General features: G+C 44.7%; 2 protein-coding genes, 1 long non-coding RNA gene and 1 pseudogene across 6 annotated transcripts; 3 read left to right on the top strand and 1 right to left on the bottom strand.

The window, feature by feature from the left end:
• The first annotated feature begins 26,990 nt into the window (after positions 1–26,990).
• LOC309524086 (putative P2Y purinoceptor 10) lies at positions 26,991–41,671 on the top strand. The gene is made up of 2 exons (XM_082208475.1): positions 26,991–27,126; positions 39,292–41,671. The coding sequence occupies exons 1-2, from the start codon at positions 27,122–27,124 to the stop codon at positions 40,331–40,333; spliced, it is 1,047 nt and encodes a 348-aa protein (XP_082064601.1). The 5' UTR covers positions 26,991–27,121; the 3' UTR covers positions 40,334–41,671.
• Positions 41,672–62,363: 20,692 nt separating this feature from the next.
• LOC309524084 (putative P2Y purinoceptor 10 pseudogene) lies at positions 62,364–69,416 on the top strand (annotated as a pseudogene). Its single transcript, XR_014224663.1, has 2 exons — positions 62,364–63,214; positions 67,309–69,416. The product of XR_014224663.1 is annotated as a putative P2Y purinoceptor 10 pseudogene (transcript).
• Positions 68,138–73,668, bottom strand: LOC309524111. Its single transcript, XR_014215803.1, has 2 exons — positions 71,033–73,668; positions 68,138–68,324 (listed from the first exon to the last, which is right to left on the bottom strand). It is a non-coding gene; the product is annotated as an uncharacterized lncRNA (long non-coding RNA).
• A 1,289-nt stretch (positions 73,669–74,957) lies between these two features.
• Positions 74,958–100,842, top strand: GPR174 (G protein-coupled receptor 174). 3 transcript variants are annotated; one of them, XM_082208478.1, is made up of 3 exons: positions 74,958–75,701; positions 78,363–79,533; positions 97,322–100,842. In XM_082208478.1, the coding sequence occupies exon 3, from the start codon at positions 97,892–97,894 to the stop codon at positions 98,909–98,911; it is 1,020 nt and encodes a 339-aa protein (XP_082064604.1). In that variant the 5' UTR covers positions 74,958–75,701; positions 78,363–79,533; positions 97,322–97,891; the 3' UTR covers positions 98,912–100,842. The 3 variants fall into 3 exon arrangements, with proteins under 3 accessions (XP_082064604.1, XP_082064603.1, XP_082064602.1); XM_082208477.1 differs by lacking the exon at positions 74,958–75,701 and having other exon boundaries at positions 78,278–79,533; XM_082208476.1 differs by lacking the exons at positions 74,958–75,701; positions 78,363–79,533 and adding an exon at positions 90,401–91,160.
• The last annotated feature ends 5,109 nt before the right edge of the window (positions 100,843–105,951 follow it).

Below are 105,951 nucleotides of genomic sequence, written 5' to 3'. Positions count from 1 at the left end.
AAGGAAAATTGGTTTGCAACTGGATCGTCTCCAGGATGCTCATACATAAGCTGTCTCTAACCTGAGCATAATGCTTCCTCTTTCTCCCTCTCTCTCTTTTGGAGGGCAACTCACTGCCAAAGCTTACAACCTTTCTGTTTGCAGTTTGGCAAGCCAAGAGCTGTGGTCAGTTTTCTCACGTAAAATGCAAGGCTGTCATTGTTTGCCAAAAGCTGTAAACCTAGATGGTGGGGTTTTTTTGTTTTTTTTTTTTTTTAAAAAAAGGTAATTTAACACCTTTGCTCTATAGATTTATCTAGAGATCATTTGCTAAGATGGAGATTTACAGTACACATGGCAAGACGTGTGTGTGTGTGTGTGTGTGTGTGTGTGTTGAGAGGAATGCATATGCATGTTTGCTCTGCATGTGTTTGTGTGTGTACAAATAACCAATTATGCATTCATAGCAAGAGGGGGAAAGCTTAGGAAAATGGATTCACAGTTTGGGCAGCTTACAGAAAACTGGGTCCCCCCACTTTCTCTAACAAAGAACCATTGTTAGCAAAATGGGCAAAAACAGAAACATTAGTTTAAGTGCACAAGTGCGCAGTGAGAGTGATGTGTTTATATAGTTCTGCTGTAACTGCTGAGAAGAGAAAATTGAGAGAAAATGTTCAGGGAGATTCAGAACATTCTGTTTGCTTTATACTTTTATTCATTAAGGTTTTACATAATTTTATTAAGATTTGCATAAATTCATTTTATTGCATTCCATTTCACTTTATTTTAATATTTGCTAAAATAGGAACTTTCCTCCCCCCCCCCTTTTTATAGGGACATGTCTGCCAAGAAAATTGACATCTTAAACTTAAGATGTTTCTGAGATAACTAGTGATGCCACGCTGTGTAGCTTTCACACTGTTACAAGCTTTTATTTTATGATGGTCTGATGACTAGATACAAGTTAATGAATCTGTTTCTGTGTAGCTGAATCCTGAAAGAGGCAGGACATCAAGAAAAAAACAAGTTCTGATGTGGTCTCCTTGGTTGACCCGAATCAGCCCAGTTTGACTCAGGAGCTGAGATTTAGCTGGATCCAGAACACCCACCCCAGACTATTGTCTATCCAAAATGGAACCGTTTGTGCACAAAAGAGGTGTATCAGCAAGCTCAGGGAAATCTCAAGGTTCACAGGGGTACAACTGTGCATTGGGAAGCCTGGCAAGCCAATGCCCTGCTTTGAGGGGTACATTAACGGCGCCCTGCAATCCCAGCACCACTTTGCAAGCCTTGAAAAGCGGTGTGGCATTGGCAGGGTGCATGTCTGCTGTGTCCTCTCAGCACCAGCTGGAGGGTGGCTGAGAAGGACGCAACAGCTCATGGCAACCTGCCAGCTTTGCAGGGTTGGCAGGGCATTGTGAGGAATGCACCCTCCTAAAAAAAAAGAGCCTCCGGGGCACCGCCCCACAGCCCCCCCCCCACACACTATACCTCTGGCTGGAGGGGAATGACAAACTGAGAAGGTGGGGGTGGGAGGGATGAAGTTCAATGAAGAATTCTGAAAAAGGACATGTCTGGCTGGAACCCTGAACAGGAGCACTCCATACTGCAACATTTTGTTGCAGGTCATACCCATGGAATTTGGTGGCTAAGCAAGGCCAGATTTGTGTTTTGCTGAAGGATATGAAAGGTGGTATGTAGTAATGGAGGAAGTCACCACTCTCGTAATATACAAACTGGGTCTTAGTCATGTATGGCATTTAGCTGTTACTCAGAAGTTACATATATGTATATTATAGAATTGGAACAGAATCTCCGGACAAAGAACTGTGTCAGTATGAATTGAAAGCTTCATTTTAAGCTGAATCAAAAGGAGGATGTTAGTCAGAATGGCTGGCCCTGAACTTGTTCTGTTGATAGTTTCCAAAACAGCAGCATAAACAATGCAAGCAAGACACACCACACACAAGCAACCCCCCCCTCCATTTGCGTGAGTAGCATTTCCTGGAAAGCATGGGTGCAATTTCTTTCTTGTTCCATTTTCTGAAAACACTTCATTAACATCACACCAGAGGTCTCCAGGATCACATAACTCTTTCCTTTGAAGTTGTTCGTATGCAGTAGACCACTTCTGACAGTCTGAGGCATCATAAGACCACAGCAGTCAGATGACTGTTTTGATATTCACCCTGGTCAGGAGGCTGAGAACATGTTCCACACCACCCGGGTCTCCGTTTACTCTCAGTTTGCTTGTTGACAGGGGCAGGAAGACAGAATTTCTTCTGAGTGAGCCTGATTTCAAAGGTACATAGGTAAGGCAAAGTGGTTTAGCCATGCTGGCCACATGACCCAGAAAGCTGTCTGTGGACAAACGCCGGCTCCCTCAACCTGAAAGTGAGATGAGCACCACACCCCTTGGTCAGGTTTGACTGGACTTAACCATCCTGGGGGTCCTTTACCTTTAACTTACCATCTACTTCAGAACTGTGAACACTGACAGGCAGCTGCTCTCTAGGGTTCCAGGGAAGATTATTTCCCAGCCTTTCATGGAGATGACAGGGATCGATCCTGAAATTTTATATATTCTGAGTAGTACGGTATGTCAGGAGCTAAATACCAATGTCTTTAGAGTGGATTTCTTGAGGCAGGTGCTGCACACTGATGTCAGATGCTGGTCCACAATTTGGTAAAGGGGATGAATTAAGCATCCTTACCTTAGCTGTGCAGGAGTTAGTTCATGGGTAGGCAGACTAAGGCCCGGGGGCTGGATCCGGCCCAATCTCAATCTGGCCCGTGGACGGTCCAGGAATCTGTGTGTTTTTACATGAGTAGAATGTGTCCCTTTATTTAAGATGCATCTCTGGGTTATTTGTGGGGCCTGCCTGGTGTTTTTACATGAGTAGCATGTGTGCTCTTATTTAAAATGCACCTCTGGGTTATTTGTGGGACATAGGAATTCATCCCCCCCAATATAGTCTGGCCTCCCCACAAGGTCTGAAGGACAGTGGCCCTCTGCTGAAAAAGTTTGCTGACCCCTGAGTTATTTGATATAAATCAGGGATTCTGAAGTCGCCTGACACAGGGTGGGAAATGTGCCTGGATGGAGGACAGAGTGTATGTGAAAGCTAGCCTACTATTCAGTGGTAAAATTAGCATCATTTCCCTGCTAACATTTGCTTCTGGCCCCACCCACCCCTGGCAGGTGGCCCCTAGAAGGTTGCCCAGATGGACATTAGGTCCATAGGCCTCCATATAAGGTCCCTTACCCCTGTATCAAAGGGAAGTTATTAATTTTAAAGTTTACATTTATGCCCTTCAAAGCCCTGTTTACTTCAAACAGTACCTGCAGAAGCAAATATCAGCCAGGGAGGTGGTGCTTTTCAGCAGAAAAACAGCATGGGACTACTATCCAGACCCAGAGAACATTCTAGATTAGGGCACTGTGAATGCTTCTCCTCCAAAATAACATACCCTTCCTTGGAAAAAAAATGGATTAACAAAAGTCACATGTAACTCGATTTGCTCTTGGTTTGTCTTTGTTCATGTGAAAGTCACAGCATATCACCCTTTTGCAAAACTGAGAGTTTCATCACAGCAACGCATACTTTTTATTCCTGGCTCAGATAAAGCAGAAAATGCAGCTGTAATACACTGTGAAATCCATTCTGAGCATGAGCTAGCCAGTGCTTTAACTGATTAGGACTTGGAGCTGAGGAGAGAATGTATTTACCTCCCCATCCTTTTTTTTTTTTTTAAAGTATATTTTACAGGGAAAATATCAGCAAGAGTCTGCTGTGCTGTGAGGACCATTTTACCACTTCAAAAGATATGCAAATCCCATTTGGCAGGCAAATATCTCCAACACCAGACAGTTGCTTTGTTTATCATGAATATGTGCTTGAATGACCCCTGAGATGGTTATGAATATCTTAGCAGACTGATTCATTTTTGCATCAGATTCATAGATGAATTCTCATTTTGTAATACAGTGGTACCTTGGTTTAAGACCAGCCCTGTTTACGAACTATTCGGTATACGAACTCCGCAAAACCAGAAGTAGTGTTCTAGTTAGAGAACTTTACCTCGGTCTACGAACGGAAGCCAAACAGTGGAAGGGCACCGGTGGCGGGAGGCCTCATTAGGGAAAGCGCACCTTGGTTTAAGAACGGCTTTGGTTTAAGAAGGGACTTCTGGAACCAATTAAGTTCATAAACCGAGGTACCACTGTACATATATAATTATATTTGCAAAGGAAGACACTACAGCTCAAAACTCTAGCAACCCACCACGGGAGTTATCTGTAAATAGGGGGTTGGCAGAGAATGAAACCATTCCGGGATTCATTAATATAATATGCCAAGCATTAATGGAAGGGGAAGGAAGAGGCATAATGTTGTGATAATGCAGGGAGGAAGCTACTGATCAAAACATAGTACAATAATTTAGTACATTGTTTTATGAGAAAATAAGGAACATTTGCTTGCTTTTCATAACCACCCCTGCTCCTTTCATGTGACACCCCTTTAAACTTACACTCCAAGTTTTGCTGTAAAGAAGCTGATGGTTTCTAAAAACAAAAGAAGCTGAGAATCTTCAGATGGGACTGGGAAAGATGTGTGTCTGAGACCTTGGAGAGCAGCTGCCAGGCAGAACAGAGCTAGGTGGACCAATGGACTGGTTTGGTTTAAGGCAGCAGTGGGCCTAAGGAAGGGCCACATACTGTAGCTCAGTGGTAGAGCAACTGCTTTGAATGCAGAAGGTCCCAAGATTAATCAGGGCTGGCTCAAGACATTTTGGCACCTGTGGCAAATCACAAAATGATGCCCCCACCTCCTGCCAGGGAAGAAAGGATGAGTGAAGATCTACATCAGGAACAAAGGTGGGAGAGGACACCAGCAGTGCCTCTTATTGAGGGTAATGCTGAGGAGATGGCAAATCCAATCTCCAAGGAGTGCATTGCAGCTACTGCTGCCACTATAGCAGCAGCAGGCAGGCAATGCGTTCATTGGAGACCATATCTGCTGCCCCTGTGGATCTTGCAGCCCAAGGCACATTTTGCTTCACCTTTCCTCATGGGTGGGCTGGCCCTGATATCTTCAAGTAGGGTTCGGAAAGACTCCCTACCTGAAATCCTGGATAGCTGCTGCCTGTCAGTATTGACAATACTGAACTAGATGGACCAATGGTCTGAGTTTGGTCACATCTGAACCGTATATTTAAAGCAGTATGGTATACCACTTTAAACAATCATGTCTTCCCTCAAAGACTTATGGGAGCTGTAGTTTGTTGCAAGTGCTGAGTGTTGTTAGGAGACCCCTATTACTCTAACAGAGCTACAATTCCAAAAGTGGTTTAACAATTCATTCTTCTTCAGGGGAAACTCTGGGCACTGTACTTCTGTGAAGGAATAGGGGTCTCCTAACAACTCTCTAAGGGACGCAGGTGGCGCTGTGGGTTAAACCACAGAGACTAGGACTTGCCGATCAGAAGGTCAGCGGTTTGAATGCCCGCGACGGGGTGAGCTCCCGTTGCTCGGTCCCTGCTCCTGCCCACCTAGCAGTTCGAAAGCATGCCAAAGTGCAAGTAGATAAATAGGTACCGCTCCGGCGGGAAGGTAAATGGCGTTTCTGTGCGCTGTTCTGGTTCGCCAGAAGCGGCTTAGTCATGCTGGCCACATGACCCAGAAGCTGTACACCGGCTCCCTCGGCCAGTAAATGAGATGAGTGCCGCAACCCCAGAGTTGGCCACAACTAGACCTAAGGGTCAGGGGTCCCTTTACCTTTACCTTTAACAACTCTCTGCAACTCCCAGAATTCTATGGGCAAAGCTATGACAGTTTAACATGGTATCATAGTGTTTTAAATGTATGGTGCAGATGTGGCCTTGGTAGGAACCAGTTTCCTAGGTTTTATTTGTTTGTTTACATCTTTATCTGCCACTCTATCATAGAGATATATCTCATGGTATACTACAATATAAAACCATGAAATCAAACAATAAAATCATAAAGAGTTAAAACAAATTAAAAGCAAAAAGAAATTTAAAAAACATCAAATATTATGTTTTTAATCAGTGAAGTTACTAACTGCAGGTACTGATTATATTTTGGAGTTGTATAAAACCACAATTTTCATAACTTTTGTGGGTTTGTCTGTTTTTGTGTTTAGAGTGAGCTGACTGGGAGAGGTTAAGAGATGCTTTTTAAAAAAAAATCAATACAGGTTCATGAACTCCCATCACCTGCTTCCTGTATCAAGTGCAGATGTGCAGGTTTGAATGTTCATTGCAGATCTGACACCACAGATTCACAACACTCTCTGGAAGGACTTATTAGGCTATTAAGGCATAACACGCTTGCCCTGTCTGATTATGTTTTAGGTTGTAACATGCATGCTTTATTTGGTTGTTGCTACTGAATAATCAAATAAATAAATTTAAATAAGTTTGAAAGAATGAAAAGTGAGAAAGAAGAAGGAAGGGCAGCTGGAAGGAACAATGACCCAGGGCAGGCATTAGCAGTGAGGCCTTATCGGGACCCTGATTGTGGCATGAGAATGCTGGATGCTGACATTGGCTGTCTATTGATGTATTCATACTTTACAGAAAACTCCTGTTCCTAAACTGTCTGTGATAGTCATAAGACATCTGGGTCCTCTGTTTATGAGTCAACTTGGCATTGCTCAGCAAGGTATAACAAAAGCCATCTGCCAACATTAGACATCTGTGTAGATATGCCAAACACTAAACCAATCTCTCTCTCCCACCCACCCACCCTCTCTCTCTCTTTCCGTGCACAAAGGAATGAATATAGCAGTCTATGTATTCCTAAGTGTTTGCATTTCCACCAGCTGTCCAACTCTAATTTCTAGTCATATTTCCTGCATAAAACTCACAGTATCTAATTAGTATCTAAAAAAGCAAGAAAATCCTGTTTGAGGAAGCAGCAGACATAAAACAAGATTGGAGGGGGCATAATCTTTATAGCTTTGTGTGGCAGCCTCAAAATAAATGAGTTATGAATAGCACCTTCTTCCTCTGCACAGGAACATAGGAAGCTGCCTTACACTGAGTCAGACCATGGTCCATCTGGGTCAGTATTGTCTACACAGGGTTCCAGGGATGGAACACCCCCAGCCCCACCTGGAGGTGCTGGGGGTTCAACCTGAGGCCTGGCAGATGCTCTACCTCTGAGCTGTGGCCCCTCCCCTGCATCTGTGTTGTGCTTCCTTTCCGTTGGAAGAACACAATTTCAATGAAGAAACAGTTGTCGGAAATACAGGGTTTGATCAGGCAAAGGAAAATATGGGCTTCCAAAACCAGCATGAGAGAGAAATGATTGGCAGGAGAACATTAGGATATTCCAGAAGCAGTTGGCAACAACGTCAGAGTAGCTTTGTTTGCAGGGCTTCATAGGGGGACATGGCAGTAGAGATTAGGGAACATTTGCCAACAGTCCCCAGTGATGTGGGAGGAAAGAAAAGTAAGAGGAGGAGGAGGAGGTAAGTAAGGGGAGGGAGGAGGAGGGGGGGAGAAGAAGAAGAAGAGGAGGAGAAGGAGGAGGAGGAGAGACAGAGTGGGAGAACATGATCCACATTTGATGGACTCACCAAAGTGCCCCTGCCCCAAGGATTCACTTGGTCATTCTGCAAGATGATTCTGTCCCAGTAAATTCTCTCTGTGCATGGGTGAATAAGGCCACATTCAGACCATACATTTAAAGCACTATGATGCCACTTTAAACAGTCATGGATTCTCCCAGAGAATTCTGGGAGCTGTAGTTTGATAAGGGTGCTGAGAGTAGTTAGAAGACCCCTATTCTCTGCACAGAGCTACAGTTCCCTAAGTGACTTAACAATCCCACTTGCCAGAGACACCAACGTGGGCCCCAAGCTATGGGTGCCAAGCAGTGGGCGTTATATCATAGTGTACATGCGCCTGCTGCTCAGCATTCGCCCCTCCCGCTGCCACTCTCTGGCACCACTGCAGGGCGGGGCTTCTGCCTCTACCATGGTGCCTCTGTTGGGGCCCGTCACATCTGCAGACGCACTATGGAAGCTTGTCTGCAATTGCAGCAGGCCAGAACAGAGGCTCTATGGCAGAGGTGGAGGTCCCTGGCTCCGTCACTGCTGCAGAGCCAGAGAGTCAGTAGTAAGATAGCAGGTGGCGGTGTTAGAGGGCGGGTACCCTCAGTGGTTCTGTCAGGCGAATGAGGGGGGGCTGTCTCTTAACAACTCTCAGCTGCCTTAATAAACTACAGTTCCTAGGATTCTTGGGGGAAGTCAAGACTGTTGAAAGTGGTATAATGCTTCCTTAAGTGTATGGTGCAGATGTGGCTTCAGGTGTGGGTATCTGATCCCAAGCCTGAGACCCCATCCACATTTCCCTCTGCAGTCTTATCTCACCAAGCCTGGAGCATTAAATCCTTGGGTTTGGTGTGTGTGTGTGCATCAAACTTCACTATGGAGAGTCCCCTCCCTGGGGTCGAGTTCCATTTTTATTGCAATTCTATTTACAGCCACTTAAGAAAGGAAGGAAGCAAGCGAGGAAGGAAGAATCCCCTGCCCCAAGTTCATTATCTGGAAAACATTGTTCTGATTGAGGAAATGAGAGGTAAGATACAAAAGGCCTGGACCAATGGATACAGAGGTTGCACTTGTTTGCACTAATCTGTATCTGGTAGCCTAAGCAACAGTTCAGTCTTAGAAAATAGCTGCCTTCCTTGTGAGTTTATAAAGAAAACATACCCGCTTTTGCACACATGACATTCTAGGCTGACCACAAGCAGAGGAGTAGGAGTCCCAAACAGACAGCCTGTGTTCGCTTTGAAAACAAGGCTGACTCAAGCTCTTTTGCTACCTAGCTGAGGGCGGGGAATTAAATTTGCATGTGTGTGTGTTCACATTCTTCGTGACTTTTCTGATTGCACTCCCTCTTTTCACTGATCCATCAAAGGTTTGCTATTAGGAAAACCAATAGTGTTAAGGGGGAGGGGGTGCACGTTGCAGGAATGTGTCTGAGAGAGAAAAAGTGAGAGATGGACAAAAATGTATTTCAGTTCTCTTTGTTACTGTTTTTTCCCCATTCTTAAATTCTGTTATCCATATTTCTGCAGCAATTTCCCCTTATATAATGTGTTTTGTATGTTATTTGTGTGCATTTTTAATGCACACTTTACCCTACTATAGGCACATTACTTGGCTGGACAGCAGCATTGCAAAATTTGGAGCAGTATAAATTTCGAAGGATTGCTGTGTTTCAGTTTGCATATTTGTTTTGCAAAGTGCAAATTCTGTAGGCTCGCTTCTAAATGTGAACAGAATCAAAATAATTATCCCATCCTTACATGCAATGTTTTCTTTCCCTCTCTGAAAGAACTGCAGTCTTCTGCTGCATACAAGTGAATGAAAAAAGTGCCAATTCACTTGGATGGAATTATAGAATTGTAGAGTTGGAAGGAATCCAAGGGTCATCTAGTCCAGGAATCTCAGCTAAAGCATCAATGACATATGGCCATACAACCTCTGCTTAAAAACCTCCAAGGAGGGAGAGTCCACAACAGCTCTTACGATCAGACAGTTTTTCTGTATCTTTAGTCAGAATCTCATTTCTTGTACAGTGGTACCTCAGGTCACAGACGCTTCAGGTTACAGACACTTCAGATTACAGACTCCGCTAACCCAGAAATAGTACCTCGGGTTAAGAACTTTGCTTCAGGATGAGAACAGAAATTGTGTGCCGGTGGCGCAGTGGCAGCAGGAAGCCCCATTAGCTAAAGTGGTGCTTCAGGTTAGGAACAGTTTCAGGTTAAGAACGGGCCTCCAGAACGAATTACGTTCGTAACCCGAGGTACCACTGTAACTTGAAGCCATTGGTTCGAGTCCTACCCTCCAGATACGGAGAAAACAAGCTTTTTACATTTGAAAGCCCTTGAGATGGCTATCCTATCTCCTCTCACTCTCCTCTTTCCCAGACTAAACATACCAAATTCCCTCAACCGTTCCTCATAAGGCTTGGTTTCCAGACCCGTGATCATCTTGGTTGCCCTCCTCTGCACACATTCCAGCTTGTCAACATCCTTCTTAAATTGTGGTGCCCAGAATTGGACACAGTATTCCAGGTGTGCTCTGACCAAGGCAGAATAGAGTGGTACTATTACTTCCCTTGATCTGGACACTATACTTCTGTTGATGCAGCATAGATTAGCATTAGCTTTCTTTGCTGCAGCATCGCACTGTTGATTTATGTTAAGCTTGTGGTCCACCAAGACCCCTTGATCCTCTTCACATGTACTGCTAGTAAGCCAGGTGTCCCCCATCTTATATTTCTGTATCTGGTTCTTCCTGCCTAAGTGCAGAACCTTACATTTGTCCCTATTGAAATTCATTTTGTTAGTTTAGGCCCGGTTCTCCAATCTGTTAAGGTCATTTTGAATTCTGATTCTGTCTTCTACAGCATTAGTTACCCCTCTCAGTGCTGCAATCAGGAAAACTCCTATGGGGTGAGAAGGCACAAATCCCCTTCTCCAGTCTATTTGTATTTACAGTGCTACCTCAGGTTACAGATGCTTCAGGTTGCAGACTCCGCTAACCCAACAATAGTACTTCAGGTTAAGAACTTTGCTTCAGGATGAGAACAGAAATTGTGTGGTGGCAGCACAGCGGCAGCAGAAGGCCCCATTAGCTTAAGTGGTACCTCAGGTTAAGAACAGTTTCAGGTTAAGAATGGGCCTCCGGAACGAATTAAGTTCTTAACCTGAGGTACCACTGTATTCCCAAGATTTCAGAATGGGAATCTGTTTCCATGGAGGTTTTTCCCAATTTGCCCAGGGCCTTTTGAAATCAGCTCAGCCCCTTGGGTTGGGCTGGTCTTGGTTTAAACATTAGGATGGAAAGACCTATTACTGAATGAACCCCACCCCACCAAAAATAGGAAATGCAGAATGGGAAATGAATTACACTGAAGTCTGTCCTTTTAGATGGGGACGCGGGTGGCGCTGTGGGTAAAACCACAGTGCCTAGGACTTGCCGACTGTATGGTCGGCGGTTCGAATCCCCGCGGCGGGGTGAGCTCCTGTCTTTCGGTCCCAGCTCCTGCCCACCTAGCAGTTCGAAAGCACCCTTAAGTGCAAGTAGATAAATAGGTACCACTTTATAGCGGGAAGGTAAACGGCGTTCCGTGTGCTGCGCTGGTGCTGGCTCGCCAGAGCAGTGATGTCACACTGGCCACATGACCTGGAAGTGTCTGCGGAAGACGCCGGCTCCCGGCCTCTAGAGTGAGATGAGCACACAACCCTAGAGTCTGATAAGACTGGCCCATACAGACAGGGGTACCTTTACCTTTACCTTTAGCTGTCCTTTTAATGGCATTTTGATTCCATGAGGGCTTAGGCCTTTGGTACCAGTAAAGTAATTTTGTTGAATGTTGTCTGAAACAGGGTGGGCAGAAAGTAGATGCGCATCTGCTGGTAGACCTTCGGGTGGGTTTCTGATCCCCAATTGTCTAACAACAGGAAACACTGTCTAGCTCAGGTGGTAAAGCATGAGACTCTTAATCTCAGGGTCATGGGTTCAAGCCTCATGTTGGGTGAAAGATTCCTGCACTGGAGGTGGTTGGACTAGATGACCCCCATGGTCCAGCGGCGTAGCGTGGCTTGTCAGCACCCGGGGCAAGGCAAGTAATTTGCGCCCCCTAACTCCTAACCTGCCGCTGCTGCCAACTTCTTCTTGCTGCTGCCTGGTCTGGTCTGGTGTGGTTCTCTCCCGCGCTCAGCGCTGCACTGGGCGGCCGCTGCACTGTCCCTCCCCCAGATAGTCCCTCGCTCTCTCTCCGCACCGCACGCCTGGCACCCACCCCCTCCACAGTGGGCGGCGACCCAGCGGCTCGGATCGGATTCGCACAGCCAGCACTGCAGTGAGAGAGAGTGAGTGAGCCAGGTAGGGGCAGAGAGCTGCGAGTGCGAGCGCCCCCCCCAGATGTTGCTCCCGGTGCGGACAGCCCCCCTGCACCCCCCACGCTACGCCACTGCCATGGTCCCTTCTAATTCCACAAAAATAATGCTTTTGGGGAAGCCAGCAGCCAGCAAATGCGGACACTGTCTCACCAGCCTCAGCCTGCTCTCAGTCAGCCCCCACTGGCCTGTCTTCTTACTAAAAACCAGTTACATACACTTCAGGTTACAGACTCCGCTAACCCAGAAATATTACCTCAGGTTAAGAACTTTGTTTCAGGATGAAAACAGAAATTGTGTGGCGGTGGCACAGCAGCAGGAGGAGGCCCCATTAGCTAAAGTGGTGCTTCAGGTTAAGAACAGTTTCAGGTTAAGAACGGACCTCCGGAACGAATTAAGTTCTTAACCCGAGGTACCACACTGTACAGGGATGGCTTTGCAGGTCATTGGCTCTGATGCCACCTGCTGTTGGGTTTCCCTGCCTTCCATCCTGCCAGTTGCATTGGTCACCAGCTGCCACTGCCAGGAGTGGGCTGACAGAACTTACATGTTTCGTTCTGGTGCTGATCAGTTCCTAGGCTGGGAACATGCTCAGAAGTTCCTTGTTGCTTATTTCTTAGCAGCTGAGCCTCCTAAATTGCACCTGGCTGTGGTTTGTGGACCTCAGGTTTCCAGTAAAAGGAGAGAGAAAGAATGGGGGGAGGGGGGTATCCTGACCACCGTGGAGCTAAAACCACCCCATCTCGTCTGGTATCGTGTCCTTTTACCTCGATCTGCTTTTCGCTTTTTAAAAACAGGAATTTAGCCACAGGCAATTGCTACGGTGGCGGGACGCGGGTGGCGCTGTGGGCTAAAGCCTCAGCGCCTAGGGCTTGCCGATCGAAAGGTCGGCGGTTCGAATCCCCGCGGCGGGGTGAGCTCCCGCTGCTCGGTCCCAGCGCCTGCCCACCTAGCAGTTCGAAAGCACCCCCGGGGGCAAGTAGATAAATAGGTACCGCTTACCAGCGGGAAGGTAAACGGCGTTCCGTGTGCGGCTCTGGCTCGCCAGAGCAGCGTTGTCACGCTGGCCACGTGACCCGGAAGTGTCTTCGGACAGCGCTGGCCCCCGGCCAATAGATGTGAGATGGGCGCACAAACCCCAGAGTCTGTCAAGACTGGCCCGTTCGGGCAGGGGTACCTTTACCTTTACCTTTAATTGCTACGGTGCATGCTGCCATCTTGTGGCTACCAGGAGAAAAGCAGAAGAAGAATTGAGTGGGTGAGGTTTTTTTTTAAAAAGGACCATGTTCGCACTCCAAAATAGGCACTCAACTTCTGGACAAAGAAACCCCGATTTCTTTACCGCCCTTTTATTGCCTGAACCAGCACAGATTGCTGGTTAGTATGCATAATGCACTCTACAATTACTAATTGTGGAGAGAGACAAAAATAGGCAACGACGCTCTGTCCTCACCACTAGCGATGGAGAAGGAATTTCTCAGGATTCCCACTTTAGTGCAAACCTTCCTCATTTGCACTTCCCAAGTATGTGTACAGAAATCAATGCAGCTATCTTTGCAAATCTCTGCTGTGTGCATTTTGCGATGCAGCTCGCTTGTTCTCTCTTTTTTAAAAGGATCAAAATTGTTTTTCTCGGAAATATCCTTTGCCCCTTCTGTGCCACCCCTCCTACTTTTCCCCCTGGTGTCATCAACGCTGTACTATATTGATTGCTGATTCTAAAGCTAGCTGTCCACGTTCTTCTGCCTCTCTGGCACATGCCCACACTTCCACTCTTGCCAAACCAGTTTGATCTTAGCTTCTGGGATTTGTGGTGCCAGCTGAGCAGAACCCAAGCCTGGAGCTGTTCCCCTCCTCTCCCACCTTCATATTAACTTTCTAGCCCTCTAGGGAGAGCATTGTTGCATTCAGGTCTTCCTTTGGGACTTGCCATAGGTATCTGGCTGACCGCAGGTTGCTGGGCTAGATGGGTCACTGGCTTAATGCACTCCCCCTCCCAAAGAAACCACATTTAAAAATGCCTAACACAAAAACCCCTGGATCTATTTACCTGTGATTTGGCAGGTTACTTGCCTAGGAGAACATCTATGATGTATGTCATTTTCTTTCTAGTTCTTAAAATTGTTATAGTAGATTAATACCATCCATCTTCCCGTTGTCTATCTGCCTGGTTCAGATAGATCAGTGCTTCCCAAACTTGGGTCCCCAGCTGTATAATTATAGTAGTAGTAATAGTAACTATTATTATTATTATTATTATTATTATTATTATTATTAATACCCCGCCCTGCCCAGCCTGGGCTCAGGGTGACTAACAAGCAATAATAAAAACAAGTTGAATGAATACAACTTAAAAACAAGATTAAAATACATTAAAATATTGAAACATTAAAATATTAAAATGCAGCCTCATCACAGGAGGTGAAAGGAAAAAGAAAAAAGAAAGAGGGGGAAGGGGAGGGGGAGGGAATCAAATTGGCTCCAAGTCAAAGGCCAGGCGGAACAACTCTGTCTTATAGGCCCTGCGGAAAGAAATCAGATCCTGCAGGGCCCTGGTCTCATGAGACAGAGCGTTCCACCAGGCTGGAGCCAGTGTTGAAAAGGCCCTGGCTCTGGTTGAAGCCAATCTAACTTCCTTAGGGCCTGGGACCACTAGGGTGTTGCTATTTATGGACCTTGAGGCTCTCCGTGGGGCATACCGGGAGTTTAATAATAATAATAATAATAATAATAATAATAATAATAATAGTTTCATGGTCTACCAACTGAACTATTGCTATACATGTTGTTTTTGTCCACATTGCTTAAAATTTTTCAGTCTAGTAGAACCAGTTTGATTTGCAAGACTCAGATTGGTTACCTTTTTGTTTCATATATTTCAACAATTCCAAAGTTTGAGTGTCAGTAGCACAGTGTTGTAAGGACGCGGGTGTCGCTGTGGTCTAAACCACAGAGCCTAGGGCTTGCCAATCAGAAGGTCAGCGGTTCGAATCCCCGCAACGGAGTGAGCTCCATGCTCCTGCCAACCTAGCAGTTTGAAAGCACGTCCAAGTGCAAGTAGATAAATAGGTACCACTCTGGCAGGAAGGTAAATGGCGTTTCCGCGCGCTGTTCTGGTTTGCCAGAAGCAGCTTAGTCATGCTTGCCACATGACCCAGAAGCTGTACACTGGCTCCCTCGGCCAATAAAGCGAGATGAGCACTGCAACCTCAGAGTCAGTCACGACTGGACCTAATGGTCAGAGGTCCCTTTACCTTTACCTAGCACAGTGTTGTAAAGGTGTGGTGATCTGTCATGGAACAATCCCATCAATGAAGAAAACAGTGAGTACTCAGACCTCAGTGCTTGCTGCAAAGGGGTCCCCATAACAGTTCAAGCTTCAGGGCCCCAAAAATGTAGGTTCCCCCACTGCATATGATGTAGGCATGTCCTGTCATGTCTTCTTTCTAGTCAGAAATTATTGTTTGCATTAAAACTTTGTTAAATCCTTGATATTTGTGGGTGTTCACAAATGCTTAAATCACATTCCTGTGGTGTGTGGGCTAACAGATGGCCAACAAAATGGTAACAGATGAGCCCAATGATGGCAAAAAGATGTACATTGCAAGGCTAGAGGGACAAATACCCGCTATTCAGTGTTCTGAGGACATCACTCCCCAAAAGATGATGCAAAAATCTGCATGGGAGTTGTGACATCCTTTATATATGTTTCTGTTTATAAGGTGACAATTACCACCCATGCAGAGTCTTAAAATAAATCTCTTTCAGACTCATCGAGAATGAAGCTTTGCCTGTTTTGTCTCCAATACGCTTCCAGAAAAGAAAAGAAAAGGAAAAAAAGAAGGCTGTTAACCCAAAAATATTTTCCACATTTTAATTCCCCCCTCCCTAAGTTTCATATAATAATTTATAAATGTAACCAACCATGCCACCATCCTCTAGTTCATGTAGCATTACTTCTGTTTTAGGTTGATTTCTCAGTCCATATTTTCTTAGGAGAATTTGCAGTACATACCTTGTTTGAAAATATCCAGATCTTAGAGGAAAGCAGGAGTACATTTGTGTGTGTGTGTTTCTGGTGATGCAAGCACTTTTGGCTGTGCAATGGAACTTCCCCTCCCTTTCCTCTCCCCAGTTGCCCCCTAAATCTGCTCTGGGAGGTTGGGAAGAAACCCACAAGGACTCCCCTCTGTGAGTGCCTGAGGGCCCTGCTCCTGCCACTCACCACCTGGCCCAGGGCGGGGCCTGACAGGCCTCACAAGGATGGTTGCTGTTACTGCTGCTGCTGTCCAGAAGTACTCGGAGGGGCACAGAGTTCTTTTTAAAATGTTTTAAAATTTTCTTTTTCCCTTTTGACTTTATTGTATGTGGGGGTGGGAAGGATGTTTGGTTGGGCTTGGGAATTTGTTTGTTTTTGATGTATTTGTAATTTTTATAGTTTTTTTGTTTGTATTGTTTTATTGTTTTCTTCTTCTTGTTGTTGTTGTTTGTTTTGTTTTTTAAGGTTTTATTATGTTCTTAAGGGGGAGGGGTCAGTGCTTCCGGGGAGTGGGTCCCAGCCAACAAAATGGCTGGGGCATGTTCCACAGAGGGGGATGCGCTGGGACAACCGATCTCAGTGATCACGGGTAGAAGGAGGAGTTACGCTAAGACCAGACCATGTCATTAGAGAGGGGGCAGGTTTACTCGTTGTCTGAGCACTATCCCTGCCTCCAGGTCTGGTCCTGACCGGACGGATGCTAGAATCAGCAAGGGATACCCACATGACCTGAAGGTGCTGCTGTGCAATGCCAGGTCAATAATTCATAAGACCATTGCCATCCATGACTTGACCTGGCATGTGTAACAGAGACTTGGTTGGATGAAGCAGATGGGCCTGCCCTTGCCGCTGCTTGTCCACCAGGTTTCTCTTACGCACAGCAACCCAGGCCTTGTGGGTGGGGAGGGGGGGTTGCAGTGATTTTTAGGAAGTCACTAGCTTGCATCAGGTGTCCTACTGGGAAGACCCAGTTCTCTGAGTGCATGTTCTGGAAGTTGGGCAATAGGGGCAGTACAGGATTCCTTTTGGTGTACCGACCTCCCCGCTGCACCAAGGATTCCCTGCTCGAGCTGCTTCAGGTCGTGGCGGATGTTCTCCTGGAGACACCTAGTTTGGTTGACCTAGGGGATTTTAACATCCATGCTGACACGACCTTACAAGGGGCCGCTCGGAACTTCGTGGAAAGCATGGCCTCCATGGGGCTGTCCCTGAGTAAGTCTGGCCAAACCCATAGCCGCGGACATGCCTTGGACCTGGTGTTTACCTCCATGGATGTTGGTGTTCTGACACTAAGTAAAAGTGAAACAAAAGAAGTGCCATGGTCAGATCACTTCCTGGTGCAACTGGACTTCTCCGCGACCCTCCTCCTCTGCAGGGAGGTGGGACCGATTCGGATGGTCCGCCCCCGCCACTTAATGGATCCAAATGGTTTCCAGAGAGTGGTAGGGGATGCTTTATCCCATGCTGATGGCCTTTCAGCTGATTCCCTGGTGGCCCGCTGGAATGTGGAGTTAACCAGGGCTATCAACTGTCTGGCTCCAAAGCGCCCTCTCCGATTGCATGGAGCCTGGACAGCCCCGTGGTTTTCCACGGATCTGAGGGCAATGAAACAATCGTTGTGACGGCTAGAGCGCCGGTGGCGGATAACTCATTCTGAAGCTGACCGGACACGGGTTAGAGCTCAACGTCGAGCCTACCAAGTGGCAGTAGCGATGGTGAGGAAGACTTTCTTCACCGCCTCTATTGCATCTGCAGAAAACAGCAGCAGGAGACTTTTTCAGGTGGTTCTCAATTTAGCGGAACCACCTGCTACATCAGGGCCCAGTATGGGCCACATGATCTCCTGCAATGATTTTGCAAAGTTTTTTTGCGGATAAAGTCACTCAGATTCGGGAAGAGGTAGATGCCACCGTGGGAGCAGGGCTGGGGCGGAAGAGTGCTAGAGTCCTGTCTTGTCAAGTAGCGTGGGATCAATTCCAATCTGTTACCTCCGAGGATGTGGACAGGCTGCTTGGACGAGTGAAACCAACCACCTGTCTCCTTGATCCTTGCCCATCCTGGCTTATAAAAGCTAGCTGGGAAGGACTGGGCGATGGGCTTCATGGGGTGGTGAATGCTTCCCTCCGTGAGGGAGCCTTCCCAGACCCACTGAAAGAGGCGGTTATTAAACCGCTTCTTAAAAAACCATCTTTAGATGCGACCACGATGGCCAACTATCGCCCAGTCTCAAATCTTCCATTCTTAGGCAAGGTGATTGAGCGAGTGGTTGCTGAACAACTCCAGGTATGCCTGGAAGAAGCAGACCATTTGGATCCAGTTGGGATTCATTATGGGACTGCAACTGCCTTGGTCGCACTGGTTGATGATCTCTGGCGGGCTAGGGACAAAGGTGAGAGCTGTTTCCCAGTTCTGCTGGATCTCTCAGCCGCATTTGATACCATCGACCATAACATCCTTCTGGACCGTCTTGAGGGGCTGGGAGCTGGGGGCACTGTCATACAGTGGTCCCGCTCCTTCCTCCTGGGCCGTGTTCAGAAAGTGGTGGTGGGGGATGAGTGTTCAGACTCCTGGGCTCTCACTTGTGGGGTGCCTCAGGGTTCTGTCCTCTCCCCCATGCTTTTCAACATCTACATGCAGCCACTGGGAGAGATCATCAGGGGGTTTAGGCTGGATTTTCATCAGTATGCGGATGATACCCAGCTCTACCTCTCTTTCAAATCAGAACCAATGAAGGCGGTGAAGGTCCTGTGTGAGTGCCTGGAGGCAGTTGGAGGATGGATGGCGGCTAACAGATTGAGATTGAATCCTGACAAGACAGAAGTATTGTTTTGGGGGGACAGGAGGCGGGCAGGTGTGGAGGATTCCCTGGTCCTGAATGGGGTAACTGAAGGTCCCCTGAAGGACCAGGTGCGCAGCCTGGGAGTCATTTTGGACTCACAGCTGTCCATGGAGGCACAGGTCAAATCTGTATCCAGGGCAGCTGTTTACCAGCTCCATCTGGTACGCAGGCTGAGACCCTATCTGCCTGCAGACTGCCTTGCTAGAGTGGTGCATGCTCTGGTTATCTCCCGCTTGGACTACTGCAATGCACTCTACGTGGGGCTACCTTTGAAGGTGACCCGGAAACTACAACTAATCCAGAGCGCGGCAGCTAGACTGGTGACTGGGAGCGGGGTGACTGGGACTGCTGAGACCACATAACACCAGTCTTGAAAGACCTACATTGGCACCCAGTACGTTTCTGAGCACAATTCAAAGTGTTGGTGCTGACCTTTAAAGCCCTAAACGGCCTCGGTCCAGTATATCTGAAGGAGCGTCTCCACCCCCATCGTTCTACCCGGACACTGAGGTCCAGCACCAAGGGCCTTCTGGCAGTTCCCTCACTACGAGAAGCCAAGTTACAGGGAACCAGGCAGAGGGCCTTCTCAGTAATGGCGTCCTCCCTGTGGAACGCCCTCCCACCAGATGTCAAAGAGAACAACAACTACCAGACTTTTAGAAGACATCTGAAGGCAGCCCTGTTTAGGGAAGCTTTTAATGTTTGATGTATGGGCGGGGTATAAATAATAAATAAATAAATTATTATTATTATTATTGTTATTATTATAATTATTATTATATAAGGGACTTATGGGGAGGGTGCAAGAAGCAGAGGGAGGGAAGTTCTGTCCGTTGCTTCTTAAGAAAGCTAAGTTGTATTATAGGAAATAACATGTTGGATAGGAAAGAGCCTCATTCTAGCTAACTAGGATGAAGATGCAAAGAGCCATGCTTGGTCTTTCATCTCTGCAGAAGAGAGGCAAAGGAAAAAGTCTAGGGGGGGGCAGGAGCAAAGAAGAGGAGGAAATAGGAAGTAAGATTGGCAACCCTGAGACTATCAGTCTAGCACCTGAGGAAATGTTAGCACAAGTTAGGTCAGAAACACAGGGGCGTTCCAAGGTGGGGATGGGGAGATGACAAAATGGCGACCCCCTGATTGGCAGCACCCCCCAGGGCGCACGCCATGCCCCCTGAGATGCACACCACTCCGGGTACCAGAGCAGGTTGCTTCACCTCTGCAGAAAGATAGTCTAGGAAGTGTTGGTTGAGAAAGAAACATTAGGTATAAAAAGAGAATTTCCTGGATGATTAAGACCCAGGTTTGGAGCAAGTTCTATTTGGTGAGAGAACCACAGCAGAGATTTAAATTCACAAAATATATGGCAAACTATAAGATGAAAATAGAAGCTGGTAGACCTATGAAATATCCTCTTCTAAGTTGCTTCCAAAGTTATCCTCTTTCCCTAGCATAGAAAAAACCTCACACATTTGGTTAGTTAAAAATGATTTACTTACAAACTCTTCAAAAGTCAGAATCATGTGTTTCCATGCAGCAGTCAAAAAATACGGGGAGCAGAACTTAGGTTAGTTCCAAAGTGGTGTAAATTCCCAAATCATAGGGCCATAAAGATGGCTTTGTAGGAAATGCCATGTGGTCTGAGCATGGAGCAACCACCTCAGACCTCTTTATAGAGGTTCACATGGTAGAATGAGGCAACAGTAGGCTGGACTTCCTCCCAAGATGAGGGGAAGTGACCTAGCTAAGTGAAATATACTCAGAGTCGCAGAGTGATTTCATGCTCTTTATTCAGCTCATAGTGGTGAGGAGGAATGAATGAATGTCCCCTCACAGTATCTGCTTTATATACATTATTTACACAATGGGCTGCACATGATTGGCTAATTCCAGAATTCTACTGTAAGCCAATCAGGTTGTGGATTCACTTCAATCTGGAGCAGGATTGGGTGGTTCCTGCCAACCAATCATACTGCTGCATTGTTCTAGGACCAATCAGACTGCTGCATTCTGAATCCTATTGTTCTAGGACTAATCAGACTGCTGCAATTTGGATCCTATTGTTCTCAGTACATAACACTAAGCCTGGCAGGACATCTTACTCTATGACATTAATGCCCTCATGCATTAAGTAAACTTAAGCATGTTGGTTATATGAGGCTGGTTATCCCACCGGAAACACAGTGTTACATCTTCCAATTTACTTCCTTCCCTTGCAAACCCATCAGTCTTCAATAGAATCTGAGTTTCATCCTAATACTTCTGAAAGCCTAAGCAAACCTCTCTTGTTCGTGCAAATTTTCATAAAAATTGCCTGCAAAGCAGTAGATGAGATTAAGTGAACCTTTTTTAAGAAAAAAAGCACTGCTTAAAACAAAAAATGAAGAGGGATTGAAAGAAGAAGAAGAAGAAGAAGAAGAAGAAGAAGAAGAAGAAGAAGAAGAAGAAGAAGCAGCAGCAGCAGCAGCAGCAGCAGGAGGAGGAGGAGGAGGAGGAGGGGTGGGGGGAGTCAAGACAGTGAAATTTCTCCCAGTATGCTTAGGAGTTATTTAAAATCAAAATATTTAAAGCTCAGCTGAAATGTATACTGCTGATCAAAGGCCAAGAGCAAGGGTGGGGAATATTTTTGGCCTAGTGGGCCAGATCTTTATGGTGGGCCAGATCTCCTGGAGAGCCAACACTGAGAGATGGATGGAACCACCCACTTATCAACAATCTGTAGTAACTAGTCTGTAGGGCTAGTCTGCACTTTTACGTAGTTTACATGACATCAATGCAACTGGAATAAGTTTAATATAAAATGTATCCTGCATGAACTACCCGTGACCCTGTTACAAGCTCCTATCTCAGATATGACTGTGAAAGAACAGCTAACATCCTGACCCTAATAGTTGCAGAAAAGATCAGAGCAGTTATCTTTGTGTTTTCCAGAGATAGTTTTCAGCCTCTTGAGCAGGAAGCAGATGTCTCTCACACATAATGAACCTCTCTTTAAAGGTAAAATTATGATTCATGGACTGTGAAAATTATGATTCATGGACTGTAAAAATAAATCCGTGGTCTTCCCAAAATTAAAGCCCTCTTCACTTTAAACGTATCTCACAAGAGTACACTAGAAGCAGCAAACAACAGTTCAAAGGACTTGGTGTCATGTTATCCAACTCACTGAGGAATCCCCCTCCCCTATCTATAAAAGTTAGCGTCAAAGTATATCATAACACCAGGTTTTCAATAGTTAGTTAGCTCACAGCTCCAACAAGACCACCTCTTTGCTCCTCAACAATCTCAAAGGTCAACCCTACACTTTTCTGAACCAAGGACCAAAGGAATGGGTGAGAGACTTTGTTGCCTTGCTGCCTTTGTGGGAAAACTCCACTTATCCTTCTAAAAGATCCATCTGCAAGATTCATAATCTTAGAAGGTTCAACAAACATTAAAATGTCATCCAGAGCATTATAAATATGCAGTATCTATACTTCTGTGTTGCTTTGGGAGTTTATTTTCTTTCTTTCTGTTATTGCAGATGGCCTGCAGCTGCGTTCCACACAAAGCTCTCATGCAACCGTTATCTTTTCATCATATCCATCCATACTTGGGTGTGTGCTCTCTGACCACACTTCTATAGCTTCCTAAAACATTGGTTTTGTCTACTGATTGCTTCATGTACTTCCTAACCACTCAGTGGAGCTATGATGAAAGAGTGTTTTTGCAATATTTTCTCTGTTGCTATAAGCTTATGAAAGTGAAAAGGCCGGATTGCTCAGCAAGTAGAAGAAGTAGAAGAAGGCATCTCTGAGCACCTTGATGACTGCAAATCATGATGGTTACCTCAAGGATCAGTCTTCCTCTGATCCCCTTGCTGGAGACAGGGATGTGAGAATCAGCCAGTTTCAGTTTCTTTCACGTCAGCTTGGTATTTATTAATTTTTGTTTTTTAAAATCCTAATGAATTCCCCCCCCCCCGATATACACATTTTTGTGTGCAATCTTGCCTGTTATGCACATTTTTGCAAATGAATTTCCCCAATACAATGCAGTTTTGTAGGTTGCATCACTGATATATGCATTTTTATGCACACGTTATCCTGGTATATTTATTTTGGATGCATTGCTTGACTGGAGAACTGCATTGCAATATTCAGAGAAGTGTAAATTTCAAAGGATGGCTGTGTTTCGGTTCACATATTGTTTTGAAAAATGAGAAATAGGTAAGTTGGTCTTTAAGTGCAATCTGAATCAAACTGCTCCTCCATCTCTAGCTGGAGAACCTGAAAGGGAGAGAACTCATGCTCATGTCCTTATCGTTGGTTTCCCATTGGGGAATTTGGTGGGCCACTATGAGAACAAGTTGGTGGACTAGGTAGACCTTTGGCCCGATTCAGCAGGGCGAGCTCTTCTTATATTATTTTCATTTAGATAGACAATTAGTTAAGTCACAATCCAGAGGCATATATTGGGTAAATCCAAAGTGTGAAAGAATTGTTAAAAGTTTGCAAAACGTATCTGCAATGACTGAGTTTCACAAGGAACACTTGCAGCACAATCTGATGCTGTGTCTAGGGGGACTTACTCCCAGGTAAGGGTGCTTAGGACTGTAACCTTAGACAATGAGCAATAGTTGAGCCCCTAACTCTAATAAATAAATGAAACAGCTGTAAAATTGATCAGGGCAAGGCAGTTCCCTACAGGTTAAAAAATGACAATGCACCAGCCTTTTACACAGGAGAACAACTAATAAGCCAAAGTGTTGGTGCTTGTTGAAAACGATCCACTTTGCAAAAACAGAACTGATTATTTAAGGTGCCATTTAAGGGAGGAACAGAAACCAAAAGTGGTAGAATTACATTATCCAAAACTCTGCAAGGCAGAAGTGGGAGCAGAGAAATGCTACTGAGTTCTTCCATCCCATATTAATTTCCCCTCCCAATACTACTGCATTTTAAACACTATTTCCATTCCAAAAAGGAAGAGGGAGACCAGCTCCTCTGTGCTGTGTCTGCACTTCCCTTGCTGTAACGTAGGAGGAAGGGCCATAGCTAGGTTCTAGAGCATCTGCTTTGAATGCAGAAGGTCCCAGGTTCAATCCCAAGCATCTTCAGGTAGGGCCGAGAAAAGACTTCTACCTGAAATCCTAAAGAGCTGCTGCCACTCAGTGTGGACAATACTGAACCAGATGGATGAATGGTGCTTCTAGGTAGCCACCTATGTTTCTAATAGATTCTGATATTTGCATTTAGCAGGGGAAACTTGATGGGAATTGAGGAGGAAGAGCTCATGTATATGAAAGTTTCCGTTCTGCATATAAACTGTCAAACCACCACCCAGTCAACTGTGCACATGTAGTCCCCATAAGACACTGCCAAAAAAGCCTGAAAATGAATGCCACAAAGGTTTAACAGATGACAATGTGCAAAGCTAGATGACTCATCCTATGCTAGAGAACATTCATTCAGTTAAGAATACTTAAGAAGAAGAAAAACTGGCATCATCTAAGGGAACTCTACCAGACCTAGGAAGCTGCCACCTACTGAATTAGACCATTGGTCTATCTACCTTCTATTGTCTACCCTAGGGTAGGGAAGCCTCAGGCCCAGGGGCCAAATGCAGTCCTCCAAGTTTCTCAATCTGGCCCTTAGGACTTTCCCCACATTGCACCCCTACCTGGCCACACCTCCTGTCCCCAGGCAGTCCCTGTCACCAGCCTTGCTTCACAATTCTTTGAGTATTTTTGACAGGCTGGAATGTGCTTTTGAATTCCGATAAAGATTTTTGCTTGCCTGAATGGCGGAAAAGAAGAGAGTAGTGTGTGTGTATTGAAACACATACCCTCCAACACTTTAAAGCCAAAACCTGGGACACCATCTTCCTGGATGCCATCTTCTCATTTATTTATTTTTATTGAGAGCACAACAGTCATTTTGGCTGCCACGATCTTGTGCAATTTTATGCTGCAGTTCCCCACGACCCAAATGCAAAATCGCACTGTGAAATCACGCGAGACCAAGGCAACCAAAATGGCCACTGTTGTCTTGTAATAAAAAATGGGGTGTCCTCCCCCCCCCCAGGTATGAAAACAAGCTAATATCCTCTGGAGACAAGGTGCTTAAGAGAGTGGCGGCAGTCTAGCCTCAAGCATCCTTGGCAGAGACTGAATACTTGGATCTGTTTCAGCCTCACTTCAGACCCACTCATGACGCTTAAACTACCTTGGTTGTCCTGGTTGATTACATTTGATGGGAGAAAGATGGGGCGGCAGTATGACCTTCCTGTTTTTCTTGACATTCTGGCAACTTTTGATACCATTGACCATTGCATGTTTCAGGAGCTACTGAAGGAGGTTGGGTTGGGGGCAGATTGTGGGTGGAGTCAGCACTTACTCCCTGTGCACCAGCAATAGAGGGAGCAACAAAACATGTTTGGATCTGGATGGGGAGGTGGCAGAACTTTCAAATATCTCCCTGGCTGCGCAGAGTGAGTGAGCTAATAGGTGACACCTGGGGAAAGGGTGAGTGCCCAGGTGGGCACCTTTGTATATAAGGTCCCTTTCTCTACCCTCCTGAAATATACTTGGAGTCGAGTGTGGATTTCATGCTCTTTATTCAGCTCATAGTAGTGAGGAATCAAAGTTCCCCCAAACTGTCTGCTTTTTACACAATGGGCCCCACGTGATTGGCTAATTCCGGGATTCTTCTGTACGCCAATCAGGTTGTGGATTCACTTCCACCTGGAGCTGGATTGGGTGGCTCCTGCGGACCAATCAGACTGCTGCATTCTGGATCCTATTGTTCTAGGACCAATCAGACTGCTGCATTTTGGATCCTATTCAACTCAGTACATAACACTTCCCCTTCCATTCTTCCTCCCATGCAGGATTCTTTCTTCCTCAACACAGTCATACAAAGTTTTGTGGGCACTAAGCTTAGACCTCTTTGGACTATTTTGGATTCCACTTCCTTCTACCAACTAAGGTTTTACTTCCCAATATATATTTTTGGTACTTGTGCACATCTCTGTGATACGTCATATCTGCTCATGCCTTCCTCTTGCGTGTTGCTATTTTGACTACAGCAGCGGCAGTTAAATAATTTAATCGGAATTAGGATATACATTGATTCCTACTGAAATTATTTGCCCACGCTAATAGTAGCACATTGAACATGGCATGGAAACAAATGGCCTGGCAACAAGCAAGCAAGTGCAGATCTCTGAGCATAGGTAACATGATTACACTGATAGGATCTTATTCCTGCCATCAACCTTGCTGCAGCATTCTGCACTAATTACAGTTTCTGGATCAAGCCCCACACTGAGTATATTACAGTAATCCAGCCTAGATATCATCAATAGCATGGTGTGTGCATGCACAAATGAGACTGTGCAATAGAAGAGAATACAAGGCATGGAAATGAGGGGTGATCTGTGTGTAAGGGAAAAGTAGCTGAGAAAAGTAAGGAGGGGATGGAGGATGAAAATGTGTGAAGGTGAAAATGTGGTTTCAACAGGGATTGCAAAAAGAGGAGGGGGAGTAAGAGCCTTGTGAATGGGGTCAAAGATGAATGCTGGTGCATGAAAGGGCCTGGGGAATAGGAGGGATGGGGGCTTCATAATTGTGCTGGTGGTGAAAAGGCAGCTTAATAGTTGTGATGCAATGGGGGGGGGAGGAAGAAGGTGCAGGAGGTAACCATGGGGGCTGCACACAAGGAGAGGAGAGGCAAGGACATGGTGGGGAAGGTGAAAACGGGTTCAGAGTGGGGCTGCAGAACAGAAGAGAGAAGTGGCTTCGGAAATGGGGTTGGGAAAGTGGAAAGCAAGCTTAGTAGCTGCATGGGGTGGGAAGGGAAACTCTGGGGGTTAATGGGGGGGAATGGCAGGTGGTGAGTGCAGCAACCAAGGGTGCAATGGGTTGTTTGGAAAAAAATAAGCTGATGCCTAAAAGTGAAGAACTGGATTTAAGATTGGGAAACTGAGAGAAACCAAGATTGATAAATTCATCCATCCCTAATCATTGGTCGCAAAGAATAAATGTGGGTGGGTGGGTGGGTCTGTGGCTGTGAGAATCTGTCCCAGTCTTTGTTTGGTTACAGAAAACCAGCATAGCAACACTATGATTCAGACTGATGTTCTTGCATGTAAATAAGACTTCCGTGGTAGAAGTAGCACAGCCTTTTACTTCCTGTTGCATTAACCTGGCTGTAGCAAGTTCTATCTACTGTCTTCCTTTCTCCGTTTTAATCACACATGAAAGCAACAAGGTGCAACACTGCTGCCAGAACGCTGAGTTTCCCAGAGGGCTTACTTTTGCTAATACTGGGACCTTCCAATGAGGTAAGGCTTTGGAATCATGCTGTAGGAAAGTTCTCACCACACCACCCACTGTGAGTTTCAGGAGAACTGCTTCTGCCCAGCAAAAAGATTGCTAAAAGGATATTTTTGAAGCCAGACTCCAGAAGATAAGATCCAAACCAATGATTTCAAATTACAGGGTGGGAAAATCTTTCGATTTTGGTTTCTCTAAGTTCCTCATTTTTCTGATCTGAAGTTCAATTGTCCACACTGAAGTATGTGATTTTTTGAAAATTCATTTTATTGCAAATTTCTAAAATTCACATTTTTCTTGTCTGCAATTTTACCCAATGTGCACATTTTGGTAGAGCAAGTTCCCCCTGATGTAATGCATTTTTGGTATGTTATTTTCACTAATGTATGCATTTCTGTGCACAATTTACCCTGGCATATAAATTTTATATTCGCAGCTTGTCTGGAGAACAGCATTACAAAATTTGAATTTTGAAGGGTGGATATGTTTTGGTTCTCAGATTGTTTCAGAAAGTGCAAATTAGTAGATTCATCTTTAAATGTAACAGAATAAAATTTCTCTCCAGTCTCTAGTTTTCACTAAACATTTCTCATCGGCAGGGTTAAAAATTTTTCAGAAGGTGATTAACGTTCACAGAAGGTTTTTCAGCAGAGACTAGATATGTACCTGTCGGGGATGCTGTAGCTGTGGGTTTCCTTTACCCTAGGGCAGGGGTAGATTATCTTATATTTGAGGTGACTTCCAACTCTATTGTTCTATCGCCCTTTGGGCAACTAGTCTGTTGCCTGCAAAACAGTAGACAGCATGAAATGGCTAATATGAAATGAAATCAAACCTTTATTAGGCATTGTACAAATAAAACCATAAAAGAGAAAATAACATATAGGTGACTTGAAATATATATAAAAAGGCAGCAGTTGGCTACATACATATATATATATACATATAGAGTCAGTGGTTTTCCTTGTTAACCTGCTCCTTGGAGGGCTGCTACCAAAAACTCAGCTACCCCCGCCGTTACCCTTTGGTCAACGTCGGATAGGCAGAATCCCACACATTCACCTTGCTGGGGTTCCAGGCCACCCAAAAGAGGGGACAGCACGCATTGACGGAGTGTACTGTACAATGGGCAATGAAAGAGAATATGCTCTACAGTGTCCGGGACATTCATAGAACATCTGCAGAGTCTCTTGTTTCTAGGGATGTTTTGATATCTTCCCCAGACAAATGCTGAGGGAAAAACATTCAACCGGGCCAGCATAAAAGCCCTACGTTGGGCTGGGATTATTAATTTAGTGACGTAATTGGCTCTGCTAATTTGGCTAATATAATTCCCCCCCCCTGAAAACACTTAAAGCTGTTGATTAGGGATGGAAAGATCTCCCAATTTTGGTTCTATGCATATATAATGTTTCCAATCTGAAATTCAGTTCTCCACATTTTGCATTTTTTTTTATAAAAAAAAAAAACAACCCTCATGAAACTTCACCAGCATTTTAGGTCAAATGTCTTCTAATAAAAACATTTTCCTTTGCAGTTTTGACTAATGTCCACATTTTTGCAAGCAATTTCCCCTAATGCAATGAATTTTGTATGCTAGTCCTACTAATATACTAATATGTTTATGCACATTTCCCCATAAAATATGCATTTTTGTAAGCATTGATTGCTTGGCGAATTGCATCACAAAATGTGAGTACGGTAATTGCAAATTTTGATGGATAGCTGTGCTTCAGTTCACGTATTGTTTTGGAAAGCGCAAAGCTGATAGATTTGGCTTCAAATATGTACTGAACTGAATTTCTCCTCCATTCCTACTGTTAACTGATTAGCTGGATAAGCTTGAATTGAATGCAACTTTAACATAGGTGACAGACTGAGAAATGACCATGCTGGTGACAGTATAAGGTTCTCTTAGGTCTTAACAAATCAAAGATGTCACTCTGTGTTGTCACTCTGTGTTGACAATGTAACAGAGCAAAAGAGAATCCAGACTTGCCCCTCCATCCAGTTTAAACTTCAGATCACGGATTGGGAACCTGTGGCCCTCCAGATGTTGTTGGACTCCTTCAGACCCAGCCTGCAGGGCCCAATGGTCAGAGAGGGTTAGGTGATGTGGCAACACCTAGAGCAGGCACCCCCAAACTTGGCCCTCCAGATGTTTTGAGACTGCAACTCCCATCATCCCTAGCTAACAGGACCAGTGGTCAGGGATGGTGGGAATTCAGACAGGACTGATGGAAGTCAAAAATTTGAATAAGATATAAAAGTATGTTTAATTACTGTTGAAAATAGTATGTTAAAAAAACTAATAAAAATTATATACACACAAAAAAAGAAGAATTGTCGTTCCAAAACATCTGGAGGGCCACGTTTGGGCATGCCTGACCTAGAGGGAGCACGGGCTACCCATTTCTGCTTTAGATGATGAATCTGCAAGATCTGCATTGTTTTGCCCCAGAAAACTTCTTTTTTTAACAATGGGAAATAATTGTTGATGCCTATCTGGTCAGTTACCATGTGTGCTATCTGGCTGGCTGAACGTAGATCCCTTGGACTCCCAAACTGAGACTGGCCTATTTATTTATTTTTATCCCACCACCCTCAGTTGAAAATTTAAACAGTTATTCTTGTTTCTGGTGGTTACACTCATACACTTTTGCTGGCCTGCCTTAAAGAATATGGGGAAGGGTTGTGGCTCAATCGTAAAGCATCTGTCCTGCATGCAGAAGACACTAGGTTCAATCCCTAGCAACTGCAAATAGGGCTGGGAAAGAACAGAGTCTGAAACTCCAGGGAGCAATCTCTCTCTCTCTCTCTCTCTCTCTCTCTCTCTCTCTCTGTGTGTGTGTGTGTGTGTGTTGAGTTGAATCAGGAAAATAGGATGGAAAAGTCAGTTTTCATCACCTAGAGTAGCTTCACATTCCTAATCCAAATTGCCTCTCTCCACTCTCGCACCCGGCTCTTTTTAGTCCTAAAAAGAATGTTAGATCCAGCCATAGATCTCCCACATCCTTTTCATGGATTTCCCACAGCTGATTGAGTATGGTTGGCTTACAACAGGGGGCTTTCCTTGCACTGGAGATATGCCAATTTACAATGCTAAGAATCTTTCAGAAACAGCTTAGAACAGCATCGTTCATGCTGTGATATTCATGGCTAGGTTGAAGGTTTTTGTGGGTGGGAAATATTAGCAAATGATTCTGTTTTGTCTTCACTTTTATCAGCTATCTCACATTTTGCAGCTGGTATTGATCAAATAACAGTCAAATCTACCATCTACGGGTAACTGCTGAGAGGGCTTTAAGGTTAGATTTTTAGGTTGGCAATGCACTCTTATGCATGTTTACTCAGATTTGGGTCCCACAATTTTAAGTGAGGCTTATTCCCAGATATGTGCATAGGAATCCTATTGCCCACAGAAGAACATCCTGCTGACTTCAGTGGGACTTAATCCTAGGTAAGGGTGTATAGGATTGCTGGCTAAATGTTGTTTTTGGCATCCATCTATCTCAAGAGACAATGGAGTGTGCCTCTGGGGGTGAACTCAAACCACTACATTAGCAGCACGAAAGTGACCTCTTTGGGGTGCAAGCCCTGGTCGTGTGTATGGAGGTTTTGGACTGACCAGACAACAAAAAAACCCCTCTCAGCCTTGATTTTGTGGTCCACAGAAAAGCAGAGCAATACATTTGGCTCCAGCTTGGCTGCAGGAGTTGGTGGAAGAAGACAAGCAAGTCCCCATCCCACTGCCTTGGGGACTCCACTCCAGATTTGTGTAGGGTTTACTCCTTAGCCTTTACTTCTCCTAAAGATATCCCACAAGGCAGCAGAGATTTAGGACCAGAGTTTTCTTCTCCTGGATAGGCTACCTTCCTAGGCTGATGAGCCCCATTTCCCCCTCACTTCCTGCCACCACATGTTCAGAAACCGCCTCCTTGACCATTGGACCCACTATTGGTCTTGTCTGCTCAGTCTGCCAGAGTCTGTCTTCACGTGCAGGGAAGTCCCCAATTTACCAAGAGTTTGAGATGCACCAGCTACCCTCACCTGATTTAGCCAGCCCGTAGAAGCCATTCCCAGGGTGCGGCTGCTGTTGCATGCTGACAGCTTCTAGGAACCACAGGTGAGAGCAGAGTGCAGGGTGGGGACCAAAGGTGGACAAACTATCCCAGGAGGAACATGATGTGTTGCCCACCAGAGATGTTACACCTCCTCTAACACCCTATACACCCCATAGCTAAATGTACTTCTTGTGCAAAGAAGGAAATCAAGCAGAAAGGGGTAACAGGGCCATGCTTTTGCCCTTGCCCCAAGGAGCATGGCACCACATCTGTGCCCTTGCTATTTGCATTGTAGCATATTTGATCAGGCTTCCAGGATTTGGGGAAGCTTTAATGCTAGAGACAGGAACTTTTTTCAGCCCTAAGGCCACATTCCCTGTGGGGAACTTTCTGGGGGCAACATGACAGTAGTGGGCCCCTGCAGGGGCAACAGTGAGTGGGGCCAGAAACAAAAGTGGGTGGGATAACAAGGGTGACCCTTTGTAGCGACACACAGAGCCATCTCTCCATCCTCCATCCAGAGGCATTATCCTAGTTCAAGGAAACATTTCAGCTGCTAAGAAAAACTTTGAAAAGGATGTGGGTAGGTTTGGCATGAGATGTAACCTGGGAAGGGTGGGGGGGGAAGCATGTGGGTCTAGAAAGAGCCTTGAGAGCTGGACAAAGAGGCCTGGAGGGCTGCGTTTGGCCCCAGGTCTGAGGTTCACTTTTTCAAAAGGTAAATGTGCTTAGGTTTATCCTGCATCAGACAGAAATGCTAATGTGAAGGTGGCAGGGACCAGACTGGAGTGGAGCCACACTCAATTTCCTCCCCTGCATAATCCTTGTGACAAAAAGCTTGAAGTGTAACAAAAAGCTGAAGTTCACAGACGAGATAGAGAGAAAGCAGAAAAAGGCACAGGCACAGAAACAAGTGTGAAATTATCTTAAAAGGCCACACTAACTCAGTGGTGCTATCAGAGCAGGATTTGATGGTGTGGGGCAGATGTCCAGAACCCCGCTCTACTGAACGAGCAAGAGGGTCCCCAAATGCCACAGGGCTGGCTTACCTCATTTTGACGTAAGTGAAGCAATACACACAACCATCTCAAGAGAAGTGCCGCCTGGAAAAGTCCATCCTCTAAAATGACTTGGCTGCATCACTGAATGGGTGCAATGTTCTTAATGGAGTGGGCATGTTGCAGTACTACTTGTCAGTTTTATTTTATTTTATGGAACTTCTTAGAAAGGATGGTGAAGAAATTTGATTTTGTTTACATTTAAAGGCAAACTTACCTAATTCACACATTTCGAAACAATATGTAAACTGAAACACAGGGGTCCTTCAAAATTCATTCTTCTCCAAATATTGCAATGCAGTTCTCCAAACGCATAGCATGTCCAAAAATACATGCATGGTGGTGGGGAGAGAGTGTGCATAAAAAATAGTGAAAAGGGCATACAGAAATGCATTGTATTAGGATAAATTGTTTGTTTGTTTGTTTATCAGCCACTCTTTATCCTAAGATCCCAGTGTGGGTTGCAGCATTAAAATGCAGTATTAAAACAGTTTAAAACAACTTACAATTACAAAAACAAGGTTTGGTCCTGAAAATATTCACCTTATGCCAAAAGTGAGGGTAAAGAGGTGCTTGTCTATCTGGCAAAGGTGCCTATAAAAATGTTTGTTTGTTTGTTTGTTTGTTTTTATTAGATTTTATTGATACCATTCACATACCATTCACATTAATACACCATACAGAAAAAGAAAATAAATTTCCATCACCGCCAAAGCAAAAAGAAAAGAATTAATACATCAACTAATAACCTTCAAAACATAAAAGTGGTCTTTTTCACTGCCATTGCATAACTAGTTTTGTTCAAATTTAATATCCTTTGATCCATTCATAGGTTAAACCACAGAGCCGATCAGAAGGTAGGCAGTTCGAATCCCTGCAACGGAGTGAACTCCCGTTGCTCAGTCCCTGCTCCTGCCAACCTAGCAGTTCAAAAGCATGCAGTGCAAGTAGATAAATAGGTACCGCTCCTATGGGAAGGTAAAAGGCGTTTTTGCGTGCTGCTCTGGTTCTCCAGAAGCGGCTTAGTCATGCTGGCCACATGACCTGGAAGCTGTACGCCGGCTCCCTCGGCCAATAAAGCGAGATGAGCGCCGCAACCCCAGAGTCGTCTGCTACTGGACCTAATGGTCAGGGGTCCCTTTACCTTTACCTTTAATACTGCTACTGAAATTATTCGAACGGTGTGAATGACCTTAGACTACAATTATTATTTTTCAAATATATTTTTAAAACTTCCCATTTTGAGATAAATACCTGTTTTGGTTTATTTTTTCTGACATGCTATCTAATTCTGCGTATTCAGCCAATTTTTGAATTCATTCTAATCTTGATGGGACTTTTCACTTTTCCAGTTTGCTGCATTGAGAACTCTTGCTGTTACCGTAGCATATAAGAAGATCTCTTCAGCCTTTTTAGGAATATCCAAATCTGTGATTCCCAAAAGGAAAGCTTCTGGTTTCCTATTTAGAGATATCTTTAACATTTTTCCAATTCTGTGTGGATGTCCTCCCAAAACACATTGATTTCTTTACACTGCCACCACATATGCAATAGAGTACCTCGCTTTTCTTTACACCTCCAGCAGTTATTTGGGACATTTTTGAACACCTTGGACAATTTCCAGGGGGTTAAATACCACCGATGCTGCATTTTAAGAAAATTCTCTCTCAGAGAGTAACAGGCTGTAAAATTCCAGTTTGTTTTCCAGAGGTTTTCCCACTGCTTCATTGTTACTAAGTACCCAAAATACTGTGACCACTTAATCATAGCCGCTGTAACCTCCTCCTCCTTGACTTCCCAGTCAAGGAGGAGTTGGTATACTTTAGAAAGTGTTTTAATTCTGGAGTTCACCAAATCCTATTCAAATCTAGAGGTCTCAGTGGAAAAACCCTTTTGTTTGTCAATTTTGAATGTCTCAAATAATTGGTGATATTGAAACCAGTCAAAAAGGCACTCTCTTATTTCCCCAAAGCTTTTTAATTTCAATTGGTTATTATCCTCCTTTAGGAGTACTTTATATGTTGGCCAGGGTCCCTGGGTATTTTTTCTCTTGACCGCCTTTGGCGCAATCCACCAGGGAACCATGGGTTCAAGCAGGTTTTTATACTTCTCCCAAACCATCATTAAAGATTTCCTAATAACATGGTTTGAAAAATTCCTATGAACTTTTGCTTTCCCTTACGCTAAGTATCCGTGCCATCCCCATCGATTATCATAACCCTCCAAATCTAAGAGGCCTGGGTCCTGCAGTTTGTTGATCAATTTTCACATTGAGAATAGTTTCTGGTTACGTCCAGACCAAAAAATGTTTATATTAGGATAAATTTTTACCAGATAATATGCTGGTGAATTTTCATGAGGAAGTTTTGGGTGTTTTTCTTTGCAAGCTGATGCGGAAATGTGGAGAATTGAACTTAACCAGAAACTGTTCTCAATGTGAAAATGACTGAGGGCACCTCTCCATGCTTTTTGGCATAGATTTATTGTCCAATGCATCTCATATCCATCCCTTATTATTCCCTCTCCCCTCCCTTGGCTGGCTCCACCACAGTCCAAATTTCAATTATAAAAGTTGGTGAAAGTAGGGAGTTGCCTTCTTGGCTTATAAAACTTCTTAAAGGGTGTGGTTTTGGGAAGGAGAGTGGAGGGAGAAGTTGCAGTCCATGCCAAACCTTGGGAAAGAGTGAGTAACAACCTAAATGAACGACTACATTATGCGCAGCTGCTTAAAGCAGCCTTCACTAGGTACGGAGAAGAGATTTGATTCAGCTCGCATTTCAAGGTGAATCATCTGAATCTGCACTCTTCGAAACATTATCAGAACTAAAACACAGACATCCTTCAAAATTCACACTTCTCCTAGGTTTGCAATGCAATTCTCCAATCAAACAATATTTACAAAAATGCGTTTTAGGTGACAGTGTGCATAAAATATATTCATGAAAGTAACAAACAAAACTGCATTATGTAACTTTCAAAAAGTTTACATTAGTCAAAACAGCATGAACACATATGGATATTAGGAGAAATATGCACAAAAGTTTTGATGATTATTTTTAAATTCCAAATGGCTGCATAAATGGGAAGAGTAGGATTTAAGATTGGAAGCTGAGGCTGATGGGAGTCCACCATCAGAAGGGCCCCTTCCCTAAAAACTACAGATGAGATCTCCAGGAAGAGTAAGGAGCTTTGCCTTCTAAAATCTGAATTACATTATTTCTCCACTTCCAGCCAGGCGGAATTTGAAGAATTAAACCAGATTAATAGCTATGGGTTATGTTAGAAATACACTTTTGAGGATTATTTCATTAACGCTTGAGCCATTGCTGTCTCAGCTGGCCCCACATTCTAGCCAACAGTAGCACAAGCCCATCCATATTTACTCTGAATGAGAGAAGGAAGGATCTGCCAAACTAGGCAGAGGGCCTTCTAGGTGTTGGCACCCGCCCTCTGGAATGCCCTCAAATCAGATGTCAAGGAAATAAACAACTATCTGACTTTTAGAAGACATCTGAAGGCAGCCCTGTTTAGGGAAGTTTTTAATGTTTGAAGTTTTATCGTGTTTTTAATACTCTATTGGGAGCTGCCCAGAGTGGCTGGGGAAACCCAGCCAGATGGGCGGGTTATTATTATTTCTGTTCTTTCTTTTTTTCTTAAATGCCATTCTCCATATTTCTGTATCAGTTTGTGAATTTTCATTTAAAATCTCATGAAAATTCAGCAGCAATTTAGTGTGATTTTTTCCCTAATAAATTCATATTTGTCTGCAGCTTTGACTAATGAACATATTTTTGCAAGCAGTGTTCCCTTACACAATACGTTTTTTTATATTATGTTCACTGATATATGCAATTGGATGCACACTTTCTCTTGATATAAGCATTTAAAAAACAATAACTTTTGTTGGTTAGAGAACTGCATTGCAAAGTGTGTATAAGTGTAATTTTCAAAGGATAGTTGTGTTTCAGTTCTCATATTGTTTCATAACATGATAATTTGATAAATTCATATTTAATATGCAAACTGAATAGAAATTCTCTACTGTGCCTCCGTTGAAGTAAAGTCCTCAGATTTCAATGAAATTACGTACTTCCAAGTAAGCATGCATAAGATCTGCAGTTTTTATTTTCAATAAACTGGGGTCAATGGAAAGGAAGTGAATTTTTAAAAAAGAAATACCCACACACAAGAACAAAACAACAACACCTCCACACAAACTGACTTACATTTTGCTAGGCCAACCTTTTCTGGCCCACTGGCATTTTTGCCACCTGGAGGAAATATTGTGGGTACCATGCAGACACCACAACAGTATGCACACTGCAACCACATGTGCACCAAAATATCTCTCTCTCTCTCTCTCTCTCTCTCTCTCTCTCTCTCTCTCTCACACACACACACACACACACCTCACCAGAAATTAGGTTTCATAAATGTGTTTTAGCTACTACTAGAGAGTAAATTCAACTGAGCTAAAAAGTATTATTTCTAAGAACACTTTGACAGGACTGTGCCGTCATTGTTGGAATCCGGTTAAAGCCTAATTCTTGTGGAAAACCCAAAGCGGAAAGACAGGCAGGAGACCCTATTCTTCAAGGCACATGGTCCAGATATGACTTATTTCTGCCGCTGTACAGAAAAAGCTACTAGTTACAAGTGCTGTGTTTACTGTTTTAAGACCTACACCCACTTACTGGAGAAAGGAAGCCACAGACTGAGGAAGCTCTTAAAAAACAGCCTGTACAAACAAAGTTGGTCCACAGTGCAGAGAGTCTGTTTGACAATTTACAGGAAGGCTGCCTAATAAATCCAACAACCATGGAACAGCTTATGGTTTTCTTAGCAGAGAGAGGCGCAGAGAAAAACAGATGCTGTGGCCACTTGTTAATGTTCCTAAACCTATACATTTTCTCCACTCTGTGGGCACTCAGTTTAAACATGCATACTTATCTGAAGGCATGTGATAAGGCAGGAGCAACCACCCTGTGCTCCTCTAGATATTGTTGGACTTCAACTCCCATCAGCTTAGACAAGCATGACGAATGGTCAGAGATGATGGAATTTGCGGTACCCAGCAACACCTGTGCTAAAGTCATCACTGACATGCCCATCCTTCTGACATTTAACATGGAAGGAAGGGGTATGGATCATAGAAAAAGGAATGCATAGGTAGGAAGTGGGAAATCCTCCTCTGCCCCTCAACACATCCTACTATAGGGTGCTGCTCCAAGCACTCCTCTCCCTTCTCAACCTTAGTAATTGAATGAGGATTGGGGGGAAAGTACCTAAATTCTAGGTCCTAGTACAATGAACTGTGTGGAGGTAAGTTGTTAGTGGGCATGGGGATCAATGTACTTCTTCAATCTGCTCCTTTTCAGTTAAAACAACAGTAGGGAACCTGCAGCCTTAATTAGCCCCTCTAGGGCTCCTTGTTTGGCCTGCCTGGTCATTTTTGAAAAGCCACACCAAACTTCCCTATACCTGACATCATATATGGAATCAGATATGAAACAAGTGAAGATGTGGTTGGGCTGCAGATGTTTTGCAATCAGCCAAACATCAGCACCTGCATAGTTCAATGCAACGCCCTACACACAGCACTTTGTAATTCCTAATAACGACCGGGTGGTTGTTGGTGGTTGCAAAAGCTCTGTGCAATGCTCTTTGCAAGCAGCAAGCAGTTGACCATTAAGGTTGTCATATGTGACTTGCTTCCGAGCCCTAATAAGCAGCTGTTTGCCTACGTGCAGGCAGCTGATGCTATTGTGACATCAGGTGATAGACAGGAGGGCAAACCTGCCCATCTGTTGAATTTGGCCTGTGCAGGCTAGTGAAGGTAAGGATCTGGCCCGCAGGCTGGATACATCTGTGCTAAAGGAAGCCCCTCCTACCTCACTTCATTTCATATGTGAACAGGCTGAATGCCCAGAGAGAAACAAGGGTCAGCAGGGTCAGCCCAAGACATTAGGCTGCCTAATGTACACAATTCCATGTACTGAAGCTGACCAGACTGGCAAGTGAATCTTCCTTCAGCACTGGCACTGAGACAGCACCCTCTACCACTCCTGAGGACATGAGGCTAACTTTGGGGGTGCAGTGCCTGCCACAAGGCACACACAGCTCCATCCCCACCCCTACACCTGCCACCTGCGCCTGCCACCCGAGGCAGCTTCTTCACTCTGCCTAAATGGTAGGGCCAATCCTGTGTCAGCCACTGACACAACTACTTTGCCAGCAACCTACATATGCTATTGATCTTCTGGGCCAACCCTAATTATATTAGAAGCACTGATTTAATTCTCCAAGGATGGAGAAAACCCAGAGTCCTTTTGTAAACTGCATTAAGCTTTATTTTCTCCAGAGACATCTTCATGTAAAATTGAAGCTGGAAATCAGTTGTTGTTGCGTGTTTTTTACTGAATTTCTGAGTGACTTAATGAAAACATATGAGCACACAACTAGGTGAAGATTTTCCTTTAAGTGATGAAACAGGCTAAGAGGGAATGAGTTGAGCAATTGCAGGAGACAATAGCTGAGAATTGGTTATGTGCAAGAGTTATTTCCGTGGGTGGAAACAGACCAGGAATTGGTTGTTTTTGTTTACAGTGCAAATAAGATTTGCAGCAATACACAGAGGTGAGTAAAATTGCAGCAATATCTAGGGACGCCCCTCCCATTTTACCAGTATAGTCTCAGGTTACCCCCCCCCCGCCAAAAACAGAGTTTCATTGGTCCTTTCTGTGTGAATCTGCAGGGGAGGGGGCACATGTCCTGCCAGTCATTTTGCTGCATAATTCTGCACTAACTGCAGCTTCTGAATCAAGTACAGGGGAATCCCCACATAAAGTTCATTGCAGTAATTCAATCTTGAATAAACCAACGTATGATCTACTGTGGTCAAACTTTCCCTGGTCAGTATGGCTAAGTATTAGTCCAATGCTTTTTAAAGCATTGTAAATCAACTCAAAGACAATACTGTGTCTTTTCGCAATAATGAAAACAGGAAACCTTACACTACTTGTTTTTGCTTCTGTTTTTTTTAAAAAAACAGGGTAAATATTTCCAAAGAAGTGCCCCTTTCATCTCACTTTGCCTCTAATGGGAGTGCAGCTGTGCTGCTGCTGCAGAGCATTAGTGCAACAGACAATTGCACAGAACCCAGAAAAGAGTTCCAGCATTCTCTTTATGCAGCGACGTACACCATTGTCTTCATCCCAGGCCTCCTGACCAACAGCATGGCCCTGTGGATTTTATGCCGCTTCATTAGCAAGCAAAACAAAAACATCATCTTCATGGTTAATTTGGCCACTGCTGACCTCATTCAAGTCCTTTCCTTGCCTCTGCGGATATATTATTACATCAACTACAAGTGGCCCTTTGGAACCTTCCTCTGCCAGCTCTGCTTCTATCTGAAGTATCTTAACATGTATGCCAGCATTTGCTTCCTTACGTGCATCAGCGTTCAAAGGTACCTCTTCCTTCTCCATCCATTCAGGGCCAAAGGGTGGAAACGGAGGTATGATGTGGCCATATGTGTTGCTGTGTGGATCTTTGTTGGAGCTGCTTGTTTGCCATTTCCATTGATGAGAAGTTCGAACAGCAATGATACTTGCTTTACCGACCTTGGCGTCAAGAAAATAGGCAGCCATGTCAGCTCAGTTCTGTTGATGCTAGTGGCTGAAATTGTTGGGTTTTTGACCCCTCTCATCACCATTGTCTACTGCACTTGGAAGACAAAAGCCTCCCTCCAAGAATGCCATATCCCTCTGCAAAACACTACCGAGAAGCAGAAGGCACTACGGATGGTTGCTACGTGTGCCATTGTCTTCTTCGTGTGTTTCACGCCATATCACATCGTGTTTTTCTTCTTTATGATGGTGAAAGAGGACGTTATCAGAGACTGCGGCGCACGCTGGTTTATCCTGCATCTGCACCCTTTCTGCTTAAGCCTTGCAAGTCTTAACTGTTGCTTAGATCCAATCCTCTATTTCTTCACAACATCAGAATTCAAGGGTCAGGTGTCAAGACACAGCAGCTTGGCCATCAGGAGTCGTCTGATGAGCAGAGAAAGTGCTTCTTCTGTTAAGGAATAAAATAAGTTGGACTTCTAATCATTCAAGGAGTCATAGTCAGAAGCTGTATACAGAGCCACATGACTCGTCCATCTCGCTTCGTATCATCTTGTGCAGTCAGGATTCCACGCATAGCATGGAGAGGACCGCCCTGGGCTCAAAACTCTCAGGAGTGCACAATTTCAACACCCGGTGTGGCCTCAATACAGGTGAGCGCTGCTGTCTCTGGGGTCCATTGAAAATGACTTCTCCATGTGAACCAGAAAGTGACCTCTCTATACAACAGAATGACTCTTCTTTTTTTATCTCTGTGGCTGCAATCTCCTGGGTGACGCGGATGTCCTTATGCAGTTGAATGTGCATGCATACTCCGTTCGTTTCACTCCCCTCCCCATCCCACCCCCTCCATGTAGCCATGGGAACTGGAAACTCACTCCACGCCGTTGACACCAAGGGGGAGAGTGAATGAGAAGAAGATCCTACAAAACTTGACAGCGTCATTTCTACAGGCATGTCCCCAGTATGTGAAAAGTGTGGGTGGGGCTATGATGGTGGGGGCACTCTGCCTTAATGTTAATTGTATAAGGGAAAACAGCCAAGTAGGGTTTTTGTCAACCAAAGAACACAAGAACTGTCTAAAGACAGAGCTGTCTTTGCAGTGACTCAGACTGCATGTTCATCCAGCCCAGTGTCTCAAGCAGGAATCTTTATTCTAACTCATACCTGGAGATGCCAGTGACTGAACATATGTTCTGCTACTCAGCTCTGATGCTTTCGCTGATAAAGCAAGATAGAAAACTAGCTCAGTATTATCAACACTGACTGGTAGCAGCTCTCCAGGATTACAGGCAGAGTTCTTTCTCATTCCTACCTGGAGCGCTCAGGGATTTATTATGGGGTTTTCTAGATGCAAAGCTGAGGCTCCACCACTAGGCTGCAGCCCATTGCCTGCTAACCCCCATACAGCAGCTTCTGCAGTTCTGTGTGGGAGACTAGCTCAGCTGATAGAGCACGAGACTCTTAATTTCAGGGTTGTGGGTTCAAGCCCCACATTGGGCAAAATATTCCTACATTGCAAGGGGTTGGACTAGATGACCCTTGTGGTCCCTTCCAACTCTACAATTCTATGATCTTATGATACTATGACATTTGGAGAATAAATAAGGTAGTCACCTAGTTTAAAAAAGTATGCTGGCCAAGGATATGCCCCTTTCCTCAGAAGCAAATCCTACTGATTTCCATTGGGAATGTTCCCTGTGAAACATATGCATTTTATTTGTAGATTCCTTGATTATATCTGCATAATTGTGTACACAAACAGGTACATACATGAATAAAATAACAGTTTTAAGGAAAAAAGGCAAGAGCACTGTGTTCTCTTCACCACTGTTCAACAAAAACGTAAGCCTTATTTCGCCATCCTCTCAACACCCCAAAGATTGCTATGATGGGGAGGAAGGACATGGATTGCTAGTTCTGCCTCATTCCCTGCCCATGTCACATTCTTATTATGTTTGTTTTTGTTTGTTTGTTTGTTGAATTTATATATTGCTCTATACCTGGAGGTCTCAGGGCTGTACACAGAAAAGATAAACATAAAAACTACAATAAAGTGGTACCTCAGGTTAAGAACTTAATTTGTTCTGGAGGTCCATTCTTAACCTGAAACTGTTCTTAACCTGAGGTACCACTTTAGCTAATAGGGCCTCCTGCTGCCACCAATGATTTCTGTTCTCATCCTGAAGCAAAGTTCTTAACCTGAGGTAATATTTCTGGGTTAGCGGAGTCTGTAAACTGAAGTGTCTGTAACCTGAAGTGTCTGTAACCTAAGGTACCACTGTATATATAATCAAAATAAAAACAACAACCCAGTAACACCCCTCCCCCCACAAAAAACCTCCACATTTTAAATGGACATAAGATGCCAATCAAACCAACCAAAGGCCTGTTTAAAAAGGAACGTTTTTGCCTGGCAGTCACATCAGAGCCCGCACTGTGGGTGCTGAGCACCCACAAAAAAATTGTAGGTGCCTGGGCCCTTAGGGCCCCCTATAGTTGGCCCCTGTGCCCACAACAGCCTATATATCCTTAACCACAGAAATAAAGTACCTTCACAGAAGCACTGCTTTTTATAACTAAGATAGAGTGGGATATATAAAGTATAATAAACACTACTTTAGTGTTTATTATACTTTATATATCCCACTCTATCATGGGGGCTTTCAGCCTGGTTTCTTATGAGCTCCACGCTTGCTTTGCCTCAGCTACAGTTCTCCTAGGCAACTTGTTCCCTCTTAAGAAGTAATCTTTGTAATACTGTAATGGCCTTTATGGCCCCTCAGGAGCCTTGATCCCCCTTTAATGGACAGATTTGCTGTTTTTATATGAGGTGGGGTGGTTATTGTCAGCTGAGCGCCTTGTTATTTGTTATTTATTGCCTTTTTATTTTCCTGTGGTTTTTAATATTTGATTTGGGGAGGCGAAAGAGGACAGGGGTGTCCTGGACGTTTAACAGGAGTGACACAGAGGCTTCACTTGCTGAAACTCTACACAACTGGGAGGCGTGTGAGAAGGAGAAGAAGAAGAAGAAGAAGAAGAAGAAGAAGAAGAAGAAGAAGAAGAAGAAGAGTAGTAGTAGTAGTAGTAGTAGTAGTAGTAGTAGTAGTTTGGATTTGATATCCCGCTTTATCACTACCCGAAGGAGTCTCAAAGCGGCCAACATTCTCCTTTCCCTTCCTCCCCCACAACAAACACTCTGTGAGGTGAGTGGGGCTGAGAGACTTCAGAGAGAAGCGTGACTAGCCCAAAGTCACCCAGCAGCTGCATGTGGAGGAGTGGAGACATGAACCCGGTTCACCAGATTACGAGTCTATCACACTTAACTACTACACCACACTGGCTCTCCAGTGAACCCTGCCTTCCCTAATTTGATTGCGTTTTGATTTTGAATATCTTGGTAAGCTGCCTTGAGGACAGCAGCGTATACAATAAATACTTTTTTATAATAAATTGAGACCAAGTAACAACTCTGTGAAAGTCACACAGATCTCACACAACATCGTGGCCCTGAAAGACACGAGTCCCAGTTTACCTCTGGGATATGTTGGAGGGTATGATATAGCAAAACATTTTGATTTCACCCCCCTCATCACTTTTTTATTCCATGAGGGCACCTGAAGAAGTCCAATCATAAGAAAAATGTGCTGGATCAGGCCAGTGGTGCCTCTGATCCTGCATCCTGTTCTCACACTGGCCAACCAGATGCCTGTGGCAAACTTGCAAGCAGAACCTGAGCACAACAGTTCTCTCCCAGCTTGTGATTCTCAGCAACTGGTATTCAGAAGCATACTGCCTCTGACAGTGGAGGAAGAACGTAGTAGTTGTGATTAGTAGCTGCTGCTGGCCTCATGTGCCATGAATTTGTCTAAGCCCTCTAAGCTGGTAGCAATCACTGCCTCTTGTGGGAGCAAAATCTATAGCTTAGCTAAGCACTTCCTTTTGTCTGTCCTCAACCTTCCAAGATTCATCTTCATTGTTGTTGTTGTTGTTTAGTCATTTAGTCGTGTCCGACTCTTCGTGACCCCATGGACCAGAGCACACCAGGCACTCCTGTCTTCCACTGCCTCCCACAGTTTGGTCAGACTCATGCTGGTAGCTTCAAGAACACTGTCCAGCCATCTCGTCATCTTCAGTGGATGTCCCTAATTTCCACTGTTAAGAGAGAGATACTTTTCTTTATCCCCTTTCTCCACACGATGTAAAATTAATTATACCTCTATCATGCCTCCATCTATCTGTCTGTCTGTCTGTCTGTCTGTCTGTCTGTCTGTCTGTCTATCTATCTATCTATCTATCTATCTATCTATCTATCTATCTATCTGGCTATCTATCTATCTATCTATCTATCTATCTATCTATCTATCTATCTGGCTGTCAGTCTGGCTGTCTCTGTATCTTTTTGTCCATTGGTCCACCCACCTCCTCACCCACATACAAACAATATGTGAGGACGTCCACACGCATTATGAATGCATAATGCGTTGCACAGGGCTTCCCCTTCCCCTTCTGTTACTTTTCTTTCTTTCCTCTCAAAAGGTGCGGGCATACTCCTTTTACAGTCAGGTGCATCCTGTCAGTTATTTTTAACGGTTGATGGTTGACAGGGTACAGTTGTTTTTCCGCCTACAGTCTAATTATCTACATTACATACACTAACCAGAACAATGGGGGTTTTTTTAACAGTGCCAGAGGTTTGTACAACTGTCAGTCTCCCAACAAGACTGCTAATATTGACCAGGGAGAAGGGATTGTGAAAACTCTTGATTTAAGGAATGCTTTACAAACCTTGGTTAGTACATATGCAAAAATTAGCAAAGCTTTGAAAGTGTTCTGAAAGATGCCACAACGCTGTGCCATGCCCTTAGGGATACATGATATTTCAGAAGATGAAGACTCATAAAATGATAGAGGTCACATCCACACCACACACTTAAAGCGTATTTAGAGCACGTGGCTTCCACTAAAGAAGCCTGGTCTTTTAAAAATGTTGTTTTTGTTTTGTTTTGTTTTTTTAAAAATCACCTCTCTCTTAAAAGAAAATCAGCAAGTGCACAAATCTTGGGTCATCCCATTTGCCACTTTTCAACTGAAACCCAAAGAATTATGCCATGAAGCATTTTTTCCCTTAATGGGACCTTTTAGGGATCAGGAACTGTGGGCAGCTGAGGAGCCAGCAGACTGCAGAGATTAATGGAAAGAGGAAAAACCACTCACAGCCACCTCATAATGCTCAGGCAAGTTCAACCACACAGCCACTGTGATTCTAAAGAAATAATAAAGTATCCAGGCAGAAAAACACCCCCCCCCTTTTAAATGCAGTGCAGTCTTGAAAAGTTTCCATCCTTCTCACAAAAGGGGATGGGAACTTTTCTAGGCTGCATTTAATTTCATCGCTGTCTCAGTGTGACCAGATGCACCAGAGAAGCACCCTGGAGTCCTAGAGCAGGGGGAAGGGAACTTTTTTTTTCCAACCCAAGGGATTGTATTTTTACTGAGCAACCATCTGAGAGCCACATGCTAGGGGTGGGCAGGGTCAGAGCAATAGTGGGCAGAGCAAATGTGTGAATTTCATCTTTGCACACTGGAAGTGGTGGCTGGTGCCCATTGAGACTGGTAGGGCAGAAGACAGGGAGCCCATCAGTAGCTGAAGCCAGAGCCAAAGACAAGCAGAGCCAACTTGCAATAGTTTTCTCCCCATCCTCCTCCTTCTCCTCCCTGCTGAGTTGTAGGGCCACACCAAGACTAAGGAGGTGGAAGCTTACAGGCAGTGCCACCTCCTGGACTGGTTGTCAGTAAGAAGGCTAATTTCTACGCATACTTGTAAACTCCTCTGTACCTTCCAATGCAGCAAGGAAGAAGCATTATCAGAGTGCAAAGACTCATTCCAACTAGGGTAAATGCTCAAGGAAAGTGCAAAGCAGGGTCAGTAAGGGGACAGGAAGGGGGGCCTGGGAAGACTCCCAAGGGCCAGATTGAAAGGCTTGGGGGGCCACACTTGGCTTCCAGCCCTGAGGATCCTCACTCCTGTCCTGGAGCATCACTCTCAGTATAGTTTCGGGGAAGTGGGTGGTGCTGGAGAGATAAGCTGTCCAGTGTGTGTCTGTGATGGCACTAAAATGCATCCTGCACATTGCCTTCTCCATTCTTGTAATACTGTGTATAAAAGGCAGTCAATTTCCCTGTTTGCTCTTCTCCAAAATGTGGTCCAAGATCTGGGAGGAGGTATGTTTTACCTCACAGACCAATAATATTGTTGCTGCCCTAACAAAGCTCCTGCCATCTAGTGGTATGTGGTACACAGTTCTGGGCAATGTGCCCATGCGAATTTGCACATTTATATATTGCCAATATATTATGTCCTAAGTACTAATACAGATGCAACATTCAGACTGAACAAAAGAAAAGCTAATCTGTGTAACTGTTTTTCCATCAGATACAAGGGAAGAGCCATACTGAGTTCAGTGGTAGAACATCTGCTTCTCATGCAGAAGGTTCAATCACTGGCATCTCCAGGTAGCGCGGGTAGTATCCCATATCCGAAACGCACGAGAGTTGGAATATCCAAAGGGAAAGGCAAAAGAAAGTTGAATCTGTTGGTTTGGTTTTCTCTCAGTTTGAGTTCAGTTCTCCATATTTCTTCATCAGATTGCACACACCCCTCAAAAATAAAAGAGTATTCATGAAAATTCACCAGTATTTTAGTGTGAATTTCCTATGCATGCAACTTTGCCTAATATGTATAATTTTGCAAAGCAATTTCACCTAATGCAATGACTTTCCGAATTTTTATTCCCTCCCCAATATATGCATGTTTATGCACACTTTGCCCCAATAAAGGCATTTTGTTACATATCATTTGAATGGAGAACCAGATTGCAAAATTTGGAGAAGTGTAAATTTTGAGGGAAGGCTCTGTTTCAGTTTACATATTGTTTCAGAAAATGCAAATTAGGTAAGCTTGCCATTAAGGGGACAGATATGGATGGCTTTCCTTCCCCAAAGCTGGCTCCCTTCCAAACAGCAGAAGCAAGCTGGGAATGGAGTAACATGGATGGAGAAATCAAGTGAGAACAGGTAAGGTACTGGGGGGGAGAGATAGACCAGTACATCTCTTCCATTGTTGGTGTTGAACCACACAAGGTTGCCAGAGATGATCCAGGATGTGAACCAATGAATGAAAGCCAAAAAACCTACCAGAGCCAGAAAGACCAATGTTGATTTGGCCAAATCCTAGCCAAACAGGAAGCTCTTTATGGCATTCCTGTCTAGATAGGCCATGGATGGACAGGGTTTGGCCTAGGTGAGTGATTCTACTCCACAGTAAGAATACTTCACTACCCAGTAACATGGCGCAAACTGTAGTTCCACCAGTCCACCACATAAAACAACTGCACATGGAACTGAGGGGGTTTGGTATTAGCCCTGATTGCTTTTGCTAGTCAAGTACTCACCAGGTAAGACACATAACAAGAAACACATGTCAACCATCCTCATGTCTAATTTGGTTCACATGCAACACATAAGCTAAGAGACCCTGGAATGGGAGGGCAGACGTGGCTACAGCCCCCATTTGGAGAGAACTTAGAGAGAAGTAAGCACCCTCCTGAGAAGATCAGGCAAACAACAGCCCTACTGCTGTAGTCAAAGCTAATTGAGGAAAAGGTACAATTCAGCAAACATGGAGCATATCTTATCTGTGGAAGGGAAAGCCAAGGTGAGTTGTGAAATAATGTATGGAGGGAAATGAAAAGAGGGAGACATGGGTGAGGGTGCGGGTGAAGCTGAGCCCTGAACAGTGAGATTCTAGGGCTTTCCCCCCCTACTATTTTGTACTAGTCATGAATTATGTCTTATGGAAATACACTAGATTTTTCTCTCTTTGTGCAATGTTTACACCAGTCTGTCATTGTGCTGCTTTCATTGGTTGTTTCCCAAGGTACTAATGGGTGTGGGACAGGAACAAAAAGGAGGGAACTCATGTCTGTAGGAAATAACTTGAGGGGGAGGAAAGGCCTTGAAGGGGGCCGGGGGGGGAGGATCTCCCTCTGGGTATGACAGCTTCCCCATTGAGAGGGCAAAAGTGGTTGTTTTGCTTTTTTAAAAAAAAAAGGTTTAACAAGGGGTAATAGCAGAGATGGGTACAACATAGAACCTCTCCCTCTTCTGTTCCTCAGCTGCCTCATGTGAGAGTAGTAAAGGATGCATGGTGCAATCGACACAGGGCTTTTTTCCACATGGAACTTGCTGGAACTCAGTTCCAGCACCTCTCAGTTGGGCACCACTGCCATTCTAAGAGAACAAGGGTGGCGTTCATGGTGAGTTCCGGCACCTCTTTTTCTAGAAAAAGAGCACAGCTTCCACATTATATTTCACATTATGCATTTCACTCCTGGTACCATGTGTTCTCTTCGATATGAAGTTCCACACTGAATGTAGTAATTTAGAACAAATATTTAATTAACAAGCAAAGACACTTATATGTACAGCATCCATTAACTGAAATTAACCTTTCGTAACTGAACAAGCCAACTGACAGCCCTGGTCTTAAGATTCTATTCATCCTAAAAATGCAACAACATACATCATCATTTTTGTGTGTGTGTGCGTGCACACACACACAAAGGGGACTGCAAAATAGGAGACAGCATGGAGGTGGTCTGTGCACAAAGAAAGTTGGAAAAAGGAGGGGGAGGGAGGGAAAAGGGACAAAGGTGATAGCATAGTGTGTGTTCAAAGGTGGGCTGCAGAATACGAGAGCAGGTGGCATGGAAATGGGGTGATGTGTGCAAGGTGGAGTTGAAAAATGAAAGCAGGAGAAAAGTGGGGGGAAATAGGGTGAAAGTGAAAATAAGAGTTGCAAAAGTGGGTTATCAAAAGTGGTACTTTTGGAAATGGGTGAAGATGAAAGTGGAGGTAAAAATGGCAATGCAATACGGGAGTCATAGGATGACTATAATTGGATGGAAAGTGAAATGGTTGCATAGCTGCAATGGGTGAGAAGAGAAAGGTGCAGGAGGTTACCATGGAGGGTGGTTTGTGTGCAAGTGCAGTTCAAAAAAGGAAGGGAAAGCATGAAGATTGGGATGAATGATAATAAAAAGCAAGTGGCTTAAAAATAGAGTTAGAGGGGTGAAAGGTGAGGTGAGTAGTTGTGAGGGATAGGAAGGGGGACCTCTAGGGAGTTAGTGGAGGTGGTGGGGGGAGTGGACAAGAGGAGTGAGCAGAGGACAAAGCCCCCACCCTGCGCAATTTAATATTGGCCTGCACCACCATCCCTTAAAACAATTCTGGAATCCCTGTGTAAGTTAGCTGAAAGCATCAGCCATGTGTCCAACAATAAATTTTGTTAACCTCCCCACATTGCAGAAAATAGTTGCAAAAGAAACAGGTTCCTTGAATCTGTTGCGTGGGAAACAACATCAGCAATTCACCTGCGTAATTGCAATGTACAGGGACAGAAATGAAACTCACTGAGGCTGCACATGTTTTACTGGAAAGGAAGTGCAAAATGAGAGGGAGCATTCACATTCTGATACAGATACTCACACATTTAAAATGCTTCTAGCTAGGAACACTTGGTTAAAACAACCAATAATAAGAACCCGCCTTATGATTCCATCTCAGTTTTGTTTACAGCAAGGGCAGGAATCCTTGCTGGGGTCTTGGGTCTCCAGTGAAGTTTTGTGGTGACCCAACACCCCCTTTGTTACCGAGTGTTCCCATAGGCCTCTTATTTTGATATTGTAAAATACCTCTTCAGACTCTGAGTAGTGTGAGATTTCAGGGTCTTGGCGCTTACCCAGGGTTCATGTTTCTGGGCATGGCAGATATATGGTGACTTTAGGATATATGGTTTGTTTACAAATATATACAACCTGTGTCTACAGTGAAGAGAAAGTTCAGCGCATTCACATCTCAAGATGAGTCTTTGCTCCTCTCTTAGGAGCAGCAGGATTAGGTTTCAAATAGAGGAACCAGCCACGTTGCCTGTCCCTTTGTTGCTGCCTGCTCCAACCAAGAAATGTAGTTTTAGGGTAGCGTGAATGGTGCAGCTGCACTGGGCACTCTGCTGCAGGATATGTCACAACGATGCTGCAGAATGGACCACAAGAAGTGTGTGTGTGTGTCAACTTTTAGCGTCACACAGGACACCGCCGAAATTTGAGAGGCCAAAGTCCACCACTGCAGCCAGCCCTCCAATAGTTCTGCCAACCTCTCTTCTTCACCATTTTTCAAGCCTCTTGCAAAATGCCACAACTTTCCTTCAGTCAACATCATCCAAGCTGAAACCCTAAACCAGAGGTTTTCTTTTTATTTAAATGATTTTATTGAGTTTTACAATTTTATCATCATCACAATCATTATTTCAAATAAGAAAGCAAATTAGAGTATAAATCCCGCCCGCCCGCCCCCCCAAAAAACCCAAAGCCCATGACTTTCCTCAACTATCTTTTCTGGCTTTTGGGCATGTTGTCTCCCCCTGCTTATTGGTTATTACTTATTGTCAGGGTTACTTCCAGATCCTAGCTCACAGAGGATCACGCTAGCCAGCGGTTGTTGATTAAAAGTCTTTATTGAGTTACAGTCTCCATTCTTGAGCTGCTGCGTGCAACCCTACGCCTTATGCTTAGGTCGGCGAAGCTCCTTCTGAGTCTCCGCCCCTTGCGCACCAACTTAATATCCTAGCCCTGCTCCACCTTTTCCGCCTGACAGTTCTCCTCTGGGTCCCTCTGCCCCCCTGGGTCTCTCCCTTCCGGGATTCTTCTGATGCTGACCCCCCTGACTCCCCTGTCTCCTTGCGCCGGGCTTTAGGACCTGGCTCTCTTTCCGGGCTGCCTACTGCGCCACCTTCCTGTGCATTTGAACTTGGCGCGCGCGCCCAACCTTCCACTTTCCGTCTAACCGTCACTTCGCTCCCCGATGAAGGTGTGGCCACTCCTGACTCGTGCCCTCCCTCCTGTTGTGAGCTGCCAGCGCTAGTTCCCAGGCGCTCTTCCTCTTCCCTACTCTCTGGCGGTGACGTAGGTCCCGATCTCCAACTGCTCCCCTCTGAGTCCCCTCTGGCTCTTTCTTCCTGGGGTGTCCCCCTAGTCTCCCCCCTTGCCCTTGCCACTGGTGCTCCTCTTTGTGAATCTTCTGATTCACTGGACAGACTCGGAGATCTCGGGTCGTCGTCGTCACTCATCCTTTCTTCTGCCTCCTCCCCCTCGCTCTCTGTTTCCTCCCTTGCCCTCGCCTCTGCTCCTGAACCCCTGACATCCATCCCCCCCTCAAAGCCCCCCCTTCCCCCCTCCCCTCCCTCCGGTGCGGGAACTGGGTGCTGCAGTGTCAAAGGGACGAATGTCGGGTACAGTTCGCTTCCCGTGGCCGGCCTCCATCCGCAGACTCCCGGTTCTTCCTCCCTGCTCTCGTCAACGACGGTCACCTCTGCTTCCATCTCCGTGCTGCCGTGCTCGAGACCCTGGTTTTCCCCGAAAAAGTCCATGTCGGTCTCTCCCTCGCTTCCTTCTGTAGGCGTAGCTCGTCCTGGACCCTCCAGCCACTTCCTGCGCCACTGCTCCTCTGGTCGATCATCCCACCAATACGAGGGTTCTGAGGCAGATCCCGAGGGTGACCCCTCCGGGGAACGGGCGTCTCGTGTCGGTTCCTCATCCGAGTCGAACCCCCGGAACGTGCTGGCTGAAAGCGTGGGCGTGAAAAGCCAGTCGTCGAAAAAGTCCGCCGGCATTGGCCTATGGGGAAAGAGGGCATGAAACTCTTCCTTGAGCAGAGGTTCATCTAGAGCGTAGCCCGGCACCCAGCTGTTGGCATTGGCCGGGGTGCCCTCCTTAGCGAGAAGGTATTCTACCCCCTCTTCCCCCCATCTGGAGTCCAAAATCTCCGTGACTTCGTTGAGGCGCACCTCCTGTGCCACTCCCCGTTGCCTGGTTCCCTCTCGGAGCGGACTCGGCGCCGTGCCGGGTTCCTGAAACCTGTGCGGTGCCTTGTAGGGAGTGAGCACCGATCTGTGGAACACCGGATGCATTCTGGAACCCTCCGGAAGCGCCAGCCTGAAAGCCACCGGGTTGACCTGCTCTTCGACTTGGTAGGGCCCCAGTTGCTTATGCCCTAGTTTCTTCTTGGCCAACGACCTGGCCGGCACTGCGTGGGCTGCTAACCAGACCCAGTCTCCCACCTGGATCTCTTCGCCAACCCTTCTGTGTTTGTCTGCCTGCACCTTGTATGCGTGTTTGGCCAGCTCCAGGTGCCGCCGCAGCTGATCGTGAACCTCTTGCAACTCCGACGCGAACGCATCTGCTGTCTGCGGCTCCCCCTCCACCAGTCTTTCCAGTCCCGGGAAGGTTCTGGGGTGCCTCCCGTTGTTGGCGAAGAACGGCGTGACCCCCGTGGACACGTGCTTCGTGTTGTTGTAGGCGAACTCGGCGAGCGGCAGGTAATCCACCCACGTCGCAGGCTGTTGATTCGCATAGCATCTCAGGTACTGCTGCATGATGGCATTGACCTGCTCCGCTTGCCCGTTGGTCTGCGGGTGTCTCGCCGACGCCAGGTTGATCTTGACGTTTAGGAAGCCCATCAGCTTCTGCCAGAAGTTCGAGATGAACTGCCGCCCGCGGTCGGACAGAATAGACCGTGGCAGACCGTGAACCTTGAACACGTGGTCTATGAACAGTTTGGCGGTTTGTTCCGCCGTGGCCACCTTCGCACACGGGATGAAATGCGCCATCTTGGAGAACAAGTCCACCACCACCAGCACGGCCGTCTTGCCCCTCGAGCTGGGCAGATCCGTGACGAAGTCCAGGGCGACTCTCTCCCATGGCTCGACTGGAGTTTGCAGCGGTTCCAACAGTCCGGCCGGCGGTCTGTGCACTGGTTTGGCCCTCTGGCAGGTGTCGCACCTCGCCACGTAGTCCGCGACCTCCCCTCTCATTCCGGGCCACCAGAAATCCCTGGCGACTAATTCCACCGTCTTCTCCTTGCCAAAGTGCCCGGCAGTGGGCGCGTCGTGCAGCTGATGCAGTACCTTGGCGCGAAGTTCGTCTCCCGGCACGTAGATGGCCCCTTTGCGGATGAGCAATCCATCTCTCAGCTGGAACCCGTTGGTCGCTGCCGTGCCCCTTCGCATCTCAGCCATCTTTGCTTGCGCGAAAGAGTCATTCTGCAACGCTTGTCGCACCGCCTCCAGGTCCACTGTCGCCGCAGCGCACGCCCACACTGTTGGCGCGAAGATGTGCATGGCGGCCGCTGGCGTGGCGTCCTCCAGATACTGTGGCTTACGGGATAGCGCGTCCGCCATGATGTTGGTGTCCCCCGGGACATACTCTATTCGGAAGTCGAAATTCGCAAAGAACTCAGCCCAACGTATCTGCCTCTGGTTCAGGAACTGTGCCGTGCGCCAGTGCTCCAGATTCTTGTGGTCCGTGCAGACCTGCACCGTGTGCTTGGCTCCAATCAGGAAATGCCTCCATGCTTTGAACGCTGCATGAATAGCCAGCAACTCCCTGTCCCAGATGGTGTAATTCTGTTCGGACTTGCTGAGCTTCCTGGAGTAAAACGCTCCGGGCCTCCAAACCCCCTGCGGGTCCTTCTGCAGCAGGACTGCTCCGACGGCCCTGTCCGAGGCGTCTGTTTCAACTCTCATCGGCCTGCTAGGATCGACATGAAGCAGCTGTTCCTCCGAGGCGAAAAGACGCTTGAGTGCCTGAAAGGACTGCTCCGCCTGCGCTGTCCAGATGAACTTCTTTTTCTTGGAACTGAGCGTGTCTGTAATGGCTGCAGTCTGCATAGCGAAGCCTTTGATGAACTTGCGATAGAAGTTCGCGAAGCCGACAAATCGTTGGACCTCCTTCCGGTTGCGTGGGCTTTTCCAATCCAACACCGCTCGAACCTTGGCGCTGTCCATGGCGAGCCCCTTGTCAGACAACCTGTATCCCAGGAAATCCACCTCCGTCACGTCGAATTGGCACTTCTCCAGCTTGGCGTAAAGCCTATGTTGCTGGAGCCTGCTCAGCACTTCCCTGACGTGTCTGTCATGCTCCTGCTGCGATTCCGAAAAGATCAGGATGTCATCCAAGAAACAGACGCACGTCTTGTAGAGGAGCCCCGCCAACACGTGATGCATGAAAGCTTGAAAAACGTGGGAGCCATTTTGCAATCCAAAAGGCATAACTCTATATTCGTAGGTGCCCAGGGGTGTGAACATGGCTGTCTTCCACTCATCTCCTTCCCGCATGCGAATCAGGTTGTACGCCCCTCGCAGGTCCAACTTGGTGAACACGCTGCCCTTGCGTACTTTCGCGAGGAGGTCGTCGATTCGGGGCATGGGGAAGTCCGACGGCTTGGTGACACTGTTCAAAATGCGGTAGTCCACCACGAGCCTTTTCTGGGGCGTGTCTCGCTTCTTCACAAAGAATACAGGACTGCCCCCCGCTGCCTGGGACTCTCGGATGAAACCGCGTTTCAAATTATGATCAATGAACTCCTTGAGTTCCTGCAGTTCGTCTTCAGACATGGAATACAGCTTCCCTTTGGGCAGCGCCGCCCCCGGCAGCAGGTCAATCTTGCAGTCATATGGTCTGTGGGGGGGTAGCTTGTCTGCCTCCTTCTCGCAGAAAACCTCCAAAAATTCTGCGTACTTGTGGGGAATCGCTTGCAGCGTGCCGAGCAGCAGCTGTGACTCCTCTTGCTCCCCTTCCTGCTGGGGCATGATGCACAAAAGGAAGAACCGAAGGTCAGCTGCCTCTGGTACCAAGCCAGCGTCGGGCTGTGCTTGTCCAGCCAACTCATGCCCAATACGATAGGCGTGTCTGAGAGTTGAGTGACGTTGAAGCTGATAATCTCCTTGTGATTTCCAAGCCGCAGCACCATAGGTGGCGTCTGCTTCACCACTTGCCCCCCTAACAGCTCCCTGCCATCCACCGTGACAACCTGCAGTGGCAGCGCGGCAGGCAGCAACTGTATAGCGTGCCGGTCGACAAAGTCCTGCCCTATGAAGTCTGCATTGCTTCCCGAGTCGACGGTGATTGGCACGTCCATGGTGATTCCATTGGGTAGCTGGAGCGATGCGGTGAGCCTCACTACTGGCTTGGGCGGGAGGGGGTCCATGGGCGGTAAAATCTCTGGGGACTGCTTCACTGACACGTCTGGCTGGGCCCCAGTGCCTCCTCTTCCAGCCAGACATCGTCGTTTCCCTGCTGTGGTTCTCCTTGCTGCGTTGCTGCAGTCACCATTGCTGAGGCTGCAGTGTGCTTGTGGAGCCTCCGGGGACACTCTTTCGCCAATGGCCTGGGTCCTCGCAGATGTAACACTTCCTGTTCCCTCTAGGAGGCTTCGCTTTCACTGCTGCCGGTGCTAGGGCTCTGGCTGCTGACTGAGCCCTTGCACTCCCAACCTCCATCGGTTCCACCCCTCCCCCTGTTGGGGGCGTGGATTGCGCACGCGCTGCTTCTCTGGGAAGGAAGGAGGAGCCCCTGGCTGGTTCGCGCCCGCTGCGCCCTTCGTCCCTGCTCCACGGACGTTCTTCCAGCCGCACTCCCACCGCCAGCGCCCTCTGAACGATCTCCTGCGTGGTCCGGGGTCTCTCCCCCCTCGCAATCTCATCTTTCACCGAGCTGTTCAAGCCCTCCCAAAAAAGGTCTCTGACGGGAGCCGAATCTCTGTCCCATTCCAGGGCACTGACCAAAGCGAAAAAGCGGGCATGATATTGCCGTACGCTGGCCCTCCCTTGTCTTAGTCCGTGCACCTCCCTTCGGGCAAGATCCACGTCAATGCTTGATAAAAAACAGCCATCCATCGCTTTAATAAAGGCGTCCGCATTTTGGAGCGCAGGATCCTTATCCCTCCACAAATTGCGCAGCCATGCTTTAGCGTCTCCATGCAAATGGGACATGATGAACCCCACTTTCTCTTGTTCATCTCTAAAGTCTTTGTGCAGTAGTTGTAGTGCACACATTACGTCTGCTCTAAAATTGGGGTACTGTTGCAAATTCCCATCGAAGTGCGAGACCAGACTGCCTGTGCGTCTCCCCAACCCAATCCCCTCTGATTTGGGTGTCTGTTGCCCCTGCTTCGTAAGCACGTCCAACCTGACCTGGAGATCCCTGTAGGCGGCCGCTGCGTCCTCCTCTCTCTTCCTGGACGCCACCGCCTCGGCAGTCAGTCGTGAAACCGCGTCTCTGAGTTCCGTTATTTGCTGTTCGGCCGTCATATTGTCTACCGTTCGTGAGCTTTCTTGTAGGCACCCGCTTTCCCTCCTCTCCGCGAGGTCGTGGATGTCCACAATTTGAAGAGAAGGAGCTTACTGTCAGGGTTACTTCCAGATCCTAGCTCACAGAGGATCACGCTAGCCAGCGGTTGTTGATTAAAAGTCTTTATTGAGTTACAGTCTCCATTCTTGAGCTGCTGCGTGCAACCCTACGCCTTATGCTTAGGTCGGCGAAGCTCCTTCTGAGTCTCCGCCCCTTGCGCACCAACTTAATATCCTAGCCCTGCTCCACCTTTTCCGCCTGACAGTTCTCCTCTGGGTCCCTCTGCCCCCCTGGGTCTCTCCCTTCCGGGATTCTTCTGACGCTGACCCCCCTGACTCCCCTGTCTCCTTGCGCCGGGCTTTAGGACCTGGCTCTCTTTCCGGGCTGCCTACTGCGCCACCTTCCTGTGCATTTGAACTTGGCGCGCGTGCCCAACCTTCCACTTTCCGTCTAACCGTCACTTCGCTCCCCGATGAAGGTGTGGCCACTCCTGACTCGTGCCCTCCCTCCTGTTGTGAGCTGCCAGCGCTAGTTCCCAGGCGCTCTTCCTCTTCCCTACTCTCTGGCGGTGACGTAGGTCCCGATCTCCAACTGCTCCCCTCTGAGTCCCCTCTGGCTCTTTCTTCCTGGGGTGTCCCCCTAGTCTCCCCCCTTGCCCTTGCCACTGGTGCTCCTCTTTGTGAATCTTCTGATTCACTGGACAGACTCGGAGATCTCGGGTCGTCGTCGTCACTCATCCTTTCTTCTGCCTCCTCCCCCTCGCTCTCTGTTTCCTCCCTTGCCCTCGCCTCTGCTCCTGAACCCCTGACACTTATTCTTTAAGATTTTTAAAACATAATTATTATTCTTCTCTTGTGAGTTGAGTCCCACAATGCCACCCCCCAAAAAATTCACACTTCACACATCAATTTTTAAGATTTGTGGCATAATTTTGGCCACAACTTTATTCAAAATACAAAAATGTGAGTGGTTGCTTAGGCATTGGTTATGACTATCTGTCCTTGCCCTCAGGGACAGAGCTGGCCTTCCGGACACCAACGGAAGCCAGCGTGGGAAACAAGTATTGGGTGAGAAAATGAAGCTGGGCATCAGTCCCTCACTTCTCACCCTCATGCTCTTGGTAGCTTGCACGGCCCAAGTCCGATGCCAGGGACAAGGACGAAAAGAATGGCAAGCCCCTGGATTCCTTTAACGGAATTCCCTTTCTGCACCATTTGGAGGGGTAGGCAATTGCACGGAGGGTGTGTGCATTGCATGGAGGGTGTGTGTGCATTGCACAGAGTGTGTTGGTGCATTGCAAGGAGTGTGTAGTTGCATTGCATGGAGTGTGTGTGCATTGCAGGTTGCACGGAGTGTGTAGTTGCATTGAACGGAGTGTGTAGTTGCATTGCATGGAGGGTTTGTGTGTGCATTGCGCAGAGTGTGTAGTTGCATTGAATGGAGTGTGTAGTTGTGTCGCACGGAATGTGTAGTTGCATTGCAAGGAGTGTAGTTGCATTGCATGGAGTGTGTGTGCACTGCACGGAGTATGTTTTTGCATTGCACAAAGTGTGTCTCTGATAAGGAAGCTGGCTCGGTGGCAGCTTTGTTGGAACTTCTTTAGGGGTTCTGGCCAGCGTCGGCCCTGTAAATTTACATATCATGATGGCAGCGCAAGATGCCTCAATACCTTTTGCCCATATTCCCATTTTATTTAGGGATCCAGTTGGATATCGTTGCAAAAACATACCACTTGCCTATGGAGAAGCTGTCTGCCTTGAAGGAAGTTATTTTGTAATACTTCCTCTGTAGCAAGTGATGCTTCATCAGATCCAATCTTGCTGGGTCACTTAATTAATCTTCCCACTAGGCCAGGCTGCCTGGGGCCTGAGACCCCCTTACCTTTGTGTACACCTACTAAGTGAGGTGAAGGCAGATATCAGGCGATGGTTGCAATTCCTGAATGTATCCAATAGTAGTTCGCCATGGCAGGATACCTTGAACCCGCACAGGGATTTTCAGGTTCATGCTGATGCTGCTGGATCTTTGCCCTTTGCAACAGGAGAAATGGGGAAAACCTTTTTGCGAAAGAAAGCCCCTAATGGGGGCTCTCTCCTTATTGGAAAGGCAAGCCACAGATACAAGGAGAATCTTCCCACAGGGCAGGGTAAGGGGTGGGGTGGGAAATCGAACAGGAAAAAGGGGGGAATTAAATTATTTAAGGGACTAGAGAGGATTAAAAAGAAAGGGGAAATAAAGAAATAAAGAAATGTAACCAGACAATGAGAAGATTGTCCAAGTGCTCCATGTGATCCAATGCAAAATGGCCAAGAGGACGTCCAACGTCTGGCCCCTGTATTTAAAGACTCTGACCCCTCCTCCAAATTGGCAACAATCAAAACTCCCCAGCAATCCAATTTAACCACTTAAAGGCTTGGGTTCCTCCCAAAATCTGTCCAGTAATGGCAGGGTGGCTTGTTCCCCCAACCGCAACACGTGCTCTCTGTTAGGGAGAACACGCTTTATCATTCTAACCTCGTATTTCCATCTCTACATTTGTTTTGTTCGTTTTGTTAATTGCAAGTGTTTAATCAAACCCTGCAAGTGAGTCCATTTCTTTACATTGATTCTGTAGAAATAACATAATTGGTTCCCAGTCTTTCTTAAAGTCTCTATTTTCCTTGTCTCGAAGTCTTTCCATTAATTTTGCCATTTCAGCATATTCCATCAATTTTTCTTGCCATTCTTCTTTAGCTGGTATTTCAACACTCTTCCATCTTTTTGCTAGCAAAATCCTAGCCGCAGTTGTAGCATACATAAAAAGTTTTTTCTTCTCTTTTGGCAAATCTTGAGCTGAAATGCCTAGCAGGAAAGCTTCTGGATTTTTCACAAAGGTTACCTTAAAGATTTTCTTCAATTCATTATAAATCATTTCCCAGTACTTTTTAATTACAGTGGTACCTTGGGTTAAGAACTTAATTCATTCTGGAGGTCTGTTCTTAATCTGAAACTGTTCTTAACCTGAAGCACCACTTTAGCTAATGGGGCCTCCTGCTGCTGCTGTGCCGCCAAAGCATGATTTCTGTTCTAATCCTGAAGCAAAGTTCTTAACCCGAGGTAATATTTCTGGGTCAGCAGAGTCTGTAACCTGAAGCGTATGTAACCCGAGGTAACACTGTACTTTACAATTCCACCACATATGAAAGAATGTACCCTCTTTTTCTTTGCATTTCCAACACTTATTGGAACCTGTTTTAAACATTTTTGCCATGTGCATGCTCTAGTTATCTCCCGCTTGGACTACTGCAACGCGCTCTACGTGGGGCTACCTTTGAAGGTGACCCGGAAACTGCAATTAATCCAGAATGCGGCAGCTAGACTGGTGACTGGGAGTGGCCGCCGGGACCACATAACACCGGTTCTGAGAGATCTGCATTGGCTCCCAGTACGTTTCCGAGCACAATTCAAAGTGTTGGTGCTGACCTTTAAAGCCCTAAAAGGCCTCGGTCCTGTATACCTGAAGGAGCGTCTCCACCCCCATCATTCAGCCCGGACACTGAGATCCAGTGCTGAGGGCCTTCTGGCGGTTCCCTCATTGCGAGAAGTGAGGTTACAGGGAACCAGACAGAGGCCTTTTCGGTAGTGGCGCCTGCCCTGTGGAACGCCCTCTCATTTTAAGAGCGATTTCCTAATTATGTGGTTATGAAACCCTTTATGTACCTTCCCTTTATTATACCATAAATACGCACGCCATCCAAATTTGTTGTTAAACCAGAGGTTTTCAACCTTTTTGAGTCCATGGCTCCCTTGACCAACGACATTCTTTCTGCGGCACTCCTGTGGGGCTCAGGAGCCCAGTTGTGTCACCCCTTGCCTGCACAGCTGGCAGCCTCTCACCCATTTTTGAACACACTTCCTTATGGAGTGTTCCCTCAGTCTCCTCTCCTCTCCCCTCTCCTTGGAAGTCCTCCAGGCAGTTGCTGCTGTCATCCCTGGTGTCTGAGCTTCTCCTCTCCTGCCCCAAAGCGAGGTGCCTCCTCACACTGCCCCACAGGGGCCTGGGAAGGACCCCCTGGCCAGCCCCAGAGGCGCCATTCACCTGGGGAGCTTGTAGCCAGGGCTGCTGCAACAAACAGCTGTGCAAGCCTTTGGGAGGCAGAGAGGTGAGAGGGCATCAGAGGAGGGCAGGAAGGTGCCATGGCACACTGGTTGAAAACCACTGCCCTAAACCAGGGGTCAGCAAACTAAGGCCTGGGGGCTGGATGTGGCCCACCGGCCTCGTCAATCTGGCCCGCGAACCTTGCGGACCCTGCCGCCCGCTCGGTCAGTTCCCGCACTAAACCAGCATGGCGCAGAGGCCTCGCCACGCAGGGACTGACTTCCACGACACTGACGTGGCTTCGGATTGGCTGCAGGGAGCTCCTGTGACCATTCTGAGACTGCGGACGCCTCTGGACGATGCCCCTTCCTTCCCACTGAGGCAGCCGCATGTGGCCAAGAGCCAAGCAGGAGGAAGCAGCAGCGGCAGCGAGGCTACCTCCGCTGCCCAGGCCAGCGGCTCTGCACCCCACAGACCCCTGGCCGGGGCAGAGGACAACAATGACACTGTCAAAGACAAGGTAGCATCGGTGGATGCGGCGTGAGTGGCGTCGGCAGAGTCCTTTCGGGAGAGGGAGGGTCCTTTCGGGGGGTGCTTTCAGGAGAGGGTGGGTCTGGCCCCCCACAAGGTCTGAGGGACAGTGGACCGGCCCCCTCCTGAAAAAGTTTGCTGACCCCTGCCCTAAACTCTTTCTTTCCCTGCCCAGTAACACACACCACTGGAGAGTGAGCCCCGCCCCCCTGTCTCACCCCCCCCCCATCTTAGCCCTATTGATGACTTCCTCATGAGCTGATGGCTGGCCATCACCAGCCTTTGTTCCCCTTAATGGCTCACCTCCCAGCAACACCCTGGTCCATAAAAACAAGGCTAGCCTGCGTTTTCACACTCATCTGCCAGCTCTTCTTAATTCTCAAAGCAAAGATCAAACCCTACAACTATTATTATGATTAATGTATTAATATCCTGTCTTTTATTATGCTTTGTGTTGTGTTTTTATTATATGCTCCATAAAATGTGTTCTGAATGTTGTACACCGCTTTGGGATCTTTTAATAAAGGGTGGTATATAAATCAAATAAATAATAAGAATAAATAGCAACCAGGAATCTAGAGGGGGCCAGGGCATCTACACAGTAGAGGGAGGAATCAATAAGTTTGGGGGAAGCATAAACTTTGCAGGAGTACAAAAAAAAAAAATGGTGGAAGAGAGTCAAAAACAGCCCAATTAGGACTGAACATGTTAATGGATGACATGCTGCCTGTTGGATGTTGTGGAGTGGATAATGGAATATTGGCCCAATTTACCACACAGGAAATGAGGTAATACACAATCCTGAAGACCAAACTCCTGTCCACACTACTATGCAGCAGAAAAATCCATACTCATATCATTTTGAAGGACAGTATATAACTCAAGACTCCCCAAATGTGCTGGGAACTGCTTCTCTCTTAATAAAAAAGAATCTGGTAGGCAAATCTCCATGTCCTTGAGATGATGAATATGTTGATGATGGGGAGAACCATAGCTTGGTGGTAGGGTATCAGCATCCCCTGGTTCAATCCCTGGCATCTCCAGGTAGGGCTGGGGGAGACCCCAATCCGAACCCCTGGACACCTCCCACCTGTCATTGTGGACAGTAATTCTGAGCTGGGTGGGCCAGTAGTCAGTTTCGGTATAAGGCATTTTGCAATGTTCCTTTGATGATGTAGCAATTAATTACTGCATGAAAGTGGTGTGTACATTAATAGGATCCAGTTGCTGTAAAACTGCTTGATATGGTAGCACTGGCATGAACCATCAACCTATAAAGTACTACTGTTGAAAAATGACCCAGCAGCAGTGTGACTCAATTCACACTAATGACTAATTGTCACACTCCTCCAGCACATTTCAAACATAAAATGCTGACTCCCTTCATACATTTTTAGCTACCATTAATACAAACCCTTTCAGAGGCATCACTTTTTAATTATTATTCTCTATTCTAATAATACTGATTGGGAAATGAAAAATAGGCTGAAGGAATACTGTCTTAAGGATAGCTAAAGCTTGGACTTGTTGAAATTTAAACTTACTGGTCATTCATTTATTAATGTATTATTTATTTATTTATTTTAAAAAATACCATTAACCACTTTTTCTTCTTCTTCAAAGACTTTATTGATCAAAGAAAAAACATAAACAATGAACAAAACAGAAATGACATGGCTCAGTCAGTACAGCCTGAGACTCTTAATCTCAGGATTGTGAGTTTGAGTTCCACACTGGGGGGAAATATCCTGCATTGCAGGGGGGTGGATAAAAGGAGCCTTGTGGTCCCTTAAAACTGTATGATTATATGATACAAATCAGCTCCTTCAACGAACACAATATCTTTCATCCGTTCTTCATTACCACATGGCATCAGGGCAGGGTACGACCATGGAATTTAAAACAAACAAACAAAACCGTTCCCCTTGGGTCTGTCCAGCTAAATTCTACTCTGAGCGGACTCACTGGAATTAATGTGTCTGAATTAATTTTAGTGTTGGTCTGATCCAAGTATGACTAACATAGGATACAACCTCTGTTTGGCAACTACACCACACCAAGCTCGTAAGAGGAAAATACAAGCAGTATGTAGAACTGGACGTGAATGCAAAGAAGTAGGAATGGATAGAAAGCCAGCAGCTAAACTACTCCTCTACTGGCAGACATATCACTGTGATGTCATCTGTTGATTTGTTTCGACTCCAAAAGCTGTGCTGTGTGAGCGTCTTTTTTTAAGTGAGGAGGAGAAACAAAATACAGGATTTCCTTTAGTACAGTCATAGCTCCCGTCTCCGAACACCACTAGTACTTCTACCCAATTCCTCAAGACGGTTTTAGAACTCGTGATCCTGTAAAGAAATCTGGATCGTGGTGGAAATGGTGCTGCTGTAAAGCTCAAAAGATGCATCTGCTCAAAAGAAACCCAAAAGACGCTCGCTTTTCTTCTTGTGGTTGCTACCGTGTCAAAGAATGAATGGAAACTGCAGTGAGGTAAGGGAGGGTCTTTTAAAAGCATGTTTCCTTTGGCAAAGCTAAGGCTACAGTCCTGGGCATACTTAACTTGCAGCCAAATCATATCCCCTGGAAACCAATGGTCCTTACATTTATATACACATGGCTAGGGGTCAGCACATGAAACTGCAGACTAAGGCATATTTTCCAAGAACAAAGTTTTATCAAATTCTGCGGAGTTGTTCTGGATCTGCCATAGTGTTGATGGATTGACTGCATGCTTTTTAAAGGGAATATGATTTCAGCCTGGGGAAAAACGATTTAAAAACTATTTTTTATTATTAAGCAACAAGCACTACATACATAATAATATTTAAACAATAAGCATAGAGAGGTACAAACATTGCTTAGACACAGTAAGGTCTAGCAATAGACTTGTATAAATATTTATTTGTCTTCCCAATCCTGAGTACATCACCTCTGTACAGTTCAAGAATGTTGTCCAACACTGTGCATAACTTAGACTTGCTTTAGAGTTGAATAAAGGATTCATAAAGGTGTTGATAGTCCTTTTCACTAGTGTGGGATACAAAATCATGTCATACAGTACAGAAATCTAAATTACCAACCACATGCTTGGTTGAGCAAATCTTACTGATCAATGTGGCTGATTTGGTGCCTTACGATGATTTTTTGTTGATCAGATGCTTTGCCATTTCCTAAAAGTTTCTTGTTTTTAAGATATGTATAAGCCAGAAGTGTTTAAGACTTACTTAACATAGAAGATACTTTGAAGGGTAAATGTAAATTATAGAATAATAAATAGGCACATTTTTTAGAAAGATGCTTTTACAACAGCTATTTGAATTGGAGACAATAAATGATTCTCATTTTGTTTATTTTGTATCAGAGAGGGATAGCACATTATACCGAAATGATTACATGTAATTTTGGTTTGATATTTTCCTGCCAGTGGCATTATTTAAAGTCTATAGTTACAGACTTAGGCACACATCTATGCGGCCATGTCCCAGAAATCTATGGGAAGGGGGTCTTTGTTTAGTGGCAGACCACCATCTTTGTGTACAGAAGGTCCCAGGTTCAATCCCTAGCACGTCCATGTAAGTCTAGGAATGTTCCGCTGTCTGAAAGACTTTCCCAAAATCTTTGCCAGTCCCTGTGGACAATACTGAACTGGATAGACTGATGGTCTCATGGTATAAGATAGCTTCCTATTGTTGCTGAGCAAGGACTTGCAGAGGTTTGGGAAGTAATAATAATTACCATGCATACCAAAAAAAACCCAACCCCAACCTCCCCCATTTGATCCTCATCACTCAAAAGCTTTAGGAAATGATACTCTGAGAAAGCCCTCAGCCATTATTATTGCTGCCTGCTCCCTCCTGAAGGACGCATATAATTCTTGGCACTGCTAGTCTCCCCAGACACCCATCTCTAGTTATAAGTAGCCTTCAGTTTGGTGTGGCTAGGGTCTGGAAAATGAACTGTGGATGGGTGGGGGGACACGATGACACATGTTTCCATGTGTTGTTAAAAGGATCAAAACGCTGAAGCTTCGGAGTTCATATTGCTGTGAAGAGGAAAGTTTTTAACCACACAAAAACCCACAGGAATGAAAAATGAAGAGTGTGCCCATATTCAAAGGAACAAGGGGGGGGCGGAGCAGGAAGAGGAGAGAGAAATATCCTTGTTGGTTTTTATTTACTATAAGGATGGGCAAATCTGTCAGTTTCTCTCAGTTTCTCATTTTGCAGTCTTCAGTTTTCCACATTTACACATCACTTTGTGATTTTTTTTTAATGCTTATGAATATTCATCATTGAATTTCTCCTAATATGCACGTGGCTGTGTGCATTTTTTAACAAATGAGTTTCCCCTAATATAAGGGTTGTATGTGATTTTGCCTAATATAACCATTTTTGCAAAGAGATTTCACTTAATATAATGCATTTTTATTTTATTCTCAGGAATATATGTATTTTTATTCACACTTTGGATTAGCATTACTTGGCAGGGGAACTGCATTGTGAAATGCAGAGAAGCACTAATTTTGAAGGAAGAATGCATTTCAGTTTGGATTCCAAACATATCACTTTGGAAAGTGCAAATGAGGGAGATTCACCTTTAAGCGTAAACTGAATTTAATTTCTCCCCTATTCCTAGTTGGTTATTACAACTATTTTGGTTACTGGTTCTTTAGGGTCACAGTCTCATCTTTAGGGTCTGTTACTGGTTCTTTAGGGTCACAGTCTCATCCATCTATACTCTTGAATGCCACTTTCTTGCACTGTTGGATATGGAGTGATTTAACAGTCATCCCTCTTCCCAAGAAACTCTGAGAATTGTAGCTCTGGAAGACAAATTGGGGCCTCAAAACAACTCTCACCACGTGTTCCCAGGATTATTTGGGGGACGCAATGCCTGCTAAAGTGGTCTAATACTGCTTTAAATGTACAGGATATGCCCACTGTTTGCAAAGGGGGAGGGGGTTGGAATGCCTTGTAATAATTCAGACCGTTAAGCTCAGTATTATCTCCACTTGTTTGCAGTAGCTCTCCAAAGTTTGGGGCAAGCAGTTTTATCCCATCTCTAGCTGGAGATGCTGGCAATTGAACCTGGGACCTTCTGCATGCAAAGCTACAATTTGCTGCATACAAACCATATGAAGCTTGAGGCTTCCTCTTGTATATTGAGCACATGCACATGCACCACTGCATGAACTGCCTTTAACCACTATCTGTGATCTTTAATTCTGCAAACATTTTCAAGGAGGAAACGAAACAGAAGCTACAAATAGAAAAGTAGCCACCACCAGAATCAGAGACCAAAATACTCTATCTTTTAGAAAATAGTTTCCTTCTTAGGGCGTATTTACAAAACCTTGCTTCTTCATGTGCTTTGTAGCAACAACCTCAATCCTCCTACTGTCCATGAACAGAGAGTACGAGAAGGCCGTCTTTCCAGGGCCTGAGTTAGGGGCAGATGATTCAGGTGACTGTGGGAGCCTCAGGTTTTGGAGGATACAATGCTCTTGTCATGTACTGCCTACTCAGATACTCTCTGAAACCTTTGACCCTTGTTCCCATGCCCAACTGCAGTCTTACTCAACCTGTTGGCTTCTCAGTGCTTCCGACTACAACTGCCTTCAACCCCAGCCAGCATAGCCAATGGCTAGGGATAATGGAACTTATAGTCCAACAACCTATGGAGGACCACAAATTAGCCACCTCTGATCTAAGTATGTTCCCATGCTTTCATTAACATGCTCTCATTTGTACTTTTTCCTAACCTTCCCTGAACTAGTTCCCTCTTTCCTGAACTAGTTCCCTCCAGATGTTTTGGAATGCAGTTCTTGGGTGGAAAAAGATTATTTATCACTGGGATACATTCTCAAGAGGATTTTTAATAATAACAGTAATAATAAAAACAACAACAAACTGACGTGGAGTTTGTAGAGGACTGAACTTAAGAGTGGAAAAATAAGGTACTGAGAGAAACTAGAATTGACAGAATTGCCCCAACTTGAATCATGGATTCATAGAATTGTAGAGTTGGAAGGAACCACAAGGATTATCTAGTCCAACCCCCTGCAATTCAGGAAGCTTTCATTCAGTGTGGGGCTCAAACCCACAACCCTGAGATCAAGAGTCTCATGCTCTCAGTTTCCTGCTACTTCTATGTGCTTTCCCAGTGCTTTCCAAAGTCAGGGTGGAGAATGATGACACAATCTCAGAGTCATCAGACAGGAAGGGAGATTATTTGAGGCAGGCACATTTGAAGAAGTATATTATAAAATGTCTGTAGCCAGTGCCGCCACCACACCCTTGACATTAAGAGAATTTAGTTGCTTTGATGAAAATACTTACAGCTTTTAGTTCCTCCTTCTAAATTGGTCGTTCTCTTTCTGGTGATTCTGTCAATGCAGCTTTCTGATGTGAAGGTCTCAGGAAACTGCACTTCCATGTCAGTTGGTGAAAGTGCATGAATCTGCATGAGGATGTCATTTGACTATTGTTCTTCGGCTGCCAAAATGTCTTGATCTAGTTCTGAGTGTGTGTGTTTAATGCTGCAGCATAAATCTCTTTCTCAAAAAGCAATCATCTTCTTAACAGGTATCTTCTGATTAGCCTATATGGCCACTGACCTGATCAAGATGTTGAACAACCAATCATCAGAAAATTGTCCTGACCCTCCAATGCATTTCCAGGCCTCTTTTTATGCAGTCATCTACATCATCATCTTTGTTCCGGGTCTCCTGGGAAACAGCATCGCCCTTTGGGTTTTGTGCCGCTTCATCAAGAAGAAGAGCAAAGCGGTAGTTTTCATGATGAATTTGGCTGTAGCTGACCTGACCCACGTCGTCTCTTTGCCCTTACGGATGTATTACTACATCAACCACAGCTGGCCTTTTGGGGGCTTCCTTTGCCAGCTCTGCTTCTACCTCAAATACCTTAACATGTATGCCAGTATCTGCTTTCTCACCTGCATCAGTATCCAAAGGTACCTCTTCCTACTTCACCCTTTCAAAGCCAAGGACTGGAAGTGCAGGTATGATGTGGCCATAAGTGCTGCCATATGGACTGTGGTTGGGGCTGCTTGCTTACCTCTCCCAATCCTGAGGAGTCCTCGCTTATCAAACAATACCAACATCTGCTTTGCTGATCTCGAAGTTCAACGGTTGTCTATGGGAGCCTCAATCACTCTGGTGATTGTAGCTGAATTCTGTGCATTTGTGGCCCCTGTTGTGATAGTCATTTACTGCACTTGGAAAATGAGGCAATCCCTGCAGGAGCCCCACAGTCCTTTGCAGCACACCAATGAGAAGCAGAAAGCTTGGCACATGATCTTAGGGTGCGCAGCTGTGTTTTTCATATGTTTCACACCGTATCATGTGAATTTCCCTATATTTATGATGGTGAAACAAAACATGGTCACAGACTGTTCTGTACGGCGTAGAGCTTTATATTTCCATCCCATTTCTTTGTGCCTCGCAAGCCTCAATTGTTGTCTTGATCCAATTCTCTACTACTTCATGACATCAGAGTTCCGGGAAAGGTTCAAGTGCAGCAGTGCTTTCCCCTTGAGCTGCCTCAACAGTCTTGACAGCAGCAGAACCTCTGAAGTTGAGCTGAAAAGCAAGGCGGATAACAAAAATAAAAATGTCTTAATGGCATACTTTTGGACTCTTAGGCCACACGATGGCATGGAATCTCCTCTCTCTTGTTAGCTAAGGGATGGTTCACACATGGGTTGTACTTCACTTGCTTCTCTTAGAGACTCAGCACTTGACACTCTGCTGAATGTGTGAACAGGCAACATTGAAAAAGTATTGCATCTGAGTTGTTGCTGAGTGACATGAAAGTTCTGTCTTTGATAATTAATCACTGATGGCTTGAGAGCAGTCATGTGATATAAATATTAACCAGTCATTTTTAGAACCTGCCAGAATTGGGACCAAGAACCTGTGTGCCGCTGCCACTGGGGTTATAAAGTGCAGCAGACTCGAGGAGGTGAAAGTGTTCTGCATTAACTCCACCCATTCAGGGCAGCCATTGGTTTCCCCAACCTCAAAGAGTAGATAGAGACATAATAAGAGCCCTGCTGGATCAGGCCAATGGCCCATCTATTCCAGGATCCTCACAGAGCCCAACCAGATGCCTGTAGGAAACGCACAAGCAGGACCCAAGCACAAGAGCACTCTCAACCCACCCACCACGATTTCCAGCAACCAGTATTTAGAAGCATTATTGCTTCCAGGTCAGGATAAGACTTATGGATGGCATCCACAAACAAAACAGCAGGTGCCTTTTTTCCTCTCCAGAATGATGTGCTGTCTGGAGAATGATGGGGAAATAAAAGAGCCACTGCCAAGAAGCCTCCCTCCCAATGAAGGAGGAATGTGTGGCATTTGCCCATTCTATTGGAAATGTCTGTACAGGGGGAGAGAAAGGGTTAATAGGTAGACCAATAGAAAAGCCAGAGGCGGAGCCTACCTGTTTTTAAAAGGCTTAGCCAGAGGTTTAGACAGTTGGGAAAGCAGTTGGAAGACAGATGAAAATAGAGAGACAGTCAGTGCAGTTGGTTCCTGTGTGAGGGGAGGTAGAAGAGTTAGAGACAAGATAAAATAAGACTAGGGGGGTAAAGGGTAACAGCGTTTCAAATGCATTTAAAGTTTATTTGTGTTTGCAATAAACTACAATCTTCATTGTTAACTTGAGAACCCAACTAAGACTAAGTTTTTTTACCAGGGAGAACTTGGTTGGTGGCAGCAGATTGGCGGTGTACGGATCAATAGTCCGTGAGATGACCAGGGGCTCCATACGAACGCCACAGAATGCAAATTAAAGATGGAGGGGGAATCTGTTTTATACATGGTGCTGCTGACCTGATTGAGATTTCCTCACGCTGCCTCTGGCATACAGTGCTCATATATGTCAGAGCTGTTTGTGCAATATGAGATTATTATTTTTTAATTCATACTAAATACATGCAAAATTATGTGCAAGGTTTGCAAATATTGTACATGTAATATACATGAAAGAGACAAGCTCCATGCAGTACATAAGTATTTTATACAGTTATATGCATTGTTGTATCTATTTGCTTCATGTACTAGTTCAGGGCAACCCAACTTTTCATACCAAGAGTACTTCAGTGCATAGGTGTAGGTCACATGGTGCAGGGGAGTGAGGTCAAAATTTAATGCCCCCCCATACCTCCTCAACTGTCCTGTTTTAAGCTGGACATCCTGGAATTACAGAAGGCAGTCCTGGCTTCTGATTGGATCACATAATGTCCCATTTTTTGTTCCAGTGCTCTGGTGTGAGTCAGCTGGCTCTCACCAGAGCACTGGACCAAAAGAGAGTCATTCTTTTGATAGTCAGCTGGGGCGCGCCAGAGCAAAATTCGCTTATTTTCAGGTCCCGCTAGACCAGGGGTCTGCAACCTTTAAGACAAAAAGAGCCACTTGCACCTGTTTCCGAAGAAAAAACAACAACTGGGAGCCGCAAAACCATTGTGACATTTAAAACAAATATATCTCTGGAGCCACGATCTGACAGCGAGCGGGAAGGTGACGTCAGGATGGTGCGTGACTAACGCACGCACTGCCCCCATGCGACGTCACAGCCAGTATAGTGCCCGCCACAGTGAGGAGTGTCGGGGCGCACAATGCGCCTCCTCCCCTCGATAGTATCCACCCCGGAGCCGCAGCAAAGATGTAAAAGAGCCACATGCGGCTCCGGAGCCGCGGGTTGCAGACCCCTGCGCTAGACTGAAAAATGACCATCTTTTGTCTTGTGCTCTCATGCATGCACGAAAGCTTGGGACCAAAAAACGAGTGCCCGATTTTGGTCCCCGGGATGTTGGAGGGTATTCCACACACACCCTCCAAGCCTTGTGCTGCCAACGTAGATAAGCTGTGAGAAATTATTTACTCCTGGCTCTGTTGAAGCAGTCACTTACAGTTGTTGGCAGTTTTGGACATTCACATATGGAAAAGCTCTAAGTGTCCTTTTACACAGCCAGTGTATGCAGTAGATACCCCAATACTGCATGGAACTAACACAGAATTGTTTGTTTAAAAGTGCATCCTCTCAATAATAATGCTTTCTTTTTCCATTCTTCATGATTCTGTTCTAAATACCCTTTTCAAGGCAGTGCTCTGTCCTGCCACAAGGTGCCACAACAGAATCATTTGCTAACTATTCGCGCATGAGGGCTTCAGCATTAGCCCTAATACAACCAAACAGAGATATCTAGATTCTAGCCGAAGGATGCAGAATTACCATGAAGCAGTAGCACTATTACAGTATTGAACCAGAAGTGCCTCTCTACCTTCAGAACTCCATTCTCTGGCCAAAATGTGCTGCCCTCAATTTTCAGAAATTCTGAATTCCATGAATTTATTTCAGGCAACCGGATGGGTGCAGTTCTGAACTCCTTGGCCTGATCTTAAACTCCTTTAACTTGGGCTGCTGCTTCCTAGCCTGCCGTCTGATCATAGCAGCTGCAGTGACTCTTTGCCTGTTGTTGAACCTGTATCTCTTCTCTGTGCGAATTATGACTCTAGTTCCCATTTGCAGAGTATGCAGAAGACAGCCCTGGGTCTTCTGACACTTTAATTGGGTCTCTTTTCCTCCAATAAAAAACTATGCAAGACACTTTCTTTTAAAGTTTAAATAACATATGACTTTTACTTAGTGAACTTGCAGTTACAGATTAAATATATAATGCAGGGAGGCGATGCTTAAGTTGCTAAAACATCTTCCATAGATGAAACTGACAGCAGCTCAACGGTTTACACCTGCTTCTCTAACTGTTAAGAATGTTCAACTAACTGCCGTAACTGTACCAACTGCCATAACAGCCTCAGGCGTATGACATCACAGAGTTCCACAGCTCTTGCAATTCACCCTTTACATGTGCAGTTTGGATGCTAACATGCCACATTCTCTTCCTCAATAAAGAGCTCTTCCTTACTCTCACCAGGAAAGGTGAGATTTCTCCATGGATATTAAGATATTTCAGGTAAATGCCTGAGTTGGGGGCTCCATCTGTTTCCAAGATTTCTCCTCACTCTGGGAGGTCTGTTTCTTCATTGGAGGTTTGGATCAGGACCTGAGATGATCTGCAGAATCTTTCCACGCAATGGAAAGAATGGCCTCTGAGTGGACAAGAAGTGAACACGAGTTGAGCCCTACTGCCCATCAGGTGAAAGGTGAGAACTCTTTGGGACAGGGGCAGAGCTCAGTGATTTAACATCTGCTTTGCATGCAGAAGGTCCCAAATTCAATCTCTGGCATCTCCAAGTAGGGATAAGAAAGACTTCTGTCTGAAATCCAGGAGAACCACTGCCAGTCAGTGTAAACAAGACTGAGCTATATAGGCCAATGGTCTGACTCGGTATAAGACTGTGTTCCTGTGGCAAACCAGTTCCCCATGGTTAGCCAGAAAGAAGAGCGGAGCACAACAGCACTCAAAATCTGGAATAATTTATCTGGACCACAGAAACCCATGGCATCTTTCTCTCCACACCCTCCCCTTTTCATCAGTCCCAGACTCCACTATATTGCCCAAAGAGATTTCAGCTGGAACGTTTGACACACCTCTAATCAAAACATCTTAGGCTGTAATCCAATACTCACTTATTTGGGAGCAGGCGCCATTGAGAACAATGTGCTTTACTTCGGAGTAGATGCAAATAGAATTACACTTATTAGCCAAATGAACCTCAAATAGCCCTTGAGAGCAATCATCAACAGTTCAAAAGAAATCACATAAAATAATTCATTACAGATGATAGGGCAGAATAAGCCGTTCCAGTTCTGGGGAAATGCATTAAATGAAAGCAAAGAATGACTCCGAAAGCTGATCCATGTCAGTGGAAACACATTACTTCCCTCCCTGCCCCCAAATATTTTTATTGAGCTTTTTAACAGACAACATGGAAAAGCATAACTGTTACACTGGATGAATATAGCAGTCGTGGTTCTGCTTTGCATGGTTCAAGAGAGAGAAGGAAAAGAGGAATCAGAATCATTGAACTATAGAGTCATCTAGTCCAACCCCATGAAATGCTGGAATTTCAACTAACATGACAGATATCCATAGAACCTCTGCTTTAAAATCTCCAATGAAGGAGAGGCCATCGTCTTCTGAAGGAGTTCATTCCACTGTCAAACAGTTCTTACTGTCAGAAAGTTCTTCCCGATGTTGAGTCAGAATCTCATTTCTTGTAACTTGAATCCATTGGTTCTGGTCTTACTCTCCAGAGCAGGAGAAAGCAAGCCTGCTCCATCTTCCACATGGCAGCCCTTGAGATATTTGAAGTTGGATAGAGTTGGAAGGGACTCTGAGGATCATCATGTCCAGCCCCCTGCAATGCAGGAATATGCAGCTGCCCCATATGGGGATTGACCCTGCAACCTTGACATTATCAGCACCAGGCTCTAACCAACTGGTGAGAGGGCTTAGGGAATAGGAGAGGGGTGAGTAGCATCTGTGACGTTAACATATATGAGAGAGTGCTGGAGGGGAAATAGTTAACTAGGTTGCACAGACATGACCCAGGGGGGTGGAGTCTATAAAACCAGTTCTGGGAGGAGTTCTGAGAGGAGTTGGTTGGGAGTTGTTGGTGGGTAGTTGGTTGGTTTTAGTGGGTTGGCTGGTTGGGAAAGGCGGTTGGTAATAGAGAGACAGTTAGGGCAGTGGGTTCATGAGTGTGGGGGAGGTAGAAGAGATAAAGAGAGGAAAATAAGACTAAGAAAGTAGAGAGCAACAACGTTTGGAATGCTGTAAAAGTTTTGTTTGTGTGTGAAATAAAATACACTCTTCTTTATTAATTGAGAAGCTGACTGAGACTGAAGTGATTTTACCAGGGAGTACCTGGTTGGTGGCAGCGGATTAGTGGTGTACGGGCCAATGGTCCATGAGACGACCGGGGGCTCCGTACGAATGCCACAGCATCCTCATTGATTATGCTAATTCTGGATTTGGTGATAGGTTGCATCCCATGAGGGGAAAGTAGTTTACTTTTACAGCCTCTTATGTTCATAATAATATCAATATAGATACCATTTTCAGCTGATGCAGAAAAACTTATTTCTATGAATTTGACGACAGCTGAAAACCGAAAACTATGCAATTAAGTGAAAATTACATGTAAGCATACACACCTCAAAAGATAAAATAAAATGCAGATTTTGGTCATTACATGCACAATACCTTGTTCTATCTGCAATCAGCCCCCACCTGCCTCATTTTTTTCTTACATTGGTCCAGTGGTGGCACCAGCTCTCGCCTTCCTCCTCTTACTTACTCTAAGTGTTGGCACTGAAGAACCCAATAGGGAAGAGGATGGGGGGGGGCTAGCATCAGTTGACTCCTCCTGCCATTGACTCCGGCTCCTCCAGGTATTGGTCTTCCTGCTTTCTGCCCTACCAGTGGGCACCAGCCACCACTTTCTCGAGGACTGTCTGGTAATAGTCCAGTTTAAACATCAAGAGCCACAAGTTTAAACATCAAGAGCAGAGGCATTGAAGTTCCCCTGAACACCTCATCAGCATACTAAACAGGCTCACAAGTTCACCTACCCTCAGTCTTCCCCACTAGGGTGAAATCATTGGATTTCTCTTTAAATTATAGCAATTGTTTCTAAATTTACATCTATATATATATCAATTAGCACCTGCATTTTTAATGCAAATCAGTGTCCATTGGTGAAGCTTTTCCACCCTAAGTAGGGTGAGGAGATCCGTCTCTCTTTCACACACACACACACACACACACACACACACACACAGGCTGAGTGTGACCTGCTAGCTTTTGGGATTGAAATATACTCAAAGTCGAGAGTGGATTTCATGCTCTTTATTCAGCTCATAGTGGTGAGGAGGAATGGAAGTCCCCCCAGAATGTCTGCTTTATATACATTATTTACACAATGGGCCCCACGTGATTGGCTAATTCCGGGATTCTCCTGTAGGCCAACCAGGTCGCAGATTCACTTCCACCTGGAGCTGGATTGGGTGGCTCCTGTGGACCAATCAGACTACTGCATTCTGAATCCTATTGCTCTAGAACCAATCAGACTGGTGCATTTTGGATCCTATTCAACTCAGTACATAACAGGGATCTACAATTTCCCTCCAGGAAGCATGCTGCAATGATGTGCTAGGTCAGGCCTGGCCAGCAGGTTTAACTGGGACTTTAGGATGAAGGGCGGGTAATAAATAAATGTAATAATAATTAGAATAATAACTCTGTCTTGTCCAACCCTCACATATCCCACAATATTAAGTTCCTAAAAAATCTTTTCTGAAATCTGCTCTGGAGGAAAGTGCCTTGTCCTCAGATCCTTGCACTCTGGCAATAATATTTATTTGCCCATGGTGTGGTGTTAGGGAGAAGGAAGACACGGAGCATTTAGGGCAGTGTGATCTGTGGTGGCTTGGGCTGGGCCCAACTTTGAGGCAGTACCATCTGCCTTCCTGGGGTATCCAACTGACCAGCTTGATGCCTATTGACTGGAGAGCACAATGGCCAAGAGTGGGCTGAACAGAAATAGGCCCCCATACCTGGAAGTATGAGGCAGGCAAAGCAAAATGGGAAGATGAATGCAGCAGCATCTCTAGACATTCAATAGCATGTGTCCTCAGATTCCATATCTGCAGTAATGGAATCTGTTAATCAAAGTGGAGTCAGCTAATGTTGAGCCAGTGTCTGCCGTCTGCTCACTTCATTTACAGAGAACCCAAATCAGGCTAACTGCTGGGCCTGTAACAAGATAGTTTCAAACGTGATCACTCAACTTGCTGCTGCTCTCTCTCCATCATCCTCATGTGGTTTGCTTCTGTTCTCCGGAATGAATAAAAGCACCACGTGACATCTTGAAAAGGATGCTCTTTGGCTCTGAGTTAAGATAAGAACAGCAACAACGGCACTGGCTGCGGGCTTATGCTGACCCCCACGCAGAGAACTGGACAAGATCTTTTGGACAACTAAGGTTAGTGAACTACTCTCTTCCAATATTTGTGAAAAGGAATCTAGGTAGATACCTCAGATGAGAACAAAAAAAGCTGCTTTAGATGAAGATACGGCAGGTGAGCATCTAGCTTGGTTCTCTTCACTCTGCTTGGCAGCATCTCACTAAGATTCTCAGGCAGAGGTTTTCTCTATCACCTCCTTCCTGCCTTTTTTTTAAAGAAAACAAAGTGGAGAAGCCAAAGGTTGAACCTGGGACCTTCTGCATGCAAAGCAGGTGTTCTGGCACTGAGGAATAGCCTCCCTCACCCTGAAAATGTCTCAAAGGGCAAATGAAATCACTAGACCAAAAAACTTTCAGAGCAGCCTTTTGGATGGAGCAAGCTCACTGTGTTTGATGGGACTTATTCCAAAGAGCATAAGGTTGCAGCCAAATATTCCTTAGGAAAGAGAAGTGAAACATTCCTGCCATATGAGGGGTGCAGTCCTATGCATGCTATATGTGTATGTGTGTATTTCATGGAAACAGGCAAAGAAATGAACTGGAACCATAAATAGAATTCTGAAAATTATTTAAAGCATAGATAAAACTCAGAGACCAATAGGCACAGCAGATGTCACACAAGAAAACAATCTACAAAATGCAGTAGAAAGATAACAAATGTTGTTGCTGTTCTTAATGTTACTACAGCAAAAAAAACCAAACCAAACCACCTATAAGTACCACAAAGCAATACAGTGAGATGACAGCATTATACTATTCATTTTCTTATTCATATGCATTACAAAATCAAACCAATATTATCCCTCAACCATGCTTAACATATACAGTTTCAAAAGCCTGTTCTACTATACATTCTAAATAGTAATTATTGTTATCAGCAGTTTACCAGCAACATCAAGGCTAGTTCTTTGTTTTCTCTGGCTGTTGATGTTACTTATACTGCCACATGCAGACAAGCAGGTAGGCTTGCAATTTTTGTGGGGTTATTTGTGAGACTTTATCAATACATATACTGGTTTGTGCCCAAAGCATCTAAGAAAAACCCTTCAGGCGTTTCCCCTGAGGGGTAGCAGCCTATGTGGTCTCATTAGTTTTCTCATAATGCATTGGGCACAAACGACGTACATGTTCAAAAAACAAGATTTGTACAATAGCAAATGGTGTTATACAAGGCTTCGTTGATAAATACAAGCTTTATTTAGTTTAACAGTAAAGTTAAAGTATTCAGATTTTATAAGCAATAGAAACCGCTCCCTGCTGTGAGCCTTGCTACGATGTATCTCTTAACATTCTATTGCAGTGGTTTTCAACTAGTAGTGTGCCTGGCACCCTGGGGTGCCTTGAATGATGGTCAGGGGTGCCACGGGCAACACTGGCCTCTGTCCCTCTTTCCTTCCCTCCCTCCTCTCAGGCCTCTGCCTCCCAAAGGCTTGCACAGCTATTTGTTGTAGCAGCCCCGGCTACAAGCCCACAGGCAACACAAAACAGAAACCACAATGCATTTCCAAACAAAACAGCACCCAATATACCATTTGGCAGCAGCAGTAATGAATGCAAAGCGACCCTTGTTTTTTAATATGAAAGCTGACTCTTGAAGAAGAAAGGCTTGTTCCCTACAAGTACAAGGTGCTAGTGGCAATGGGTGGGTGAGTTTATACACACACACACACACACACACACACACACACACACACACTGTCATCATCGCCATCATCATTCATTTCTGTGCTGACTTTCCATAGGAAGCACCCCTCATCAATGCATCGCACAATATCGCAACATTTAGGCAATTCAGTTACAAAGCATCACAACCTTTAAGTAATAGAAATTCAGCTCCCCAACACGTACAGCCCAGTTCCACTTTCCTCATAGACTTCTCTTTGGTCACTGTGAGAACAGGATACTGGACTAGATGGGCCTTTGGCCTCATCCAGCAGCTTCTTATATTCCTACCCAGATGCACAGATGATAGATAGACAGATAGATGATAGATAGCTAGATGATAGATAGATAGATAGATAGATAGATAGATAGATAGATAGACAGAGATAGATAGATAGATAGATAGATAGATAGATAGATAGATGATAGATAGATAGATAGATAGATGATAGATAGATAGATAGATAGATGATAGATAGATAGATAGATAGATAGATAGATAGATAGATAGATAGATAGATGATAGATAGTGTGATAATCTTCTCCAGCAGCTGAGGGCGCTTTATCAGCCTATGTCTCTCTGCGAAAAGGGTACATTTCAGGTGTCACTGAGGGCTGCTCTTGGCTTCCTGGGTAGGAGAGGTGTGGGGCAGAAAGTCAGACAAAGTCCAGGAGAGAGGTTTCCCCCTCTTGGGGCAGAAGCAGCAAAATACCTCCTAATAGCACCTGTTCAAGACAACTGCAGGTGGGTAGAGGGCTGGTGCTGTTGTGCTCCAACAGGTGTTAAACTCAATTTATTATTTTCATCGCCATGATCCTACACTTTGTTGAAGGGAAACTCTCCACCAGAGAGTAGAAATCATATATCAAACAGGTGGAAAGCTCTTTAACTGAGTAGGCTGAAAGCAAAGAATAAGGTTACCATAACTTCCATCATAGTGCTTTAGTATGCTGATGACAACATAGTGTGTGCACACTCAGAGGAGAACTTCCAAACTATCCTAAATATCTTCGCAGAAGCTTATGAAAAGCATGGCCTATCACTCAACATCCAAAAAACCAAAGTGCTGCACCAACAAACACAAAACAACCCCTCTGCCACAAATCCAACTCAATGGTGTTACATTGAAAAGTGCCAATCACTTCTACCTGGGCAGTTATCTTTCCACAAGGGCTGACATAGATGCCAAAATCCAGCATCGCTTGAGCTCTGCGAGTGCAGCTTTCTCCTGACTGAAGTGCAGAGTGTTTGAGGACCGGGACATTCAGAGGGAAACCAAAATGCTTGTTTACAAAGCTATTGAGCTATTGTACTACCAGCCTTACGGTATGCGTGTGAAACATGGACCACTAATAAGCACCATCTCCTGCTCCTTGAACGATTCCATCAATGGTGTCTCCCAAAAAATTTACACTTCGGAAGGCAGGCGAACTAATACCAGTGCACTGGAAGAAGCAAAGATCACCAGTATTGAAGCAATGATTCTACAACATCAACTTTGTTGGACTGGTCATGTTGTTCGGATGCCTGATTATCACCTCCCAAAGCAACTACTCTATTCCAATCTTAAAAATGGAAATGCTGGTGGTTTACAAAAGAGGCTTAAAGACTGTATCAAGGCAAATCTTTTAAAATGTAGTATAAACACTGACAACTAGGAAACACTGGCCTGTGAGCACTCCAATTGGAGAACAGCCTTTACTAAAGGTGTCATGGGCTTTGAAGACTCTTGAATTCAGGACAAAAGGGAGAAATGAGCTAAATGAGCTAGAAGACACGTTTGGCAAACCCTCACATCAATCAACTGCTGCCTGGAAACCTATGTCCCCATGGTGGAAGGATGTGTGCATCCAGAATTGGCCTCCACAATCATTAACGGACTCACTGTTAAGATCATGTTCATGGAAGACTCAGCTACGAATGATCGCCAAAGAAGAAGAGGAAGAAGCTCCAATTCTGCTTGTCAGCCACTGTCAGAAAAGGAGGCTGAACTAGATGGGCCCCCTGTGGCCTGATCAAGCTGATGATTGGCTCCTTTGGTTACATTCTTATGGGAGGAGGGAGGTGAAAGCTTGGGAAAGAGACACCTCCAAGGGACAGGTAGAAGACCACCTTCCTGATGCAGAAGAAGCACTAGCTTTCTGGGGCCTTGAGATTTGGGTCAGGATATAGCACAACACACCCCAGGTAAGTTAGGAAAGCAGGAGGGAGAGCCCCAATCAAGCTCAGGCATTCAGCCTTCCCTCCCCCCCAAAAAACTCATAACACCATCAACAATTTAAAGCAATTTGGAAAGAGGGAGTAAAAGCAGGCTTTTAGTGTTTATATGTAGAAAGAAGGCCTTTCAAAGGCCAGCAGAAATAAGCGGCATTGTCAGACATGCCAAGATGTTAAAAGCCCCAGTTCCTTCAGTCTCAAGACTCTGATTAAGGTGTATTAAGTAATCAGCAGGCACAAACCACAAAGGATGAGAAAGAGCCATTATGTTACTTGCAAGCATAGCTCCTCGAATGTCTCTCTCCCCTCCACCCACAATCTCTTAGGTCATCTCAAAACAACAGCATTTGTACCTCCTCGCTGGGGTTTTTTAAGCAGAATTAAGTGAGACCTTCAAACCAGGGAAGGAATTCAACATCCCCTTGTTTGTGCAAGCATTTAATCTTGCCAGGCAGAATGATTATCTCTCTCCTTCCTCTGCGCACTGTGCTGGTGCGGGGGAGGTTTTCCTGAGCCACACAGGGCCAATTGTGTAATGGGGTGGGGGGGGGAAGAGGAGGGGAAACCCCATTTGTTCAGGAGGATGTTCTTGAGCAGGCTTTAACTTATGGAGTAGATTAGGTGAATCCTGCGCAGTGCTGCAGTGAGGAAGGCCTGCCAACCATGCACCTTATCAGAATACTCCAATCCATTACCTTCCCCTTTAGCACCGATACATACATACATACATACATACATACATACATACATACATATGTACTTTGGCTAGTCTTGGGGTTTTCCTATCCCTATTGATACCTGCTATTGTGTAAAGGTGGCTACATATGCATCCACACTCAGAGAGCAAGTTTACTATTAGTAGGTAAAAAGTGTAGACAACAACATGTGCACAATGATGTTGGACTGCAAATACCATTACACCAACCATTGGCCACACCAGCTAGGGCTTTAAAAGGGGATTACAAAAATTAATGGGGGTATTGATGATATCAAGAAAGATATCAAGGGCTATATCACGATGGCTATACAGTATACCCTCCAGTATGAGAGCCACAGCACCACTGAATTCCAATTGCTGGGAATAACAAATGGGGAGGGAGCTGTTTTTAATGGGCAGTCAGTCCCGTTTCTTATGGCTGTAAAAGTGAATCAAACAGTCCAGTTTCCTCAAGAACCCCAAACCCTTATTGAACATGCCCATTTCTCCTCCCCCTCACAGACTGCACAACTACTGTCCCCAGAATTTTCACAAACGTTTCTAATATTTAAGGAGGCCCCTTTCCTGGAAAGTCATGTTTTGAAGATGTTATAGAATTATAGAACTGTAGATTTGGAAGGTGTGGGAATTAAACTCTAGTTTCCATTTAAAGAGTTTTCGGAAGAGAGCCCTAGTCATTCAACTCTTTAATTAGTTCCCTTTTCCCTCCTATAAAAACAATGTAAGCCACTCTCTTTTAAAGTTAAAATAATGTGACTTTTACTTAGTGTGCTTGCGATTTGCAAGTGAAAATATACAATTCAGGTTGCTGTTACTGTCCCAGCTTCCTGCCAACCTAGCAGTTGGAAAGCATACCAGTGCAAGTAGATAAACAGGTACCACTGTGGTGGGAAGGTAAACAGGGTTTCTGTGTGCTCTGGCTTTTACCATTGTGTTTCGTTGCACCAGAAGCGGTTTAGTCATGCTGGCCACATGACCCAGAAAGCTGTTTGCGGACAACGCTGGTTCCCTCGGCCTGAAAGTGGAGATGAGTGCTGCACCCCATAGTCAAATTCGACTGGACTTAACCATCCAGGGGTCCTTTACCTTACGTTGCTAATAAATCTTACATAGATTTGTACCTAAGACAAAACTGCTACAGACTAGTACTCTGAGGCAGACAGCAGCAGCACAACAAAACATAGCTGCTGCTCTAACTGTTAAGACTGATCATAACTACCACTGCTGTACCAACTGTAATAACTGCCTCAGATGGGAAACATCAAAGAGATCTACAGCTCTTGTAAGCATTAACCATTTACTTAGCATTTTGGGTGCTTTCATCCCGCAGAAGGGACCCTGAGGATCATCTAGTCCAGCCCACTGAAATGCAGGAATATGCAGATGCCCCTTACGGGGATGGTTGTTGTTGTGAGTTTGGCAGGCTGGTCTGTATGTTGCCTGAGTCCCTTCTAATTTCTGAGGTCCTGGCTCCAGCAATCTCATGGAGCATTCCATTACTGAAATAGCTGGGCATCTTTCTTGGTGAATTAATGTCCCTAAGTACTTAGTATAACAAAAGAGGTTGCTCTGTGCCAGAGGGCAAATGGGTGGACCTTCTCTCTCACCTGGCTGGTAGTGAGAAAGACAAAAAGAGAGAGGTGTTGTGTGAGCTGGAAGCAGGAAGCAGCTAGAGAGAAAGTGACAAGATTCCAAGGCTGTGTCTATGGGAGAAGCAAGGCACTTTTGAAATACTTTATTGTCACTTGTACAACTTGTATACAGTGAGATTACACAAATGTGTGCTTCTCCCCATTGGGTCTCCCGCATGACATGCTGGGATACTTACCACTATACTAATGAGGACTTTTGTGGTGCTGATGCTGTGAGCCCCTCCATTATAGGCTCAGTTTGTATATATGTGTCAATAAACAATATACAGTCGTACCTTGGTTGACGAACGCCTTGTGAGTTGAACATTTTGGCTCCCGAACGCTGCAAACCTGGAAGTGAGTGTTCCGGTTTGCAAACGTTCTTTGGAACCCGAACCTCCAGCGCAATTTCCGATTGGCTGCAGGAGCTCCTGTAGCCAATCGGAACTGCACCTTGATTTCTGAACATTTTGGAAGTCAAATGGACTTCTGTTTGTTTTTTTAAAAATGATATTTATTGAAAAAAGGGTTTTTTAAAAAAATTACAAAGAAAAAAGACAAAAACAGAAAAAGAAAAAGAAAAAATAAAACCATCATTTTCAAATTCTCCACTTTCATTACCTTCTTTCCATGACCTCCTCCTCCTCCCATCTCTTGTATCTTGATTAATAATTGTCGCAGCAAATCCTTTCCATAATTCATAATATTCTGTCATTACATTACCTTATTTTATTTTCATCTTATCTTATAAAATACCTTAAAGCTTAAGACTTAAATCTTAATTTCTACCAACTTCTCATAACCATTACCTTTTTGCCTAACTCTTAAAACATTTTTACAAGAGCCAAGTAATTTCATTTCAACATTTTTCCAACGTTCATCAATTTTATAAAACATTTCTAATGATAAAAAAAGAAAATAAAAACAATCCAATATTCTTCCAGCGTCCCCTCCCCCCGGTCCCGGGATTGTCAGTCCTTTTTATCCCATTAGTTTGGCACATTAACCTGGTGACCTTATATCCGAGGCCTTCAAATCTCTTCCATGTCCCTTCCGCAGCTCTTCTTCATATTTTCCTTTCACTCGTGGGAACTCCAGCTTGGTAGTGTTTTTGACCCTCTTCAACAAATCAGCCCCTTTCCCATAGTCCAGACTAGACTCCATGTGGTATTTTAAGACATGTTTCAAATTCCTTCCAAATTTGGAAGTCCCAACAGCTCCAAACCTCTGACGGCCCATTGCCAGATTCGGAAAGTCCAAACATCCCTGCAAAGGGGGGGGTCAATCCAGCCCCCCATTTCCAAATCAGTCCAAACTTTGTCTTTCCAAATCTGGTTTTTTCCAAGTTCATTTGTCAAATCCAAAGGCTCATTTTCCTGCTGGGCCAAAAGTCCCTCCATCTCTAGCGCCCAAGATTCTGCAACATCCTCTTCTCACATCTGCTCTGTCAGGACACACTCCTGTTTAAGTTCCTGGGTGGGCTCCATATAGTTTCCCACTACCTGTTCAAATGTTCTGGCCGCATTAGTCATCAAATCCGTCTTCTGACTTAACTGATCCAATAGGGCATTTATTTTACAGAAAGCACCCAAAAGTGCTTCTGAAAACATTGTCCTGCAAGGTCACAAGTCCTTTCCCATGGTTGTAATCTGTAGCAGCTGCAAGCTCCCTAGAATTGGTTACAGTTTCACGGTCCCCCTCTAGGGGGAAAACTTCTGGTTGTTCTTTCTTTTAAAGACAATAGCAACAAAGTTTCTTTTTTAAGATATTTTGTCAATATTTGTTCCTTTAAAATGCGAAAGGAAACAGTGGAATCACAATGTTACTCTTCTTTTAACTATCTGTCAAAAACCTTTGTCTCTGGTCAATGAGCTTCAAAACGTCAATTCTGACACCCCGCTCCAGGGTCAGGACGGTGGAAGGTTACTTTACTTTAAACTTACTCCTGCAGGTTTAAACAGTCCAAGAAAGATCCCCCTTCTTCTCCTGCTACCGAAGGGGGGGTTCAACGATTTTAAATGGTGAAATCCGATCCTTTAAAAGTGATTTTCTAAGCTCTAGTGTACGTTATCTTTGCTTTCTTCTGACTACAAGGAAACAGAAGGCTGACTTCCTGTTTAGAGCTTCCCGTTTCAGTACCAAATTAAGGTGAATTTTAAGTCCAATTCCTTTCTAATCGCCAGTTCTTATTTGAAGTCCAATTGTTCAATGTTTAAGTACTCACGGGTGATTATTTTAGATGCCAGATTGTCCCAGGAAAAAGGCAGCGCTCTCCGGCAACGGCTATGCGGCTTCGCTCCACGGAAAAAGCAATTGACTCACAGCACCGCGCCACTTCCCCCTCTTCGCTTCGGAGCCCGTTAGTGGGTTCCTTTGCGGGTTGGGGGGGCGCTAAGTGTGCCCGCCGAGTCCCACGGTCACAGGCTTCATCCGCCTGTGATTTCTGAAAGGGTCCCCACTTCGCCGCAGCGAAAAGGACCCGTTTCATGCGGAGCTGGTCCCTCCGTTTCAGAGGGAGTCCGCCATTGCCGATGGCGCCACCCTGGAAGTCCGGAAGTCAAATGGACTTCTGGAATAGATTCTGTTTGGCTTCCAAGATACGACTGTATCTTAAAGACACCACAGTCTCTGCTGTTCTGCATGCTAAGGAAACTGAACCCTAGGTAAGCACCTGGAACCCCTGGAATATCTCACCTCTCAGAGATTGGGGTGATGTGTGATGGTATCATAAGGGCAGCGATGCTACAAATATCCAGTAGGACATTCTTAACTGGGACCTTACTGGGGCAAAGCTACATGGAATGTTTGTGCCTGAAGGTATTGTCAGGTATTGCAGTAGATATTATTGAATATTTAGAAAGTAGAATTGATAAACAAGCGGCTTTGATTTTCATTGACGTGGAGAAAGCGTTTGATAATGTCTCCTGGCGATTTATGAAAGAGAATTTTAAAACAATGGGAATTGGAGAAGGGTATAGAAGCCATATATCAAAATCAAACAGCCAAACTCATCATAAACAACAACGTATCAGAAACTTTTGATATCTCTAAGGGGACCAGACAGGGGTGTCCTCTATCACCCCTGTTGTTTATATCTGTACTGGAGGTTCTTAATAAGACATTGAGAGACACCTCAAAGGTGAAAGGTATCAAGGTTGGATACAAAGAATTTATAATAAAAGCATTTGCGGACGATATAGTTTTAACCCTAGAAGATCCAAAGAGAAGTATACAAGAAGCTTTACAAAGAATAGAAGAATTCAGCAAAGTAGCAGGGTTCAAACTCAATAAGAACAAAACTAAAATGTTAGTCAAAAACATAAGTAAAGAAGAGATAGAAGAACTGCAACTGGTATTATTGCGGTCAAGAAAGTCAAATATCTAGGAATATGGTTGACGGCAAAAAACATAAACCTGTATAAAGACAACTATGAAATCACGTGGAGAGATATTAAGAAAGATCTAGAAATATGGGACAGACTGAGACTATCCTTTTTAGGGAGAATATCAGTGATTAAAATGAATGTTTTACCTAGAATGTTATTCTTGTTCCAAACAATTCCAGTGATTAAAGGATCAAAACAATTTAAAGAGTGGCAGAAAACATTAGCAAGATTTGTATGGCAGGGAAAGAGACCAAGAATAAAAATGAAGATTTTGGTTGACAAAAAAGAAAGAGGTGGCTTCACCCTGCCAGACATGGGTATATACTATGAAGCAGCGTGCCTAATTTGGATAAGAGATTGGATAAAATTAGAAAATATGGACCTTCTAGATTTAGAAGGATATGACAACAGGTACGGGTGGCACTTGTACCTGTGGTATGATAAACTGAAAGTCCACGGGGTTTTTTTAAATCATATAATTAGAGGACCTTTATATGAAGTATGGGAAAGAAATAAAAATCTGGTAGAAAGGAAAACCCCTTGGTGGATATCACCAACAGATGTATTAATTATTAAGAAAGTCAACATGGAAGAAAAGAGAGCCACATATGAAGAGCTTATTAGAAATATTGATCAAGGTATAAAGCTTAAGATGTATGAAGAAGTAGAGAATTTACTGACAGGGTGGTTACAGTACCACCAAGTTAATGAGATACTAAAAGAAGATAAAAAGAGGTTGGGATTTGAGGACAAGAAATCAAAATTTCATATAGACATTATAGAAGGTAAAAACAAACTACTGTCAAAAATGTATGATTTATTATTGAACTGGTATACTAAAGATGAGGAGGTAAAAGAAGCCATGATTAAGTGGGCCATTGATTTTGGGCATAACATTGAATTAGAAGCGTGGCATGAATTGTGGAATGTAAATTTGAAATTTACGGCCTGTACGGCATTGCAAGGAAATATATGGAAAATGATATATAGGTGGCCTCTTACGCCAGTAAAACTGGCAAAGATGTACAGAATGAAAAATAAGAAATGTTGGAAATGTGGAGAGGTGGAAGGAGACCTCTACCACATGTGGTGGAATTGTGGTAAAGTGAAGGGCTTTTGGGAATCAATTTACAATGAACTTTAAAAAGTTTTTAAGTATACCTTTCCAAAAAACCCGAAGCCTTTCTATTGGGATTGGTAGGGAAGGAAATTAAAAAGAAAGATAAAAACCTCTTTCTGTATGCCACGACGGCTGCAAGAACTATGTTGGCTCAGAATTGGAAAACGGATGTAATACCAACTATTATGGATTGGCAGGTTAAAATGATGGATTACGCAGAACTGGCTAGATTATCAGGGAGAATACGAGATCAGGATGAACAGAAGTTTCATGAAACTTGGAGTAAATATTTGCTGTATATAAGAGATAACTGTAAAACCTTAAAGACACTGGCAGGGTTAGATTAACTCTAACAGCATATGGTCAACCAGATAAACAAACAAAATACACAATGTAAGAAAATGTACGATACTTACTGAAGGGGTGGAGGGAAGTCTGAAGCTCGGCAAAGCCAAAGATATATGTGAAATTTATTTGTATACTGAATGTACCGTATTTTTCGCTCTATAACACGCACCCGACCATAACACGCACGTAGTTTTTAGAGGAGGAAAATCTGTAGGCATGCCACCCGTAGGCATTCCCTCCATAACACACACAGACATTTCCCCTTACTTTTTAGGAGGAAAAAAGTGAGTGTTATGGTGCAAAAAATACGGTGTATTTAATGAAAATCAATAAAAAAAATATTGATAAAAAATGAAGGTATCGTCACAGTGCAAAATGGTTGAATTTGAGCTTTGAAAAGACATAAATCTTCTATCCAGGTTGATCACTATAATGAGAGCCAGCTGCATAGTGCCCTCAAAAGAGGAAGCATAAGATTTCTAAACTATCCCAAGACCCCTCGTCACTGTAGAATGGGGAAAAATGCTTTCCTTTCTTGTCAAAACTCAGCCATATTAATTTGATTATTTTTTGTTTCATCCCTGGTACAGAGTATATTATTAGAGAGCTAGTGGCAGAGTATGGACGTGAGAAGAAACCCAGGTTCAAATTTTTCCACTACTATGAAGAGCACTGCACAGCTTAACCTAACACCAAGGGTTGTTGTGAGAATAACATGAATTAACAATGTTGGCTGGTGTGAACTCTTTTAAGGGTGACTTGGTGTCAGGCTCATATACAGTTTTAGTTCAGGTAGACTTAAGGGCCAGAGGCAGAGAAGGTAGGGATGTGGTTGGATTCCAGGGCAGGCAGACAAGACTCTTTAGCATTTTCTCATGGTGATGATAGATAGATGTTTAGATAGAGAAGTTGGCTTGAAGTTTTAGGCAGTTGTTCTTTATTCTCTATGAATAAAGAACTTGAAAATTGCCAGGGGTCTTAGAGGATCACTTAATGATTTTTTTGCCTGATTCATAGCAGTTGCAAATCATTGTGCTAGATATTTTATTGTACGGTATTACAATCCAAACTCCAGAAAATTCAAATTGTGATGCAATAAAAATGCAACATAAGAAATAAAAGAAGCAATAAAAATACAATTTAAAATCAATAATGGTATGCTGGAATGGGTGCAGGAATAAGACAGGTTTCTGAAGTCCCATCTTTGAAACACTCACCCCCTGGGCAGTTTACCCTGGGAGAAAAATTTGGTAAAACTGAGCCTGTATGTATAGACCATACATTTAAAGCACATCTCTGCACAAGCACCCCGAACGAACCAGGTAGACCAGAGCTTGTGGTGCATTGCCACGGAATTCCACCAGAGTGGTGTAGTTGCAGAGTGCTGAGCTATAGCCTCATTCTGCTTGGCTGCAGGTACAGCTAGCCAGGGTGGGAGACAGCACTTTGGGAGGAAAAAAGAAAAAGGAGTTTTGAGTTCCTGGCATTCGACTGGATAGCAGGATAGCCTTTGAGCTGGGTGTGCAATTCGCCCTGAGGAAAGATCTACAGCCAGAGAAAGAAGTCTCTGAGCTGGGGGATACATTAAAAGACAACGTTTGGTGTCACACACATGCACACCTATTTCTTGAAAGAATTCCATCTCCAGACACATCTTTTGTTTTACCAATTTTGTTGTGAAAATAAAACATTTTTCCTGTTTAACTAAGTCTCCAAGTGCTAGAGTTTTCTTCAAAAAGAAAAAGAAGAACCAAAATTGACAGTAGGGAGAGGGGGCATACGTCAAGTATGTATGCAGTCTCTTGTCTTCGAGGCCCTTCCAGCGGTGGTGGGGGAGGAAACACATTAAAAATTATGTCCCCAAATACATACATGGTGGTATGATAATCCTATGCAGGTGAGGGGATGTATGAGGTGGGTAACCTGGGAGGAGGGGCAGCAAGTGCTGAAATTGGGAACACGGGAAACACGCTATTATACCATGATCACAGTGAAGAAAAGCACAGAATAATTTGCCCAAGGACCTTTATGATCTTTAGGGCTGTATTCTGTTGTGGCACATATGCAGACAGGTATTTTATGAAATAAGGTAAGATGACAACAAAACACTAGAATTCCCCAATTTTGGTTGGTGTCCCCCACTTCCCCCCAAAGAAACCCAACAAAATTTGGCTGGATTTAATACTTTGGCCCATCACAAATTCAACTATGTCAGCATTTCATCACTTTATAATATGCAAAAAGTTATAGCTCTGTGGTAGAGCACATGCTTTGCATGGGACTGAAACTGCCGTGGTCACGCTGGTTGATGATCTCCGGCGGGCTAGGGACAAAGGTGAGAGCTGTTTCCTAGTTCTGCTGGATCTCTCAGCGGCCTTTGACACCATCGACTATAACATCCTTCTGGACCGTCTAGAGGGGCTGGCTGGGGGCACTGTTATACAGTGGTTCCGCTCCTTCCTCCTGGGCCGTGTCCAGAAAGTGGTGGGGGGGGGGATGAGTGTTCAGACTGGGCTCTCACTTGTGGGGTGCCTCAGGGTTCTGTCCTCTACCCCATACTTTTTAATATCTATATGAAGCCGCTGGGAGAGATCATCAGGGGGTTTGGACTGGGTGTTCATCAGTATGCAGATGACACCCAGCTCTACCTCTCCTTTAAATCAGAAGCGGTGAAGGCGGTGAAGGTCCTGTGTGAGTGCCTGGAGGCGGTTGGAGGATGGATGGCGGCTAACAGATTGAGATTGAATCCTGACAAGAGAGAAGTACTGTTTTTGGGGGACAGGGAGCGGGTTGGTGTGGGGGATTCCCTGGTCTTGAATGGGGTAACTGTGCCCCTGAAGGACCAGGTGCGCAGCCTGGGAGTCATTTTGGACTCACATCTGTCCATGGAGGCGCAGGTTAACTCTGTGTCCAGGGCAGCTGTCTACCAGCTCCACCTGGTACGCAGGCTAAGACCCTACCTGCCCACGGACTGTCTCGCCAGAGTGGTGCATGCTCTGGTTATCTCACGCTTGGACTACTGCAACGTGCTCTACGTGGGGCTACCTTTGAAGGTGACCCGGAAACTGCAATTAATCCAGAATGCAGCAGCTAGACTGGTGACTGGGAGTGGCCACCGGGACCACATAACACCGGTGCTGAGAGATCTGCATTGGCTCCCAGGACGTTTCCGAGCACGATTCAAAGTGTTGGTGCTGACCTTTAAAGCCCTAAACGGCCTCGGTCCTGTATACCTGAAGGAGCGTCTCCACCCCCATCATTCAGCCCGGACACTGAGATCCAGCGCCGAGGGCCTTCTGGCGGTTCCCTCATTGCGAGAAGTGAGGCTACAGGGAACCAGACAGAGGGCCTTCTCGGTAGTGGCGCCCGCCCTGTGGAACGCCCTCCCATCAGATGTCAAAGAGATAAATAATTACCTGACATTCAGAAGACATCTTAAGGCAGCCCTGTTCAGGGAAGTTTTTAATATGTAACGCTGTACTGCTTTTAACACTGATTGGGAGCCGCCCAGAGTGGCTGGGGAAACTCAGCCAGATGGGCAGGGTATAAATAATAAATTATTATTATTATTATTATTATTATTATTATTATTATTATTATTTGCATGCAGGAGGTCACAGGTTCTATCCCTGGCATCTCCAGGTAGGGCTGAGAAAGACCTACCTGGAGTAGGTCTTTCTGAAATGCCTTAGAGCAGCTGCCAGTCAGTGTAGACAATACTAAGCTAAATGGACCAATGATCTGTTTTTGGTATAAGGCAAATTTCTATGCTCATTCAACTGAATGTGAAGACACAGGTGTAACTGGCATAGCTGCTAGTCAGTGCTTTGTTTTCAAATGCTTGCCACATGCTACTGTGGGTAAAAGGTACCCACTTGTTATGGGGTGTATCTGCTTATCTTTCTGGCATACCAAATTGCACAGATTAAAAACAAAAAATGACACCGTTTGCGACCACAAAACCAGCCCTGACTCAGGACCACTCAAAATACAATTGAGAAGAAAAGCACCAATCTATATATAGAAACAGTAACTTTCCACCTCCACCGTGAAGAATGAGCTGAACGGCAAAGGTTGTTCAAATGCTGCTTGATGCTCTCTGCTGAAATAGCCTTCTTCCAACATCAATCACAAGGTGTGCTGCCTACTGGAAAAAGTCAATGCGCCATGTGCTGACTGCACGAAGTTTGCAAATGCCTTTCGGAAGCACATTGCGAGTTATACCGGGGCTTCTGTTCGATCAAATGCTCTTTGAACGCCTTGCATACTTCCAGTTTTGTTTTCTATATTAAGCTGGAGGCCAGAAAGTGGCGGCAACCTTCTTTATCGGGTGAGTTGTATACAGTATCAGGCACTTGCAGAATTCATCTGAAGTTAGGAGGCAATTTGCAACGGTAGGATTCTCATTCTTACTATTGTTTTTAGTTATCTAGCTCTGATCTTTTCTCATTAGAAGTTGACAATGAATTTGATCTTAACTGTAAGTTAGTTGTTATAGAACTTTTGCGCTGGAGATGAAAGAAAATGTTTATTGGTTTTTATTTAAAATATTTGAAATATTTGCAAATGGAATAAATGGGTAGAGGAATGGATTATATATACAGCTTGCTCCAATGTATGCAGATGTACAGTCTTTAGAAAGGGAAAATGAGTGTTAAATGTTGTCCCTTTTAAAAAGGAATTTTACATTTGGAAGAATGTAGAATTATGATAATCATTTTATTTTATTGTCCTGGCTAGAATTTTCTGCTTCCACCCTTGATCTCAGCCTGCTTTAGATGCAATATTATTGCTACCTTTGTTCCTACAGCAGCTCTGAATGAAGGGAAACTATGCATAAAAAGAAAAGAGGGGCACACAATATTTTGGCAACAACTTTAGACCATAGCCTCCACACAGAGATCACAATTGAGACACACGTGGTACTCTGTAGATGTTTTGGACTATTGTTTCAATCAACCCCAGCTCTGTAAACCAATTTGAAGTTCTATTACAATTAAGCATAGTGTTGTAAAATAAAGAAAATAATCTGCAGGACATGAGGCTGACAGTGGCTGCATGAAAGCATCCATGTGGCAGTCATGATGTGTAAAAGGTCCTTATATCGCCTCATGTGCTCATCAGTTACATTTATAGCCTATCTTTCCTCCAGGGAACTCAAAGCGGTTCACCCACCTGGTTTTTATTACCATAGTGGCCCTGTGTGGTGTGTTAGGCGCAGAAGTAGTAACTTACCTAAAATGCTTCAGTGAACTTCATGACTGAGTAGGGATATGTGAAGAAGGGCCTTTGAGCTGCTTCTTTTTTTCATATGTGATGCCCCAAATTCAATCCCCGGCATCCCCCAAGTATGGCTGGGAGTGTCTCCTGTCTGAAACCTTGGGGAGCCACTTCCAGCCAATGTCAACAGCACTGAGCTAGATGGATCAATGGAGACTTAAACAGCTTCCTATGTTCCTAAACTGGGCTTCGCTGATCTAAGCACTATACCAGACCACACTCAAGCCTCAATTCTGCATCAGTGTCAGTAGGTAGTCACTGTGGCTGTGTACTACCAGCCTGAAGGTAACAGTGTGCATTTCAGCAGCTACAAAGGGAGGCTTTTCCATGTGCCCTCTGCTGTGTGGAGCACTGCCACTGAGAAGGGCCAAAGCTCAATGAAGCTCGCTGATAAAGCAGTTACTTTCCATGCAGAAATTCTCAGGCTCAATCCCTGAAAGCTTCGGGTGGTATTTGAAAAGGACCCTGAAGCCCTGGGGAACAGCAGTCAGCCAGTGTTGGCAATACTGAGTTAGACTTTCTATAAGCCACTTTCCTGGTTCCTATGTCTCCTAAGAGTAGCTGAACAGTAGAGCATCTGCTTTACATTAAGAAGGTCTCAGGTTCAATCTCAGCAGCTCCAGGTAGGGCTGGGAGATGGTCTGACTTAGCATTGGACATCTTCCTGTGTTTTCTTTATAGCTGGCTCACAGGGGCCGTAAATGTCTAAAGCACTCTCTTGTGCTAGGTCTTTAAAATAGAAATAAAAAATTAAATACCCCATCACAGTTCCGGGGGGGGGGGGGTGCGGCATTCACAAAAGCTGCCAGGCATTGTGTGGGTTAATATGAGGAATCATTCAGAAAACACAGGCTCTGTAAGCAGCAGGCTTTGAGATCATCTGCACATACGGTATTTCTGTATGTGATTTTGGTGTGCCAGATAGGCCACCTGAGATCCAGGGGGAAGATGAAGTATATTCAGCACTCACACAAAATTATAATTCCCAGAATTTTGTGTGAATGCTGAATATATTGTCTTCGATTTTTCTAGCTAGTCCCAGTTCCTTCACAGTAATACAAGTTCCTACAATCCTTAGGGGGTAAACTCATGGCAATTAAGCAAGCTTGAAATAGGTTTAAGCTGTAATATGAAGACAGGCACATCCTCAGTAATGCTCTAACTTGCAGAAACGTCATGAGGAACAGGCTTCAGAGTGCTTTGTAAAATAAAGGAACAATCTGGTTAAAAGCTGGATATCATAGAATCACCATATTGGAAGTAACTGTCTTGCTTATTGTGCACTTGGTTAAAGGCAACCCATCTCTCTCTTCAAGCCTCTTTGTTCCTGCATAGGAGGCTTCACCTTGGGTTCACCTCTGTATGTTAAGAGAGAAATAACCATGAATTATTAAGCCACCGTCCTTTAGTGACTCATGGAACAAGCAGCTATAAATTATGAGTTTGTCTTATTTTCTTTCTTTTTCTTTTTTTTTCTTTAAGGGCCAAACTGCTCTCATCTCCCTGCTTCTGTTAAACTCTAACTGGCAAATGTCAATACCCATTTGGCAAGATGGCATACACAAAAAATGTTCATTATAGTCAGGTATTATATATACCTGGTGGCAAATATGTGGAGGTTTGACTACTACTGCTTAAGTAGAAAGCAAAGAGTGGAGGAGGGGGAGGTTATGTAGAAGAGTCTTAGCAAATGGGTGCAGGAAGTAGAACTTGAAAGAAACCCATAAATAAAAATCCCCCTTACATACTTTTTATAGCACATTGCTGATTTTTCCATTGTCTCGTAGACTAAAATGCCCACATTTATTTTTAACTTCAGGCAACACTGCTTGAAATTTCCAGGCTGCCAGTTAAGTATAGTGGTAAGAAGATGGTTACTCAGACTTCATAAGACATAGGGATGGTTCACACTTGTGAGCTTAGCCCATCAGATGCCAAGGAAATAAACAACTACAGTGGTACCTCGGGTTACATACGCTTCAGGTTACAGACGCTTCAGCTTACAGACTCTGCTAACTCAGAAATAGTACCTCGGGTTAAGAACTTTGCTTCAGGATGAGAACAGAAATCGCGCAGCAGCGGCGCAGTTTCAGGTTAAGAACAGACCTCCAGATCAAATTATGGTAAGTTCTTAACCTGAGGTACCACTGCACCTGACTTTTAGGAAATATCTGAAGGCAGCCCTGTTTAGGGAAGTTTTTAATGTTTGATGTTTTATCGAGTTTTTAATATTCTGTTGGGAGCTGCCCAGAGTGGCTGGGGAGACCCGGCCAGATGGGTGAGGTATAAGTAATTATTATTATTATTATTATTATTATTATTATTATTATTACTACTGCTACTACTACTACTACTACTACTACTACTACTGTGGTACCTCAGATTAAGTACTTAATTCATTCCGGAGGTCCGTTCTTAACATGAAACTGTTCTTAACCTGAAGCACCACTTTAGCTAATGGAGCCTCCTGCTGCTGCCGCGCCGCCAGAGCACGATTTCTGTTCTCATCCTGAAGTAAAGTTCTTAACCTGAGGTAATATTTCTGGGTTAGCAGAGTCTGTAACCTGAAGCGTATGTAACCCGAGGTACCACTGTACTACTACTTTGGTTGGTTGCTTCACAGTGTGCTGAATTGGTTAGAGTATTGGACTAGGGCAGGGGTCAGGAAACTTTTTCAGCAGGGGGCTGGTCCACTGCCCTTCAGACCTTGTGGGGGGGCCGGACTATATTTTGGAAGAAAAGAAATGAACGAATTTCTATGCCCCACAAATAACCCAGAGATGCATTTTAAATAAAAGGACACATTCTACTCATGTAAAAACATGCTGATTCCCGGACTGTCTGCGGGCCGGATTTAGAAAGCGATTGGGCTGGATCTGGCCCCCAGACCTTAGTTTGCCTACCCATGGACTAGGGCCTGGGAGACTAGGTTTCAAACCCTCACTCAGCTATGAAGCAAACTGGGTGACCTTGCGCTGTCAGCCTAACCAGGGTGGCATATTCATGGTGCCTAAACAGAGGAGACACATACCGCCCCCACAAATAAAAAGGGGATACAGATTTGCATTAAAATGTTCATATGCTTATAGACAGGCATAGATTTTTAAAAAATACACGCTAAAGATTAAATTTAGGGTCACTGATCTTTTTTTAGGTCTGTGGACACATTTGGTTTTTGGAGTGACCACTACTCACTCTGTTAACTTCCCTCCCCTTGATCAACACCCTCTTCCACAAAGGAGTCTGGCTTATTAGGTGGTTTCCCCCACTATATGCAGTTCCCACAAATGTAACCCCCACATAAGTAGGGAGTCACCTGTGCTCACCTCCTGCAAAGCCATGGGGCCAAACTCTTGGTTGACTGGGGTGGTGATGTTAAAGGCTTGCATCCTGATCAAATCTGACCCATCTGTGCCAAAGTTTTGGTCCATCTCTACAGGTCTGGTTGGCCAGTTGTCTCATGGGCTAGTTCCCAGATGTTGCCAGTATTCTGTGGTTACAGAATTTAGGCCTGGTCTCCAGGTACATAAAATCTTGTGATGGCAGAATAGACTATGTACCATAGCAGGTGGAGACTCACATATTTGAATGTTCTCTTAACCTAATGTATTGTAAACTACACTGTAATCCTAAGACAAAAAGCAGTATAAAAATTTAACAACAGATGTCATAACTTTTCAGCTTGCTGGGAGATTTCTTTTTTGTTTTAACAATGAGGAGTATTCAAGGCCTGAAGGGCCCTACAAGGCATCGTGGACTTCATTTCTGCTTAGCAATCTGTGTGTCGCAGGAGACAAGAGGCTGTTTTTAAAACATGGTTTAACATTAAGTAATGTGCTTTATCCATCACTATCAAATCCATATTAAGTGTATACATTTTGTTACTAATAGCACTGGACTATAAAACATTCCATGCTGTTAAGGCAGCAATATATCATGCATTCTGACTTGTGCAATAAAGCAGAATAAGAAATACAGCCAGATTGTATTTACGCTGTGCAGGATTGATCAAATGGAGGGCAAAGCTTCCCTGAATTTTCATTACTGTGTCCGGAAGAGACAGTTCTGTTTATGTAAGCTGTATTTCATTTCATAGCTCCAAATCCCATACCTTCACTTATACTAATTTGAAATGTTCCTGGAGTTTACGAAAAGTCAATAAACGTCACGGGGGGGGGGGAATCCTGCTCTTCTGAATCTGTCCTGAGGAGCAAAGTGAGCTGTGAAAGAACCATGAAATCCAACAAGACTTTGGCCAAGCTCAGCAATGAGTATCATGAGTACAACATGTCACTAACTTAACATGTGGTTGTTGGCACATTAGATTGGTGGTGCTTCTTTGTATTGGATGAAGGGAACCACATGCCATTGGTGGGTGGTGCCAAATGCAAAAAAGGGTGGGACTCTTGGATGGGACTCTTACGTTTGTCAAGCTGGCTACATTCCAGCCACGCAAAAGTTTCTATAAGCCAGTTTGAATCACCAACAGGTAACAATCCCCTGCCTCTCCAAATCTCTCCATCCATGAAAGCAAAAGGCGCTGTCACAGTTCAATAACACATTTCATCCAGGCAAAGGGACTTGAAGAGAGTGCAGAGCAAGGCTGGTGAAAGTGTAGCATGCATGGGGAGAAGGAATGTGGGAAGAGTACCAAGGGCTGAATAGAGAGACCGAGAGGGTGACTTCTTGGTCACAGGCCACAGGTTCTTCACCCCATTGTAGTCTTGGAAGTGGATAACCACTTCAGCATTGACTGTGTAAGACACTTCTGCTTGGAGATCTGCACTGGTTACTGATTTGTTTCCGGGCCAAGTTCTAGGTGTTTTTATTGGTATATAAAGCCCTTACTGGCTTGGGACGGGAATCACCTCACCCCATATGTGCCCACTCAACTGCTTCAATCTGCAGAACTGGCACTTTTACAGATGCCACATGATACTTGTTCACACTTGTAAGAAAAGCACCTACACCTTGGAACTCCCTGCCTATTGACATCAGGCAGGCAGGTGCCTTCACTGCATTCCTTCCAGTGCATGCTTAGAACATTTTTCTTTAGGACAGCTTCCCAGCCATGTAGATGCTGATATAAATCTCTTTACTGCAGGTTCTATTTATAAAATTGATTTTAATTACTTATTTTTAGCTGTTTTCATTTATAATTTTAATATTTCTTGGAAACAGCTTAGAGGTGTTGTTACATATATAGATACTGTTAAGTGAAATAAATAAAAAACAAACAAACAATAGAGTAATTCATTTCTTGTGTTTTCTTCAGCTGTAGGTGTAGAGTTATCATTTGCAGCAGAGCTCCGGCCACGAGGTGCCTTTTAAGGGTGTCACTCAAAATCAAATAGAAGATCATTTCATTACAGTAGCTGCGACACTTCAGATGATACTTGCTTCAGTCTGACTCATCACCATGCACAGCTTTGGTGCATCCAGATGGGAAACCACCCTCTCCCTTGATGTAAAATTCATTTGAGAAAGGACATGGACAGGAGTTTGCTCTCTGTTTCTGTCAAAATCCAGTGGATGCCATGGCCAATGAAAAGACCAACTCATAAATATGATAAAAGTAGCTGAAGAAGGCCCTATACATAAATCTCTAAGATTTGGAGAAACAAATCCTAGCAAGCCTCCAAAAGAATCTTCTTAAGATTTCTGGAATACATTTTTTACATTGGAGAGAATGCCAAGAAAACAGACAATTCATGGATTCCACATCTGCAGCTTCTCCAGTTGCCTTATATCCTCATTTCCTTTTCACAAGGTTTCAAGGGGGGTAAATCTTTAGCTGGTTACCTTACATTTCCACCAGCATCTCTGCTCCCTCCTGAAAAGCACCATGGTGGCTGATGGCCCAGATTGCAATGGGGAGAACGATTTCTCAAAGCGTTTCTATGCAGTCATGTACACCATCATCTTGGTTCCTGGGCTGATTGGGAACATTTTAGCCCTCTGGGTATTTTATGGGTACATGAAAGAAACAAAGCGGGCTGTGATTTTTATGATCAACCTTGCGATTGCAGACTTGGCACAAGTTTTGTCTTTGCCGCTGAGGATTTTCTACTACCTGTCAGAAAGCTGGCACCTTGGGAAGGAGCTGTGCATGTTTTGCTTCTACCTGAAATATGTCAACATGTATGCAAGCATCTACTTCTTGGTTTGCATCAGTGTGAGGCGGTTCTTATTCCTCATGTATCCCTTTAGGTTCAGCGACTGCAAACGCATCTACGATGTGTACGTTTGCATTGCTGGGTGGATTCTAGTCTGTGTTGGCTGCTTGCCTTTCCCCCTTCTACGACTCACCTCTAATGAGACACACATTAGTAATAAATGCTTTGTGGATCTTCCAGTGAAGGCTGTTGATGGTACCATCTCTATAGTAATGATGTCCTTTGGTGAACTAGTTGGATTTGTAACTCCTCTGCTGATCATCGTCTATTGTTCGTGGAAGACCATCTTATCTCTAAAAGAAAAAAATTCAGTTTCCCAAGACCTTGGAGAGAAACGGAAAGCTCTGAAGATGATCCTGACTTGTGCCGTGGTCTTTTTGATTTGCTTTGCACCTTACCACATCAGCTTCCCGTTGGATTACTTTGTGAAAGCCAACAAGATAAAAGACTGCTATGCCCGAAAAGTGATTTTGATATTCCACACGGTGGCCTTGTGCCTTGCCAGCTTAAACTCTTGTGCAGACCCTGTCATTTATTATTTTACCACAGATGAGTTCCGAAGACGGCTTTCAAGGCAAGATTTGCAGGACAGCATTCAGCTCCATAACACACGCTATGAAAATACAAATGGCCCAGAGCAGCAGACCTCACTTGGCTGTGTGGCAGAAAATCCAAGTCATACTGTTTGAAGTGGGTAAACCTGACTCTATGGGCTTGAAACTCTACTGGCGTGGCAAGGCAATGGTCTGGTCCCCTTTGCAATCTGTGGACTAGCTGGCTTTCATGCTTTGACCAATGGAACTTTTGTGTTTTGCCTGCACTTCCACTGATACTACTGATTTTAAATAATATTCAAAATTATACCAACACTTATATTTAATTGCATACTGGAACATTAGCATTTGACTAAATAGACATTTTTGCTTATCCAGAAGTGACACAGTGCTGGTGCTTGGGGTCTTGCAAGGAGATATGGGATTGTATTCAACATAGCGTTCAGCAGCTCATTTCATTGGCTCAGTGATTTATTCTTGTGCAATGGAGCCCTATCCACCTCTTCTCCCCCTGCATGCCCCCTAAATCTATTCTTGGTTTCCTCCCATCCCTCCAGATCAGATTTGGGTTAGGTATAGGGTACATATGAGGGGAGGAGGAAATAGCATTGTTCTAGTGCTAATTCTTACATAACTGATAGATACAACCCTAAACCCCATTATGTCCAATAGTCACTGGCTGACTTCTCCTCCATGAACTGGTTTAATCTTTTTTTAAAAGCCATCTAAGGTAGTGGCCACCCTCACGTCCTATAGCAGTGAACTGCTGATATTCGCTAGGAAATACTAGCTGGCTACATTGGCAAGCAGTGCTGAGGAATGTTACAAAGTACTTTTAAAACTCACAGCTATCCATGGACTCACAGGTTAATTCAGTGTCAAGGATGGCTATCTACCAGCTCCACCTGGTACGTAAGCTAAGATCTTACCTGCCTGTGCATTGTCTCACCACAGTGGTACATGCACTGGTTCTCTCCCGCTTGGACCACTGCAATGTGCTCTCTGTGGGGCTACCTTTGAAGGTGACTCAGAAACCACAACTAATCCAGAATGCGGCAGCTAGACTGGTGACTGGGAGCAGCCACCGAGACCATATAGCACCAGTCCTGAAAGACCTACATTGGCTCCCAGTATGTTTCCAAGTACAATTCAAAGTGTTGGTGCTGACCTTTAAAGCCCTAAACAGTCAATATGTTGTTGTTGTTGTTGTTGTTGTTGTTGTTGTTGTTGTTGTTGTTGTTATAAGTTCCATTAAGTTCTCTGGGACATATTTCAGGGTAAAAATGTATGTAAATCCGTACACAGCAGTATAATGTTAAGAGCCTTTGTTGTTTGCGATCACGGTACTTTTTATACCTCATAATACACAACAAGATTACCAACACGCTTATTAGAGATTAGTTGCATCTGCATTCATGATTTAGGATGTAGACCCATTTCACTGTTTACAACAATGGAATATGGAGCTTGCAGTCCTCTAAGTTTTGTTGGACTACAGCTCCCATCATCGCTGGCCACTGGCTGTACTGGCTGAGGCTGATGGGAACTGGGTTCCAACAACATCCAAAGTTGCCAATGACTCCTCAGCTCTCAAGGGTGGCTTTGTGGCATCCCCATGTGCTGGATCAGATGTAAGAACATAAGAAGAGGCCTTCTTGATCAGGCCAAAAGCCCACTGAGTCCAACAAACACTTCTCACTGTGGCCAAGCAGATGCCTATAGAATCTGGCTGGGGCTGGTGGGGATTCTATTCCAAAACATCTGAAGGACCCCAGACCCCCTTGGCAAAGGCTGTGTTAGAGGGATAGTTGTTCCTGAAAATAATCGTGTATGTCCTGGAACATTGGTGCAAGTGGGAGAGGGGGATATGCTCTTCCTACTTTCCCCAAATGAAGTTTCATATTTGCTTGAGGGGCTGGTAGGCTGGTAGGTTGTTTTTCATTATTTTTTTGTACAAGCAGAAAAATGCTGTGAACTGTTAATTTAATATGTTGATGGAAGTAATTTATTTTTTAAAAGCATCTATTTTTTGTACTGTAATAAATTTGATCTGTGTGGTACTGCAATGCTATAAAGTCTCAGTGAAATATAGTTTTAAAAGAATGTCTTCAGAGAGAGAGAGGAAGAGAGGGGGAGAGAGAGAAAGAGGGAGAGAACCTATCTGGAACCTTAGGCCTTGGGCCAAATATGGCCCTCCGGGGTTCTCAATTTGGCTCTCGGGGCTATTCCCAGACCACCCCCCCCCACAGGTCATGCCCTCCTTGAACATTTTTGTCTACCTGGGATTCCTCCATGAAATCTTGCTTGCCTGGAAGAAAGATGGAAAGATACTTGGTGTGTGGGTGTGCATGTAGAAACCTTCAACTTTTGCAAAGTACAAAGGTAAGCGTCACATCGATTTTCCATCCACTTTTCCATCTAACACCACCCACCACTGGTATGTGACCTCTGGATGGCTGGCTGCCCACAAGAGCAACAGAGAACAATCTTCCATGTGACAACACTTCAAATATTTGATGAGTACCATTATGTCATCACATGGTCTCTTTTCCAGCCTAGAAACATACCCAGCACTCAAAACCTTTCCTCATAGGGTTTGGTTTCCAAGGTGGAATAGAAATGTCTTAAGTGAATGAATAAAAAAAAATATGGAAGTGTGCAGCTCAATATGCTACCCGATTGCTCACTAAGGAACAACACTGTTACATAGAGCCTGCTGAATCAGGCCAAGGGCACATCTAGTCCAGCATCCTGTTCTCACAGTGGCCAACCAGAAGCCCACAAGAAGCACAGATACAGGACCTGAGCATAACTCCTTCCACAGTTTTCAGCAACAGGTATTTAGAAGCGTACTGTCTCTGAACTTGGAGGCAGGGCATAGCCAATATGACTAATAGCCGGGGCTGGATTTAGGTTTAATGAGGCCCTAAGCTACTGAAGGTAATGGGGCTCTTTATATGTCCAGCTGTCCTTTGTCAACAACAAATTATCACTGTTTTTTGTGTTGAATATATGCTATATGGTAATTTATGGACCTAATAGGTATCTAAAGCCATTTGCGCATAACAAAATATGTATTTTATCAAAGTAATTGTTGAACTTATCTTATATTTTGGAAATGTACATCCAGGTTTTTTTCCCCTTTAATTTTTTTGGGGGCCCCAAGAGAGCTATAGCCTGTTTAGATTATACGTAAATCCAGCACAGCTAGTAGCTGTTGATAGCCTTTTGTCTAATCCTCCCAGACTCTCCAAGTGTCCCTATTTTCCAGGAACAGTCCTAGATTTCCAGAAGCTGCCCCGGTTTCTGCTTTGATCCCAGAATGTCCTGCTGTTCCTTAGGATGTCCCTATTTTCCCTGAAGAAATGTCAGAGGGTATGTCTTCTTTTGAAGCCACCACTGCCTTCTAAGGAATTGAGTTCCATAGTTTAACTTTGCGCTGCTTGAAGAAGTATTTTATCTGTCCTGAATCTTCCAACATTCAGCTTCTTTGGATGTCTGCAGGTTCCAGTGTTTTATGAGGGGGCAAAAAGCCTTCTGCTATCTATTTTCTCCATGCCATGCATAATTTTATGAACTTGTATTATGCCCTCTCTGACCTGCTTTTTCTAAAAAGTCCCAAATGCTGCATCCTTTCCTCATAGGGGAGTTGCTTCATCCCATTGAACATTTGGATTGCCCTTTTCTGAACTACTACTACTACTACTACTACTACTACTAATAATAATAATAATAACCAACACAATAATAATTTCTTCTTCTTCTTCTTCTTCTTCTTCTTCTTCTTATTATTATTATTATTATTATTATTATTATTATTATCATATTGTATCCAACTAAGTTTCACTCATGAACCTTAGTTATGTCTATCAATTTCCATGAGTGTACTGAGTAGGACTAGAAGTGGATATGTTGTTGTTGTTTCTTACCTACCCTTCAACATAAGATTCCAGGGTGGGTTACAATATGAAAATGCAAGGTTAAAACCACTTTAGACAATCTACACTCAGAAGAATAGGGTGGGTTCAGATAGATAGATAGATAGATAGATAGATAGATAGATAGATAGATAGATAGATATGGTGTCAAAGCTGGGCTTCAGCTATACAATGAAGCTGCCAGATGGACCTCTGCGAGGAGGGAATTCTACTGCTTAGGGGCTGCTGCAAAAAAAATCCTCTCCTGGGATGCCACCCCTCAAATTTCTGACAGTGGGGGAACGGCTGCTGGCCTTCTTATCTGAGAGGTTTTCTGTGGTCTTCTAGATGTCTGAGGCTAAACCATTTGGGGGTTTTTAAACTGTAATGTGAGCATTACTGGAAGGTATATTAATTGTTCAGCAACGATTCCCCGCCCCAGCTTACTACAACACCTAAGTCTGGGACGAAAAACACCTGTTTCAATCTGCCACAATGATGTCACAAATAGCTCTCGCTTCATTCTGCCAACACCTAGCTCCCTGCTGCCACCCCAGTAACAGTGAGCGGAAACCACAGTGCGAAATAAGAAAGAAAGAAAGAAAAAGTGAAAAGGAACACTGCTACAGGAAGCTCAGATGAAACGTGCCACCTGAAGATGAAGAAGGGGAAAGAGGCAAGATGGAGCACACTGTGATGGCTCAGATAAGTGATAGATGCTGTGCATTACAAAGAAAGGCAGTCAACCCAGAAAAGGCACCAGCCACTCTGCTCGCTACACAGATGATTTTTTTTTAGCCATCGGTTGCAGGTATTTTAAATCCACCAGCACAACCCAAGGCTCAGACCTTTTAGGGATCCCATTGCATGTGCCTACCATGAGCAGGGTTTGCTCATAGGTAGTGGATTGGGCTCTCCCTTCTCTCAGCCTGCATGATGGACCCCCAGATATGTAATGTTTGGAATAATTCCTTTGTCACCAGAAATGACTGAACATATTGCAGAGGAATTGAGTGGGCATGTAGGGGGAGGCCAAGCAATAATCTCCCTGTGCACAAGTAGGAGAAGATGGATCATGTCCTTCTGAAGAGGGGTTATCCTCAGGTCAGCACTAGCTTTCTTGATATGCTATCCCAGTGTTGTCAAGAGTGCTACAGTGCTAATTACAGTTACAGTTGACAGGCGGCTGTATTAGCTCATCGTGTGATGCCTAAAAGCAGGGGTGGGGAACCTCTGCCCTGTGAGCCAGTCTTGGCCCTTCGTAGAGTTCAATTTGGCCCACAGTACAATTTCCCCAAAACCACACCTGCCTGTCAATCAGCTGGTGCTGTTGGTGCTGCTTCACTGTAGTGAATCAAACCCCTGCAGACAGACAGCAGCAGAGGAAGCCGCTTGGGCACCTGGGGCAGTGCCCAGGGATGAGGTGAGCTGCCCATAGGGGTTAGGGCACATTGTGGGGCCTCCAGAGTCTGCCTGCCTCCTCCCACTCAGCCGCCCTACAGCTGGGGGTTGGGCAGCAGGTGGACAGTGCGGACAGCATGGAGCCTGCACGTGCCCAAGCCACTGCGTCTCTCCCAGGAGAGATGTGTGGCTTTGGTGCGCTGTAGGCCCCGCGGTAAGTGCCGCCCGGCATTTTGTCACCCCCCTGAGTGATGACATTCAGGTGGCCCGCACCCACCGCACCCCCACTTTCTCTGCCCCTGCAGAGGACAGAACTGAACCCTCCACTCATCAGCTAATGAGCATGGAATTCAATCCTGCTGGGTGCCAACACATTCCTGGTGTGGAATGTGCTGGTGAAACAGACCCCCTTACTGCCATACCTGTGGGTCAACTTCAGCAGGCAGGCAGGACCGCCCACCTAATCAGTCACCTGAACTCATTATGACATTAGGTGATTGGTAGTTGGATGGCCCTGCTTACACACCTGTAAAAGCTGGCCTATATACAGCGGAAAAGCAGGTCCTACAATTGGGACTCGGTTTTGTTCCTAAGCCTTGCTGTAATGCTTTTTGCACCAGGGTAGATTTACATAAATTTGTGCGTAATATTAAGTCATGTGACATGTTTGGTTTCAGAGATCAACAAACACAGCTTTTTAGACCTAAATAATCCTTTATCCCGCCCAGTTCTAATCCTTCCATCACTTCATTCCATCAATTGGTGAGCCATGATTTGGACCAACTCGAAAAGAGGGGCCCTAGGACACAGGACAATTTAACCAAGTCCCAGCATGCCTGCCTTAATGACTTGTCTAATGATACTAACATCATCATTAAACCAGCTGATAAAGGAGGGAGAACTGTACTGTCTGCTGCTGCGCTTGGAGCACCCTATTGTGACGTTTGGAGCACACATCTCACATTTGTAGGATATTGACTGCGGAAAGGTACTTTGCCTCCATTTCAGTGATCTTTGACAGTGACTTACCACTCCTACCATTCCTGTTCATGGAACATTTATTCGATTCTTATTAGTTTGTGACTCCATGCACATATTATATGTCTTCTATATAAAACATAGCATGCTGGTCCAAACAGATTTCTCAAACCTGTTCGCAATAATTGTGCATGGAACAAGTCTTTGTGAGCCAGAGTACACGTGATCAGAAGTCTTCTCAACTGGTAGTTGCATTCGTAGGCTTCCCAGAGGCATCTGGTTGGCCATTGCAAATAGTTGTAGATGCTGAAGCAGACAAGCTTTTCGCTCTGATTAGGCAGGGCTCTCTATTTTGTTTTTAACCAGTCTATTTTGATCTCCAAATGTATTATGCAATACTGGGTTTTCTTAGGACTAACATAGATTAGTGCACCTTCTGAGACTATTTCATAATGAGTGTGTTGCTTTCTGCAGAATATTTCCTTTTAGAGTTAACTGTTCACCGCAAAAAAAAGGTCTCATCTCAAAAGACCACAATGAAGGGGTTTTTTTTTGTTTTGTAACTGCAGGTAACTTGTGATGGCAGGAAATCTAAATTGCTTATTCAGCAATTCTCTCTCAGTACTGATAATCTCCACTATTCCACACCCTTTTCACAGACCAGATTGTGAACCTCTGAAATAGACAATTGGTTGATAGATGACACGCAACAATATTTAAGATTGGACAGTACAGGAGAACTGGTGCCTGTCAAATTCAAAGAGATGCCAAAAACACATACATACTTTTGAAGTAAACACCATTCAAAATTTAGCTTGGAAATCCAAATTTCACATTTCAGATTCTGAATGGCAAAGAAAAAAAGGTTGCCCAAATCCA

The sequence above is a fragment of the Podarcis vaucheri genome (genome assembly GCF_965113315.1).
Source record: "Podarcis vaucheri genome assembly, chromosome: Z".
NCBI classification, from domain to species: Eukaryota; Metazoa; Chordata; class Lepidosauria; order Squamata; family Lacertidae; genus Podarcis; species Podarcis vaucheri.
Note: the sequence above shows the minus strand (reverse complement) of the source record. Positions and strands in the feature narration are given on the sequence as shown.

What these genes read in the sequence shown, in the direction of transcription:
- GPR174 (XM_082208478.1), top strand. Translation starts at nt 97,892, where the DNA reads ATGGTGGCTGATGGCCCAGATTGCAATGGGGAGAACGATTTCTCAAAG.